At 35.4% G+C, this 126,132-nt stretch overlaps 16 protein-coding genes, 3 non-coding genes and 2 pseudogenes across 29 annotated transcripts; 10 read left to right on the plus strand and 11 right to left on the minus strand.

Annotated features, from left to right (window-relative positions):
* Nucleotides 1-4,988: 4,988 nt before the first annotated feature.
* Nucleotides 4,989-6,072, minus strand: LOC104707725 (uncharacterized). The gene is made up of 3 exons (XM_010424147.2): nucleotides 5,708-6,072; nucleotides 5,438-5,611; nucleotides 4,989-5,337 (listed from the first exon to the last, which is right to left on the minus strand). Exons 1-3 carry the CDS (start codon nucleotides 6,005-6,007, stop codon nucleotides 5,128-5,130), a joined length of 684 nt encoding a protein of 227 aa, XP_010422449.2. The 5' UTR covers nucleotides 6,008-6,072; the 3' UTR covers nucleotides 4,989-5,127.
* A 42-nt stretch (nucleotides 6,073-6,114) lies between these two features.
* Nucleotides 6,115-12,349, minus strand: LOC104707727 (two pore calcium channel protein 1-like). The gene is made up of 23 exons (XM_087462120.1): nucleotides 11,867-12,349; nucleotides 11,392-11,535; nucleotides 11,178-11,285; nucleotides 10,804-10,899; nucleotides 10,570-10,700; nucleotides 10,003-10,063; nucleotides 9,737-9,903; nucleotides 9,539-9,644; nucleotides 9,357-9,434; nucleotides 9,147-9,208; nucleotides 8,932-9,004; nucleotides 8,752-8,817; nucleotides 8,516-8,659; nucleotides 8,374-8,431; nucleotides 8,094-8,201; nucleotides 7,946-8,009; nucleotides 7,694-7,862; nucleotides 7,404-7,468; nucleotides 7,162-7,252; nucleotides 6,896-6,982; nucleotides 6,736-6,807; nucleotides 6,562-6,599; nucleotides 6,115-6,471 (listed from the first exon to the last, which is right to left on the minus strand). Exons 1-23 carry the CDS (start codon nucleotides 11,981-11,983, stop codon nucleotides 6,375-6,377), a joined length of 2,202 nt encoding a protein of 733 aa, XP_087318246.1. The 5' UTR covers nucleotides 11,984-12,349; the 3' UTR covers nucleotides 6,115-6,374.
* A 211-nt stretch (nucleotides 12,350-12,560) lies between these two features.
* LOC104707729 (callose synthase 12) lies at nucleotides 12,561-18,954 on the minus strand. Its single transcript, XM_087462122.1, has 5 exons — nucleotides 16,848-18,954; nucleotides 14,665-16,687; nucleotides 13,071-14,535; nucleotides 12,920-12,982; nucleotides 12,561-12,835 (listed from the first exon to the last, which is right to left on the minus strand). Exons 1-3 carry the CDS (start codon nucleotides 18,716-18,718, stop codon nucleotides 13,087-13,089), a joined length of 5,343 nt encoding a protein of 1,780 aa, XP_087318248.1. The 5' UTR covers nucleotides 18,719-18,954; the 3' UTR covers nucleotides 12,561-12,835; nucleotides 12,920-12,982; nucleotides 13,071-13,086.
* On the minus strand, nucleotides 15,510-15,587 carry LOC147940383 (small nucleolar RNA J33). The gene has a single exon (XR_015564912.1). It is a non-coding gene; the product is annotated as a small nucleolar RNA J33 (small nucleolar RNA).
* A 2,822-nt stretch (nucleotides 18,955-21,776) lies between the features above and the next one.
* On the minus strand, nucleotides 21,777-23,703 carry LOC104707730 (CASP-like protein 1C1). Its single transcript, XM_010424151.2, has 3 exons — nucleotides 23,230-23,703; nucleotides 23,011-23,113; nucleotides 21,777-22,231 (listed from the first exon to the last, which is right to left on the minus strand). Exons 1-3 carry the CDS (start codon nucleotides 23,385-23,387, stop codon nucleotides 21,998-22,000), a joined length of 495 nt encoding a protein of 164 aa, XP_010422453.1. The 5' UTR covers nucleotides 23,388-23,703; the 3' UTR covers nucleotides 21,777-21,997.
* Nucleotides 23,704-26,108: 2,405 nt separating this feature from the next.
* Nucleotides 26,109-28,088, plus strand: LOC104707731 (thioredoxin M2, chloroplastic). Its single transcript, XM_010424152.3, has 2 exons — nucleotides 26,109-26,717; nucleotides 27,599-28,088. The coding sequence occupies exons 1-2, from the start codon at nucleotides 26,474-26,476 to the stop codon at nucleotides 27,910-27,912; spliced, it is 558 nt and encodes a 185-aa protein (XP_010422454.2). The 5' UTR covers nucleotides 26,109-26,473; the 3' UTR covers nucleotides 27,913-28,088.
* Nucleotides 28,089-31,229: 3,141 nt separating this feature from the next.
* Nucleotides 31,230-33,092, plus strand: LOC104707732 (E3 ubiquitin-protein ligase RMA1). Its single transcript, XM_010424154.2, has 2 exons — nucleotides 31,230-31,559; nucleotides 32,207-33,092. Exon 2 carries the CDS (start codon nucleotides 32,218-32,220, stop codon nucleotides 32,956-32,958), a length of 741 nt encoding a protein of 246 aa, XP_010422456.2. The 5' UTR covers nucleotides 31,230-31,559; nucleotides 32,207-32,217; the 3' UTR covers nucleotides 32,959-33,092.
* Nucleotides 33,093-35,013: 1,921 nt separating this feature from the next.
* On the minus strand, nucleotides 35,014-37,458 carry LOC104707733 (Ankyrin repeat family protein). Its single transcript, XM_010424155.3, has 3 exons — nucleotides 36,629-37,458; nucleotides 35,986-36,524; nucleotides 35,014-35,807 (listed from the first exon to the last, which is right to left on the minus strand). Exons 1-3 carry the CDS (start codon nucleotides 37,338-37,340, stop codon nucleotides 35,166-35,168), a joined length of 1,893 nt encoding a protein of 630 aa, XP_010422457.1. The 5' UTR covers nucleotides 37,341-37,458; the 3' UTR covers nucleotides 35,014-35,165.
* An 874-nt stretch (nucleotides 37,459-38,332) lies between these two features.
* Nucleotides 38,333-40,847, plus strand: LOC104707734 (Ankyrin repeat family protein). The gene is made up of 3 exons (XM_010424158.3): nucleotides 38,333-39,251; nucleotides 39,355-39,896; nucleotides 39,998-40,847. Exons 1-3 carry the CDS (start codon nucleotides 38,534-38,536, stop codon nucleotides 40,655-40,657), a joined length of 1,920 nt encoding a protein of 639 aa, XP_010422460.1. The 5' UTR covers nucleotides 38,333-38,533; the 3' UTR covers nucleotides 40,658-40,847.
* A 7,488-nt stretch (nucleotides 40,848-48,335) lies between these two features.
* On the plus strand, nucleotides 48,336-48,408 carry TRNAF-GAA (transfer RNA phenylalanine (anticodon GAA)). The gene has a single exon. It is a non-coding gene; the product is annotated as a tRNA-Phe (tRNA).
* A 275-nt stretch (nucleotides 48,409-48,683) lies between these two features.
* On the plus strand, nucleotides 48,684-52,347 carry LOC104707735 (protein STABILIZED1). The gene is made up of 2 exons (XM_010424159.3): nucleotides 48,684-52,001; nucleotides 52,101-52,347. The coding sequence occupies exon 1, from the start codon at nucleotides 48,749-48,751 to the stop codon at nucleotides 51,812-51,814; it is 3,066 nt and encodes a 1,021-aa protein (XP_010422461.2). The 5' UTR covers nucleotides 48,684-48,748; the 3' UTR covers nucleotides 51,815-52,001; nucleotides 52,101-52,347.
* A 2,706-nt stretch (nucleotides 52,348-55,053) lies between these two features.
* Nucleotides 55,054-57,721, minus strand: LOC104707736 (uncharacterized). 2 transcript variants are annotated; one of them, XM_087462124.1, is made up of 6 exons: nucleotides 56,735-57,575; nucleotides 56,434-56,654; nucleotides 56,106-56,310; nucleotides 55,787-55,964; nucleotides 55,419-55,704; nucleotides 55,054-55,323 (listed from the first exon to the last, which is right to left on the minus strand). In XM_087462124.1, exons 1-5 carry the CDS (start codon nucleotides 56,825-56,827, stop codon nucleotides 55,457-55,459), a joined length of 945 nt encoding a protein of 314 aa, XP_087318250.1. In that variant the 5' UTR covers nucleotides 56,828-57,575; the 3' UTR covers nucleotides 55,054-55,323; nucleotides 55,419-55,456. The 2 variants fall into 2 exon arrangements, with proteins under 2 accessions (XP_087318250.1, XP_087318249.1); XM_087462123.1 differs by having other exon boundaries at nucleotides 55,054-55,704; nucleotides 56,735-57,721.
* A 4,287-nt stretch (nucleotides 57,722-62,008) lies between these two features.
* LOC104707740 (putative protein phosphatase 2C 52) lies at nucleotides 62,009-65,466 on the plus strand. Of its 2 annotated transcripts, none has more exons than XM_010424161.3 (6): nucleotides 62,009-62,419; nucleotides 63,318-63,752; nucleotides 63,839-64,186; nucleotides 64,267-64,384; nucleotides 64,476-64,699; nucleotides 64,778-65,466. In XM_010424161.3, the coding sequence occupies exons 2-6, from the start codon at nucleotides 63,489-63,491 to the stop codon at nucleotides 65,228-65,230; spliced, it is 1,407 nt and encodes a 468-aa protein (XP_010422463.2). In that variant the 5' UTR covers nucleotides 62,009-62,419; nucleotides 63,318-63,488; the 3' UTR covers nucleotides 65,231-65,466. The 2 variants fall into 2 exon arrangements, with proteins under 2 accessions (XP_010422463.2, XP_087318254.1); XM_087462128.1 differs by having other exon boundaries at nucleotides 62,339-62,645.
* LOC104707739 (protein SYM1) lies at nucleotides 65,327-68,045 on the minus strand. The gene is made up of 8 exons (XM_019228602.2): nucleotides 67,357-68,045; nucleotides 66,749-67,201; nucleotides 66,496-66,636; nucleotides 66,296-66,409; nucleotides 66,030-66,203; nucleotides 65,823-65,938; nucleotides 65,626-65,686; nucleotides 65,327-65,519 (listed from the first exon to the last, which is right to left on the minus strand). Exons 2-8 carry the CDS (start codon nucleotides 67,103-67,105, stop codon nucleotides 65,514-65,516), a joined length of 969 nt encoding a protein of 322 aa, XP_019084147.1. The 5' UTR covers nucleotides 67,106-67,201; nucleotides 67,357-68,045; the 3' UTR covers nucleotides 65,327-65,513.
* Nucleotides 67,348-67,419, minus strand: TRNAQ-CUG (transfer RNA glutamine (anticodon CUG)). Its single transcript has one exon. It is a non-coding gene; the product is annotated as a tRNA-Gln (tRNA).
* Nucleotides 67,508-71,487, plus strand: LOC104738477 (indole-3-acetic acid-amido synthetase GH3.10-like). 2 transcript variants are annotated; one of them, XM_087462125.1, is made up of 5 exons: nucleotides 67,508-68,799; nucleotides 68,922-69,607; nucleotides 69,705-69,806; nucleotides 69,893-70,719; nucleotides 70,821-71,487. In XM_087462125.1, exons 2-5 carry the CDS (start codon nucleotides 69,300-69,302, stop codon nucleotides 71,357-71,359), a joined length of 1,776 nt encoding a protein of 591 aa, XP_087318251.1. In that variant the 5' UTR covers nucleotides 67,508-68,799; nucleotides 68,922-69,299; the 3' UTR covers nucleotides 71,360-71,487. The 2 variants fall into 2 exon arrangements, with proteins under 2 accessions (XP_087318251.1, XP_087318252.1); XM_087462126.1 differs by having other exon boundaries at nucleotides 68,166-68,745.
* Nucleotides 71,488-72,487: 1,000 nt separating this feature from the next.
* LOC147940384 (uncharacterized) lies at nucleotides 72,488-72,835 on the plus strand. The gene has a single exon (XM_087461284.1). The coding sequence runs from the start codon at nucleotides 72,488-72,490 to the stop codon at nucleotides 72,833-72,835; it is 348 nt and encodes a 115-aa protein (XP_087317410.1).
* A 2,413-nt stretch (nucleotides 72,836-75,248) lies between these two features.
* On the plus strand, nucleotides 75,249-80,186 carry LOC104737423 (protein STRUBBELIG-RECEPTOR FAMILY 3). Of its 7 annotated transcripts, none has more exons than XM_087462130.1 (18): nucleotides 75,327-75,672; nucleotides 75,779-75,883; nucleotides 76,005-76,192; nucleotides 76,304-76,433; nucleotides 76,526-76,597; nucleotides 76,695-76,760; nucleotides 76,855-76,926; nucleotides 77,000-77,071; nucleotides 77,152-77,223; nucleotides 77,301-77,366; nucleotides 77,457-77,522; nucleotides 77,621-78,066; nucleotides 78,147-78,517; nucleotides 78,591-78,862; nucleotides 78,938-79,076; nucleotides 79,175-79,311; nucleotides 79,397-79,553; nucleotides 79,647-80,186. In XM_087462130.1, exons 3-18 carry the CDS (start codon nucleotides 76,087-76,089, stop codon nucleotides 79,746-79,748), a joined length of 2,346 nt encoding a protein of 781 aa, XP_087318256.1. In that variant the 5' UTR covers nucleotides 75,327-75,672; nucleotides 75,779-75,883; nucleotides 76,005-76,086; the 3' UTR covers nucleotides 79,749-80,186. The 7 variants fall into 7 exon arrangements, with proteins under 7 accessions (XP_087318255.1, XP_087318259.1, XP_087318256.1 ...); XM_087462131.1 differs by having other exon boundaries at nucleotides 75,398-75,641; XM_087462134.1 differs by having other exon boundaries at nucleotides 75,408-75,672; nucleotides 76,866-76,926.
* A 3,207-nt stretch (nucleotides 80,187-83,393) lies between these two features.
* On the plus strand, nucleotides 83,394-84,632 carry LOC104707744 (thioredoxin H2). Its single transcript, XM_010424166.3, has 3 exons — nucleotides 83,394-83,651; nucleotides 83,764-83,886; nucleotides 84,348-84,632. The coding sequence occupies exons 1-3, from the start codon at nucleotides 83,514-83,516 to the stop codon at nucleotides 84,477-84,479; spliced, it is 393 nt and encodes a 130-aa protein (XP_010422468.1). The 5' UTR covers nucleotides 83,394-83,513; the 3' UTR covers nucleotides 84,480-84,632.
* Nucleotides 84,633-86,730: 2,098 nt separating this feature from the next.
* LOC104707745 (ribonuclease 3-like protein 3) lies at nucleotides 86,731-88,402 on the minus strand (annotated as a pseudogene). Its single transcript, XR_015564024.1, has 3 exons — nucleotides 87,842-88,402; nucleotides 87,392-87,535; nucleotides 86,731-87,176 (listed from the first exon to the last, which is right to left on the minus strand). The product of XR_015564024.1 is annotated as a ribonuclease 3-like protein 3 (transcript).
* A 15,153-nt stretch (nucleotides 88,403-103,555) lies between these two features.
* LOC104709773 (uncharacterized) lies at nucleotides 103,556-105,499 on the minus strand (annotated as a pseudogene).
* Between the last annotated feature and the right edge of the window lie 20,633 nt (nucleotides 105,500-126,132).

Here is a 126,132-nt window from a genome sequence, read left to right on the forward strand (position 1 = left end):
TAGATCATGGCCGCGCGTCTAGGGTTTTAGTGTCTCTCTTATGTAAGCTTGCTTATATAAAGGCCTAAACCCTCATTGTAAAAGGAAGACTTGAATATAGAAATTATTTTCCCAAAGATTGGATCTTTGTTTCTTGTCTCACTCCTCTCTGCCGCTCAAGTCCGGGACTTGGCTCTAGAGAAACCCTAGAAGGTTCAAGAACCGGGTTCAGGACCTTCTAGTCCGACCGTATCACGGGCCGAGCCATCTCCCGTGTGTCGTCGACTCAATCCACCGTCCGTTCAGCCGTTGTGTCCGTCCGTACGTCCGTACGCAGCGTCCGTTCCCATCTGCTTCCTAACTAGAGCCGAACGAGTCAAGTATCTCCTTGTGAATCTCTAGTCCATTCGCGTTCAACCCGCTCACTCGTCCATTCGTCGCGTCTGTACGTCCGTTTATCGGCAGCGTCCACCGCATCCGACCGTCCTTCCGTACGTCCGTACGCAGCGTCCTTTTCCATCCGCTTCCTAACTAGAGCCGAATGAGTCGAGTATCTCCTCGTGACTCTCTAGTCCATCTGCGTTCAACCCGCTCACTCGTCCATCCGTCGCGTCCGTACGTCCGTTTATCGGCAGCGACCGCCGCGTCTGACCGTCTGTCCGTACGTCCGCTGTTCTGCATCCATTCGCGTCCATTCTCCTCCCTAACCGAACCGCTTCTCCGATCCGCTCCGCTGTATCCTCCGTCCGTGCGTCCGTGAACCACGTCCGTAGTTCGGGATCGCATCAGCTTGGTATGAGAGCTAAAGGATCCTACAAGGTTGTATCTATCCTTTACTTTTCTGTTTTGCATTTTCATAAAAAGAAAACCCATAAAAAATTGCATCTTTTGTCATCCTTTGCATTATTTGTGTGCTCTAGGTTGTTAGCTTTGTATTTGTTCTTGCTTGTTCTAGCTTGAGTCCTTGAGTGTTCTTAGTTTGTTTGTGCTAGAACTGTGTTAGGTTGTGTTGCTTTCTTTTTGTTGTTTATAGGTTGTTAGATCTGTTTTTGCTTTTGCCTTGTTTCTTTATTGTGTTTTTAACCTTTTGCTTGGTAAGTATTTGGGGTAAAAGTCATTTGGTTCCTACCACCTGCTTTTTGCTCTTTAAATCTCAGCCAAGTGTTTGAAATTCAAACTGGTCAAAGCCAAGTTAGAAATTTTGTGTGGTCTAGGATTAGATTCCTTTTGTGTGTTCAGAGATTACCCACCTCTCTTGTCCTTTTGGTCAAGGCCACTACATGTGGACGTGGACAGCTGTCTTTGAATCTTGTGGTCCATGGACGAGTTGTCACCTTGGCTTTTACTGACTCCTTTAGCCAATCATTGGTTATTCTTTTCTTTTGGCTTTTTGTGTTAAAGTTGTTTATCTTGTCTTTCTTTTTGTTAACCTTAGGATTGTGTTTAGATTTCCTTGATCATTTGCTTAATCCCCTCCTCTCTTTCTTGTTTGAGAGGTACCATTGCCGCGTCACCACTGACCCACCGGACGAGTTATCGGACGTACATTCTGCAAAGACGTCCGATCACAGCTGCAACCACCGTCCGTATCGCAACCACCGTCCGTATCGCAACCGCCGTCTGTACCGCGACCGCTGTCCATACTGCGACCGCTGTCCGTACTGCAACCGCTGTCCGTACCGATGTCCGACCATCGGCCGCCCGTACCATTTGTCTGTACTACCGTCCGACCACCGTTGGCCGTCCGTACCGTTGACCGTACGTAGTTCCAAGGCCGTGATTGTTAGCCAATACTTGATTCGACATTGATCAAGTATGGAGCATGAAGATCGTTATTCCGATGATGAACCATGGTGCCAAGAACACCATGGTAGTGAACCGGAACCAGAGGCTACCGAGGACGAACCATGGTACGATGAACACCATGGTACTAACCCGGAACAAGAGGTCACCGAAGGCGAGTCATGGTACGAGAAACACCATGGTACAGATCCGGAACCAGAGACTAGTGAGGACGAACCATGGTACGAAAAGGACTATGAAGAAGGGCATGGAACACCGGACCGCCATTGGTCGTCATCTCCACAAGCTACACCTCATCGCGAGTCATGGCCGAAAAGTGACGAAGACTCCGAGGGCGAACACTTGGGTCTTTACTATTCGCCACCGCGGTATCACCGAGAGTTGCAGATGGAATACCCAAGACGTACCCGCAAGATTCCGACCTGGCCACCGTGCGGATCATCCAGCAAGTCAAGTGCGTACGATACCCGAACACAAGATCTTCCGAGCTGGTCACAACGCGCATCACCGGCCAACAAGTCCAGCCGCGGCCGGGATAAAGCCAAGGCGAGCACTATGGGATCTCGGACTAAGCCAAGGGAACAAGCCCCAAGGACGCTGGTGCATTCTCCCGGAGCAACAAGTTTCATGGACGAGTTGATCTCTATCCAATTTCAACTCCAACACCTTGGAGAAATGTTGGGCCAAGTAGAGACATCTTACACCCATGGAGAATCATCACGGAACCAACACTCGGCCCTTGTGTCTTCACCAACGCCGGATCCGCGAGTTCAACACCGGCCGGAACAAGGTGACTTGATGCGGAACAGGCCGGATACCGACTTGATTGAGGATGACGCCCTAACGGAGTAAGCTGACCGTGCGCTGAGCTTAGGACCGGATCACGATCAACAAATCAGTCCTGAAGGAGTCATCAGCCCAGGAGGAATTATAGAGAAGCCAGCCGAGCCGCCGGATCACCAAGCACATATACTCGGTGGTACAAGCCCATGCAATCAAGCGAACATCGGTCAACTCCTTACCGCTCTTGATCGAGACCAAGCCGACACTCGACTGCCTTGCTCGGAGCAGGACATGGTACGTGAATCTTCACCCTGGACGTGTACCGAATCACTAGGCGACGCCAAAGAATATTCTGATCGTATGATCAGTTTCCTATCCGGTGCTCACTCGGTAATGGGGAGTTGCAAGCTAGGTGAGCAACTGAAGATGGCCATTGAAGGGTCCTTTCACTTGGTATTATTCTTGACTACTTCAAGTAGTATGCTCCAACGGGGAGTTGTCAATACCTTGGCACCTTTCTCCACTTTTAGCGCCAAGGCCACTACCGCACAAGGTCCTATGGCGATGAATTTTTGCAAATACGGTGCGGATCAAACTTATGTGTGGCATCTTGGAGAATCCCAATGAGCAACCAAGGTTCATGAAAGGGTCAGAGCGACCAATGCCACTAGCCTTACCGGGGAAGTCTTATCCTTTTCTCTTAAGGCCTTACTATTCCCTTTTGATCCCGGTAAAATTAGACCTTGGTTGAACTTTTGATGCTGCTGATTTGGTTTCCTTTTTGATCCAGGTTTTGGGCAGAGTTTTGAGGTCAAAACCTTTTCAAGAGGGAAGGAATGATGGAACCCGGGTCCTGACCGTACCCCGGTGAGAACCGGTACATTGGTACCATCGTCTAGCAGCTCGCGTAGGAGCATAAAAGTCGGTCCAGAACATCAACACGGCATCAACCAGTCCCCAAGGATCATCAAGGAGGATCAAGACAACGTCATCTAATGGTCAATACAAGGCCATGCTCCAACCTTTACACCAATGGCTTATGGCTAGCATCACCAATGAAGGGCCTTGGGTGCGACCAGCTTTGGGAAGCTTGAGTTGTGTGTCTTCACCATCACGCTAGCGTGAAGACACCCCTAAGTCATTAGATGGAGCTGTAATCTTTTTCCTACTTCGGGTTTGTCTCAATGGGTTTACCGAAGGGGTTTTAACGAGGCAGCGAGCTCTAGTGCATCTCCACTTCGTTCCCGCTTGGCTCATGATTTGGAAACTTTCATTGACAAGATAATGGGCCAAGGAAGTGAAAATCCTATCAGCCACGGCCCACCAATGACGTGGCAATCCTATCTCCTTCCTTCCTTTCTTTTATTTCCTTTGAACTTTCTTATGACCGTTGGATTGGTCTTTAATTTGATTTACTTTTGCTTTTACTTTATGGCCAAGTGTATGGTTTAGATCATGGCCGCGCGTCTAGGGTTTTAGTGTCTCCCTTATGTAAGCTTGCCTATATAAAGGCCTAAACCCTCATTGTAAAAGGAAGACTTGAATATAGAAATTATTTTCCCAAAGATTGGATCTTTGTTTCTTGTCTCACTCCTCTCTGCCGCTCAAGTCCGGGACTTGGCTCTAGAGAAACCCTAGAAGGTTCAAGAACCGGGTTCAGGACCTTCTAGTCCGACCGTATCACGGGCCGAGCCATCTCCCGTGTGTCGTCGACTCAATCCACCGTCCGTTCAGCCGTTGTGTCCGTCCGTACGTCCGTACGCAGCGTCCGTTCCCATCTGCTTCCTAACTAGAGCCGAACGAGTCAAGTATCTCCTTGTGAATCTCTAGTCCATTCGCGTTCAACCCGCTCACTCGTCCATTCGTCGCGTCTGTACGTCCGTTTATCGGCAGCGTCCACCGCATCCGACCGTCTGTCCGTACGTCCGCTGTTCTGCGTCCATTCGCGTCCATTCTCCTCCCTAACCGAACCGCTTCTCCGATCCGCTCTGCTGTATCCTCCGTCCGTGAACCACGTCCGTAGTCCGGGGTCACATCACTCCCTTTCTTGCTTCACAATCTGGACTACGATTAATCATAAAGAGAAAATCATTTCTTGATTTCCATATACTGATTTTCTCGCAGGTTGAGAGGAGCATACTTATGTTTTTGATCAGTAATATCCGAAAAGAATAAATGCATGCATCCAATATTTGTTTGCACCGAACGCCAAACCGCCTGCTCAAAAGGACAAGTGTAAGATCATATGGTTAATGGTTTGTTTTTCCAGGCAACATCTTTGGCAGATCGTGTCATCATGGATTGTCCTTGTTCTGAGTTGAGTAAGGAACGCCTCTAGCAAAAAGGCAACAATCCATTCACCCATATTTTATACTACTCTTTTAGTATTCTCTTTTTCATTCATATTATTATTCTTACTCAAGTTTTGGAAAACATATCTGTAAAATCTTTGATTCATAAATCTGATGTCTAGCTAAGCACTAAAACAACTATTTAATGCTTGGACCAAGATGCGTTTGAAGAAATCCAAAACCAAAAGCTATTAAGAAAAGACATTTTAGACTACATATCTGGATTTAGCTTGGGACTTGGCCTGCAAAAGATAGGATAAGTCTTGCGTTCTGATTTCTTCTTGGCAACCTTGGCTTGATACTCTACAAGAGTATCATCCTCGTCAGACTCTTTCGCCATGAAACTGATATACGAAGCAGTCCACGAACCAGGAGAAGAACCTGTCATTCTTACAACATGGTCCAATTTCACATCGGTTTCCTGAAAGAAAAAAAACAATCAATTGATGTACAGCCACAAATTCCCACATCTCTTAAACCAATAAAACAAATGTCAAAAAAATAGCAATAATGAAACTTACGTTTAAGGCATTGTATTTGCGAAGAGACAATATGGCCATGTCTTGTGCGTATTGAAGCTGTGTCCTCCCTTCAACCGGAGAATGTTCATCGTCCAGAGATTTAAGTTTGATTGCACCTATACTACCACGGCATTGATAAGATGGAGGACCAGTCCCTTCTTCCACCAGAAAGCCCTAAAACCTCCAAAAACAGATTTCACCATAAATTAATTAAATATCATTTGATTTTTTTACTATATTAAAATTTTCGAATCATGTATGTATACGAACATCGCTAAAGTGGAGGTTCCGTCGGTAAAGACGGGCTTTACGCTCGTCTTCTTCGTCCGTATAAGAGTCTGAATCTGGTGAAAAGTATCCTCCAGATATCTCATCCACTAACCATACTGGATGATCGCTTGTTGAACCTCCCTTGTCTTCTTCGTCGCTTTCATTGTCGTCAGAGTCGGATATGTCCTTGCTCATAGAGGAAGCGCCGGAGGATTCTCCAGTGGTTGTCTCTACGGTCTCCGCCACCGTGGAAGCGATTTGCACCCCCTCGGCCTCTGTCTTGCTTGATCCCGAATCCATGATTGGAATAGTAGAAAACCCTAGATTTCGTAATTTGGGTTATTTGTTACAGTATTTAGTGATTTGGATTATTTATTTATTTATAATGTCGGCCTTGAAGAAATAAATAAAAGAAAAAAAATATATCAAAGTCAGAGCAAATAAACATTACAAAAAGGTCTGATGTCAAACACTACGGGCTACTACTACGTAGTAGCAAGAAGACGAAAAGCCAAAAAATCGTAAAACACAATCGTTAAATATTTAAATATGCAACCAAAAGAAGAAAAAATGTAGTCACCTTCTAGATTCTACTACTATCTCTTCATATAGAATCCAATCCACAAGAAAAGTAAATAATTATTTTTACGATTCTTTTAATTTATTATTATGTGTCAGCAGAAGTAGAACACTCTGGTTTGCTGAGTTCATCACCCAACATGTGATGAAGAAGTGTATCAACTCTCTGACTCCGGGACTTCGACCTTTATAACAAGTTAACAACAAAACAAAGCTTCAGAATTTTTGAGTCTACTGTGAATATTAACAACCTAAGATTTGATCTCTCTACTTACCCTGCAGATCGACGCCGGTTTCTTCTTTCTTGAGAATCCTGCAACATACAATAACGAGATAAGAGAAACATTGCGGATTAAACACGTATCAAAGGCTTTTTACTTTTGCAATCTCTCGAACATCTGTACATTTCTGTGTAGTAACTTTTTGGCGAGTTAAAGACGATAACTAACCTGTCCTTGACATTTTTCTTCTTCCTCAAGATCCAGCTCAGCAAAGAACGCCTCCAAGACAAAGGCAACAACCTGAAACAAACACGCATAATCAGTCAATTACAATAATCACGGCCTCTGGTTGGTTGAGATCGTAGGCAATGGTGTCAGTGAAACTCACCAAATTCAGCAGAAGTAAAATAGTGATGACGTAGAAACTGACGAAATACGTTATGCTCCACCACGTCCCCGTCAAATCTTTGTAGCTCTGAAGAAAACACCATTAAGAGTAGTTTAAACTATTGCACCATAGTGATTGGTAATAAGAAGGAACCTAGTTACAGTCACATCTAGCATTGCCCTCCTCAGCTCCAATGAATCTTGCGATGCTTCTTTTTGGACATTATAATGAGTCTAAAACTGGGTCTAACAGAAGAGTGAAATTACCTCCATCCATACTTGCCAGTTACCCATAACTAGCAGATTGAAGAGTGTGACCATTCCATTGGGATAGTCGTTGAAGTTGAACAATAGATAGCTGAGTTTTTCCAGTCAAGAAACGACCATATACTGGAAATTTTTCTCCCGTAACAATAAATACTCACTAGCAACCACAGGAACAGAACAGGTCTACTAAGTAAGACTATGTTGAGGGCATTAAATGGTTCTCATAAAGTCAAAAAGGATACTCATCCTCAGCCATTTCGGTTTTGAAGAGCTGCTTGTTCCCAGCATTCACAAGCCCCCCAAACAACTATATATAAATGAAATAAAGAAAGTTTTATATCTGGTATAGGAATCAAAGCCGAGAGAAGACAGTGAAAACACATGAAAGTAGCTGTTCAGTGGTTCCTAAAACTTTCAGATGAAGCTATAAGAGGCTTAATATAAGCAAAAACGAAGAGAAAGACCACGGCTTCAACATATGTAAGCATGGATTATTCAGAAAGAAGAAAAAAAACTCAGTAGTCTGACTTACCTGTACGCCAATAGAGCAGTAGATACACAGCACGCAGAAGATGGTCCCCAGATATGGCATCAAACTTGGAATAAGGGTTATGAATGTCGCAATAAATGCTCGGTATCGCTGGACGTGCATAAGAAGCCTTATCAGTCTTAACATTCTTGCAAGGAGAAGGTACCGGATCCTATCAATGACCGAAGAGAACCATAGTCAGGATTAGTACAAAACAAAACCCTTGTAACAAATATTGTCATAGTTATTCCTCACCATTCTCCGTTTGAGAAGAAAGTGTTCTCGTCTGGAGTTATGAAGGTAGCAGTTTCCCCAATAACTGTGGATACAAAGATAATCAATTATAGCATAGACAATCAATCACTCAGTAAAACAAGATGAAATTGCTGCTTCAAGAGGTCACCTATGACCCATGTGACTAGAAAATCAAATCGGTTTGCACCCTCCCTCCAGTAATTCTCAAATCCATATGAGTAGATCTTTAGAGCCATCTCTAACACATATATCCAACCTGTGAAAACATTTATAAGAGAAAAACTTAACTCCTGAAAAGGTGGTCGATAAAAGTTGGCCATCATAATCTAATATTAATCCAAAAAAAACTACTTTACTCAGCGTTATAACACAGGAAATAAGAGAAAAATGGAGAGAAGGTAGTAGTGGAAAGCTATTCAAATTCTTACCAAAGACAAACTCGGCAACCTGCCATGGCTTCTGAGCCGAGCTTTCTTCGATATCAAGCTGCATACCAAAATATGTTGTGGCTTATATAAAAGAATTAGGAATTACATGTCAAAAATTACACTTTATGGGAACATGATATACCGTTGTTTCAACAACGACAGCAATCAAATTGAGAACGAGGATGAAAGAAATAGCGTAGCCAAAGTTGGGGCTTCGAACAAAGGCTCTCAGTTGTTGTGATAAGGCCGAATGGTAAATTTGTGGAAAGTTTTCAAAAAGAGATGGCTGCAATGAAAACACAAAGGATCGCTTATGTAAAAATATAGTGGAGGTAAGTAAATTTTGACAGAAAAAAAATAAAGTATATGTGGACTTACTACTTCCTCCTTTTGGAATCTTAGAGCAATGGCCTGGCAAAGGTCAGCAAACTCATCCTTGTTTATCTGCTCAAAAGGAAACAGGGGAAAAGAATCTGTTATTCATCAAAAAGTGTATGTGAATAGTAATCTTAAGGTGTATCCCTGATCATATGTGCCACCTCCTTCGCAGATCTCTACCTTAAAGTCACGAGTATCATCAAGCTCATCAAAAATCAATCCGAATTCTTCTTTTGATATCTTCGGCAAAGTCCTAAAAGGACAAAGGAATGCATATCAGGTCTCACAAGTTAAAAGAATAAAAGGGAAGAAACCAAGAACAAGTATATAAAAACCATATCCTTTTTCGATACATAGGAAAGATACAAAAAATACTAAAGGTCATAGCAACATACCTGTAATTAGTCAACTGTTCAAAGAGCTTAATGCATTGGTCCTTATCAATCTCCCCGTTTTTCTGTTAAAACATAACATAAAGAACGAAGAATATATATGCTCAGCAAAGTGGTTAACAAGACTCTCCTTTCAGGAAGATTTTTTCCCAAGGGGAACTTCCCCGCATATCTCTAGGAGTTAATGTAATCCTTATGCGTGGATGAACTTACATCTGAGTCTATAAGACCAAAGGCTTTCTCCAGCATTCTTTTCTTCATTTGATCCATTCCAGATACTTGTTTTGCGAGCTGCAAAAGGATACATATGATATGACACATGGTGTCGAAATATGTTAATGCTTTTGCTTTAAAAGTTGACATAAGAACCATAAAAACATCAAGTATCAATCCACCTGTTCTTTGAAACTGTCATAAACGACGGCAAGAATCAAGTTTGTGACAAAGTAGACACCAATTAGCACGTAGAGCACGAAGAACACCGCAGACCAGCGAGAAGACCTTACAAGACAGAACAAATTAGTCACTAAATTACTGGATGCAATTCAATACAAGAAAACTGAGACACAAATGGGGTTTCACCTAATACTTACTTGTATGCAGGAATCCAGACATCAGGATTGTTGGATGTTGTGAACAAAATAAACATCTGATAAAGAGTTGCACCGTAAGAAGTAAAGACCGTGAGGCCCTGCTGTGTGTCCTCAAACATAACAAAAGCAATCCAACTAGCAAATAGTAGGAACAACATCCATAGAGCCTGTGAAATTATTCAAAAAGTTATAACATAAGATGAGAATGATCAATATGAGTTCATCACCCTATCTGAAAGTCAAAAATGATTGGGAAGGCCACTGACCAAGATATTCAAGTATGTGCCAAGCATTCCAGACAGAAGGACAAGGGTGTATCGAAGTTCCCTGTACAGAATTTAATAGGAAGAAAAGTAGGTGAAACAATCACACGTCTTCATTTGTCATGCATTCTCTGTGATACACACTTTGGTATTAAGTATCATAGAAGGAAGAGGAAGGATTGAGAAGCTTTTAGTTCTTTAAAAATGTTATGTTTCCTTTTCTATTTAGAACTGGGTTTTGGTAGTTTTACTTTTAGTTAAGGTGTTAAAGTCGGTTGTATGGGATCTTTAAATAGGTTCCTAAACATCAATAATAATCTTCTTCCAACATTAACCTAATTCTCTAAGCAAGAGACTTGGGTTAAAGGAAGCTTAAGTTTACGTCTCTCTGTTTTCTAGTTGTTCCTCTGTTTTCTAGTTGTTCCTCTGTTTTCTAGCTAACTAACGACGGGTCCTATTACTAGATCTGTATCAAAAGCTAAGGCTCATAACACTCTGTCTATAGAGATATAAAGACATACAATTCATGTAGATGTAGTTGATAAAAAAGAAGCAAGGATCTACTAATACCTTATGCTGAGGATGAATATGATAACTCTCACGTATGGGGCGATTCTAAAAGGAAGAAAATTGAAAGCCAGAGGAGACAGATATAGAAAGTCAACCAGCACATCAACAAACAAAACTACCACGCAAGCAACCTGAAATCATGACGAAGACGAATTACTCTTCTTACTTTCTGATCACTCAAAAAGAAAACAAAAAAAGAAGCACAAAACTGTGAAGTGGCTAGTAAGGAAATACCTTCACTAGATTCAGGCGACTTGTCCAAAAGATCCGGGACCCTTCATAGGATATCGGGAAGAAAGTATGAACAAGGAGTATAGCCAGGGTAATCACCTATTTGGACAGCGCAAAATATTATAATTTCAGCACAATAAAGACATCCAAAATAAGATGTGTGTGTTGATATAAAGTTCTAAACAACTAATTAAACGAGATAAACTAGTCTTGAATAACAACTTAAGGCTTCTCAGGATTTAAAGAAAACAAATATAAGGCAATTCAAGTTTTAAATTTTCAAGTGGATGTATATGTATCTCATGAGCCCATCTGCACTAAACCTATGCATCTATAGCGAAAATCAAAGGCAAACAAGACATAAGCTCACTACTTGCCTCATAAATAATGGATTCTGCATTGGTCAAGTACGGTAACTCCCCCAGGTAGTAGTAATCTCTGTCTTTGCAAGATGGTGTAGGATTTTTTTCACACCACAGTGGTTGCTTCACAACAACACAGGCAAGAGTATTTATTACTTTCAAGTTGTGATTTTCTTAAGTTTTTAAGAAACGGTTGGTATACTATTATATACCAAAGAAATGTGCTGACCTCAAAGAAGTTAAGGAAAAGCAGAGCGAAATAGTTGAGTGACCAGATCAGATCCAAGCGTGTGAAGATGAAGTAATACTTAGCAGACTCCCCAAAGCTCGACTGATCAAGTATTTGCTCAGGAAGACCAATACCATCTTCAGCCTATACCACATATTAGAGAGTCAACCCACACAAATCGTTTTTGTCATAAAAGATGAAAAGTTTCCCAAATCAGCAAAAAGATAAAGAAAGAACATCTCTCGAAAAGAAGCAACAAACGTTTCAGACATAATAAGACAACAAATAACTCAATTTCCCCAATTTCAACCAGACAATGATGCTAAGTTATGAAGTAATCATTCAGAATAAACAATTCGACTTCTCAGCTACTCAAATGATAAATACATTAAGAATCTCTAATCGATGTATAAAGAAACATTTTAGAAAAATTAAAGAAATGAAAATTGTAGGGAGTAAGAGAGAAAAAGAGAACCAGATCAACGAGTGCAGCAGCTTTCTGAAACGGAGTACCATGGGTGATAGCTTCTGATCGACGAACTCGATCCGTACCACCACCACGACTATCTCTACCAATCAACGGGTCTTCCATAATTTTTCTCTCCGGCGAGAAATTAAAAAAAAAAAAAAAAATCTGGATCGAATCGAATTAAATGTCAAGAGAAACCCAATAGCTTCCCCTCCCCTGAGTGATTGACTCTTACTACAATGATAAGGATCAAAAGGAGACACAGAAGATAGATGCTGATGGCCCCAGAAGAAGTAGTTGAATTTTTTATTAAATTATTTTTGTCGATTTCAAGTTTTCCCGTTAGATCAAAGATCTTGCAGACAAACACGTTCATCCCTCGACTATTTCTTGACACGTGGCTTTAGATGCTTATTTGGTTTCTCAATTTGTAATTTCTTTTTTCGTTTTTCTCCAATTCACACTGTTTTTTTTATATATATATTCTATGACAAAGGAAGATCAAGATCCAAATAGAAAAGTCAAAACCGACAGAGTGGTGTTGTGGTCCTTTAATTTAGATTTTGGATTGAATCATAAAAATAAACGAAACCAAAAAAAAAACCTCAGAAAATGACAAGCAGAAACAGATAATAGACAAAAGTGGATCGTAGAATATATGGCCTAGCATCTCAAACTAAGAGGAAGGCGAAGACGAATCTGAAACTAAAATGTGTCAAATGTGGATAAAGCTCTCTGCAAGATGACATTAGATAGCAAAATTAAATTAAAACTAAAAAATGCTCTAAAGCTCTACAATGAGAGAAGGAGAACAAATACACAAAACGCCCTACACTACACCAATTGCTGTACCTTTTAAACAAAAACCATACAAGAATCAGAGTTCCCTCCACACCACACTGACAATAATAAATATATCTCACTAAACCGATGATCTAACCGAATAACCTTCCTTCCTTCAACCTCTCCAACGACCTGTTTCAACATATATAAAGAAATAAGTAATGAGCATCTGAGTTTTCCAAACTGAACTTGACTTCGTGTTTCAGGAAAGCTAACCTCCAACTGGTTCCATCGCCGCATACCAATAGCTTTGTTTAAACTAACCATTTACTGTAAGACCTACACAAGTTTCGAAGCCCGCATCAGTGTGGAATTCAAGATTTAAACAATCATAACATAAGGTGTTGAGAACAAAAGGGAGCTTTACCGTTTTTTCTTCAACTTTAGACATCGCCTTTTGATTTCTTCCCAGTGACAATCTGCATGATGCGAAGCCCTCTGCTAAAAGCTTCATTGAATAATATCCTCGTTTGCATTGATTGGAATCCAGGCATCCACGACAAGAAAGCTACTGGCACCATTATGAGTATCCCAAACAATATGTCATACATGCGAGCAACAGAGACGACAGCGTTCCAGAGAACCCTGTAATTTTTCAGCCATCCCCTTTGAGTCTGTGCGATCAGCAGAATTCCCCAGCCGGTTGGGATGAATGCAAGAAGACTCGTGAAGATATCGATGAAGCTGAAATGCGTGAACTCCAGCAAAGCAACAATCACCATTATGGCAAACACAATCAAGAGGAACTGCACAAGTCTGTACCGTATGTGAGCTTTTGCAGAATACTTGTCCCGGGCGTATTGGATTACCAGGAAGAGCACAAAAATGGCAAAGATGTATATCCATGAGAACATGTAGACCAAAAGACTGGTGGATCCACTTGCAATTTTGAGCTGGTATACAATCCCATACTGGAAGAAGAAAAACCGGAGGTCCAAGATGATCTCCACAATTGTTCCTGCTATCCCGGTGTTCCTCAGGTGGTCTTGTTCCTCATACCACCATTTTTCCCAGCTTTGTTCAGATTTCGTTGAGATTCTGCCTTGGTACCAGATCCAGTTCATAAAATCTTCAAAGTCGTAGACTGTCTTCAGCCAGTCAAATCCTGATGGGTTGAACACAAATGGGGCCATAATCCATGAAATCACCAGGAACCAGCTGGTGATAGTCATGGCTATGTAAACCAACGAGTCTTTGGCTACTGGACTGTGTGTAGCATAGACTACGAGGATCAGCCCAAGCTCAATAGCCTTCACAAAGTGACTGCGTGCATACAGTCGGTAGTTCTCAGTAAATCCCTTGTGCTCCACAACAAATCCACGTCCAGTGGCTCTATACTTTGCCCCACCATGGAGAATAGTTCGACCGAAATAGTGAGCTCTGGTCCCCATCGAGAATGTGTAGAAGACAGATGAAAGCTGAATCTGCATTCGAATGAAATTCCATATCGCCAGAAGGAAACCCTCCTCGAGAGACCATTCAACAATCATTGGCAGGGCAGTGAACAGACCGAGCTGAATGATGAACTGCTGGTTCAAGATCACCCCAAGTGCGGCATTGGTGTCTGTACTGTCTGCTAGAGCAGACTTTTCAACCCCGCTGAGAGCCAAATAAACCCGTCCCCAGAGGAAAGCGTAAACAGTAAGAATGACCATCATCGTGTTGAAGAAAAACCCGACCGTTGTGTAGAAAAATGATAACATCCTGAAGAAATCAAGCCTGTGACCAAGCCGGTACACATCTCGGCTAAGAACCTGCTCTCCGTTCCCACTCGCTACCTTAGCCTCAAACATTGATATCTGATTCAGTCCAACATCCCGACCCTTTCCAACCTGAATAAATGCACAAAGACAAAGGTTATGCAAATTGCATTGTATTTAGGAGATAAACAACCTGAATTATATCATCGTTGTAGCAGTATAGTTAGTTATAAATAATCCAAACAGTGGACTCTTTCTAACCTGAATATACTCGTGGTGGGTGACGTTTCCGCCCCTCAATGTGCAATTAAACCCGGCAAAGATGTCCTCACTGATATTAATAACTCTGGAAGCCTTGCTGATGCCACCTCGACTCAAGAACCAGAATCTATCAAATACATCAGGGTGGCCATAATGCATTCTGACCTTCAGCGGGTTTGCAAGAACACGCTGACCAAGAGTGACAAAACTGGTTTCCTGAGCAGACATAAACCACGCCAGCGACGAGACCGAGCCCGTGAAGATATGCTCCCGGACACCAAGAATAGTTGGTTTTCTGATCCCATGATTATGTTTGTACTCCTGGAGCAAATTTCTCATCTTGAGCGCTTCCTCGAAATAGCTGTCTTGGTTCATATCAATGGTCTGAACAGCATCACCACGGGTAAAGATCATTGCATGATTCTGGTTCTCTGGCTTTCCCTCGCCCAGCTTCACCGGACCAGGTAGCTTCACACGGAATATCTCCACTTCCTTCTCCAACTGGTGATCGTACTTCACCAGAACAGAGTAATACTCAGTCTCTCCTCTGCCCGCAGGTACCTCATCCACATATGCAATACGGAGAGCTTCGTTTTGCTTCATCAGATACAGAATCTCCTCTGCCTGAGGCTCTTTCTTTGCTTTTTGAGACCCATAGATCTGGCACGCCACAACATATGTGAATTTCATCAATGCAGTCCCATACTCATGGCCTTTATACAACGTACTCACGGAACTACTTGCTCTGCTTAAGGAAGATCGGTCATTTTCAGAGATAACCCCATCAGATCGACCACCCAGTTCTCCCTGCAAACTCCTCACTGAACCAAGCTCCTGAGCACCCTCCCGAATATCCATTTCAGACGCAGAGTCAAGAAAAGCGAGCATCTTAAGTGCCCGGTAGTAGTACATCATCCCCCGAACTGTACGTGCCAATGTCTGACCTCTGTAGGAAGCCCAAAGCCTGAGCTCTCTCAGTTTGGTTGTCCACAACTCGCTATCTGTCTTTATTCCTTCCCTATGCATCCGTTCCTTGAAATTTTTCCATTCATCAGCATATATTGTCTGCAGGTAGTAAAGCGTTGAAATCCCATCCTCGGTCTCATTTCGAAGCTGTTCTTTGCTGTATACAACTTCCTCACTGTAATATGGCGTCAGAACACTGAACGCCATCATCTTCTCAACCTGAGGTGCATGAGGCATGTTCATGAAAAGTGAATTACTGAAGAACGCAATCCGCCGTCTCGCCTCCAGATTCACGGGGACGCTGTGCATAGAGTCTCTAGAGGTGAGAATCGTGTGTAACCGCCTAACCTGCCGGTAGAAGTCTTCACTGCTTGCATCAGGAAGCCTAATAGCATTCTGGAACAGTAACTTTGAGGCTGGGTCACGAGTAGTCAACCCTTCATTAGACAGCTGTTCAGTTGTCTTCTTCTCTATAAAGAACTGCCGAGTTGCAATCTCATAAAGAGACTGCAGAACATTCACCACCCGCCCACTATCCTTGTTATCATCATTCACCAGCCCAACCAACTTCTGCAGCGTTTCGTAAATCTTTGGCAACAGGTCCACTCTAAAGGTCTTGGTGAACTGTTCTGACTCAATGGAAAGATTAATCATCTGAAAGAAGACCGTAATTATCGAATGTTCTTCAGTCTCAACTTTGATGATTGAGAGCAATAGATGTTTGATGCTGTCATATGCCTCAACTACAGCACAACGCCTGTATTCATTCTTGCATATTTTGTGCCACAGCCATTTATCAGGAGCGTCTATCAGCTCTCTAGCCTGGCTCAGTGCAAGCAAAAGCTCATTGCACAACAAGAAACACGGCCAGCGAATAACCGTCACATTCCAGGAATTCTTTGGTAGCTCCAGCAGCTCTACTTCTCGATCAGACACTATATCCTCTTCTCTGAAAGCTAAGATGATTTCGTTCCAGATCAACGCAAATTTGTTGGCCTCGACATGATTCGACTCGAGTTTCTTAAACGGCCGTCCGAATCCATACCTTAGCTTCAATCTGCAGACACACAACCTCAAGGTTATTACAATATTGTAAAATTGAACTAAACGCAGAGAATCTGTTTAACAGAAGTAAAATTACACAGCTTGTACAGTCGAGTCAAGCTTTGTACAGTAAATTATATAGGAATATCAGTAGCATGCTTCCACAGACTGACCTATGAATGCCGTCCTTGAACTTGTTACCAAAACCTCTAGCATTCAGGAGTTGTTCCTCAGGCATTAGGTTGAACTGAATAGCGCTAGCAAAGAATTGAAACCTCAGCCTAAGCTGACCCATGTCCCTGATCTCCCCCAGATGATCAAACAGCCCAACAACAGCACCAACAATCGAAGAATAGATTGCGTACCAAATTTGGATATCCATCAGATATATCAACACAACGGGCAACCATAACAATGCGACAGAAAACCTATTGCTGTCACCATAAAACTGATGCCACTCATAATCTAAGTTCTTTAAGTTCCATAGCAGCTTTGAGGGTTTAATCATTGGCTTAACCTGCAGGAAGTAGCTAAATGTGAACTTTGTAGCTAGGACAAAGATCCAGAAAGTCGAGTACTTGATATTGTCCACTAAACCCTCTCTCAAACCACGACCCACAAAGCTTTTGCCCTGAAACCACCAAGTTAAAGCAAAGAATATTTTCCAATTGGTCTCTTCCAGCAAGTTTCTCATCCATGGGATTATAAACAAAACCAAAGCCAGAATTTCGGGCACCAAGAAGGCCACCACAGCGTAAAGGAATTGGTATATCTTAGTCGTCGCAGCATTGGACCACTGCCTGTCTTGCCTCTTCTGCTTCCAGATGTTAATGTAGAGGACTGTGAAAGCTAAGATCCAAACTGTGGCAGCTATAACTTTCATCAACATTCTGAAAAAGTGCCTTTTGGTCTCTCTCGAAATGAGAGGAAATTGTGAAGCCGCGTCCAGCACAGCCTGCAAGAGTCGCATACCACTCCAGGTCAAGAACACGGTCAAAAGTCTCACCTGAACATCTCTTGCCTTCAAAGCATTCCACAGCTGCACTGTCACCGACTTATCCTCAGGCTTTTCCTCCCAAGCTACTATAATGGCAGCTTGAAGGAACAATGCTAGCATTACCCAAAGACGATCGAAACTCCTGTAAAGGTAGAAGAACGTCCTGCGCTCCACGAAACCAGTTTTCCCTACACTTTTGCCTCTACTCTTGAAAAAATTGCTTCCCAAATCAAGCGGCCATTTCAATTTGCTGAAACATCGATCCGTCCAGAAGTACTCATTGATATCGTCGTAGTTCCTCCACTTACAATGCGCAACTGTACCGTTCTTGCTCTCATCAATCTCAGCTCCAATTGTATCGTAAATAGGTTTAACGACGCCGTTTAAGAAAGCGTTTTCGCCTGAGAGAGAAGGCAAATAAGGTTGACCGGTGTTCTCATCGAGGCAGTCCTCTAAGATTTTGTTGAGCTCGGAGGCCATGTTATGGAAGATGTAACAAATACATTCAGGCATAAACCTAAGATTCGCAGCCTCTCCCCATATGAGAAGATAGAGTCCAACATAGAGAAGCTCACGTCTCGAATCAGGGTTCCGATCTGAGATCCAGATATTAGATTTCTTCCCCAAATACGAACACCAGCTAGAGTAGTTACCGAGAAGCTTCCGACGAAACCGACGAACAACAGCGGAATCGAGAGAGTCGATATTATCCGGCGGGGGCGAGAGACGCATCTGAGCATTCGCGAGGTGAAGCACCATATGCTCACGCTGGTTACGAACGTTATCTTTCTGGAAACCGAAGAACAAGGCGAGCCAGTCGAGGAGATCGTAGTGAGAACGCCATTGAACATACGGCGGACGACGAAGGTCCCCTACGGTTTTAAGAGCAGCGGCGGCGGCACGAACCTCGGGAAATCGTAAGGAAGGATGGTCGGCGAGGAGATTGTTAACGGGGATGATATTATAAGGCTCCTCTTCGATTCCGGCAGCATCCGCCGCCAACGGCCGTCCAGTTTGCGGCGGGACGGTGCGGTGGCGGAGGCTCATAGTAGCATGTAGTAGATCTTGGAAATTTCTCGGAGAAAAAGCTTGACTGAATCAATAATAACAATGGAGAAATCGAAACGCGTGGTGCGATTCTTCGTTTTAAGCTTGGAAGACGGCGACGAGACGATTTTGCCTCCTTTCCGCGTTTCAGTTTCTCCCTTTTATTTTTATTTTTTTCTTTGTTTCCTTTTTTTGCTGGCTTTAATTGGTAGTATATTTTTTTACTACTATAATTTGAATTTTTTTCTTTATCTTAAAGATCCTTTTACATTAAATATATTAAATAAAATCATTACCTTAAAAATGAATATACTAATGAATATACTAATGATCAAATATTTGGATATATTTTTATATCTTTATGGTTAATTTATCAAATTTTCAAGATTATTAACCAAATTAGTGAAATTTTGTTATTAGATCTAAACAGAAATTACTGTTTCTTGGGTGCTTTTACATGGTAAATGCTGATAATTGGATTTTTTTTTTTTTTGACAAACGATGCTGATAATTGGATAATAGTACAATTTCGAAGTTTTAAATGGTTAGGAAATTTCTTTTATATTCATTCAACCTTTCTCGTTTCCTTACTATATAAGTTAAGAATAGAAAAGGAAAAAAAAAGTCAGCAAAAATAAAGAAAGACATTAATGTGGATTGAAAATCTGAAATTAATTTATAATCTTGGATCTCCGAATATCATCATAGCCTTTTGCTCTGAATTTAATGCTTTACAGATTGGAATGTTTATTAATGGGGTAAAATAATTTCTTGATCGTTGTTAGATGTTTAATAAATTGTCGTTTGTAATATTAATAAATAATTGACGTAAAAACACACAGATTTTGTAACGTTCGTAAATCTTATAATAGAATTGTAATTGTGTAAAAAGTTCGTGATTAGTCAAGATATATGTAATTAAGAATCGCTTAATCACCTAGTCAATATGTGCTAATTTACACGTAAAAGCAAAAGCCATATCTAAACGTTCATATACAAAATTAAAACGTTCATATACAAAAGACCTTAATTCTCTTTTAAGTTCCAACTCCAAAATTAAAACTTCTCTTGAGATTTCAAACCTAACCTTGAGGATAATACAAGAATATGCAAAAAAGGAAAATAATAATCTATGAAAATCATAAAATAAAATTCGGGCTAAGCGATATTTGTTATTAATACAAAGTGGGTTGAAAAAAAACAAAAAAAAATCCAAGTGGAGCGTTTTATTTCATAAACAGGAAAAATCGCTGAACAACGGCGATTTGCATGCGACCGCTTTGGACGCTAAATCAAGAACCCTAAAAATAAATAAATTTCATGTATTTGCTTTAAAGTTTTTAAAATTAAATTGGATTCACATGGGTCCTCTACTCCTCTCCCCATTTCCCTCTCGTTTTCTATTAACTTTTCTCCCCATTTCATAATAATTGTCGATTTGTCATTAAAAGGATAGAATGTCCCATTCTCGAATATTTTATCCCAGCTTATAAATTCTCACTGATACAAACAAGTTGACGTGTTTTGAAAATATGACCAAACCGTCAAATATTTATCGTACCATCCTTCATAAAAGATTGCTCCTAGTCTGTCTCCTACCGTTTTTTTATGGTTCCAAAACAAATAGATATTTTGTTGATTTTATTCTGGATCCTGACTAGTCAAATGACAAAAGCAGTATTAAAAACAATCAAGTGAATCTAGTCATCTTCTATTTAATTTTGATTTATTATAATGCTCTTCTCGGACTGTAATTGTATGTTTTTAAAATAATAGGCATGTGGGATTATAATCCATAAGGTGGAATCTTCCTTTTTGTTCTGACACACAACAAATGGTCGCATGTGCTTGCACAGCATTAGAAGATGCACACGATTTAGAGCAACTTTAACCTTAAATTTCCCGATGATATATAAAGCTCTCCGGGTTTTGTTGTGTTCTAAAATGCGGCTAGGTGTCTAGGCGGCGGTTATATGCTATGCGGTGATCGGATATTTCGAATTTTTAGCTATACGGTACTTTAGGCGATTTTATATAATTCGGACGTCTAATAGCGTTTCGGCGGACATTATGCGGTCTAGGCGGACGTCTGTACGGATTCTAGGCGGTGTATTAACTAAAATGGTAAAAAAATACTGTAATTAAATATTTTTTTTAAATAATATTTTTGTTTCAAAAAAATATTATAGTTAGCTTCTAAAGTCTAAACTTATAAAATTTAATTTTGTTCCAAAGTAAGTATAAACTTACATTTTGTCAATTTTACAAGTTTTTGAATGGATTATGTTTTTTTTGTTTAAAATGTGAGATTATTATAGATTCTAAACTATTTTGATAGATAAGAGTTGATTGAATATAATATTTGATACTATCTTTTTGTTTTATGTTTTTCTAAAATTAAAGTGTATAAGTTTTCATCATATATATATAAATGTTATTTTTATATAAATATATATTTATATATCTAAAATATATAATTCACATAGATTCTGCTTAGGTACCCGCATATACGGCTAGGCGCTAGACGTTTGTTTACCGCGTAGCAAGCGCATACCGCGTTTTAGAACACTGTAACCAGAAAACAAATGTCCATTTAATATAAGCCGGTTTGTATTTGACTTTGACCGAGAAGAAAACTAAAACCAGGCCGGTTTGCGATTTGAAATATGAGATATTTCGAGAATTAGTATACGCTTTTGGTAACCATACGAATAATCAAACGATAATTAATCTCTCTAGCTAAAATAATTTGGAAAAACACATCTCACGTAGATATAGCTTCACTCGTCTCTTTATGTGTATTTTCAGCTAACACTTATTTATGTTCCTTCAACTATAATGACACATTTATACAAATTAGAAAATGTTTTTTCTAGCTAAAAATATATGTTTACTTAAGGTCGTATAGGCTTGGTAACCATACGAATAATCAAACGATAATTAATCTATCTGGCTAAGATTTTGAGGTGGTACTTATATATATTAGTGTTCCATATAATCCGTAGAAAAAGGTCATATACGCTTGGTAACCATACGAATAATCAAACGATAATCTATCTAGCTAAGATTTTGAGATGGTACTTATATATATATACACTAGTGTTCCATATAATCCGTAGAAAAGGAATTACAAAGCCATGAAAATTTCGACACATAAAAAGAAATTATACAAACACAACACACGAACTACGTCTCACATCGACATTGAGCAAAGTTTAAGCTATGCGCGCGTCTATATATAAAATTTGATCGATACACACAAAAAGGGAAAAGTTAGATTCAAGATTTCTGAAGGAGAAAAGGGTCGACGACGGAGTGGAGAGAATACAAGAGTAAGAGGACGTAGAGGACGAGTGCGACAAAACCGGCGATTAGAGCTCCGGTGACCTGATCGCAGAACTTTGGAACTTGACCGCAAATGGGAAGCCAACCTGCGTTTGCGTTTCCCTTCTTTCCCACTTGTGCCACCGCTAGTGCCGCCGATAAGCTTGACGTCAGTAGCATTGTCATCACCTTATAATGACGGAAAGAAAAAAAGTTAATATAACAACTAATACTAAAAGTAAACACATTCATGTTTTAGCTAATCTTCACCTAACAAACGATAAGAAAACTTGTTACTAAGACACGAATACGAATTAGGTGTGCATTCAAGTGTTTTAACTTTCCACTCAAAGATTCTTCTAAACACAACCAACCATATATTGATATTTTCGAATGAAAACATATAACTTAGACAATCAGTCCCCATCTACTATAGTCGTTTTGTGTTCAAGCTGCTGTGATTTGTTCATAACACTTCACCGCATAATTTTCTTAGTTAATAATAAAATCGTTGGGTTCTCAACTTCGATCGAGTACTGACACTGTATATAAGTTTTTGAGTTATTTAAAGTCAGGTGAGCATTTAACAAAAGTTGAACTAAAAGCCAATACAATAAAAACTTATAGCTATAATAAAAACGTTAGTAATATCGTAATCTTCAATTCTTGGACTACACCATATAAAAAAAACTTACTAAAACGAGAAAATAGTAATACTACGTAAAAGCTGCAAATTTATGTGAAAATTTCAGAAATACTGGCTAGCTAGTTTCATTGCATATTTGTTGCAAATACATAATGTGGTTGGTATGAGATGAATACTCAAGGAAGGGTTTAGAATTATTTCAAGGTAAATCAGTTGTTAATATCTACACATTAACCAGATATCACAACATCACTTTATTAGTAGCAAAGAATCTCAATGCATGCAGAGAAGAGAACTAAAAGAAATAGAAAGTACTATTTACCAAATCCAAGACGACGACGAATTTCCAAAGCAAACTCTCCTTTGGAAGAAACAGAACTAGAAAGCTGTAAACACTGACGACAGCGTTTGCGATCACAAAATACCTGCCAAACATGTCTTAGCCAGTTATAACATATTCACATAACTCACCATAAGATTTAAGTATAACAGATGAACACAAAAACACATGAACAAAATATGAAAAAAATTGTGTACATACTTAAACGCGGCCATATCCGTATATTTAGCTTCGAGAGAGACAGCGAAGAAGGAAGCTCTCTCGCGGCTAGTGACCATAACGATCAAGGCGGCAAGAGCCGCACCAAACGCTGCCAATCGCAGCACAAGCCCTCCTATTCTCTTTGTCAACTTCACCATCGATCAGCCAATCAATTTAGTTTTCAATTATTATTTTTTATGAGGAACAGAAGAAAATGTAAGAAGAGAAAAACATCGGAGAGAAGTGTGAGAACACAACAAATACATAAACTCAATAAATAAACGAGTTGGGTAATCAACGATATATATATCAATTGAATGGGAAGTGTTGTTAGTTGAGATTTTTCAACTATCTTCACCGTCACCGTCCGATTTTTCAACACACGACCATCTTTTCTGTTTGTTCTCTTTATGACATGTGGTGCAACAAAACAAAATCTGTAAATTTTTTTTGTTTCATTAGAAAAATGTATTTAAGTTTCAACCGCACATAATGACAGAATGTATATAGAAAATCCAAAACTGATGTCATGGTAAAACGACTATGTATTTTGTCATATATTATTTGCTATATATACAATATTATTTTCTTCAATGTTAGTTGTAATATTATTTTTCCTTTTTTTTGTCCATGAAACTGAGTGTTCCATGAAACAAAAGGAAGAAAATTTAACTGTCTATTATCGAACCCGCATGGATTCTGGTTTTTCTTATGTAATCCATTTCATTTGGTTTTACATTTTTGTGTGTATTTGTGTGTTTATTTTTGAATAATATTTAGTTGATAGGAAATTTTTGGACAATTTAACAGTTGATTCTAACCATAGGTTCGAAAGAAAGATGTAAAACAGCTGTCGAAATACACAAATGTTGTAGTTTCTAATATTGTCATTAGATGCATGAACGATGACATCATAGAAGAAACAAATACAGTATCATTTTTTCATTGAGCCGTTGTCCTAACTTATAGGTGTATCTTCGGTGTGTTTTGTCTGCTGGGGGATCGTATTAAAGTTGACATTGCTTTTTGAATATAGTCGATATTTGTATTGATTTTCTTGTCAACAGTATATACAGTACTGATAGTGTTACCAACAACAAGTCCTTTTGATCGTTTATTCGTTTTAAAACAAAATTATTTTAACGTTTATATTTTTAATCTTCTTTCTTTCTGACTATTGATCTAACATTGCTTTAAATAGCAAAAGTCAGTGAAAAGCAAAATTAGAGTTTTGTTGTATGACTTTATATGAGTTTATCGAAGTATATGTGTGTCTTGAAGTGGGTGACCTATCAAAAGTGTTTTCACATGAAGAGAAGAAATTGAACATTTTCCTACGTTTAGAATTTAATCCAATTATAGAAACTAGTTTAATTTTGTGTCGTTTTCACCTTTTTGTTTTGTTTTGATTGAACCATCATCTACCACGATTTAGCTGTCAAATATGAAGATCATAAGCAAGCGACGCCCAATGGGGAATTAACACAAACGTTGGACAATATTTTTTTTTTTTGCAAAAGTTATTAATAGGACAACTAAAACAACAACAAAAAAAATATCTAAAATGTTTAGAGATTCGAGACCACACCATCATAAACTTAAATTTTAGTTTACCAGTACTAATACAAACGACTAATAAGTTTGTTGTTTAGTAGTTGTTATTAACTTAATATTGTCGATTATGATCGCTATGATATGTTCAATCGCTGAAACTTTGTTGCTAAAAAACGCATCATTGAATAAATCAGTGACTACAAACTTTTGATTCTTGTCCATCGCTTGTCGTTAGGACCAGCGCCTCCAAATTAACATTCCATTCATCACGGTTGCAACACAATTACCATATTTTTAAGAAATATTTGGCAAAATAGATAGTTTTCAAAACATAATTATAAAAATAGTACAATCATTATTTATAATTAGCAAATTCCACAATTTTTATTGTTTTCTACTGTTCACAAGACTTTCCAACCCTCATCAACATTTAATATTTATAACACATGTCATTGAGTCTTTTAATTTTATTTTCGTTTTAATTTTTTTCTTTTTTTATTATATGTTCCATATAATCTAAAAAAAAAAATGCTGACTAATTAAAAAAAATTCTAAATTTTTATAGAAATAAAAAATTCTATGTTTTTTTCTTTATAATTGAATATGCATTTTGTTTGGTGATTTTATTTGATAATATTAAATATTTTTACAAATTTTAGTTCCGTACACCTAATTAAGTGTAAAGATGTATGTACACACTATTAAGTGTAAAGATGTCTGTACACACTATTAAGTGTACATATGTCTCTACACATTATTAAGTGTACAAATAAAATTTGTTTAATTCTTAAGGTTTCAAATGTCTGTACATATACTTGTACTACAATATTTTTATACAAATTACATCTGTAAAGTTAATAATGTGTACAGACATCTATACACATAATAATGTGTATAGACATCTGTACACATACTAAGGTGTACGGATACAAAAGATTTATATAATATATTTAAAAATTATTAAATAAAATTCATATCATATTGTAAAGAAAAAAAATGTATTTTTTTTGTACCTAAGAAGTTTTCCAAAAATAGATTATATTAACAATTATTTGAATAATTATGATTGGAGGAAAAAAAAAGTTTTATTTGTTACCCATACACATACCCATTTTTGTAATTTTCTCACCAAACCTATGCCCCACCATTTTTCCTATCTCACAAACTCTCTATTACACAATACCCTATTTTTCTAATTTTAAGTAGTAAATGTATTAGTTTTCTAATTAAGTTTCCAAAATGTACTAATTTACTAACAAATCCTATTTTTAATTACCATCCATTTAATTTAGATAAACAATATGATTTTGAGGATAATCAACCATACTTGTTTTAAATGGGCCTAATATAAGCCCAATAATGTGTATCGCAAAAACATTTCCAGGCTTACAGTTTTTTATTGTTTTTTACGATCTTACCCAACCGTATTAATTTTTTTACACTTTTTTTTTTTTCCTAGAAAAAAGAATTGAAAAACGAAAGCAGTATCTGTTTGTTTTCAAAGTGTGTATATATATAAAAAAAAAAAAATCTAGCTATCAGTGTTTGTAGTTGTACTCGTAACTTTTCTCTTCCATTAGTTTTCGTTATCTTTTTCTTTTTTTTTCTTTTCTGTTCGGATATTATTTTTTACACTTGGGATTTCTCTCTCTCTCGTACTTCTTCTTCTTCTTCTTCTCTATCTAAAGCCATGGCTGCTTTCACTTGTACCTCTCGTCCACCGATTTCTCTCCGTTCCGATTCCAAAATCGTATCCTCACCACCACCATCGGCTTCTCTCTCTTCTCGCCGGATGTTCGCCGTCTTACCGGAATCATCAGGTCTCAGAACCCGTCTTTCTCTCTCTCCGTCTTCGTTGACCTCGATTCATCATCCTAGGGTTTCTAGAGTACGGAGAGCCGTCGTTTGTGAAGCTCAGGAAACTACTACCGATAGTATGTTTTTTCTCTCTCTCTCTCTCTCTCTCTCACTCGATTCGTTGCTTGTTTATGGATTTTTGGTTGTTTCTTTATGAACTGCTGATTTTTGTGTTGATGATTGTTCGAATTAGTAATTTGTAATCTTAGCTTTTTTTTAAAAACTTGTGATTAGTTTCCAGATTACTGAATCTGGAGGAAGAAGAAGAGTTTTGGTTAGGATTTAGGAGGAGTATGCGTTTGAGAATTTTTCTGCTGAAATTGAGGTTTCTGTTAAATGAGTGAATGATTCATGCCAGTTGCGTGAAAAAATCGAAAGAAGGTTGCGTTTTAGGATCTCTTCTCTTTTTAAGTAGAACAACATAAAAGTTAGGTTGGCTAACTACTCCATTGGTTGGATCATATACACATTGTGACAAGAAGCATTTATTTCGCTCATGTGGTAGCAATGTGGGGATTTTTTTGCTTTAGAGTAAATATATCTTCATTCTTTGGATCTGTTTACCAGCAGATAGATAGCCATTTTTGTTTGTTTGCTTTTCTAAGACTTTAGACTCCTTAATCTATGATAATAATGTGTTTAACTGAGATTAGCAGGGATGTCTGCTACACTGCTACTCATTGGTATCATTGTAGAGAACTACAAACTCATTCATTGCTCTTCTCATTTCTGGTGAAAACATGAAGCATTATTCTTCACTGGAATGCTTTAGAGAACCTTTCTCTTTTGGATTACTATAGTATAGATTAGAAACAACATACCGATTTGGCTGAAGATGTATAAATGGGTCAGCTGTCTGTTGTGTTATTCTTCTATCTTGGCTAATTTCTTTTGCTTGCATTCATGAATTCAAATGGTTTAGTTATAACTTGTTGATGTGGGTTATTGATCCTTGCAGTTCCAGTGGTCACTGACTCGACATGGGATTCTCTAGTTCTTAAGGCAGACGGGCCTGTATTGGTCGACTTTTGGGCACCATGGTGTGGACCTTGCAAGATGATTGACCCGCTCGTTAATGATCTAGCACAACAGTACACTGGGAAGATCAAGTTCTACAAACTAAACACTGATGAATCTCCTACAACACCAGGCCAGTACGGAGTTAGAAGCATTCCTACGATCATGATATTTGTCAATGGTGAGAAGAAGGATACGATCATAGGTGCTGTGCCCAAAACCACTCTCACATCTAGCATTGATAAGTTCTTGTAATGAAATTTCACTGTCGAGTCTGTAAGATCTCTTATTCCCTGTCTCTCTCTCGGTGTCGTTGTCCTCTGTAACTCAGCTTTCTTCATAGCTATCTGTTTCTTCTACTGTATCTTTCTTTCTTCATCACTGAACATCTTAGACCTGGATAAATAATATGATGTCATGTCTTTATGTGATTTTTACCGGTTCGAAGATGTTTTGAGATGCGGAACTAAATAATTAAATCAAATATCAATCTTGGACTAGATTAATGGAACAGCAATATAAAAAAAAACATTGGTGGGATCTTGTTTGGTCATGAGAACCAGATTGTTTCGGTTCTGCAACCTTTTTGATAAACACACGTTAAGGTTTGTTACATATTCGTAAGCCTATTATATATTTAGATTATTGTATTCTGTTATACTCAAATGTGCGTATGTACGCAAAGGGGCTAAAAGGTTATACATGTTCTAAAGAAACATTATATAAAACTGAAAAAAAAAACTCTTTATCGATCCACAAGCAAAAAAAAATTACGTTTGAAATCTCGCTTTCATTTTTTGCACACGCAAATAAATTTATCATAGTTTATGTGTACCCAATTTATGGATAAGGATGTAACATTTAGGACAAAATGAATAAAACCCAAAAGAATTGAAGTTTTTTGGACTGATCCACAGGACAAGATTTTGGGGGTTTTTAGAGTTGTTGATCCGATCGAGGACCAAATTCACATCCAAACGAAGTTACTTGTTATGGATATAGATTAGAAGTTTCAACCAGACAAGTGATATATGATGCGTTCATGGAGTTTTAATGATATGATAAGTTAATGGAGTTGTTTTATAATCAATCATCTTCATTTGGTTTTTATGCTTGAAAAACCAAATTATCACGAAGGCTTCAATCGTAAACAGGATGAAACCTTGTCTATTGGTAATGTCTATCTTTATGTTTCTTGCCGTCCTCTATTCAAGAATTATATATATATATATATATATATATATATATATATTGGCTGAAGATAAGGTCAAGAAAATGGTGATTTTCGTGACCTTTGTTTGGACGATCATTTCATTATATAATACTATCATTTGTACTTTATAAATGCATTTTCGTGACTTCTATTTTTGTATCATTTCATTATAATATTGTCATTTGGACTTTATGAATGCCTTTTCGGTACCCTTTCTTCTTTGAATCAACTTTCGCGGCTAAGAAGTCACGAACCTTTTCTTTACAAATGGAACTTAAAGCATATAATGATCGAAATTAGAACAAGTGTGAAATATTTAAATCAAGGTCAATATCGGACAACTTCGCGAAACCTAACCCCAACTTGAGTTTCTTAGATTGTTTGAAAGGACATTACTTACATGAAGACTTTATTTGATGTTTTAATATTAACAAGCGGACAATGTTCCAATCATTTGGTTTTGATTGTCGGCCATATTCTCATACCAGACAAGTTGCAGTTTGATTAGATCATTAAAAACACTGAAAGGTGGATATATATATGTTTCCGATAGTTTTTTTTATATTCTCAACAAAATAAATTATACACAACGAAACTATATCATTGTTCACTTTCATGTACGTTACACGATAACATGTGTTTTCATCCTTATGAAACAAATAGCATGTAATGAAAACACAAATTGAAATTGATCTTCTATAGATTGTTGTCTAATTTCAGTAGAATGGGAATGTTTCGAGCACGAGTGTGTAAATCATATCATTATATATCAATCAATTCGATGTAGCATATATACACGTTTTAATTGTTTCTAATGTACAATATCACTACAGATTACTATGGTATATGTTATTATAGTTATACTCAACATATATAATCAACATTCCCAATATAAATTACTAGTTTGTAGCAAAACTTATACAAAACACAAGTTTATTTATTAGCTAGAATAAACTATCTCCTATCTAACTTTATGGTTCTCTCATTTTCACTCGTCCTAAAGGACATGTTTACTCTCCCTACTTTTCAGCCTCTGTATTTTTAAGCTATCCTTTCGAAGCTTTAAAGGTGCCTATGGCACTATTGTAAATTTTCCTCTATTTAATATAAGACCGATATCCAAAAAAAAAAAAAAAAAAATCCAAAAGATGTTTACGTGTTGAAAGTTGAATAACGACGACTTCTGATACAGTTTTAGATTGGCACTAGATAACTAACGTGTATCACGACACTAATGGATAAGTAAATCACACCATTGATTTATTTTCCGAAGAATTGACAAAGGAAGTGGTCCACGCGTCAGGAGAATTAGTCCGACATACTAGTTAATTGTGTTTTGTGTCTAATCACAATATAAATTAGATTAGAAACAACTCAAGATTCGTCATCTAATTAAATTTATTTTTAAAACTCGTAGAATAACTGTAGTATTAATAAAAAGGAAGTCCCACAAGAGCAAAACAGAACGCGTGACTCGTGGTTTTTGTTTAATGTGAGATCCATCGTTAGTTGTGAAAGTTTTGGCAAAACGTGAAGCGAGCCATCTTCCACCTCTCATTAGTCCTTTTTCACTCCACCCAATCACCGTTTCTCACTGTGATTTATATATTAATATAGTTTTTAGTTTAAGAAATATTAGTAGTAGTAGTAATTAGTCATCTCTCTTCCATTACCCATTGTTCAGTATAAGTGAGCTTTTCTTCATTCTTTCTTATGATTTGCGACGTATCATCATTCACAAAATTTAGAGAACGTACAAACATTGTTTTTTTTTTTACTTCCCTTATAAAAATAAAAAATGTGCTACGTAAAAAAATTAAAAAAATGTGCTAAGTGCAAACATTTATTTGGCGTAAATGCAATGCACCTTAAGACAGAAGCGATATGACATTTGTTGTGCCACGAACGTTACACATAATGGAATGGTTTGTTTTTTTCTCCACTAAAGCAAATTACTTAAAAGATAAAAAGAGTGTATATATAGTAAGTTCACCATTACATAAACTCCAAAAAAAAAACCAATAGAGACGTGTTTTAGTTTAAGAAGTAAATCTGCTATTTTCTCAAGTACGTTAAAATTAAAAAAGGATCATTCAGAAAAAAGGAAGAATATGTTTATGGATAATGATCCAACATTGTTCTGGATATGAACGGTACAACATAGTATAAAAATCTCTACGTTTGACACTATTAAATTAATGGCAGGTGTCAATTAAAAAAAAAATACAGTTGACATAATTAACCATGTTAGTGTTTAATTAAAGAGAAATATACTATGATGACATTAAGAACCACTAGCTCATAAAACCTTTTGGCGAAAAATAAGTTAAAAAGATAGATACTGGCTTATATAACAAAGAGACGAGAGAGTTTATCTAAAACGAAAACACATACAAAAATGTGACGAATCTTGCACATCGCCACGTCAGTGAAGATGATGGTCTCGAATTCGAGGCATATTAAATAATAATAATATCTTAAATTTTAAGTATTTTCCAAATATAAATAAATGTGAATCTCTCTCTTTCCTTCTTTACTCTCTCTCTCTCTCTCTCTTCTACAAAAAAAAAAACACCAGATTTTTTTTTATTTTCATCTCCGCTTCTTTCTACTTTTTTTCTTCTTCTCTGCTCAAATCAGCCATTGACACAGTTGCTTAGGGTTTCCCTCAAACGCCGCCGATTGTCTGGTTCGTATCCCTTAAATATAACTCTGTTTCTCTCTCTCTCTCTTCATAGTTCCTATATACGTGCCTTTGCGTATATGTTTTAGACACATATGTAAATATATGTATCTGTGATTCCGCAAATTTCTCGGTTTTTTGTGATTTGGGTTTTTATTTCTTTTCCCACCTTTAGATATTGAATTGGTGTTGAACTTTTTTTCGTTGAGGTGTGACTGATGAGTTTCTTGTCTCTCTGTTTCTCCTAAGTCTTGTGTAAATCCTTCTCTCTTTTTGTATTTCTTGGGGGCTTTGCTATTAAATTTTTATCGAATTTGTTGTTTTCGTTAGCTAAATCTGATTAAGTTGGTATTTTGATGATCAAGTTACGAGTTTTAAGTGTATATTAGCCAAAACCCTGCTCCTGTTGAATCACGAGTTTTTTTTCCCTTCATTTCGTCGGTTTCCCAAAAAAATTTAAACTTTTATGGTTATTCGAGAAAATTTAAACTTTTTTATTAATCCCTTGAGCTTTTCTGAATAACCTAATTCTCATCTGGATAAAAATAGGCTATCTTTGTGTGATTCACTTGTTAATCTTAATTGATACCTAAGTTTTTTTATAAGAAATCATAGCATTCATCTTTGATCTAATGCAAACATTTGTTTTTCAGGATTTTGACCGATGGCCTTGGATCAATCTTATGAAGATGCTGCTGTACTTGGAGAACTTTATGGAGAAGGTGCATTTTGTTTCAAGAGCAAGAAACCTGAACCTATCTCAGTCTCTGCTCCTTCTGATGATAATGTTGATGATTCCAATTTCGACTGCAATATCTGTTTAGACTCGGTTCAAGAGCCTGTTGTGACTCTCTGTGGTCACCTCTTTTGCTGGCCCTGTATTCACAAATGGCTTGATGTACAGAGTTTCTCGTCAAGTGATGAGTACCAAAGACATAGACAGTGTCCTGTTTGTAAATCCAAAGTGTCTACTACTACTTTGGTTCCTTTGTATGGCAGAGGCCGTTGTACTACTCAGGAAGAAGGTAAAACCAGTGTCCCTAGAAGACCATTAGGACCTGTTTACCGGCTTGAGATGCCTTCTAGTGCCGACATGCGGTTATCACAACGTGTTCAATTCAATAGCCCACAGGAAGGTTACTACCCTGTCTCAGGGGTTATGAGTTCAGACAGTTTATCATACTCTGCTGTTTTGGATCCAATGATGGTGATGGTTGGAGAAATGGTAGCTACGAGATTGTTTGGAACACAAGTGATGGATACATTTGCATATCCGGATACTTACAATCTCGCAGGGACAAGCGGGCCGAGGATGAGGAGGCGGATTATGCAGGCGGATAAATCGCTGGGAAGAATCTACGTCTTCTTTATGTGTTGTGTTTTTCTTTGTCTTCTCTTGTTTTAGGTTTTACTTCTTATTGCTAGCTTGGTTTCTACTGTTCACTTTCTTCAAGTGTAAGGAAACATAGTAGAAGAGATGTACATTTGTGTTGGAAACAAATCAAAGTTGCTTAATGTTGAGGAGTTTATGTTGGGTTATATTATTGCCTAGATTTTGGTCTAGGAGATACAAAGCCATTGAGTTGAAAGGCCATGTTATTAGGCCTGATTTGCATGTGTATAATTCAGCCCATGGGTATAGGAACAATAGGTACTAAGCTTTGGAAATGCATTATATTGGGGTATGTAAATTTGCCTAGGTTTTTTAAAGTTGACTTTGTAACTCGGAACAACAAGTACTAAGCTTTTTAAATGCATTATACTAACTCCGCTTGCCTGTCTGATATCAAGTCTCAACTTTGTAAGTCTCTCTTGCTTTTTCGTCGAGTTTCAGGCTTGCCTGTCAGGAACAGGTTTGATTTGAATTTTTGCCAATTTGCAGGATCACAAGCTCAAAGCCTCAAACCTGGATGAGTTATTGATTCTCCTTTGTTAATCCTTGAATCGCCGGTTAAAGAAGAAACGATAATCAAAACTGAAACAGAACATAGAAAGAGAGTAATTTCTTGAGACCTTTGAAAATCTCCCCAAAGTCCAAATATAATGGTCCTAGGCCAATCCAGAATGCTCGACCTTTCTGCCTATACTTCCATTTAAGCTGTTAGCTCTCCAGCTAGCCCATAGCCCATTCAACTATAGTTGCTGAGCTGTCAACACAATAATTACAATGCTCCTGCAATAGACTAACACAAGACTTGTCATATTCCCGCTTGATGGAGGTCCAAGCCTTGTAAATGAGTGAGATGAAGAAGGAAGGACATGCTTTCATGAGGAGCATCCATGGGAAATTATGAAGGAATACACAACCTGTTAGAATGGTGTTTTGTATGTGACGATGATGAATCCTCCAATACTAGTCAAGATTCTTAACTAGTTAATGTTGTAATATGTTCATGTGGTGAGTTCAATAAACATCTCTACATCATATGAGGAATAATCCAAAACTTTCTCAAGGATAGAGACACTTCCCGTGGCAACACTGTATTTTGTTGCAGGCTTGAGTGTGCCACTAAGTTACGACAGCACATCCAACCCAAGCCAAATGTCAAACATTCTTACGGAGAATCTGCATTTCAAGCTTTTTTCATCTACAATAGCATTGTCGTCTATAGTTATGTTATATCGACAGTTGCTCTTAAAGGGAAAAAATTGGCTGTCCTAAATTCATGCTGACCACCTTCAAAATTAGTGCCACATATAAGGTGTTCTACTATCGTGTTGAGAATTGAGTTCTTGACTAAATCTGCAACAAAGAGAAAGAAGAAATCAGTGAGTCGAAGAACAAAGAAAAAGAAGCAAAGCTCCGTGAAGAAGAAGAAGCAGAGTCAACGACAAGAAAAAGGTCAACAAGCCTGTGTGTTTTTTTCATGGGCCACCAACTTGATTTAGGCCCAAAGAGAAAGATGTTTTGGTGGTCCATGTGGAAGATGGACTCGACAAGTAGAAGCAAGAGACCAAGGACAAGACAAAGTAGAAAGTTGTGTTGTGACTAAGTCATTTGTTTGGTTAAAGCCTAGCTAAGAGAGTTGTTGTAGTAGTAGTGTGACTTGTGTAAGAAAGCAAGCCTATGATGTGTAAGGGTTAGTAACTAGGAGTGTGGTCTAATGTGTAAGAGTCATGATGGTCTTAAGTATGGGAGCATGTGTGAGGTGCAACTAGTAGAAGTAGTATAAGTATGATGTGTGTGTGTTGTAAGAAACCATCCTTGAGATCGGAAAACAAGATGTAATCTCTTTGTGTTATCTCTCTAAGTTCTCTAACACTTTCTTGTTATTCAATGAACAAAACAGAGTGTCCAAAACAGAGATAGAGAGATGAGAGAAACTGATCTTACAAGATCTTGAAATGTCAACATATCGCCATGCCACTTATAATGTGTTCTACTATACAAACGCCTTTCAACTGTTTGTTGATTAATTTTATTCTTTTACTTCCTATTGTGATATCAAATCACGCAAAGTAGAGAATTTAACTTTCCTTTAATAGCAAAGAAAAATATTAAATTTTAACATTCAAGCCTCTATGACCTTATTAAGTCCTGATTTGTTTACATAAAAAAAAAAAAAAAAGCTACATGGGTACTAAAAAACAATAGAAAGGTATGAATTTTCTTCATTCATCTGATGCAGTGTACACATCAACATGCATAGGGTTGTTGTCACCAGCAGCCAAAAGCTTAAGGAAATAGGGATAGTAGAAAATATGTCGAAGAAAGGGTTGGGCATGAGCATATGGAGATACATAAGGAACAAGGAGCAGCAACAAAACCAATATGAATATGGTACCAATACCCAAAATGAAATAACGAAGCAAGGGCAGATGGCTTACCGCAGCATACGTGCCAGCCATAAATGCTATTGACATTGATGTAAGAGCAAGTCCGAGAAATGGAAGTGCTATGTTGAAAGCACTGAGTATGATAGAAAGATCACCGAGCTGTGCCCAAATGAGAGCAACTATTGTTATGATAGAAGAATACATCGCCAGTGTATCGCATACAAGAAAGACTTGGAAAGCCGTTCTCTTGGCCAAAATGGCCATTCCCAAGTGGGGAAAAGAGTCGTTGTAACCACCAGGTAATGTGAATCCTGCAGTGAAAGTCATGGTGGCTACAAGAGTTGCAACCAACAAAAGAGTATTGACTCGATCTTTGTACTTTACACCATCTGGCTTCTTGAATGATCTAAGATTCTCTGTAATTGGAACGGAACTTTTTGGTGCACCAGCATTGATCAAAGCCATCCATGTCAATCTCTGTATATACATATGTACACATACAAGGATTAGTATGGATAACTTATACATGCGGATATTAGGAGCAAAACTGACTATTAGCATGTGCAACTAGAGTATTCAATTAAAAAAATTTATGCTATAACCTTCAAATAATTTGAGACAACCTTCACTGGGGAGAGACATCCTGGCATATTACCTGATGAACTATGTAGCTCGAATCAATGTTCTCCTCAGCAACATCTAAAGCAGTGAAACCATTGTAGTTTGTTTTTTTCAGGTCAACTCTATGGTCCCATGTAAACAAACTCACAACTTTAGGGTGCCAGTTTGTGGTGGCTAGATGCAACGGTGTGTTGCCATCGGCATCTTGTTCATTAACCAACCTTTTCTTGTTCTTATCCTTACAACATCTTAGGATAAACTTGATAACTTCGAGTTTCCCATGCTTTGCCGCAATATGAAGAATATTTTGACCATCCCTATCAAGCAACTCAAGTGTCTCTGGACAACGCTTAAGAATTTCCGCAAGAATTTGAACGTGACCGTACTTGGCCGCCATATGAATTGGAAATAAGCCATCATCATCGCTGACATAAACCTTGTCTAGATCTTTTTCCAAAATATAGAAAAATCCATCATAAAATCCTATGGATGCTCCAAAAGAAAGAGAAGTCCTTCCTTCATCTCTCAAGTTGATAAGACTTGCATCTTTGCTAAGTATATCAGCAAGGATATCTATTAAAAAAAAAAAAAGTTATTTTTGGGATCAAAAGTAGCGTATGAACAAGAAAATTATGGGTGTAGTACTGTAGATATGTTTAATGGAAATTACAACAAACCTTTCCTATTAGCCTTTAATGCTGCATGTACTATGGATCTTCCTCCAACCTTTGAACTTAACTCATTTGTTTCGTTGCACATTTTTGTCACAAGACCTGCCTCTCCAGCTTTAGCAGCAAGATACAAGGGAGAAAACCCATCGTTGTTGGCAACAAAAGACAAAGATTTTTCTGCTGAGACCAAATAGGAAGCCACCACTATATGTTTCTCTTTCAAAGCAACATGCAAAGCAGTGTCTTGGTTTTTGTTCTTAGCAAAATATATCCTTTTTGCAACACCTATGTTATTACAAGATATATCTTTTATGAAATCAATTAGATTCCATATAACCTCCAGATGGCCTGCTCCTGCTGCCACATGGAGAGCAACTTCACCCATCAAATTTGGCTTCATTAGCAAACTTGGGTATTCTTTGATTATATAACGCACTAGGCTTGCGTGACCCGATGAAGCAGCAAGATGAAGTACTGTATTTCCACGGTCGTTCACTAAGGTTGGAGCAAGCCTAACGTAACTGTTATTATTTCTCAGGTAATTTTCGTTACCTGCTCTTATTGCAGCCATCATCTTTGGATCCATCGGAATAGTTTCACTAGTTTCTTCGAAGAGAGTGGACAAATCAAGAGATGGTGCGGATCTGACATTGTTTCTTGGTATCGCCGGATGTTTTTCTGCTAATCGTCGATCCAAGTCCACATCAGGCCTTCCCATTTATTGAAAATATTCCTAGCTGTTTTAGAAGGAAAAAATGACTAGCTGTTTGTTTTGTTTTATCAAAAAAAAGAAGGAAAAAAAAGTTCTCACCCGAATAAATTGTTCTAAGCTCACGTTCAGGATTGTTTTGGACGTACTTTTGTTTTTTTCTTCGTCAATATGATAATAAAATAATTTCCAGTTTATTTTTTAGTTGAAAGAGCCACATTATTAATCTACATATACACCTTTTGTCGTATACGAAAGGCTACTTGGAAATTGCTTGATCTATATTTATTCCAACTAGCTAATCAATTACTAATAGAAATACAACTTGTAAATTTGATAAAGCATGCAACCTGATCGATGGCTTACTGAAAATGATCAGCTAGCAGAAATTTGAGAAAGTTGACCTAAAAAAAATAGTATAACAAAGACAGCACGAAACAACTACGTATGGCGAAAGACGACATCGTATAATTGCAAAGCTTGAACGATATTTACAGCCTTACAGGGATTTGTTGCATAAAAGTTAAAACAACGAAACGATTATTGAGTAAATTTCGACTAAACGGAGTAGGGCTTTATGTACGTAACGTATTATATAGTAGTGAATTTTACCACAAAAAAAAAAAGAGAAGAAAAGAAAAAAAGTATTCATTAGTGAAAAAGCTTAAACGATAGTAAATAACTCGGCTTTATGATATTGGGTCTTAAAAGCCCACTACTATCAACCTCCTTGATCTCCGCCGTCTGGGTAATTCTGAACCAATCACTTCCTTCGCCCCTTCAAAAGTCTTTTAAATTTTCTGTCGTTGGAGAGGGAAGCGGGAAATATCACCATCCCACTACAAGCTCTCTCCATCAGATTGGAGATGTGATCCACTGCTAATTTTTTAATGGACATGATTGAGATTCTTCTTTTCTGATTATTTTAAGACTAGTTGTTGTTCCTAGAGTTGCATTGTTATTTTTAAACCAATGTAGCTATAACTATATTTTTGTTGTTTAATTTTCGAAATATCTAAAGCATGGACAAACAAACTAGTCTAAGATTCTTACATAAGTCACGTTCTCACATGACTTCGATTTGCTAATTGAATAAGATATTCCGTAACACGATGCACTCATGCTTCTTGAAGATTCCCAGACTTTTTTAAGTTCTATGCTTCGTTGAGGAGGTCAAACAAAGATCTATACCACTGGTTTAAATGCTCAACAGCTCCCCAAGTCTAATTATCTTTTTTTTATCAGTAAGATCACTCTATATGGATCCTGAGACTTATGGGGCAGTAGTTATGGGTAAGGTTCAAGACTTTGAAGAAATTATGCAGGAGAATGAAATTCCTGTTCTTGATCAGGTCACGTTCCAGGGGAATACGATTCTGCACCTTGCTGCTATTTATGGTTATGAACACTTAGTGCGGCGTATCCTTGACCATGAGCTACACGTTCTTAGGGGTTGGAACCCTAACTTAAATGGCAACTTCGTCCCAGATTTCTCTCATTACCAGACTCTTCTGGTGAGACAAAACTACAAGGGAGACCTTGCTCTCCATTTAGCAGCTGCTGCAGGACACGAGCTCATAGTTGACCTTCTTGTTGAATCCCTAAGGCGGCTTCCACAAGATAGAGCTATGGTGGTTGGATCAGAGCATATGGTAATTGGGAATATTTTCAGAGTTTCCAACAATGATGGGGATACCGCATTGCACCTCGCCTTGAAAGGAAACCATGTATCTGTTTCTTTGCAACTTGTTCGTGAAGATCGAAGCACTTGCTTTCTTCTAGACAAGGAGGATATATCTCCATTGTATATGGCGGCTGAAGCTGGACATGATGCACTTGTGGAGCATATGTTACAGGGTTTGGATGCAAGTTTTGTTGGGAAGTCAGTTTTGTGTGCTGCAGTAAAAGGCCAGAACCTTGGTCAGTTTTGTACATTTTGATCCAATGAATTTCTTACTTGTCCTAAGAAAAAAAAAAGCTTAAAGATCCTCTGTATTCGTTATTTTTGTTACTGTCAAGGCAGATATATTGACAGCTGTATTGGAGAGTGACTCAGATCTGATAGACTCAAGGGATGAAGATGGATTAACTCCACTTTCCTTTGCAGCATCCATTGGATATGACATTGGAGTGCAGCATATGCTAACCAGATTTGCAAGTTCTACACAGGTTGCTTACGTTAAGAATGAAGATGGTTCTTTCCCCATTCACTCAGCCTGCAGTGCTAGTTCCACCTCAGCTCTCAAGGTGATCTTGGAACACCACCCAGACACAATAGAGATGCTTAACTCACAGGGTCAAAACGTTCTTCATGTCGCTGCTGAAAGTGGGAATGCAGGAGCTGCTGGCTATTTGTTCAGAAAAGTTGACATCAAAAGGTTAATCAATGAACAAGACGTAGAAGGAAACACACCGTTACATTTAGCCAGCATAAATTCTCATCCCAATATTGTAAGTCTCTTCATACATGATAGTAGAGTTGACTTGAAAATAATGAATTACAAAGGGTTCACCGCTCTAGATGCAGCTGAGGACCATATGGCGGCAATTCCTTCACTCCAAGAGGTTTGGCCTTGTTCATACACCATTTGATATATGTGTACACAATTTCTATGTATCTGACGCGGTTGACATCGCTGAACATTCTATGTTATATCCATTTCCAGTGGTTGATATGGATGGCATTGGTGTCCGCTGGTACAACTAGAGCTCCACGAGTTCATCACACTCCTAGTCTTACAACAGACGAGGACTTAATCCTAAAACTTCACAAGGATAGAGTAAACACTCTCCTTGTGGTGGCAACACTAGTAGCTACAATGGCTTTTGCTGCAGGCTTGAGTGTGCCACTAGGTTACAACAGCACAGAGTTCAAGTCAAACGTCAAACATTCTTACCAAGAATCTGCATTTCATGCTTTTGTCATCTGCAATAGCGTTGCTGTCTATAGTGCTGTCATATCAACAGTTTCTCTTATAGGGACACAATTGGCTGACCTAAAATGCATGCTGACCACCTTCAAGTTTATTGTGCCACTTCTGGGGTTTTCCATTATCGCCATGTCTTTGGCTTTTGTTGCAGGCTTATACTTGGTCTTAGGACAGCATTATTGGCTTGCCATATTTATCTTGGCCTCAGGCGGCTTCTATCTCATGGCTCTACTTCTGCTCATCATCCCTTACGCTTCGCCTTATACCTTTAGTCCCCTACTTTTCCGCTACTTCTTGCGGTTTCCCTTTTCCATGCTGGTTTTCTTTGCATACTGGAGGGATGGCACTGATGGGGGATGCTCGTCGCGAGTTTTCCGTTGGCCATTTCTTGGTTAAAGATCAAGACTTGAAAATCCATGAATTCCCTTTGTCTCATGATGTTCTACCTTTGAGTTTGAACCATACAGTGCTGGTCGCATGTGAATTGGTTCAGGAAGTTTTTCCTTACAAACACATTGTATCTTGTTTCCTAAATTCCACATGAGTACTTTCAACATTTTTTTACAGTGCTGTTTATTCTTTTACTTTCTATTGTGTTAATCAAAAGAGGCAAAGTAGATAACTCAATCTTCTTCTCATAGCAAAAAATGATATTAAATTAGCCATTAAAGCCTCTATGACTATAAGCTCTGACGTTTCTTCATTCATCTGATGGAGAACTGTCATAATTGCTCTTTGCAAAATTATCAAGTAGCCTGAATTCTTTAGTCACGGTTGTTGCTGTTGTCACCATCAGCCACAAGCATAAGAAGATACTAGACAAAGTTAGCAGACAATTATTGTCAATGGTTGTTTGACATAATTAGCTTTCCATATATGATACACGACAATTATTGTCAATGGTTGTTGTTCCTGTTGTCTCTATATGATACTCGACTATATAGAGACACATAAGAAACAAGGAGTTGCAACAAAACCAACAGGAATAGTTGGGTGAATACACTTCTGTCGGTGGCCACTCTTGTAGCAACTATAAATTTCACTGCAGGGTTTACATTACGACGGTGTTACAATGGTTCTGTTCCCAACTTGGGAATGGCAACATTGGCCAAGAGACAATGTTCCAAGTGTTTCTGGTATTTGACACCTCATGGGGATGTGCTGTTCCATCATAATAATTAGTTGCTCTCATTTGGGCGCAACTGGGCGATCTTACTCTCATAAGTCATAATGAAAGCCTTCAACCTTTCTCATTGCCACTTCTCGGACTTGCACTTACATCCATGTCGATAGCTTTTATGGCTGCACGTATGCTGCAGTAAGCCACCTCCCCTTGCTTGCCTATTTCATATTAGGCATCGGCTTGATCTTCCTCTTGGTTTTGCTGCAGATCATTATTCCATATGTGTCTCCACATTCTCCTACGTACCCAACCCTTTCTTAGTCACATCTTTTACTGCCCCTATTTACTTTTACTTTTGGCTGCTGCTGACAAGTGACAACAACAACAATGACTGAAAGAAACATATGTCAATCACTTCCCAACTTTTTGTTTTTTCATGTGTCATGTACGTTGCGTCAGATATATGAAAGAACGCGGGAAAATTTTGTGTTTTTACCAGCTTATACCTGGTTTGAGGCAGCCTCTGCTCTGGCTTGACATGGTTTTTATCCTCGAGCTCTGTTTTGTTAGAGGTCTCCTACCAAATCAGCACATGTGGTTATGTAAAACCAATACATGTCTCTTACAGATCTGTGGAAACTCTTTGTTTAATGATTCTAACCTGGTGTAGAACTTCATTACTATACGACATGCTGCTGGCTCAACTCATCACTATACGACAATGGTTGTTTGACATAATTAGCTTTCCATATAAAGTCTTGATTTTTCATTTTTATTAGGAGACGACCTTAATTATTCCTTTGATCATTTTTTTTTTGTTCTCTACATATATTCTAACACATTCAGATTTCAAGTACAATAATCCAAATCTTGTGACCGAATTTTCCGTTTTGAGACAAAGTCAGGTTTCGGGATAAAGCATACGAGAGCCTCTTTCTCAGTGTTGACTTTTACGTACCTCTATTATTTGGGATTAGAGCAAGACTTTCCAATATTTTATCTATAATAAGGTCAGTATATCACACTCATAGCTTTTCTCTCTGGACGTTGGCAAATTGGCTGAAAGTTTGTAACACTAAACGGGTTATAGAATAACGAAGATATACTCTCTACATACGTCATTTTTTCCAGCTGTTTTTTGAGGCAGTCTCTGTGCTTGGCTTGCCATTTTTGTAATCTTGAGCTCTGTTATCTAGAAGAGGCTTAGCAATTCATGAACATGATCTGCCGTTATGCAAGACTGATTGTTGTTTCTTTTCGTACATGGAAAATCTCTTACTTGGTGTCGGAAATGTTGGCTTAGTGAAGTTCTGAAGTCAAAAGTCATGTATTCAGACTTGAAGTGGTTTAAAGGCTTGATTGAGATGCCAAATTAAATTGAATTACCCTATTCAACTTATTTGTCAAAAGTCATGTATTCATACTTGACCTCTCAGTCAAGCCTTTAAACAAGTCCAAGTCTACGTGACATTTCCAAGTGAGACCTTTCTACATGATGATGACCAGCCTTCATGCAAGTCCTGCATTTAGTAAAGGAAGGGTCAAGCATTTGTAAGTCTATTTCGGTCTTCCTTCTTCATGCTAATATATGAGATTGGTCTCCCTTTTTTTTAACCATGAAACTGAAACCTTTTTGTTGGACAATTTTTGGGGGTGAACCTCTCTTATTTTAAAATTAAGAAAATAAATTTGTACATGATGATGATCCCTTTAGAAAGTTTGTACAAGAGCAATTATCAAGTAGCCTGAATTCAAGTAGCCTGCATTTAGAAAGTTTGTAAACTGAAACCAGTTTTATTTGGTTTGATCTGATTTTTTATTGGATCAAATTAAAACTTTAAACAGTTTCAAAATTTTTTATAATATTTAAAAATTTTAAAAGTTTAAATATTATAAATATTGAAACTTTTAAAAGTTCTTAGTTTTTAAAAAGTTTTTAAATATTATAAGTTTTAAATTTTAAAAGTTTAAAATATTATAAATATTGAAAACATTTAAAAGGTTCAAATTTTATATTTCAAAACCTTTTAAAAGTTTAAAATATTATAAATATTGATGCAAAACATAAATTATCTTATTTATCTACATTTGTGCTTTTTATTTTTTATGAGCTGTAAAACATATTTTTGTGTATGATTTTATAGATGAGTTGATATTCTTTCATTAGTTTTTTATTTTTGGGTCTAAGGAAGAAAGATTGACATCACAAATTTTGAGGTTTAAAGAAGAAAGATGGACGACAAACACACATGTTTTATTAGCTATATATAGGCATGACCAGGGTTACGGTTGTCACGGTTAAGGTTTATTAACCATCGGTTATGGTTAAAAAAATTTGTAACCTTAACCTGAACCGTTTAACAAACGGTTAAACGGTTACGTTTAAATACGGTTATGGTTCAAGCGGTTACTGTTATATACGGTTACGGTTATTTGATAATATGATACGGTTGATATTATTTGATGATATAATATAATTGATATTATTTATTTATAATTAATATGTTCTTATAGTGTACTCATATTTCTATATATCATATGATTCATATTAAATAAATAATTATTAGTATATTTTATTATGTTTTTAAAATATTATAAACCAAGTAAGGATTTTGGTTTGAGAAGTTTCTAAACGCGTGGATCTAAAACCAAATAAGTATATGGATAAAATTGTCAATAATTGGGTGCATGTGTTAACTATGCTGGTAATCATGAATTTCACAAATTTTATGAGAAAAGAAATGATTTTGTTCTTGGAGTTTGATGGGTTAACAAGTTGTGTGGTAGTCTAAAAAAAGTTTTTCAGTGGAAGAATGTGAAGAAGTTGACGAGGAGGAAGAAGAAGAAAAATAGTATAACGAAGAACTAAAAGGTAAAAGTTACGATGACAATTAACACAAAATTTGACAATGAAAATGACAAGAAAGAATATGAAAAATAAGAAAACATTGAATAAAAAACACGAAAACATAGGTGGTAGCGATCAATTAAATATGAAAACGAGTTAAATTCATGATTATAAAATTGTTTCGTTTTTCTGGTGGTCAAAGAAAATGGTTTAGGATATGTGAGGTCATCAGTTTGATTTGCCTTGCCTGGACGTCAAGTTAAATTTATGATTTTTTTTATCAGATTTGATTTTATAACACAACTGATTTTTATATTTTAAAAAATTGTGTATCTGAAATTTAATATTTTTCCTTAGTACTAAGTTTGTAAACTGAAACCTTCATGCTAAACTGAAACCTTTCTACATGATGATCCCTTTTAAATTAAGGAAACAAATCTTAATTAAAAAAAATAACTTTTGTAGATCAATCAATTTTAAAATTGTTAATTCTAATATTATATTACAGTTTTTAATTATCACATCTAAATCCTAACCACTTTTTATTAATCCAAACCGACTTATAATTTTGTTTAATTGTAAAATCTAAATCCTAACCACTCTTTTATAACTCAAACCGACATATAATTTTGTTTAATTGTAAAATCTAAACCTTAAGCACTCTTTTGTAAACCCTAACCACTCTTTTGTAAACCCAAACCACTCTTTTGTTAACCAAACCGATATATAATTTTGTTTAATTGTAACATCTAAACCCGAACCACTCTTTTGTAAACCCAAACCAACACATAATTTCATTTAATTGTAAAATATAAACCCTAACCACTCTTTTGTAAACTCAAACCGATATATAATTTTGTTTAATTATAAATCTAAATCCTAACCATTCTTTTATAAATCCAAACCAACATATAATTTTAAAAATTATAAATTTAAACCCTAATTCTCTTTTATAAACCCAAACCGACATATAATTTTAAAAATTATAAATTTAAACCCTAATCCTCTTTTATAAACTCAAACCGACATAATATCATTGATATAAGATCTACATAATTTGTTTAATTAATTTGTTTTGTCCTTTTATTTTAACTAGGTTTTGAACCCACGCATATATTTTGATAAAAATTATATATGATTGATGACGGTAATGAAATATTATCTTATATAAAAATTTAAATTACTATTAAGGAAAAAAATTAAATTTCACATACACAATTTTAAAAAATATAAAAATTAGTTGTGTTTTAAAATCATGAATTTAACTCGACGTCCAGGCGAAGCAGATCAAACTGGTGACTTCACATATCCTAAACCATTTTTTTGACTACCAGAAAACGGAACAATTTTATAATCATGATTTATCTCGTTTTTCATATTTAATTGATCGCTATCACCTATGTTTTCGTGTTTTTATTCAATGTTTTCTTATTCTTCATATTTTTTCTTGTCATTTTAACTGTCAAACTTTATGGTAATTGTCATCATTACTTTTACCGTCTGGTTATTCGTTATACTCTTCTTCTTGTTCTTCCTCATCAACTTCTTCACATTCTTCCACAGAAGAACCTTTTTTTTAGACTACCACATAACTTGTTAGCCAATCCAACTCCAAGACCAAAATCATTTCTTTTCTCATAAAAATTGTGCAATTCATGAAGATCAGCATATTCAACACATGCACCCAATTATTGATAATTTCATCCATATACTTATTCGGTTTTAGATCCACACGGTTTGAAACTTCTCAAACCAAAATCATCACTTGCAGAAAAAGTAATATGAACACATAGATAGTTAAAACAATATTTATGCTTTTCGTCGGTCCTTCTTCTTTAAACTCAAATAACATCAAATCAAGGTCTTGCGACGTCAATCCCTATTTCTTAGAATTGAAAATAAATTTTTTACTGCAAAAGTATCAAATCATCTGTAAAGTCACACACAAAAACATGTTTTACAGCTCATAAGATATATAAAGTACAAACGAAGATAAATAAGATATTTTCAAGATATTAAAAATTTGATATATAATATTTAGTAATTCTTAAACTTTTAAATTTTTAACAGAGATTAAATTTTTAAAACTATATTAAAAATAAGATTTAGTTTAAATATTTGTAACATTTTATTTTTTTAGAGTTAAATATTAATGACACTTTAACTTTTTATAGAGTTTAAATAGTTATAATTTTTTAACATTTTTATGGAGGTATTTATAATATTTCTAAATATTCTATAATAAATATTTAAACCTTTATATATTTTAATTTACTAAAATAAATCAAATAAAACTTTTAAATTTGGGAACCTGATAAATAAGCATAAATCAAGCAAACCTGATAAAGTTATAGTTAAAAACGTATTAGTTTTATTTATAATGGTTCTCAGCCATTGTCTAAAATTTTTTAGCTGATGTGGGATGTTGTAAACATTTCTTTTAATTCTATAGATTTTACTTTTTTCTAAAAAATCTTAATATATAGATTACTATTATATTTTCAAAAATGTTATTAGTAAAATATCTAATTCTTATTGATTTTTTAAAAATCCTATATGGACACCTTTAGGAGTTTATAGCTTCAACTTTTTATTAGTATAGATATAATGTCTTAAATTTCTATGGAGGTTAAGTAATTGTAATGTTTTAAAACATTCTATGAAGTTTAAATATTTTTAATATTTGAACCTTTTAAAAATTTCAAGTTTCAATATATATAATATTTTAAACTTTTAATTTTTATAAATTATAACTTTTAAAAACCTTTTAAATGTTAAGAAATTTCCAAAATTTAAAAATTATAATATTTTGAAACCTTTTAAAAGCTAAGACTTTTAGAAGTTTCAATATTTATCATATTTTAAACTTTGAAAAGGTTCGAAATATAATATTTTAAACTGTTAAGCTTTTAAAAAGTTTCAATATTTATAATATTTAAACTTTTAAATTTTTTAAATATTATAATATTTTTTTTGAAACTTTTTAAAGTTTTAATTTGATCAAATAAAAAACCGGATCAAACCGAATAAAACTTTTAAACTTGGACGCTTGATAAATCAAGCTTTACTGCTCATTCGTTGTTGGAAGCATATTAATCTTATTTATAATAGTTCTGAACCATTGTCTAAAAAAATTCTAGCCGATGTGGGATATTGTACATAGTTTTTTTATTTCCATAAATTAAAATTTTCCTTTTTCTAAAAAATTCTGTAAATTTTTAAAATGTTAATGAATGTCATGTCAAATCCTAATTGGTCTTTTAAAAAATATCTTAATATAGAAATTTTTGGAAATTTTAAAAATGTCATTAGTGACATGTCGAATTCCGATTGGATGTTTAAAATCCTAGGTAGACAGCCTTAGGAGCTTATAGTTTCTACTTTTTATTAGTATAGATTTTGATTTATTTTTTAAAATATGATATGACATGACATATTGTTGTATTCTAATTGGTTAATTAAGAGGGGGTAAATGAGAGTTGTTCACTGGTGAATCCAAGAATTTTTCTTTTTTGTTTTAGTAATAGTTTTCAGAACAATTTAGAGTAATACTTGGGTTCACCCCTAAAGGTGAACCTCTTCATTCACTCCCTTATAAAATAAGGAAATAAAATATGTACACATTTATTATAAAATTAAAAACTTATAATTACTTATAAAATCTTATAAGTAATTCTCATTTATAAATCAAACCGATATATAAACTCGTTTAATTGTAAAATCTAAACCAAGACAATATTTAACTTTCTTTATATAAAAATATACATAATTTGTTTCCATAATTAGTTTTGCTTTTTAATTTAATTTTGATTTATTTTTTAAATAAAATATTAGATATAATATTCTAATTGGTTGAAGGGGAAGGGGGTGAATACAAAAGTTCACCTAACTATTTTTTTCACCTAAGTATTTTTCAACAACTTATGTACATTGTCTTGCCATGTACTCTGTTTCGTTAAAAGTAATATTTTCGTAAAAAAGAGCTGTTTCACCGCACGTTACAAGAATTTACCTAGGGTGCTACGTCGTTTTATTTTATTACCTTTTATGGGTGTTACGTTGTTTTACTATATTTAAATGTATATGTACTAAAAAGTCAACAAGCGGGGATAGCTCAGTTGGGAGAGCGTCAGACTGAAGATCTGAAGGTCGCGTGTTCGATCCACGCTCACCGCAATTTTGTGAAATTTTATTTCCAACTCCCTTAAAGAATGTAAAACGACGTCGTTTGTGCAATTTTATTTCTAATTCCCTTAAAGAATATACAACGATGTCGTATGAAGGATAATCACACCGAGATAATCTTATACGGCGTCGTATTATAAGAAGCTCGACTTATATTTAACTGAGCATTTTTTTCCCATAACAAATATTAAAAAGCCCATTAATAAAGCCCACGAAAATATTCACCGCCTTTGTTTCTAAACCGACTGTTTCGTCGTTTATAATACGGCGTAAGCGCATATTTTTCCATCGTCTTGATTCATTCACCTAAGGATCTCAATTAGGTTACACGATGGTGTTTCTCTCGATTCCCAACGGAAAGACTCTATCGTTCGACGTGAACCCTAATTCAACCACAATCTCCGCCTTCGAACAATTGGTTCACCAACGCAGCGATGTTCCACAGCCTCTCGTTCGTTACTCGCTCCGTAACCGAAACCCTAGCCGTGTGCTCTTAGATTCAAAGGATTCCGATTCGATCTTACTATCCGATCTCGGTGTTTCTCGTTTCTCTACCGTGATGATCCATGTCCCTCTTTTGGGTGGTATGCAAGGAATGCCTCCGCCTAAGCCTCGTCTCGATTTCCTCAATTCTAAGCCTCCGTCGAATTATGTAGCGGGTTTGGGTCGTGGTGCTACGGGGTTTACTACTCGGTCCGATATTGGTCCCGCTCGTGCGGCTCCGGATCTACCTGATCGATCTGCTGCGGTTACAGTGGCTGCTCCAGGCGTAGGTCGTGGGGCAGGGAAGCCAAGTGAGGCGGATGATGATGAGGAAGCTGAGGAGAAAGGGTACGATGAGAATCAGAAGTTTGATGAGTTTGAAGGGAACGATGCTGGTTTGTTCTCGAACGCCGAGTACGATGAGGATGACAAAGAGGCTGATGAGATCTGGGAGTCTATTGACCAGAGGATGGATTCGAGGAGGAAAGACCGGAGAGAAGCGAAGCTGAAGGAAGAAATCGAGAAATACAGAGCCTCGAACCCTAAGATTACTGAGCAGTTTGCGGATTTGAAGAGGAAACTACACACTTTGTCTGCGGATGAATGGGATAGTATTCCTGAGATTGGGGATTACTCGCTGCGGAACAAGAAGAAGAAGTTTGAGAGCTTTGTACCTATTCCTGATACGCTTTTGGAAAAGGCAAAGAAGGAAAAGGAGCTCGTCATGGCCTTAGACCCAAAGAGCAGAGCCGCTGGTGGGTCGGAGACACCATGGGGGCAGACGCCTGTTACAGACTTGACTGCCGTCGGTGAGGGAAGAGGTACGGTGTTGTCTCTGAAGCTTGATAGGTTATCAGATTCAGTTTCCGGGCAAACTGTTGTGGACCCTAAAGGCTACTTAACTGACCTGAAGAGTATGAAAAGAACCACTGATGAAGAGATGTACGATCGCAACAGAGCTAGATTGTTATACAAGAGTCTAACCCAGTCTAATCCAAAGAATCCTAATGGCTGGATTGCTGCTGCTAGAGTGGAGGAAATGGATGGGAAGAAGAAAGCAGCTAAGCTTCAGATTCAGAGGGGATGCGAAGAGTGTCCCAAAAATGAGGATGTTTGGCTTGAAGCTTGTAGGTTAGCCGATCCAGAAGATGCCAAGGGGGTTATTGCAAAGGGAGTTAAGCTGATACCCAATTCAGTGAAGCTATGGTTGGAGGCTGCCAAGCTGGAGCATGATGAGGAGAACAAGAGTAGGGTGTTGAGAAAGGGACTGGAGCATATTCCAGACTCGGTAAGGCTATGGAAGACTGTTGTTGAGTTGGCTAATGAGGAAGATGCAAGGGTTTTGCTTCACAGGGCTGTGGAGTGCTGCCCGTTGCATCTGGAGCTATGGGTGGCACTTGCGAGGCTCGAAACATATGCCGAGTCAAAGAAGGTGTTGAATAAAGCAAGAGAGAAGCTCCCAAAGGAGCCTGCAATTTGGATCACCGCTGCCAAGCTAGAGGAAGCTAATGGGAACACGGCTATGGTGGGAAAGATTATTGATAGGGGTATAAAGACTCTGCAGAGAGAAGGGGTTGTCATTGACCGTGAAAATTGGATGAGTGAGGCTGAGGCTTCTGAGAGAGCTGGGTCTGTTGCAACGTGTCAGGCGATCATTAAGAACACAATCGGTATTGGAGTCGAAGAAGAGGATAGAAAGAGAACTTGGGTTGCTGATGCAGACGAGTGCAAGAAGAGGGGCTCCATTGAGACTGCAAGAGCAATATACGCCCATGCTCTTACCGTATTCTTGACCAAGAAGAGTATCTGGCTTAAAGCGGCACAGCTTGAGAAGAGCCACGGGAGTAGGGAGTCCCTTGATGCCTTGTTGCGTAAGGCTGTCACATATGTCCCTCAGGCTGAGGTTCTCTGGCTCATGGGTGCCAAAGAAAAGTGGCTTGCTGAAGATGTTCCAGCAGCCCGTGCAATTCTTCAAGAGGCTTATGCTGCAATTCCCAACTCTGAGGAAATCTGGCTTGCTGCTTTCAAGCTCGAGTTTGAGAACAAGGAGCCAGAGAGGGCGAGAATGCTTCTTGCAAAAGCAAGGGAAAGAGGAGGGACTGAGAGGGTCTGGATGAAATCAGCCATTGTTGAGAGAGAACTTGGCAACGTAGAGGAGGAGAGGAGATTGCTTGAAGAAGGCTTGAAGCAATTCCCAACATTCTTCAAGCTTTGGTTGATGCTTGGGCAGCTTGAGGAACGGTTCAAGCATCTGGAACAGGCCAGGAAAGCTTATGACTCTGGCTTGAAGCACTGCCCCCACTGCATACCGCTGTGGCTCTCTCTTGCTAATCTTGAAGAAAAAGTGAATGGGCTGAACAGAGCTCGGGCTATTCTCACCATGGCAAGGAAGAGGAATCCTGGGGGGGCTGAGCTATGGTTAGCTGCTATTCGTGCCGAACTGAGGCATGAGAACAAGAGAGAAGCAGAGCACTTGATGTCAAAGGCTCTGCAAGAGTGTCCCAAGAGTGGTATCCTCTGGGCTGCGGACATCGAGATGGCTCCACGTCCTCGCCGGAAAACAAAGAGTGTGGATGCTATGAAGAAGTGTGATCACGACCCTCATGTCACTGCAGCTGTTGCCAAGCTCTTTTGGCAAGACAAGAAGGTGGAGAAAGCCAGATCATGGTTTAAACGGGCTGTTACCATTGCCCCAAATATTGGCGATTTCTGGGCGTTGTACTACAAATTTGAACATCAACATGGTTCTGAGGAGAACCAGAAGGAAGTGATTGCGAAGTGTGTGGCTTGTGAGCCGAAGCATGGTGAGAAGTGGCAAGCCATCTCCAAAGCGGTTGAGAATGCTCACCAGCCCATTGAAACCATCTTGAAGAGAGTTGTGTCTGCGATGAGCAAGGAAGAGAAGGCTGCTTGAGAGTAACTAATTCCTTTTGTTTTCCATGATCATAGCACATTACACCTTAGTTCTTGTTTTCTCTTTGCAGGCTCAACTTTAGCCGTTCATGTTTTTCTTCAGTAGCGAGAGCTGATATTGATTTGCTGGAGTGATTTCACCAGATACTTGTAGAATTCTCAATTTACTGAATGCTTCAGTCTTCTTTGTGAGTCTCTGTGCGCTGTGGTTCAGCTATTAACTCTTATACTGTTTATGAAATCCTGATCATTTGTTGTTCGTTTCATGCCTTAACCTTCCTTCTTAGGGAGCTCTGCTTCTACCTGATGTCTAAGATTGGTGCGTGGTACAAGTCATGAAACCCAGTACAAAGCTTTTTTAGACAGCGTAAGCAATTAACCCCTGACACAGTTTTTAGATTTCTTTGTCCAGACTATTTTATTTTTACTGATTGTGATATAGTAATTCCCAGGAGAGATATTGCTAACCTTTTCGCCTTAATAATGTTAATAAACTTCGTGCATGTATAAATCAAAATACTAGTTTTTTGCTAACCTCCCACAATTTATTTGCCTTCTCTGCAACATTTGCTTCTTCTGGAGCTGATCCTCTGACAAAGGAGAGTTCTTGTCCCAGCTTCAGTAGACCCCCCTGACTTTGATAGGCTGGGGCCGCTCTTAAACTTTGGTAACTACAGTATGTGTTAGTCTTAGACTCTTAGGTAACTAACTAGCTTTATAGTGCAAAAGTTTTGCTAGAAACCTGTCGTACTGCTGATCTGTTATAGTCTTTTGCCGAGATCCTCTTTGGATATGTAACCTCTGGTGATATACCGATGCAAAGTTGGGAGAAACAGCTGGATATGTTGTGACCAGTCCATCAGCTCTGATGCACCGGGGTTAAAATAGAACCGAATGTGACATCAATTTCCTCTTGATTTCGCCTGTGAAACTCTTGCCTTGCCAGTATTTGATTGAGCGGTTTAGAAGCAATGGCGGACAGAAGCAGCCTTTGCATATTCTAACTTGGGCATCCCCGTTCAAACTTAGAGCAAGGTCTACATAGGCATTGTTGTTACCAGATGATTAAACGTTTCCAAACATATATTTAATCGACTTCTGAAAACGTTCCTTCCGAACATTGTTTGCCGAAAAAATCAGGATCAGATCGATGATAATTTATTACAGAACTGAGTTACAGGAATTGTTGGAGTGCATTACCGAGGAAAACATTACACCGAACCAAACCCAATCTGATTGGCCCACTTGGTTTACCGAAAGCGGACCACAATATAGGCTTAGGCTGAATAAGTGTAAATAGCCTATGACAACTGAACACCTTTTCTAAATGTACTTTCTAAATACTAGTTATAGCATTATCCAAATCACATTTTATATATTTTCTTTAGCGAATCATATAACGTGTCCAGAATATGGACCCCAAAAGTGCTACCAAAAGCATAACAATTTAAAACAAATCCAGTATTAGGTTTGTGATCATCAAATGATGATGGGACAAGAACACGTTCGGTACCAAACACGGTATAAAGAAATAACACAAACAGATAACTCTACCGATTTGTCTATGTATAATGCGAATGTGGAGCATAAGCAGAAAGGTATAAATGAGTGGATATATACGAAACCGCATATTTGACTTTGATACCATCAAAATGTCCGTGGCTTTGGTTGTTGAAGTTTTTAATTACTTTTTTAATACTAAATATCGTATATGTTAAAGACTTTTGTGCTCTTCTATTGTATGGGTTGGTTAGTGGTTTATAGTTGGTTTTAATTAGAGACAGACATCATCTAAACCATCTTCATAAACAAATCTTATCTCCTTCGTGAGTGTTACTTATCCAACAGTCTAATTCATTTATGATAAGAAAAAGAATTCCCCAAGTATAGTTAGTGGTTTAACGTTTTTATATAAAAAGAGTTGTTTATGGTTCTGTTTAATGTTCTTGAGTCGTAAAATATAGGTAAACTTTGTTAGCTTCGTTACGGAATATGTGCAAAAATGCACATGTGATCATTTTTCCTCTATAGTCGGAATATGTGCAAAAATGCACATGTGATCATTTTTCCTCTATTAGTACTAATAGATTAATACTAATATTAATTAGATATATTAAGTGTAATAATAAAGCAAACAAAAACTTGGTTTATTTCTAGGGACTCGCTAGTCCGTATTACTCATATCTATAAGGAAGCTAATCGTCTTGCGGATGATTTAGCCAACTATGCATTTTCTTTACCGTTGGGTTTCAAATTTTTAGATGTTTATTCGAATGTTCTTAATATTGAGCTGCTAGCGGATGAGACTGGAACTACGTATCCACGTCGTGTTTGAATGTAACTTGGGTTTTGTTTTTTAATAAATTATAGGAGACCTTCTCTCCTCTCTTCTACCAAAAAAAAATAAAGGAAACAAAAACTGGGTCGACGTCAAATAAACAGAGAAAATATTCAGTCCTCATCACATCGAACAAACGTGAATTCAGGTCGAGAAGAAACCCCTTCTGTTTGCAGGTAATGAAAACAGTGTTATTCATATCAATTTAATAAGATCGATTAATATAGTATTATTACGCGAAAATGAAAAGCCGACCACTTAAATTAAAGTTTCCTTATCTAATTTTTAGGAAATTATTCGTTACAATTTAAGTTTATTTAAAACTTAAAAAAAAAAAAAAAAAAAAAAAAAAAAAAAAAAAAAAGAGGTGTCTAGAAAAATCGGTGGAGGGACCAAACACTGAAGTACACTCCATCAAGTCAATTTTGCAATCAAAGGTCCACGTTTTTTTATTTTTCTCCGTCACATGTTTGACATTTTTGTCATCAAAAGGTCCCACTTTTTTCCATTTTGTAACTTGTCTTTTTCTTTTCTATTTAGTTATATATTTCCTAATAAAACCTTAAAACTGAATATAAAATCAACTCTAAATTGATATCATATTTTAAAAAAAAATCAACAAATTAAACTCTTAATTTATTTCATACGAAAATATATATTAAAACTTAGAAATGAAATTTATTTAAATTAATGTTTAAAGGTACATTATTAGTTGTACTTAAACAAAATATTTAATTCAGCTATTTGATGTGTAACCATTCACATTTAAAATCCTCATAATGCAAATTGTTGAGGAAAAAATGTATAATAGCCAAACTAAAGTAAATTATATCATCAAGGGTAATATTTTTCTTCAAGTAATGTGATCCACTGATTAATAAATAGACAAATAGATGATTAGATTGGTTAATATTTACCACTCCATTATAGTATTACTGAGTACTCTCAGGTACAACAACAAGACCTCTCTCAGTCAATGTTATCAAGAAACAATAAACAAGAAACCACTCTTCTCAACAAATCAGCACTTGCAATATACGACAACTCCCATTGATAGGACTTTAAAAGCTATTTCTACACCCAAAAACGCTGAAACTGCTGTATTTGCGTTTTAAGGAAACGCTTAGTCAGCGGTCTGAGCCTCCACGCCGCTGCCACTGCTACTCCAACCACTGGACAAGCACGGTATTGTGACCAGGGAAAAAAAGTAAATCTCCTTGTCACTTGACCAACAAGAAAAAAAAACAAAAAGAGATATAAAATCTACTTTTGAAATTTTATCAGTAATAGTAACAGAATTTTGTTTCAGCCACGGTGAGCCATTCTTGAGAAGTAGTTGAAGTCATGGTGTTGGACTCTTAGCTGTTTGAGCCAAGAATCCGCAACACTTAGAAGTGACACAACTCGCTCTTGATCTTGACCTTGATCATCTTCTGAGAGCCAAACATTGCCTTGCATCTTGTAAGTGGCTAACCCAAAAGGAAGCAAAGTCACGCCTTCTCCTTCCTTTCGAGTCCTCTCCTTTTCCCCACCATTCTCTTCTGGCTCCATATCTGTAAATCAATATACCATAATCATGATTACATCTTTTGCGGGATATATCACATCCAAAGAACTGATTCAAAAGATTACTACCTTGGAAAGAAGATGAAAGAGTGTGATAACTGAGGAAACAAGTGGACAAATCTTTGATGGTCCTTCCCATTGGAATATGGTAAATCGGGTACCAAGCTACGGCCATCCAACTTGCCGGGGAAAGATCTACGCTTCTCAACGACATCAATCCCGGGTACCTTTGAGCCAATTCATTGATCTGAAACCAAACAAAAATCATCATGTGTCATATATTTCAAGTCTTGAAATGCTAACAAGAAGATCATTACAATCTAATGAACGTTTTCGCCTATTAGTAATGAGGAATCAACCAAGCAACTAATCCTACTAATCAAGTTACCTTATCCATGAGAGGAACTCGAGCATAAGGAGCTGATCTCTCAAAGTATTGGAGGTATAGATATCCCAAACGATCATTAGGATGCAAGAGAGCGTCATGGTCAAGTCCTTCCTCAGAAGCACATCTCGAAAGTTTATCACTTTCACTCTCATCACTATATGAATCACTAAAGGAATCTCTGCTTTCCCCATCTTCAGAGTCATCCCTATATCAAGAACAACCCCAAAAGGAATCTCACATATTCATCAAAAGGATCAAACTTTCAAATCAAGAATTGCCTCAACGAAAAGAACAATATTGAAAGCAGCAATTCAAAAGCTATGTGTACCTTAAGCGGATCAAGGAAGAACGAGAGGTGAAAATCTGAATAGCAGAGAGATAAGGAACATAATATTGAACAAGAGATTCTCCATTAGTGAGACGAATAGGAACACCAGCTCCATAAGCACTCCATTCATCATAACAATCCCAGAGATCACTCAATCTGAAAAACTCAACCTTTTCTCTCTCCCATGGATGCCAAATCCGATTTAAACTCCTAACCTCCGCCTGCACAAATCCCCTCCATTTTTAATATAAACATTAAAAGAACAACAAGAAGAAGAAAAAGAGAAGGTCACAATACAAACCTTGGGAAGAGATTGGGGTGGCACTAGAGGTGTTGTACAATGAAGGAACCTGTCAAGGTTGGATTTTTTCGTTGACCCTTTTCCAAACACCATGATTCTTTGCAAAGAGAGGGAGAGAGAGAGAAATTGGGTTTCGTTCTTTGAAAGAATAAAAATAGCACACAGAAGAGAAGAAGAAACAGAGAGAAACGAAGGAGAAAGAAATAAAGAGAGAGAGAGAGAGAGAGATGGGAGATTTTAAGAGGGAGACACGCAAGCGAGTGTCTGAGTTTTGACGTTAGGACAGCTGAATTTAAGGGAAAACGGAATTTATGGACAAGTAATTTTTAAAAATTAAATTAATAGAAAGAACAAAACCGAAATCTGCTCAGTTACTTGCAGAAGAAAAGAAAAAAGTCTTTTTTATTTTATTTTTGGGAAAATATTAAAAAATTTCTGTGGAGAGAGCCGATTTTACGGTATTTTTGTTCGTTTCTTATATGATCATTAAAAAAAACCATAAGATTCCAAAAAAATATTTGGCAAATTTGTGTTTTAAGGTTCTTGTTTTGATGTTCAAAATTCCACAAAATACACGAAAGAGACGAGAAAAATGCAGACTTGACAAGAAACGAAAAGAAAAAGACCATACAATATGTGAAAGCAAAAAAAAAAAAAAAAAACAGAGTCTTTTTTTCTGTTACAATTTTCCCGGAAAACTGAAAACTTTTCTCGTAAAATTAAAAAAACAACAAGTGGGTGTTGAATGAAGGGATACGAAACAGAGATGAATGCGTTTTATATATAAGGAGAGGTGAGAATGGATTGCTTTCTCTCCAAAATATTCTTTTTTTTTTTACTTGATCAAAATCCTCTGTTTTGGGTTTTTTTTTTCTTTTCTTTATTTAATTTTAGAAAATGAATAAAAATATAGTATATGATAAATTAGAAGAAGAAGAAAAAAAGATAAAACAATTTGGAGAACGAGAGAAGAAGGTTCTGAAATCTGGATATTAAAAGAGTAAACACACCTAATCTAATCAAAGATTATCTCAAAGTTTGACGATTTTCCTCGTCCACCACAGCTCATCATCCTCACGTAGTTTTTTTTTTTTCTTTTTTCTTGTTTTTAACAAAAATAAAAGATTGATTCAAACAACATAATACGAAAGTGAACTGTTAATATATGTAACCACATAAAGTTGAGTAGGAACTTGTCATGCTAAACAATCCGTAAACACATTTACAATTTTTAAGATCAAAATTAAAAAGAAATTTGAGAATTCTTCTATATTCACTTTGCTATCATCTAGACAGACAGAAAAGGCCAGCCATTTGGACGATGAAGACATCATCTTCACTAAATGTAAACAGTTTGTGAAAACAACCATCTTCCTAAAATTGTATCTTAATATACATCACAAAACTCACACAAAAACTTTACTTTAGCGTGAAATGGTGAAAAACTACGCCAAAAATTTGAAGTACCCATGAGTGGAGATGATCCTTGGGACAACAACACAGCCAGCCTACACCAGCAAGCTTGTTTGTGTCCTTTTAAGAACGGTCGACAAAACAACGAAATTCGATAAAAATAGTTGGAAGAGACCCGCCTCCCCTCTCTAACCGAGGCCCAGAAAACATCTACTATAAAAATTCTTTGAAAATGAGTTAATAATATATATACCAAATACTTTTAAATTTAATTAAGTTTGAATAATACTAAATTTTAATGAAGTACTTAAAATTTTATTGACTTACTAAGTAAATACCATTAAGCTGGAGTGGACTCCTTTACAATACTAAAAATCAATTGAGCATAATATACAAATGTAATATCCGATAACACTCATGCCAAACAAAAAAGAACCAAGAACACCGAATTGTAACACATGATTTAGAATCATTACAATCTTAAAGATAATTTGTTCATGCCATTATATTAGAACATTAATGAATAAAACATTTTAATCTGTTTTATCGGACACCTGATTTCTTTTTTTTCTTTTTAAGAGATATATATATATATTTTTTTTGTTAACTATTAGGTTAAAACAGGCTGTCTCATTAATCAAATTCACACATTAGTGAAAACTGAAATTCAATCTTTTATATGATGGTGTCTTGTATAATTAAATTTACCATTAGCCACTACACTAAAGTTAATTCACGTGGATATATATATACTTAATACACATCACGAAAAAGTATTTGTTCATGACGTATTTGAAAAGTTGTATAAAAATTAGGCTGCCTAACTTATTATCATAAAAAAAACTACTACGTCGTTATACTTCTACCATGTATTTTGATTGGATATCTTACATACTACATAGTCATAGGAAGGGAAAAATAAAATGTTAGTCCTATTATAGAAAACTATGGTTTAATTTTAAAATATAGTAATTCTAGTAGTACATATGTATTTTTATTATGTATATACTATATGTCTACATATATCTTCACACACAGTTTTTAAAAAAATTAAGACAGTCAAAACTAATCTCTGAAAATTTATGCAATTATTTTTTAAAATGTCATTTTTGATATTGGTTTAATCACTAAAATATCACGAATTTCTTTATGTAAAAAGAGTCTTCTTTTTTTTCTAAAGAAAAAAAGACCTTTGTTTTGAGTTTTTTTTTTTTTTTCGAGTGAGAAAAATAAGAGATTAGCTAACTTATAGTACCCTCAGTACTAACATTAATTATAAAATTTATTATTCCTAACAATTATAACCAAAACAAAAAATCACACGATGATGAGAGGTTCGACGGTAGACTCGGTAGTGACAAGCAAATCACGTGTCCATCGGGCTATGCGGTAGTTTTCGTGACACGTGGCACATAAGTTACAGACGCCATGCTTTGATTATTTTCCGTTAAACCGAATTCTGTAAATCAAGAAAGCCGGTATGGTTGGTTATGGGTAAATGACCGGTTTATAAGGCGGCGGGGATGCCAGATGGGTTTGAACTTTGATAGCTAAGGCGATCATCGTGATTTAGGGAACTGAAAACGAAGTTGATGAGAGTGACGTTTGTAGTTGTATTGTTGTACTACTCTACCGATGGCTTTTGGGTTTTTTTACCACGTGACGGCGGTATTCGTAGTTCCCATCGTATATAAAAGATTTGGAACTTAGCGTATATTGAGATAAGCTTTTTGGGCCTAATCAAATATTTTGGGCTAAATAGGCCTGATATTTTTTGTAAACCCAATGATGAGACTCACAGTGGCCTCTTGGGACAACTTCGACTGATACATACATATCGCTCTAACTCTCTACACCACTGATAAGTTTTTTTTTTTTTAATTTTCTTTTCCGATTGATAGTTGATTATGAAAACAGGTACAGTAGTTGATAATGTAAAAAAGAAGTTGATATTCACTATGGCATAATCATATGACACAAGCAGATGTGTTTTTTTTTTTTTCAATACACAAGTACACAACAAGATAACTATAAATGTCTCATTTCAAACAATATCGCTAAGAACTAGAAACGAAGCTTAGGAGTAAGAGTTGAGTGATCCTTGTGTGAGCTATGTTATGTAATGTGCAATATATATATATATATATATATATAGTTTGATCATACGATTTAGAGCATATAACATAGTAGTATATATGGTGAAATTGACCCACCACCACATGACATAGATCGCTATAATACACATGGGAAGATGATGATGCCGTTCCTTTTCTTCTACCATAAGATATCCTTTTTACTTATTTCCCAACTCCTTCTCCTTTCTTGTTTTTTTTTTTTTTTTTTCAATGAATATTTATTCCTAACCTATAATTTAGTTTGCATTATTGCATATGGTTCTTGTGATTATGAGGTTGAGTTGACACCCGAGTTAAAGATATCAAATTCCATTCATAATGATATATGTTAGAGTTTTGATTGGAACATTGGAATATATTTCAGAATATAAATCAACAAGAAACCACCAAAAATAAAATAAATTTTACTGACAATGTGAATACTGAATGAATAAATTCAACAAAAGTGCATACTATTGTATAACAGTCTAATGTCGGCAGTACATAATAATTCTCTGTGGACATAAATAATTTCGCATTTTCTTGCATAATTTTGGCTGTTAGTCAAACAATTTTTTCATCTCATACTCCACATAAACACGCAAAAAACTGTTTAGAGAAATCACAATTACATATTTATAACTTATATATCTATGCATTATCATATGAAGTCCTCGTAATAAGTGTCTAAGGTTAGATTTTTTTTTTGGACTTCGTGTTTTGGAAAGCAAAAGGAACCTTAAATGACTTTTACAGATGAATATTGAGGATACATTTAAATCAAAATCTAAAACAATATGAAAGCTATAATTCAAATAACAGCAAAAAAAAAGAGTTTAAACGAACAAAAAAACATATGTAAGAAAAAGGAGAAACGGATTAGGATGTGGAGAAAAAAAGTGAAAGAACATATTATTGGCTTTGTAGTGTAGTGCCCATAAAAAAAAATATCATCTTGATCATCGTGTCGCTTTAATTAGGAAACACAAAGGAGGGAAAACATAAGAAAAGGTTTACTATTTGATGTCGACATATGAAGTTTCGAAGTATGAACACACGAAAGAGTATTTACATACGTATTTCAACACTAGAAAAAGTTCAAAGATAAAGATGTGATGAATCCAAGTGGATGAATTTGTCTGTCACTTGCATACACTCAAAATCTGAAAAAAAGAAAAGTCAGAACTTGTGAAAATGCGTAAAATGATTGAACAAGTAAACATAATCAAATTAAATTATTATAAACTTGGAACCAAAAAAAAAAGAGAGGGATGAATCATGTTGGTGAGGGGAAACAGGTATTACTGTTAAGAGATGGAATCAAAGCTTAAAAGATTCAGGCCCATCCTCATCATCATCATAGCATGCGACTATATATAAATAAATAAAACTTGATCCAAAATACATTTTATTTTCTTGAAGTACCATTACCATGAGAAAATATATACAGTATATTTGTTTCTAACGTGTATACATGCCGATTTTAAATAAATTATTTGAATATTATTAACTCAATTCATACGAATTTAATTTTAATATTAAAAATCAATATGTGCTGTAAGAAAAATTCAAAGTTGATAATCAAAAATACCTCTTTTTTTTGAGAAAAAGGTTTTTATACTATAACCTTAATCTTTGCGCATGGACAATATTATTATTCTTCTATGTATCATTGTATTTTTTTTTTTTTAAAGGGATTCCGAATATTCAAATATTTATAATTATATTCCGGATATTTTAGACCATTATGGATTAGTGTTTTTTTTATATATGTAAAGAAAGTAATAAATTTTTTTTGTGATGGTGAGTGTATGGAGTGGATTAATTTGGGAAAGCTATTCAAAATTTTCATCTTCATACAAATTAGATTTAGAAAGTTATTTGCAAAAGCACTAAAGCAGCTTTAATAATATCTATATCTCTTTCATGAAATTAAGAAATTCTAAAAATTTCGATTATTTGGGGAAACTAAACCCTTTGTTTGTTTTCTTTTTATCTTTCTCTCTCTCTCTCTCTCTCTCTATGTTTTTCTTTCCTCTTTCAATTAATGAGCTGAGCTTGATCCCCCACTCAATTCAGACTTCTTCTCTCTTTATCACTACCTCTGTTTTCCAGCCTGTGTGAATCAACAACTGTTCTTGATTTAGAGATACAGAAGGTGCGTTCTTTTTTACTTTCATATTTCTCACATTTGATTTCTTGAACCGTTCTGATTCTCTTTATGGGTTTCTTGTTGTTGTTGTTGTTGTTGTTGTTGTTGTTACCATCATTTAAGTCCTCTCTGTTTGTTTGGTTCCGGTTCATCACTCTGCTCTAGTTTTGTCAACAGTTTTGTTTTCTTTCCTCTTCATCATCACGCCACGCTGCATTAGTTTGGTTTCCGGGTAATTTCAGAATAATAGTTTGTTTTTTGTTTTGTTTTTTTTTCCGATTCACTTTACTACATTGGATTCCTAAAAAGTGGATCCCTTTGCTCTAAAAACTGTAGCTTTTTCTTCTGAATTTGTGTTAACGTTTCCTGAGATATATATAGCCACAAAGAAAGTGAATGTAAAACTCTCAAGAGAATTTGGGATTTTTTTTTCAGATGTTGGTTATTATGGTTATAGTCATAGATAGACATGTGTTTGTAAGTATCTTCAAATAACGCTTAGATATTTGCCTGGGTTTGATCTGTTTCAGGATGTTGTCAGTTCTCAGTATTCAAGTAATGCCATTTTCATTAGAATATTGTAGAAAAAACATTACTCTCAAAACTCTGTTCTTGATCTTTACGTTTTGTGATTCCTGTAGGTCCTACTTTAGATTAATTTAATCAACAGGGATTAGTAAAAAAAAAGCCGCAGAACATAGATTAATAAGATCCCCAATGGTGGTAAATGTGTCAGTGATAAACAATGAAGACATTCTTTTTAGTAATAATACTCTATTCTGTTGTCAAGATCACATGCTGGATTTTTGATCTTTATTGATGCTTATTTTTTCTGTGTGTTCTAGTTGAGACTGCTTTTAAACTATATACTGATTTCTGCTTATTTTTTTGCATTGCTTCTCAGGGTTTATTAAGTCGAAGGTTTCCGAGAGAGTATATACTTATTAAACATAACACTTATGTAAAAGCTCTCTGCTTGACTAAATTTCTACTAGAGCATAACATTTAAAGATCTGTTGGTGGTACACAAGGAGAGTCTGTTCTCGTCTATATAACAACCGCTGGGATTAAACAAATGGGTGGTTGTGTATCCACTAGTAGTAAGAGTACGTGCAGCAGCTGGAGCAATGGGGAGAAGCCTGTGCGTCGACCATACCTTGGGATTGGTTGTTGTGCGAGCAAAAGGGCGAAGAGAACCTTTTCAGACCACATTGTCTCGTTGCAGAACTTGACTTCTATACCAAATCGGATCACCAGCAGCAGCAAGAGCAGGAGCTCTTGCATTTTCACTCAACAAGGACGCAAGGGTATTAATCAGGATGCCATGATTGTGTGGGAAGTGAGTTTTTCAGACTCTTTTGTTTTGTATTTCTAACAGTATGGAGTATGGTCAACTATAAAGTGGGAGTTGCTGTTGTTTTGTAGGATTTTATGTCTGAAGATGTGACCTTTTGTGGTGTATTTGATGGTCATGGTCCTTATGGTCATCTTGTTGCTAGAAATGTGAGAGACACATTGCCTGTGAAGTTGCAGTCTTTCTTCCATAGGCTTCAGTCGAAGCAAAACGGTTCTAAAGGAACTCGATTCAGAAGAAGTTCAAGCAAATCAGCTTTCCAAGAAGCTGTTAAAGAAGGATCTGATGAAGACAAACTAAAAGGCTTGTGGGGAGAAGCTTTCATGAAGTCATTTAAAGCCATGGATAAGGAACTGCGGTCTCATCCTAATCTGGACTGTTTCTGCAGTGGCAGCACTGGTGTAACAATTCTTAAACAGGTAGTTCTAGAGATCATAGAGCTCTCTTTCGGTTTCAACCATGTTCCCTCTGATCTAGATGATTTCTTTTGATTACTCAGGGGTCTAATCTTTTCATGGGAAACATTGGAGATTCCCGGGCCATCCTTGGATCAAAAGGCAGTAATGATACTATGGTGGCAACTCAACTAACAGTTGATTTGAAGCCGGACTTACCGAGTATGCTTAACACCTTTTCACAATCTTCTTTTTTTTCTTGGCCTGTATGCATTTATCTAATTAGGACGTTACTGTTTTGTGGGTCTGATAGGGGAAGCTGAGAGGATCAAACGGTGTAAAGGTCGAGTATTTGCGCTGGAAGACGAGCCAGAGGTGCCGCGAGTCTGGCTACCTTATGATGATGCACCTGGATTGGCCATGGCTAGGGCGTTTGGTGACTTCTGTCTAAAAGATTATGGAGTCATTTCAATACCTGAGTTCACTCACCGTGTTCTTACAGACAAAGATCAGTTCGTTGTTCTTGCCTCAGACGGAGTAAGTAAACAAGCGATCTTATCTATTTCTTAGCTTCAAGACGAAGGCTTTACTGATCTTTTGAGCTTTATTGAACAGGTATGGGATGTGTTAAGCAACGAAGAAGTTGTTGAGATTGTAGCTTCAGCTACAAGCCGGGCATCAGCGGCTAGGATCTTGGTGAACTCGGCTGCGCGTGAATGGAAACTAAAGTATCCGACTTCCAAAATGGATGACTGTGCAGTGGTGTGTTTGTTTCTGGATGGAAAAATGGATTCTGAGTCGGATTATGATGAACAGGGCTTCTCCTCAGCCACAAATGCTGTAGAATCAGATGATGGCCAAAGATCAGAACCGTGTCTCCAAAGAAACTTCACAGTTAGATCATCATCAGATCAAGAAAATGAGACTAACGGTAATTTGAATACAGAGACTGATGCAGAGGATGAGAAGACGGTAGGTGATCAAAACTGGTTGGGTCTAGAAGGTGTCACACGCGTAAACTCACTTGTCCAGCTTCCCAGATTCTCTGAAGAGAAGTCGAAGACTTGAAGTTAGTTTTTAATGTTATTTCTGATAACTGATCTTGAGAAAATTGTTATGCTTGAGCATTGTGCGCAGCTTGATCTGTTTCTTTTTTTGCTGGTGTTTTGAGTTTGATGTATCTGTATTTCACATTAGATTTGCCTCATCGATTCTATCTTAGAATCCATGAATCAAATGTATATACATGTATTAGGTATCTCTTCAAAAAAGAAAGAATATATGTGCTTGGTGTTCTTCATCCACTTCCTGCTACAGTCTATAGAATCCGGAATCTACATGCTGATGTCGCCTAGTCCTGTCAAGTATTTGCAGGTACAAATTAGCTTAGAAGAACACTCTGACCAAAACATTTAAACGCTCAAGTCTATTTTTGAAGAGGGGGGTCTCAACAGTTGACAAACCTCACTCGAGTTAGAGTTTGTTTTCTCTAATGCTGGCGCCTCTGCCTTCTCATTTGAGTAACTTCAAGAATTCAAAATGAAAACCAAGAAACTAATATTAGCAACATAAAACTTCTCTTCATGATAGCCGACAAGCTGATATGCCCAACATGTTCAAATAAATAGGATTACAAAGATTAAAGATGAAGAAGACTCACGTCGACAATATAGTGACCCATATGAGTTCAATACAATCCACCCAAAGAAGCCTTTGGTCTACAGGAATTACACCGTATGTAACCAAGTGAGCCAATGGCCAGAGTTTCCAGCCTGCCTGCACAACCAAAATCATGACAAAACATTTTAAAAGACGAACTTTAAAGCTTTCATAAGATTATAAAGACAAAGGTTAGACTGATAATTACAGTGATCATTGGCCAAAATGTGGTCTTGATTTCGCTGAAAATGTCAGCTGGAGATTGAAAACGCAAGAGCCCTAAAACTGTAAAGTATATACTATTCCAAATTGCAGACCACACGGTTTGATCAAAGGCGATTTTTGCAGGGACTACCCACCATTCTTGAAAAGGAAAGAGAGCCTTGAAGAAAAGAAGGATTTGGCGTTCAGCGCATTGTATCAACGACATGTCACTACAACATATCTTGACAGAACAAAGATTGATATTTTTACCTCACAGAATTGGTAGTAATAATGAGAGAGTGAACCATGGAGAGTGAATCCAACAAGACCTGATCTAACTACACGAGATCGATCAAACTCAAATAGTGGTTTTCCTTCATAGCACTGCATAAATAAATAAATTTTACAGCCAAAATGGTCAGAGAGGACTCAAAATTAGAAGCTTTCTAAAGGGGTTTGAGTTTGTTTACTTGTGCAATCCAATCTCCAAGAGAATACACAATTCCACTGATGGCCATTTTCGCCAAAACCGGGTTTGTTTTGAGAATTTGTTCATATGCAACCCAATTGTGTTCAGGCGCATACCTGAGTATCTCGTAGAGAGTCCAACCCTAAGTAGAACAGTAACAATCTATTACATCAAATTTTGGTATAATCTTTATAAAGGAGCAAGCTTTGCAGAAACCTAAGAATCAATCAATCAAAACAAAACCTAAAGCTTACTTGCCAATAGTCATGATCGATGGATAAAAGCTTCGTAACCGCAACAGTACCGGCGGCGAGAACTATGGTTGCGTTGATTCCTCGACTCATCAACCGATCGTTATCTCTATCTTCTCCATCTCCTTCATCTTCTTTTCTTTCTTCTTCTGGCTCGAAATTAACACTTTTCACATCGATTGCTTCTCTGTCTTCAATGATGGAGCCAACAACGATCAAACTCCTCTTCTTTGATGCAATCAATCGTCTCTGATTCTTAAAAGGGTTGAGTCTAGGCAACTGATCGGCGATTCTAATCCGTGAAGGAAGCTTACCGGAGACAACGATGATGGTGGTAGGACAACAACAGAGAGCTGCCATGGAGCTTGTGTACTTCTTCTCAAATCTCAAAGGAAGATCCTTTTTTCCTTTCTCTTCTCGTTGGTTCTCTCCACCGCCAAAGGTTAAGTCTTTAGACTTCACCAAAAAAAAAAAAGCAGACTTTTGTGACCAAACGGTAGGAAACTGAGCCAAACCGAGTTTCGGTTTAATGTTGATCGATAACCGAAGAAAAAAAATCGAATTAGATAAAAACCGGATTGCACATTTGAAGCCGAAAAAAAAGGTCCTACCGAGATTTGAACTCGGGTTACTGGATTCAGAGTCCAATGTCCTGACCACTAGCCCATAGGACCAGTTGCTATGAGCCCTACCATTTCCGGTTAAGACCAGGGCTTGTTCAAGGACTATACCATCGTTGTCTCCACCGCTGCGGCAGTCTCTGTTGAAAGATTCCGATCAAAAGAATATATGTATACGAGCTTGAGTGCTACTACATCTCCTTGATGATTGTGTACTGGCTTTTGGTTAACGATGTTGATAGGATTAGGTTTTCGTGAAATTAGAAAAGATTGGGGCTTTCCTGGTTCTTTTGGCCAATTCCGTTGATTTTAGAGTTTTGGAAAGCTTGGGATCGTAGAGGATGAGAGTTTAGGTGTATGATGAGAGAAAATGGGATCCAACCCAATTCCCAGGTTAGCTTTGATTTCTCATTGATTCGACAACGCATGTAACTGAGATTATGGACAGTTGCAGCCTTACAACCTGAAGATCTTATCAGCATGGTCAAGGGGAACTGTAAGGTAGGGTAGGCCTCACCTGTGGAGAAACTTAGAGCTATGGAAACTGGAGGTTTGGAGATAGGTATCATTTGCTTATATGATTCAGGTTTGAATCTTGTGTAGTAGCTTTGTATCAAGAAATGAATGAGAGAAGTGGCTTTCAGGTACTACTGCCTCATGCATATGGGTTTGTGATTGATGACTTTACAAGAAGGGAAAATTACATGAAGTTTATGTGGTTTTTGGGGCAATATGATTCGTTAAGGAGATCAAGCCAAATGTAGGCCTTATACACCACGTTCATAGATGCATCCATAAGGGGACAACTTAGATTTTTCTGTGTGTTGCATCCAAAGATGTACTGTGTACCCAAAAATTCCGCGTTCACCAACCACGGATAACCAGTTCTCGTCTGGTTAGGAAAGCGCTTCTTGAAACAATTTGAATGTTTCTCAGAGGCTGGTCATGTCAGTACTACCCACGTTTTTTGAATGGTGTCTTGGAGATAAGATGAGCTGGTGACAATTCTGTTTTCTTTGGCTTATATTGAGATTAACGTGCAGCCAGTCCTTTGTTTTACGGTTCTTGATAAGATGTTTAAGGATTTAAGTACCCATCAAGAAGATATTGAGGGAGAAAAGGCTACAGAGATTCATTTGACTAGCGAACCATGATTGTCATTTTGTGTATAGACGGATTTGGGGAGAAAGAAAGAAAGAAAGAAAGTGAAGGGACTTTAAAAGTTAGACCCGTTGAAAGTAGTGGTAGGCCTGTGAAGGTTGAGGTTGAGGGAAGAGCCAGCCTGCCCAAAAAAAAAAAAATATCTTGTGCAACATGTGATGAGTAGTAGCTTGGTCCTACATGCTTATCCAGATATATGCTGAGAAACAAACATCAAAGGTTGGCCACATTTTAGGAAGAACTAAAATTTCTATTGCTAGATTGCTCAAATAGGTGATTATGAGCTCTGTTCATTTAATATTTGCCATATATATTGCTATATGCGCTGAATTATTACAGGGAAAGGGAAAGCAGTTGAAAGAGATCTAACATGATGTAGAGGTTTTGATTTTTAGGAGGCAGAGAGGCTTATCATGGGACCACAGTGGATGATATTGCAAAATACATTATGGTTAAGGTTTGTCTCTGGAGCACATGTTGTGACTGGGATACTCTTATGTGAGAACGCATTAATATCTGTAATAAGTGAAGGATAGAACTTGTGGACGGTAATTCCCGTGACATTTATGGAGGTATCTGTGATGGTTTTTTCCTATTGAAAAGACAAATAAGGAGACCCCAAAAAAGTGAGAACAACAATACACAGAAAAGAAAATATCATCACTTTTTTTCGTTGAAGACAAATAGTGTGGTCAATGACCACTACTCCCCTATATGTTGGGTTAGGAGTTCTACTCATTCTGCATCGCTGAGATACAGAAGTTTTGTCTTCGATGGAAACTGTAGAAGCTGGTCATGATGATGTTATTGGTTGGTTCGAGCATGTATCGGAGAATGCCTGCAAGGTTCAAAGCGAGACTCTGCGCCGGATTCTTGAGCTCAACTCTGGAGTGGAGTATCTGACGAAATGGCTTGGAACTGTTGATATAGAAAAGATGGACGATTATACCTTGGAAACTCATTTTACTTCCTTGGTCCCTATTGTCTCACATGCTGATTTAGATCCTTATATTCAAAGAATAGCAGATGGAGAGACTTCTCCATTGCTTACACAAGAACCCATCACTGTTTTGTCCCTCAGGTATATTTCTATATGCATCTTTTTTATGTCTCTCTGTGTGTGTATGTGATTTATGTCCTGTCTTGATCCCTTTCTCCTCTTCTTTTTTTTGACGCAGCTCTGGAACAACAGAAGGAAGACAAAAGTATGTTCCGTTTACTCGCCATAGCGCGCAAACTACTCTTCAGATTTTCCGATTATCAGCGGCTTACAGATCAAGGTTTGTTTTCATTTCTTGTCTTTTCTTTTCCATTAAAAACTTCTTCATTTGCTCATAACTTTCTACTATGCTTTTTTTTCGTAAAGGTTTTGTCCAATAAGGGAAGGAGGGAGGATTCTTGAGTTCATATACGCGGGGAAGGAATTTATGACGCAAGGAGGGTTGACAGTAGGAACGGCCACAGCACATTACTACGCGAGTGAAGAGTTTAAAACTAAGCAGGAGACAACAAAGTCCTTCACTTGTAGCCCACAAGAGGTCATCTCGGGAGGTGATTTTGGGCAGTGCACGTATTGTCATCTCCTACTTGGTCTCCATTACTCCAGCCAAGTAGAGTTTGTCGCCTCTGCTTTTTCATACACCATTGTCCAAGCTTTCTCCTTTTTCGAAGACATCTGGAGAGAGATTTGTGCTGACATCAAGGAAGGCAATCTCAACTCAAGAATCACTCTGCCCAAGATGAGGAAAACTGTATTGGCTCTGATCAGACCAAACCCGTCTCTAGCTTCCCATATCGAGGAGATCTGCATGGAGCTGGAATCAAATCACGGATGGTTTGGTTTGATCCCAAAACTATGGCCAAATGCAAAATTCATCTCCTCAATCATGACGGGTTCCATGCTGCCGTACCTGAAAAAACTGAGGCATTACGCTGGCAGTTTGCCTCTGGTGAGCGCAGATTATGGGTCAACCGAGAGCTGGATCGGTGTGAACGTTGATCCTCATCTTCCCCCAGAAGATGTGACCTTTGCCGTGATTCCAACTTTTAGTTACTTCGAGTTTATACCACTTTACAGGCGCCAGAATGAATCAGACATAGGCAGTGACGGTGACTTTGTCGAAGAGAAACCTGTTCCACTTTCACAAGTCAAACTCGGACAGGAGTACGAACTTGTTCTTACCACCTTCACAGGTAAATGTAAACCTCCACTGCAGTTTCCATAGTCTATTGGTATAATCAACGAGCTTTGCTTCCTCTGTTTCATCGCGTCCTCTGCTTTTTCCTCTGTTCAGGTCTCTATAGGTACAGATTAGGAGACGTTGTTGAAGTAACCGGTTTTCACAAAGGCACACCGAAGCTAAGTTTCATATACAGAAGAAAACTCATCTTAACCATCAACATTGATAAGAACACAGAGAAGGATCTTCAGAGAGTGGTTGATAAGGCGTCTCAGCTTCTGAGTCGAACCACACGAGCAGAAGTTGTTGACTTTACAAGCCAGGCAGACGTTATTGCTCGTCCCGGTCACTACGTCATCTACTGGGAAATCAGAGGAGAAGCAGAAGATAAGGCTCTTGAAGAATGCTGCAGAGAGATGGATACTGCTTTTGTGGACTATGGTTACGTTGTGTCGAGGCGCATGAACTCGATCGGACCGCTCGAGCTACGAGTTGTGGAACGAGGCACGTTTGGGAAAGTGGCGGAACGGTGCGTTGGGAAATGCGGTGGCTTGAACCAGTTTAAGACTCCTAGGTGTACGACCAATTCGGTTATGCTTAACATACTTGATGATTCTACTATCAAGAGATTTCGCAGTTCGGCTTATAACTAAAAAACCTGATTTCTAAATTTAGTTTTGGTGTTTTTATCTTTCTGAATCTGTGGCGGCTGTGTTAATGTACGCAGATTTGACCATTTACAAATGAAGAATAAAGTAACTAAATTTAGTAATTTCAAAAATTAAATCATTTCTATATTAGCTGTAGAATTGCATATGGGAGAAAAGGAGGCAAAATTTGTGAAAAATAACAAGAATTAATCTTTTATTTATGTAAATAAATAGGTTCTTAAGTTAGGAGATTAAACTCTAAGTTGTGAAATCACGTAGAAATTTCGTAATTAACATCTCTTATTAGGCTCATAGGAGGTTTGGCAATCCATCGCCGGCATACTTCGGCCGTGGCCATTGATTCTTCATCATTATCTTTTAGAAGCATTTAGAATTTTTTTCTCCTTTTTTTCCTTATGAAATCACGTAGATATTTTGATCATTTTTTTAAGTTATAATAAGAGAATTTTTGAGAGATGATAAACGTTAATATAGATAGTGTCAGGAATTAAAGTAATACTGAAAAAAATTGCAAAATATGAACCAGAATGTGTTGTTAGGTTTCAAGATCATTACAACAGTGCATGCATGTCATTCACAATTTTTTTTTTTTTTTTTAATGTCATTCACAACTTCATTTATCCAATCATAAAATTTGCATTGATTTCGCAGACCAAACCATGTTCACCTCTAGATTTTTTTTTTTCTTTGCATTGTTCTACTGCTAATGGTGAACCAAAAAATAGTGTGGCATAAAGTTGTGTAACAAATAGTAGTTCTGCAGTAGCAGTATACAGTATATGGAGTATGGCAAAAGAAAGTGGTCTAATTTTGATATAGACAAAATAAATAAAAACATCTATTAGATGTCACAAAAACAAACACGCATTAAAAGGTAAGATTGAGAGAGACACAAGTGGGGGCTAAATTGAATCAATAGAATACAACAAGGTAAAAGAAAAACATTTATTAGATGTTGAATGGAGGAGAGGTAGTGATACATAAGTGTTACTACTACTGCTTAAGTAAACCAAGTGGGGCACTAGTCATGGGCAGTTTAACCGAACCGAAACCGAATCAAAATTTCGGTTCGGGTTCGGATTCGGTTAAAGGGAAATAACCGAATGGATAATGTTTGAAGTATCTATGGATAACCGCACAGCAGAGATCTGGTCTTCGCTAATGGCCAAGTTACTTGGCTCGAACTTCACTACAGATTGGACTCACATTCAGTCTCTACTTAACACCTCTGGCTATACTCGAGCTCATCTTTTTACCATACGGTACTGCTTTCAATCTGCCATTTACCACATCTGGCGGGAGCGCAACCAGCGACGGCATGGTGCGAATCCTACACCACCGGCTCAGCTTATTAAGCTTATTGATAAGAATGTCAGAAACAGACTCATTGCAATCCGTAATCAGGGGGACTATTCTTTTGATGATGGGTTGACCCTCTGGTTTGCTACGAGACCATAATGAGCAGCCTCTACAATCATCTACTTCCCCTCTATGTTATTCCTGTTTTACTTTACCTCCACGCAAACTTCTAAAGCATGTCCATAGCAAATTTAACACAGTCTTTTGAGTTTCAATAAATTTAACATTTAATTCAAAAAAAAAAAAAAGTATCCATGGATATCGGTTACTAACCGATATCCATTCGGTTATCCGAATATACCACAATAAAATTATACCACAATAAAATTAAATTCATGTTAAAAGTTAAAACTGTTGCTTCCGAGACTTGAACTAGAGATCTCTCAACAATTAAGGAATGTTGCAACCACTACACCACCAAGATATTTTAACATGTAAATTTAGACCAAAATAAATTTAACGTTTAAACTAAAAAACTAAAACGAGAACTGAACCGATATCATATAAATTTAGACCAAAATATTAAAATATTTCAAATAACCAAAATATCCAGAAAATTTTATCACATTTTTATTCAAATTTAACAACTTTAGAAAAAGTTATATTATTGTGGATATCTTGAACCGAACCGAAAATAACCGATACCGAACCAAATCCGAACCGAAATAGTAAATTAACCGAATGGATCCTAAACTCCTATGTCCAAAATACCCAAAACCGAATGGATATATCCAGAACCGAACCGAATACCCGAACGCCCAAGACTATGGGGCACACATTTTTCTTGCTTTTACATTCGTTCCCAACTAAACAAATATATTTATGGTTCTGGAACGACGCATGCATTACAATACATATTTAGCTTTTTCCTTGTATAAATTACATATGTAGTTTTGACATAGTTAATTGTATCTCTTTCTATTTATTATACTGAAAGCAAGTAGGAGCAATCATAGTTTGTACCAGAGGAGTCAGAGACATCCATCTATCATTCATATCTCGTTTTTCTTTAATTTGGTTAAATTATTTTTAATGATGAACCAATCATCCATGGTGTAAGTGAGTTCTTTAATTATCATTAGGTTTGTTGTTAGTTACCAAGATCGGCCCATTTAAAGAAATGAAATAAATAAAAATACAAACACATTTATCATTTATCGTTGTATCTGGAATTACATATTTCTATATTTCCAGATTTGTATATATTTTTTTTCCAGCAAACCTCCAAGACTGGAAATTGTTTTACTTTAAAGAAGAGATCCACATATCACATTCCAAAGGTCCATAATCAACCAAGCAAAAATAAAAATATCAGAGGATTTGTTGGTTGGTCCATCATGATCCAACTCATCTCCTCCATGTGGGGATATCAATATAAACGAAATTAATGATTGTAATTTAAAAAGATTCAAAAAGGAAAAAAACAACAATTAAACACACATAATGACTTGTATTTCAAGATTACTACAATGCCATATGCGAAACCGAAGATTAAATTATTATCAACAAACAAATTCAAACCAAACTACAGAAAAAAAGAAAAACATAAAATATATTCTATGTTAAAATAGAATACTGTACAATATTAAACTGTTGAGACGAATATGTTTGCATTAAATGATAGAAGTATTAGCCTCCAATCTTTAATAAAAATCAAGATTATTTACAAATACAATGCCATACGGGGGACCAAAGATTCAAATGTTATCACTTATTCAACCATAACTCCAATAAACCCTAAAATACCAGAAAAAAAAAACAGATTCAACCCAAATATGCACAATACTTTTTTGAGACGAATATGTTGAATGGAATGACACAACAAGAACTAGCCTCTCTTTATTTGATAAAAATGAAACAACAAAATTTTTAAATGGATTCATAATATCCTATAGTTTACATAAATTAAGAAGATAATCATATATAGTCAAGCTAATAACTTTGAGGTAAGATTGTCACTTTCAAATGGTTAAGACTAAAAAAGTTTGAAAAAAAAAAAACATTAAATCCGATGGATGAGACTGTTTTACTCTGATAAGTGATTTTTATTATATATAAAAAAAATTAACCTTCTAATTTTGAAATAGTCAGATTACTTAACGAGAACCAAAATAACTAGTATTTTAAGAGTGGATGAGAGGCTGACGTGGAAGTGAGTGACAGTAAAGAAACACGTGACAGTCGCCAGCAATGGGAATCCAATTCCAACTTTTTATTTAACTTTTTTCCCCTCTTGCGGCTACTTTTGTCTTTTACCGTTACCCTTTTATACTAGTATTTTTTTCAACGGTCTTTTCACCGCTTCAACATGTTTATCTTAACCGGTGATTAGACCCGGTTATACAGATTACTAACCAAACCGAGACACATCGACCAGTATAACATTAACTAACATCCAATTATATAATCTCGTTATTTTTTCCTTAAATAAAAAAATTGACAACTTTTGAAACCCAAAGTCTCTCTCTTGGTCGGAATCGGATTAGAAGAATCTTGACGCAACTTGTCCTCTATAGAAAACATAATAGAGGAATACAGTTGTACACATCATGAAGTTAATAAAAATCATTGATTAATTAATACTACTACTAAGTACTAACTAAGTTTAATCATTAAAAAAAAATTAATTAAAATGGACTTTTCGTAATGATCTGAAGCAATAGTATCAGTCAAAACTTTGGTTTCTAAATTAAAAGTTAAAAACAATTTTCATGAACACACACTTTCCTAGTTGTTTCAGTTAAACCCAAATTTCAATTTCTCAACTTTCTCCAGTTCCCTTTCTTCTTCTTCTTAGTTCTGGTCTCGTCTGAAATTAGAATATAAAGTTTCCTTTTTTCAGTTTCTGGGTTTTTTTTTTTTTTTTTTTTTGTTTCTCCTCGAGTGTCGAGCTTAATAGAGAGAAGTAGGATATTCTCTCTCTCTCAAGTGTCAAAGTATTGAAAGTGTTCATTGAACCTTAGCTCTTACGTTGCGTCTTAAATCTCATTCTCACCCACATAACAAACAAACAAAAGTAAAGTTTGCATCTTTTTTTTTCAGGATTGGGTTTTTTTAGGGAGTTCAAAAAAGGCCAAGTCTTACCCTTTTGTTTCGTTTAATTCACCAACCATTAAGATCGTTGATGACGATTCCTCTACTTTTCCAGTAAGTTTCTCTTTTTTTTTTAACCCTTTCATCTTCTCAAAGATTGTTACTTGTTTTACTTATGGATCTTGTCGCTTTCATGATACTTTATTTTTTGTTTGTTTGGCTGGATTGTTTACAGATTCGTAGACATCGTCTTGTTCGATTAATGTGTTTTGGTTTTGACACTTTTTTACTCCACTCTTCTTGAACTTGAGAGAACAATGGCTGCTTCTAAGAGATCTATCTGCTGCCTTCTTCTTCCTCTGCTATTGACTTTACTGATCTGGATTCCTTCCATCTCCTTTGCTGCTACTAACCCTGATGATGGTAAATCCACTTTTTTTTTCTTACTTACCTGCTTCTAGATCTGTGCATATTGGTTGAGGATTTTTTTCAGTTTTTATCAGAATTAATCAGGCATTGTTGTGATTGAATCAGTTGCTGCAATTAACGGATTATTCGCTGCGCTTGGCGCACCTGTTCTTCCTGGTTGGATTGCTTCTGGTGGAGACCCTTGTGGTGAAGCTTGGCAAGGCGTTATCTGCAATGTTTCAGACATAATTAGCATGTAAGGGAGGATCTTTCACAGATAAACACAACTCTTATTCTATCATTGAGTCTTTCTTTTAATTCTATTTTGAATGGTTGGATTGGTTACAGAACTGTGAATGCTGCAAATTTGCAAGGAGAGCTTGGTGACAACTTAGCTAAGTTCACTTCTATCAGGGGAATGTAAGCATGTTAGACACAAAATGTGAATATTTTGACTACACAATTTTTGATATTTCTTGTAACCCTTTTTTTGTCTATGTACTTTGCTTATCTCCAGAGATTTTAGCAACAATCTCATTGGAGGAAACATACCTACTAATTTGCCGGTTACATTGCAGCATTTGTATGTATACTCCCTTAACATTGTATATTCACTCTATTAATAGGTTTTGTTGCTTTGAATAGTTTGTATGATAATGGTCTTTACCTTTTGGCAGTTTTCTTTCAGCTAATCAGTTCACCGGAAGCATTCCGGAATCTCTAGGAACATTGAGTTTTCTTAATGACATGTAAGTTCAGATTACTCCTAAATTCTTTTTTCTCAATCGCTTTGTGCTGATGACAATCACCATTTGTCTTCAGGTCTTTGAACGATAACCTTCTCTCAGGAGAGCTACCGGACGTGTTTCAAAACCTTGTCGGACTGATTAATCTGTATGCTTTCGTCTTGTTTGTACTTTGGTGAATAGTTACTGTTTCTATAGATTTTTTTGTGATATGATATCTTTGTGCAGTGATATATCATCCAACAATCTAAGCGGCACATTGCCTCCTTCAATGGAGAATTTATCAACTCTTACAACATTGTAAGTTTTGCATTACAAAAACAAATGTTGATTCTTTTTTTTTTTTGTTCACCAAGCTGATAGTCTGAGTTTTGCAGACGTGTTCAGAACAATCAGTTCTCAGGAGCTCTTGACGTTCTTCAAGGCCTTCCTCTTCAAGACTTGTATGTTTCTTTCTTTCACAATGTACAAGTACTTACTTAAACAGTGCTGAATTTTCAAAAGTCTTGCTTTTTGTTGTCTTCTTGAAACAGAAACATAGAAAATAACCTCTTCTCTGGACCCATACCAGACAAATTGCTAAGCATTCCCAAGTTCCTGTAAGTGCTCTATTATTTTCTCTTTACTAATCCTTTGGGGCCATTGCATGTTTTTTTTACAAAGTTGCTCTTGTGTATGCTTAAATTTGGTGATGCAGACATGAAGGGAACCCATTCAATTCCTCCACGGTTAATTCCACCACGGCTAATTCCACCACGACTGCACCAGCATTGTCTCCGTCTCTATCTCCAACAAAACCAGCTCCAACACGACCATTTTCTGGAGTTCCACCTCCTCCAAATGAGAGGAATAGAGGGAAAGTTGCTGATGGACCTTCTGATTCAGAAGGATCAAGCTCTGAGAATTCCAAGGGAAAGAACTCTTCACATACTAAAAAGATAATTCTTATTGCATTCGCTGGCGTCCTCGTCTTCATAATTCTGGTTTTGGCAATACTCTTACTGTTGCCAAAATGTGCAAGACGAAGAGAACATGCTAACAGAGTCTTCAAACCGCATCAAGTTGGTGCTGATAGAGGAGGCAGAGAGAATGCTCTAGAAAACGGGCCTCTGGTCCTGCCACCACCTGTTCGATCTGAAAAAGGTAGTGTTGAACTTTGTAAATTTGTCTATTGGTTCCTACTTTCCTTTGTTAAGTAATGCTGGTATTGTGCTTATGAACAGTTCAAAGGGATCCCTTCAAGAAAGCTGGAGAAGAACCAAAGGTTTTACATGACCTTGAGAGGTTGCGGAGACCTGCGCCTATATCAAGACAAGAAAGTCAAGATATTGACTTTTCAATGTTGATGCCTCCTCCTCCGCCACCTCCTCCACCACCACCACCTCCTCCTTTGGCTGAGAAGGTCACCGTTATGCCAATTATATCACCTGAAAGACCCGTTAAGAAGCCTTCCCCTAAACGGTTACCCTTAACTTCTGTGAAGCACTACTCTATTGCATCTCTTCAACAATACACAGAAAGCTTCTCACAGGAAAATCTCCTTGGCTCGGGCATGCTTGGGAGTGTTTACAGGGCTCGACTTCCTAATGGAAAGGTATAATGCACACAATTCAAACACTTCAGGCTTAGAAACTCTGCTTTGGTTCTGAATCTTTTGTCTTTTACAGTTGTTTGCTGTCAAGAAGTTGGACAAGAGGGCTTCTGAACAACAACAGGATCACGAATTTATCGAACTAGTGAACAATATAGATAGGATTCGCCACGCCAATATTGTTGAACTTGTGGGTTACTGTGCTGAGCACGACCAAAGACTATTGGTCTACGAATATTGCAGTAACGGTACGTTACAAGACGGGTTGCATTCAGACGATGAGTTCAAGAAGAAACTTTCTTGGAATACCCGTGTCAGTATGGCACTTGGAGCTGCTAGGGCCCTTGAGTAAGTTTCTTGGTGTATTTCAAAATGGAATTGTATTTTTACCGATTTCTGACATTTTTTTAAAATGTTTTTAAGGTACTTGCATGAGGTGTGTGAACCACGTATCATACACAGAAACTTCAAGTCAGCCAATGTTCTACTAGACGATGACCTGAGTGTTCTGGTCTCAGATTGTGGTTTGGCCCCACTAATATCATCAGGCTCTGTGAGTCAGGTAAAGTTCTAAAACCCAGTAAGCTTTGCTTTACTCACAGATTTACAGACAGTTGCTAATAGAGAAAAAACTAAACTATATTTTATAATCATAATCAGTTATCAGGACAACTGCTAGCTGCTTACGGATATGGAGCTCCAGAGTTCGACTCTGGAATCTATACATGGCAGAGTGATGTATACAGTTTTGGTGTTGTTATGTTAGAGCTCTTGACGGGTAGAATGTCCTACGATAGGTATGTATGTCACATTGTTTTACTTGCTTAGTGTTTTTTTTTGGTTCGGGCTAAGTGTGTATTAATATCAATGAGTCAATTATAGGGACCGAAGTAGAGGAGAGCAGTTCTTAGTGAGGTGGGCAATCCCTCAGCTTCACGATATTGATGCATTGGGCAAAATGGTTGATCCATCTCTTAATGGACAATACCCTGCAAAGTCATTGTCACACTTTGCTGATATAATTTCCCGGTGTGTTCAGGTAAAGCACATACTGACAATTAGAAAATGTAATGAGATGCTTGTGATTGTGTTTGCTTGACCAAAAAAGTTTTTTTCTTCTCTTCTTTTCTAGTCTGAACCAGAATTCAGACCATTGATGTCTGAAGTTGTTCAAGATCTACTAGATATGATCAGAAGAGAGCGCCATGGTTCAGGCGAACCTAGTGCTGACTAGGGATTTGTAAAGAAGCATTTGTTATCGGATCATCTCTGTGAATTCGTGGAAACAAGAGATGTTCAGTTTTCCAGAAACAACAACAACATAGGGAACTAAACCAGACACATAAAAAAAGAGTCAAAGGCCTCAGGGGATGCTTATAAGCTGATTCTACAGCCAAGAAGAGGCTTATTTCATGTGAATTGTCTCAAGCAAAAGGATCAATGTGCTTGCTTCCAATCAGCGATTATTCAATTCGCGGGGAGTTTCTTTTTGTGAATCTTGAATCATCTGTGTTAGTAATAGACCTCTACTGTAAAATGGTGTGTGTTACTCTGATTCTTTGAACTTGTTTTACTTAGAAGCTCATAGATCTTACTCTGTATTGTATTCTTTTTAGTATGTATGTGAGTGACTATGTGTATTTTTACCTGGAACATATACTTTACTAATCAACTGAGGTCCAATAAATCAAACCAAACTGGACGAAACCAATTATACAAAACGGAATTGTCATTGTTAGTTACATGATTAAATAGAATCTAAGAAGATCTAGGAGGATAAGTACTAAGAGATACTATGTAAAACTCATATATATTATCGTAACTAAGAGAGATATTTACAGTTTTTTGTCTCCATATAGCTAATTCCTCAAGCCAATGTTATTGTTGGAGTTCTGAATATGATAAGAGAATATATATATCAGCAAATTATGAGACCTGCGGCTAATCAGCTTAACCAAATGGAAAATGTTCCAAACCTACTACACTCAGTTCTCTCGTCCAGCCTCAAAATTGAGGCAGAATACGAAAACGATTTTAGTTTGATCAGAAAGGAAAAGGTTGCAAAACAGAAGTTTTTTAATTTCAATTTGTTTTAATGATTTTTTTTTCCATCTGGATTTTGGTTAGTTAGTATTGTAAACGTAACTAAAAATGAAAACAAAATATTTTTACTGTGTATTGTATAACAGAAAGTACTTCATAGAATTAAATTGTGTTTACTATGTTGTGTCCATATAACTACAAATATAAATTTTAATAAACTCCATTAAAATTTCAACTTGATTTAATTTGCTTACATTAAAATCAATATTCGGATCATAAAAACTGAAATCTAAATAATTTGATCTAAGATTCATGAAAATGAAAAGTTTGTACAAACTTATCCTTTTATTTCTCAACAAACTTATTTATGTGTGTTTTCTCCTAAAATTTCTAAAACATGTGAATGTTGTACGACAAAATGTTCACGATCATGATCTTTAGATTCTTCTTTATCTTTTCTTTAAAATTAATTCAAACTCATTTTTTTTTGTCAAACCAACAAAAATATGAACTTCATCAAATATTTTCATCTTACTTTCCTCCAAGGTTATGTCTTTCATTATGATTTGATTTTGAGGTGATATATATGTTTAATTTACTTGAAAGGACTATGAAAGTAGTGATTATCACTTTTAAGTTTTGAGTTTCCATTTGTTTTAAAATTATTCATATATGGTTTTGCTTTCCATAAAAACAGAGAAATAAATATATATGAAAAACTAATTTTGATGAGAGGGTGGTAAAAAGCTCCTCGAGTCTTTCTGTCCTGAGCTTCCATCTTTTCGAGGATGCTCCTCATCATCACTCCTATGCCCAGGACGCTTGTTCCTTCGTGGATCGATCCATTCGGTGTTGCCGGGGCCCTGGTCGTCGGTATTTGCGAGGGCTCCACTTGGACTTGCTGAACACGATCTGGTGTATCCGCTACGTAACCGTCACTTCCAGTGATTTCTCTTTCAGGTATTCTTCGAAGTTGGATTTCTTTTTAAAAGCTACCCTTGTTTTTTCTCCATGGTGGGCGCCAATTGTTGAACGAGTGATACTACTTGATCGAGAATAATAATTAAAGAAAGCGAAACAAAAGATTTTTATTAAGATAGCCAAAGATGGGCAAGTTTACAATATATTCCGTTATAAGCCGGTCAGCTAATTACAAAATTGTCTACTCTTGATATGACTATTAATACTTACGGCTAGAATCAGATCGTCTCCAGACTCCTGCTCCAGATTACTTGATGTCCTTCTGCGTGCATCAGCCCCAATATTTATAGTTGATGGATGTCTCCAGACTCCTATATTTTTTTGTATATTAAAATGGTTTTTCATATTATTAAATAATTTTTAAACAATCTTATCATATAATCTTAACATTTCACATTTAAGCCGTCGTCCGTTATAAAGATCATAACTCAATTTATCATATAATCCATTACATTTAAACTCATATATCGCTTACACTTGTTCATTCGGAAGATTTTGTAAAAAGTTTGTTTATATTGTTAAATTTGTTTATATATATTATTCTTTAAAGAGGTATTATTTTTTTGAATTAATTGGTTAATAATAGTGTGAATGATTAAGGTAAAATTTCTGTAGATATTATGGTTTGTGTTCAAGATTCATTGTTATTATTAATAATACATCTAAAATAATCAAGAGAACCGGTAAATCTCGATTACAATAATCAAGTGAACCCGTAAATCCAGACTATATAAATAGTATATTTAAATATTAATGTATTAATTTATTGATATACTTTCTTTTTACTGTAAATTTAGACTATACAAATAATGTTTTTTTTTTTTATTTTTGGTATGAATACGGTGTATTCCGGTGAACGGAGATGTCAATGATTTATATTAAAAGTTTGGATAGGTGTTAGATAAGATTTTATTTTGGTTGCATAATCGGAAATCACAATTAAAAGTGATTAATTTATGAGATTTTTTTGCTTTATGTAAATATACTTTTCGGAGATTTTCTTTTATCTTTTGGAATACCATTTTTAAGAATATTATAAATCTAGGTATAACTAATGGTTATAATCCATATAACATATTTTATAACCAACTAATGAATCAAATAATAATATAAGGGGGAGGTATTTGTTTAGGATTTAGAAAGAATTTTAATGACTTTATGTTCTTGCTGATTGTTAGAATCATAGAAAATTGAAAGTTAAAAATGAAGGATTCTAAGAGATTGTTTAGGAAGTTTTTTAAAATCTTGATGATTTGTTTTTTCTAATATTGTAAAATCTTTCTATTTGATGAAAGAGTTTTCATGACTTTTGTTACGAAGGAAATGATATAAAATCCTAAACCAATAACATAAAATTTGAATTCATTAACAATCCAAGATTCTTTTGTTTTACTTGAATAACATAAAACTTTTAATGACTTTATAAAACTCTTAATCCAATAACACTAGATTTATCAAGATTTTAGATAACTTTTTACAAATCCACAACCAATAACAACAAATTTTTAAAGAGTTTTTAAAAGTCTTGATTGAATAACAACATATTTTACCTAACTTTTAAAGTCATTAAAATTCTTTCTAAATCCTAAACCAATATCTCCCCCTAACTTTATAATCTATAACTATTATATAGTATACTAAAAAGAAGTTGTGTACTTCCATAATACTATAGAGGGGATTAATTGTTATTGGTTCGGTAAATATTAAAATCAGGTTGAATTTGAATTCGGCTTTGGTATTAAACATGATAAATAATCGGAAATTTATATCAATTTTTGGTATTACCATTTCGGTTTGGCCTGATTTGGTTCTCCAATTTAGTTTGGTCCGGTTTGTTATTATCCACCTTTAATCATAGTTGACCAAGATAGTTTATTAAGTAAACGACACACTGTTTAAATGTAAAACGACACGATCCTCTAAGAAGGGAGCGTCGTTCTTAAGCGCAAATCAGAGAAAGAGACGAGAGACGAGAATGGGAGGATTTCTATCATCTGTGTTTGGAAGTGGAGAAGATGCAGGGACTGAATCTGAGCCAAGTCGCCTCATCAAGTTTAGCTCTTCAGCTCGGTGGCAACTTCATTACAACGAGATCAAAGAATCGAACAAACTGGTATGTCTCTGACTCGATTCGATTCAGTTTTTATGTGTAATACAATCAATTTGGGATTTTGATTGAGATTTTGGTTCTCTGTGAATTGATGGGGGTGAAATTAATTAATAAGCTGGTGGTTGATTTCTCGGCTTCGTGGTGTGGACCATGCAGAATGATTGAGCCTACGATTCATGCCATGGCTGAGAAGTTTACTGATGTTGATTTCGTCAAGTTAGACGTCGATGAACTTCCCGTAAGTATCTCTCTCTATCAAAAGTCTTCATCTTTGGTTTGTTATGCTAATCTGCAAACTATCAAAAGTTTCAAGTTTCAACTTTTGTTTGTCTCAAGTATGCCGTACATTGAGTGTTGTGATATTAAAGCAATTTTGTGGAAAGACATTGGATAGCTTTATGAGTTACTATAACTGCAGATCAATCTAATCTCAGAGTTTAACGTAACCACCTTCTTCTATTTCTACATTTTGTTGTTTTTGTAATGAGATAAAGATTTAGATTTGTATCCCTCATTACTCTGATTGATCCAATAGTTTACCGTTTCATGAGTTGAAGATAGATTTTGGAACGGTTAAACTGCAAATCACTAGGATTCTGTTATAAAATGAGAGTTTTGTTGAAGTTAGGTTCAGCCTTTTCTGCTTATGGTGGTTTATTTGAATTGTTTAAACTTACTGCAATGACTTAATGTTTCCAGGATGTGGCTAAAGAGTTTAATGTGACGGCAATGCCAACCTTTGTGCTGGTGAAAAGGGGTAAAGAGATTGAAAGGATCATTGGAGCCAAAAAGGAAGAACTTGAGAGGAAAGTTAGCAAACTCAGGGCATAGTGACCATTGTTAACACCTTCGCCTATAACCCCATTATTTGTAAACTCAATAATAAATGGTATGTTGTGGGAGGGAGTTGTTCTATACTTTCCGCTAATGTAAGACTTTCTGTGTGATGCCGCGATTGATTAAGATGGTCTGTTGATTTGCTTAGACTCTCTCTTCTTCTTTAGTATGGTTTATGATGCAAACTTCCGAAAGATCCATGATTTCAGCCATGAAAGTATCTGACAATTCATTTTTGTTCAAGGCCTTCAAGCTTACCCTTTATTCAATGACCATTCCACTAAAAGTGTAACGAATGATATCAAGTTGTAAAACCAAAATGACACCATCCCGACGTGATGTGATTCCTTCCTAAAAGCAAAGCTACACCGCTCAACGTTGCGTATGCGTATACACCCTGGAGCTTTTGCATTTATGAACATACATACATTAAGGATACTGACTCTGAGATCTAATGATGATATTCTTTCTTTCCTTGTTCTGTTTTGGCAGGAACTTGCTCCAGTTCCACCTGTGAATGTCAGTCAAGAACTGCATCATGACCCTGGTCCTGTTGGAGATGTAACTTCGGTAATCTTAAAATAGTTTACTCCTCCTTTATAATCTGCTAGAATTTGTATGCCTGAGTTTCATTTGCAAGTGTTCTAAGATTGTTTGATTGTGAAATTTTAGAAGGAACTTGCTCAAGTTCCAGAATAAATGGGAACAAATTATCAGGAACTTGCTCAAAATTATCAGGACAACTGCTAGCCGCTTACGGATATGGAGCTCCAGAATTCGACTCTGGAATCTATACATGGCAGAGTGATGTATACAGTTTTGGTGTTGTTTTGTTAGAGCTCTTGATGGGTAGAATGTCCTACGATAGGTATGTATGTCACATTGTTTTATTCGCTTTAGTTTTGTTTTTGGTAGTTGTCGACGTTTGATGAAACGACAACATAAAGTAACGACCGTTTGTGCAATGGTGGAGGCTGAAGTAATAATTAGTTGGTGCCGAAGCTACAACTGCTTGTGGAGCAATGATGGCTTGTAGAAACAGTAGAGGATAGATATGCAACGGCTTGTGAAGCGGCGGCAAAAGTAGAAGTAATTAAAGTGGCAGCGGCGGTGGTTTTCACGGAAAACGACGTCAATGGCCGTTAGGTTTAATAGAAAATAGCGGAAGCAACACCGGCTATTACAGCGGCGGTAGCTAGTTTAATGATTTTAGAACGAAGGCAGCGGTTGCTGAAGCAAAGCAACGACAACAGTAGTAAAGAAACGAAATTAGGTCACAAGAGCTTTCTGCTCTAATACCGTGAAATAATTTAGAAAGGCTTAGTTTATTTATTAGCATAGGATGAGTATTAATACATAATGGTAAAAATATGATAAGGCTGGGTTTCCCATTCTAAGATAAATATAAATGTAAATAATACATAAGAGATATATTGTAAATATTCTTAAATGTATATTTTGTAGATCCTCCTTAGTTTCTTTGATAGACTCCTCAACGGTGTCATCACTAGTCGGTGTCAAATGCAGGAAAATTGATCACATATAACATGGTGCTAATTAAATATGACTTAGAGAGAGCTTCACGTTCTGAATGTAGACGAGAAAGAGGAGAAAGATTTTGACTTTTGCTTCTGGCTCCTATTAGTACCATTCTGCTTTCCATGATCCATATATAGCACCTTAATCTTAAACGAAACCTATAGTTACAAACTTACAATACAAAACCTATATATAGTAGTTACATAAAACCAAAACACCTGCAACCTAAATATTTCATAATTAAATCTAAAACTATAACTAACACCAAATGCCCACACTAATTGTTGTAAATCCTACACACAAAAACGAAGGAAATATTGTGTATTTCCCAAACTCCAAAACTTACTCGAAATATAAGAGTATTTAGGAAACCAACAAAGAGTGTTAATAATGAAGAAGTAATAATAAAGAATGGTAAAAGAGTATCTTCAAAAATTTGGGGCGTGCTCTGTAGAATGCTATATGTGTAAATGAGCCTCTAAAAAATTAATCATTTGGTACTCTTTTGAATGAATATATTAATATTTAATATTCACATATTAATTTATGTTAATGTAGAAAAACATGTTATTGGGAGAAATCAACAGTCTCAACTCAGAATAGCAAAAATTTAATCTTGCCCTCATGACTCAAAAATCCCTTATATATATATATGAGTTATGTTGCTTTCGAGACTTCATTAAAAATAAACAATCTCTTCTTAGAGTCTTGATGAAATAGTATAGTTTGGTGTGCTTATACCATTTAATTTCGTCATTGCTAGGTTCATTCATAAGAAAAATGAAAGGAGTACTTAATTTAAGTTGATTCAAATACGAAGAAAATATAATGTCACATCTAGAAATTAAATTTTTGATGCAAATCCTCACAACATCCTGTCGAGAATTTTTTTAAAGGTCTTCGAAAAACTTAGAGAAATTCTCGACAGCATTTTGTGCAGCGCGATTACGAGCAGTTTCTTTTTTTTTCTGGACATAGCCCACATCCGACCAACTTGTCCTCAATAAGAAAACAATATTTTCCATTAATTTCCCAGGTGTCTTTGGCCGTCAGTTTCAAGTTCCTCTTCTGGCACATCTCATTGAGTTCTGTCATTGGATGGTTCTTGAAATTTTCTAAAAGTATTATTGGCTCCATAAATGGTTTTATCACCTATATATTTAGTTTTTTCAACACCAAAATATATATATATATATATATATATATATATATATATATATATATATACCATAGATCAATCGATGACCTAAATCTAGTAGCTAGCTATAGATATTTTATAACTTATTGTGAAATATATTTTATAACGTATAAAACCATTTATTTTATTGTGAAATAAATGGTTTATTGTGAAATATACTTTAAGTTACCTTCCAGACGGTTTGGATGCACTCGCAGTCCATGAAGAGAGCTCCAATGGTAGACTCTACTATGTTTGCTAGAGATTTAGGTACTTTCAAAAGACCATGCGAATGTAATGGATGTTCTTTTTTTGCTTCCACAAATTCCATTATCTGCATATATAATTAGTTATATATGTACATCTCATTAATATAGTTCACACATAACACACAGCCAATAAAAATGTTTTTATTTACGAAAATGTTAATATAAGGCAAGGTGTATCAAATAAAATTGAAATAGAGAATTTAGCGGGAAAAAAACACAAAGTTGACAAAAAGAAAAATTCATTTTTTGTTTTTGTTTTGTTAAATCATTTAATCAACCAGATTGCAATAAGACATGATCGACGATAATAAATGGGAATTTAGTAGATTAAACACTGTTAATTACTAGGAATTTAAAAGAAGATAAATGACCTGCTCCAGAAACAAGGGTTTCTTATGACGGAGGTAGCGATAGAGTTCGTGTTTGACAGCGACCCGAGCCAATTTCTCGCTGTCTACGTTGACTGCTCGGAGCTTGGTCAAAACACCAGGTGATTGTTTAGGGTAGCGTTTAATAAACTCAAAGATTATGGCCGTATCTAGGACCGAATCTCCTAAAAGCTCTAGGAGTTCGTACGAATCACACTCCTCATCAACGTAAGTAGCGTCTGTGAACGCTTGCAGCAACAAATTCTTGTTTTTGAACTTGTAATTTAAGTTCTTCTCCAACAATTCGATATCCAAAGGCTCGTCCGCCGGATCGGTTGATCCCTTGGCTTCGGTGTTGTTATCTTCATTACCTTCGAAGCTGGTCAAATTCTCCAACTCATGTGGCTGCGGCAAGGATTCAGCAACTGCGTTTGTGAGTTGCGACTCCATAGAGACAAGAGGGTGTGTTTGAGGAGAGAGAGAGAGAGAAGGGATATGTCTCTTTGCTATGTTTCTATTGTGCTTGTCTGTTGTTCTTCTTAAGTCTTGATTATGAGTCCTTTTATACACAGTCTTCTTTGATACATTTGCCAAGCTATCTTCATAATAGTTATAGTTGTCATTATTTCTATTGTGACTAAGAAAAATCATTTTTTAATATTTTGATTAATTATATGTAGTAGATTTTCATTCATTTCTAAATTATTATGATTCTTACCCAAAAAAAAAAATTTATTATGATTGTTAAAATTTAGAGAAAGAGTAGGTCATCATAACCAAAAGATTTTGACTAATTGATTACATATATATCATATATTTTCTTTGTATGACACTAATAATGATTAAATACCGTTTTAGGTTATATTAAAATGTACTTTTCGACCAGAATTTATTTTAAAAATTCAAACTTATTGTTTGCAGAAAATGAATTGCCAAATTTTATTATATCCAAAACAAAAAGGATATCTATAATAACTAGATATAAAACGAAAATTCTCTCATACATGTTTGCATTTATATATTTTTTTTATTCGAAGTGGACTTCCATAATTTTTGCTAAAAACATATTTACTTTAACGGAACAACAATACTAATAAAAACCGGAAAACAAAAGACGATATAGTAATCTTAAATATTAATATAAATTGAATTGTATATTTTAAATGCAATTTGAGTTAATTTACAAATCCTTTTAGGAATAAATAATCTACAAAGAAACACCATATTTAGTATATCTAAATTTGGGAGGGAGCGACCAAAAGAGAAACAGAAACGTTGACTTTGACTTTGTAAGAACCATGGGTTTGGGTTGTTGAGTAGACACTGACAATAAAATTAAATATCATTCATTGAGTAAAAATAACAAAAACAAAATGATAATTTTAGTTAAATAAATGATAATCATATCTTATATAATATGAGAAGTTTTTTCTCAATTTTTACTATGAAGATGATATTTGGCATGTTACCTACGTGACACATGTATTATATTATTGTTTGAGCCCAATTAACTAAATTTATTTGTGCTTTTGACCTAATTAACTACTGGTTCATAAATCCAAAAAAAAATTCTCAACATTTCCTTCTTCCCTTCTTCGATCAATTCCAGTTGTAGACCCTTCCCATCTAAAACCATCATTTATCAGTTTGTTGTTTCATCGTAGGAAAAAATTGATTATAGTTTTTTTTAATGAATTAAATATAAAATTAATTCAAACAAAAAAAACTGTTTTACATCAAGTGTGGACTCTTTACAGAATTTTGTTTGAAAGAAATACAAAGCTTTATGTTGAGCATAGCAGAGCGGCTAAAAAAGAGACTATCATTCACTATGGTGGTCGAGTTGTAAACCATAAGGCAAGGCCTCCATCATAAGAGTAGTCACCTTGGTTGCGTTTACAGAATTTTGTTTGAAAGAAATACAAAGCTTTATGTTGAGCATAACAAAGCGGCCAAAAAAGAGACTATCATTCACTATGGTGGTTGAGTTGTAAACCATAAGGCAAGGCCTCCATCATAAGAGTAGTCGCCTTGGTTGCGAATCGAGATGAATCTGTTACGAATGATTTTGTCAATTAATTTCTGAAGATGATGTGAGGAGCTCGGGTTGTCGCCATGGCGTCGAAAGTTGCGTTCTCTCCAGATGTAATAAATCGCAGTCTGGAAAGCATATCGTAACGTGAATAGATGCAGCTTGTCATAGCTAGAGTGAGTGAGAGTATTCAGTAGGCGAGTCCAGTCGAGAGTGTAGGCGGGACCAAGGAGCTTACTGACAAGAGAATGCCAGATACATGATGTGTATGGGCAGGTGAAGAACAAATGGTTCCTTGTCTCCACCAACTCACCGCAGAAGAAACAGTCTATCCGTGTTATGAACCAACTATTTGCTTGAGAATTAAGAAACCATTGAAAGCTTAGCTCCCTCTTAACCCTAATTCTCTTTTAGAGATTAAGGTTAATTCTTTGGGCTTGATATTTTCATTAGCATAAGGAGTCCTTTTATAGACCCCTAGTTCAACCGACCTAATTATAAACCTTAATGAATAAGTAAATATTCCAAAGCCTTGATCTAATTATAAAAAGGAAACCTAATGATCTAATAATAAGAACTAGTCTTGTATCATTTGAAACTTTAGAAACTTTGGGCTCAAGTTAAGAATCTGATAATTCTACTTCTTATACACCTTATGTTGTTACTATCATCAAATTTTCCAAGTTCACGATATATTATTTACAATTTGATCCGTTTTGGACCACCAATTCATCTATATGCAAAAGACAGTTTTAGAAATGAACAACATTTAGATAACGAACGGATGTGATGCTCTGTTTCCCCTTCTTCTCATGTTGTACGTAGTAACCTTATTTACTATTTTTATACCAAGATTATTTATAATTTGAGAGTACAAGCCTTTTTTATTTTACCAGTTAATTTATGTTCAAATATTTAAAAGTACAAATAAACAAAATGAAACATAACATACTTGATTAACCAACTAAATTAAGTTTAACTGAAGTACCTAATTTGATTCTTGTGTTGACTTGGACAGTGTACCAACGACCATTTGTACAATTGTGCTACAATTATTAACAGTAACTAAAGACTCTAAAATACTTGAGAAACAGTTCAATCCTCTTTTTGGAAAATGTGACCAGACACGATTTGTTTGCAGTTTTGGCATCTAGCTGGAAGCAACACGGTTTGTTCCGACAAATACTTTGTTTGGCAATCAAGTAATTGTTGAAAGTCAAATGTCAAATGTAGACACCTTTCCACTCACACGATGACATGTCATCTTCAAACACTATTTAATCAAATAATCACAAACAAAACATTGAAACTTTAATCTATATAGCAAATGGTACTATTTTAGTGTTATTTTTAAAGTCAAAAGCTATAGGGTCATAGGGAGGAGGATCCTAATTGTTTTCTAAGATCGCGATCTGTCTATAAAAGACACCGCTTAGATATAGTAATGTGATATCTCAAACAATCATCACTATCCTATATGGAGATGGACTTACAAGAAACGCAACCAAGCATGAGCTTTTTGCCTCCGGGAAGAGTATCACTCCGGCCGATGACTCTCTCCGACGTCGACGACTACATGGTTTGGGCAACAGACCCTGAAGTGGCACGCTTCTGCACTTGGGAGCCTTGCACGGGCAGAGACGAAGCCATCAAATACATAACCGATCGCGTCTTGATACACCCTTGGATCCGAGCCATCTGCTTAGAAGACGACCGTCCTATCGGCTACATCTTGATCATGGCGGTGGATGACATCAGAAAAGAGATGGGTTATGTCCTAGCGAGAAAGTATTGGGGAAAAGGGTTTGCGACAGAGGCAGTGAGGCTAGTGACGACGGAGATATTTAAAGAATTTCCAGAGATTGAGAGGGTTGAGGCACTTGTCGATGTGGACAATGTTGGATCTCAAAAGGTTCTTGAGAAAGTTGGGTTTACTAGAGAAGGTGTGATGAGGAAGTATCTATATATCAAGGGAAGTGTAAGAGACACTGTTATGTTTAGTTTCTTGCCTACTGATACTTTGATGTAATTGGATCAACAAAAAAATTAATAAACATAGAAGTGATTCACATTCTATTTATATGTTGGAGTTAGTATATGACTCATACACGGAACACTCATTCAATAAGCCAAAGAGAATAAGATTGACACCATCACAGAAAAACAGAACACTCAACCAATAAGCCAAAGAGTAATGAGTTCTGTTAAGATCGATAGGTTCTGTTAAGATCCAATGATCCTTGTGATAAGAACTTGAAAGCCAAACTAGCGGGATTACAACATCTCATACTATAAAGTTCTAAAACGCTTGAATAAGTTTCATGTTCTCAACATGGTAGATAAATGTGTAAAATTTCTTACCTTAAAACGCTTCCGTTCCTTTGATTCCAACTCTTATGATCGTGTTCTTCTCGACATTGTAGTAGAAAACTGATAAGCCTATGCAAGTGTATACGAGAAGGAAGAACAAGGAAATTGAAGCACGTGCTGACGAGGAGGAAGACACGTGCTGTTGTGATATATAAACCATAATTGTAAAGAGTAGAGATCATGTTGTTTGTTGTGAGAAAATGAGACATATGAGTCTTCATTGGAGAGAATGATCTAGCTGCGTCTAGAGGTTCTCTTGATACTCTGTTACATTCTGTTACGATTGTATCTTTCATTCACAGTTAATAAAATGAGAGTATTTTTCTTAACAAAAACGTACGAAGGCACATAATGGTAGAGGGAGAGTGTCGACAACTCTATTACATTTTTTTTTTTTTGATAGACCCGATCGGCTGATCCGGTTAGTCTTGGGGGGAACGCACCAAAATGCTACCATGTGGACTCGTCGCCAACACCTAGATGTTGGGCTACCACACTGCCTAACCCAAGTTTGGAATGCTTTCCGACTAATGCCCGGAGGTAATCAGGCCGCCTGCATTTCTGACTACCAGGTAAACCAAGTGGACCAAGGCCCACCTGACAGACTTTCCAACAAAGTGTTGATAACATCAACATAGAAGGATTGAACTTGGGTATGAGAGTTTCACCTAGGCCTGGGCATTCGGGTTTCCGAACCCGATCGGGTTCGGGTTTTCGGGTTTTCAAGTTTAGACATATAAAACCCGTTTAGGTTTTTTATACTATCGAGTCGGGTTCGGGTATTATCCGTTTGGGTTCGGGTAATTCGGATATACCCGAACTCAAACAAACCATGAACAAAAAAAAAAAAACTAATTTTCATTTTTTTTATAAATTTTAGAACACTTGAATATATATAAATATTTAACATTTCACATTATGACAAAGAAACTAAAATGGCAAAATTGTTAAAGGTACACACTTAAATGTTCAAGGTATTGGGTTCAAATCCCTCTAAAGACATATTTTTACATTTAATTCATATTAGTTCGGGTGAGCATTCGGGTTCGGATATTACCCCCTACTTCGGGTCGAGTTAGGGTTCGAGTTTAGGGTTCAGGGTAATATGCCTAGGCCTAGTTTCACCCTTTCCCCAGGCTGGTCCTACCACTCGCCCACCATTTCTTGGACAACTCTATTACATCTATACCAATCATTCCAACAAAGTATAAGTTGCCCTTCCCAACAACACTCTCCCACAAAGGAGGCAATACGTATACATGTTTCAACCACTCATGTTCCCCAGCGTCTTCCAAAACCCACAGCTCAATACTTCTACTTCTTCCACTAATGAAGTCAAAACCTTGCGTCATAAGTAAACAATACTTGCCATTGTAGTTTATCAGAGTTGATGAAGGAGGAAGTAATTTATTAAAAGTCTCCATGACTTTCAAAATACTAAACTTCTCAGACCTAAAATTAAAACAAACTATCATATATATACTCTTCAGAAAACATGTTGACACGAGCTATATAGTAGTAAACACCATTGATGCATATCCCTTGATCTTGATGTATGGGATCTTGATGTATGACAATTTCCATGTTCCTAATGTCAGAAGCTGATGCTCTTTACAGATCCCATTAAATGACCAAGTCATAGACAATACCTTGAATTGTTTCTTAACCGGATCATACCCAAAATAGCTTCTCAGATCACTCCTCTTCCTCGTCTTCATTCTAGGTGAAGTTAAAGATTCTCTGGTGCTAGGGTTACATATAACCGACACAAACGCTGGATTTTTCCTTCCCTTTAAGATCCGTTTTTCAGTAAGACAGACGACGCCGTTGCTAGGACCAATGAGTCCACATGCGTTGGGGAAATGTGCAAGTTGATTGGCTGCACAAGAGATCTCATCATGATGTGAGCGTGTGTATTAGAGGAGAGAGAAAGCAAAAAAACTATTATATTTTTGGTTTATACATATTCTTTCTTGTTTAATTATACAAATATTTGATAGAAAAAAATCTATGTTTTTTATAGTTCGATATGCATTTTGTTTTATTATTTTAAATATTTTTTTATATTACAACTAATATATATATTTTTGTTCTATCAATATTTATTGCTGGATGATTTTTAATCCGTACACTGGATTGTTAGATATATCAATTCCAACAAAACCATCCAGGCATAAACGTGTACAGATCAATTTCAACAAAAAAACATGTATAATAACCATCCAACCATAAACATACACAGATAAAACCATACAACCATAAACGTTTACTGATCAAAACAATCTAGTGTACGGATTAAAAACCATCCAACAATAAATGTGTATAGAATAATTATATATTTCAGTTGTGATATAAAAAAATTAAAAATAATAAAACAAAATGCATATCAAATTAGAAAAAAAATACATGGATTTTTTGTATATTATTTTTTTTATTACATTATCAGTTATTTGAATAGTTATGATAAAGAGAAGAGAAAAAATAATAAAAATGAATAGAAACAAAATATTAAAAATATTTTTTTTTCACTCACGATTCCCACATTTCTCTCACTATTACACTCTCACCCTCTCACTTTCTCATCACTCTCTCTTACTCACGCTCTCTCACCAGCTAACACGCTCACACACTTTCTCATCACTCTCTCTTACTCACTATCTCTCTCACCACCCATTTTTGTTATTTTAAATAGTAAACTTATTAAAAACTTAATATCTTCCCAAAAACCTATTAAAACTGCAACACACCCTTTTCAATATCCCATGCTGACTTTTGGCTTGACGTCGGTTTTAAGACCACCGTAAAGTCCATGAATCGCGGAACTTCAAGAAGAAACTGTCCTTGGTGATTGTAGATAACCTTGTTTGTCAACATTTTCAGTTCAGCTAAGTAACCAATCTTGTCGCCGTGATCCGAATCTTGACGAAGTAAAGCATCTTCCAGTTTATCAAACAAGGGCATCTTCAAATCCATTGGATTTTTTTCCAAAATTTAACCATCCATTTTGGAAGCACAAATAGAGGTTTATTGGGTGTCTTTTAAGGTAGCCATATATGAAATTGATCATCAAGAACGTCTTTTCAGATATTGGAGCTTGAGCTAGAATGCATCCATTCGAGTTTTGCACCCCCAAATTTTTTTATGGAAATTAAATATCTCTATGTGATGAGCATTCATAATAATTCTGTGCACAGGATGAGGGAAAACACCAGTTCCTAAAAATAGCTGATAGATAATCAAGAATTTTTTTAAAATAATTCACCGAGTTGAACTGCTAATTAGATGCGCGACCATGCTTTTTGAATCCAGTTAAGAAACCATATAAAACAATTGAAAAACATGGGAATTGGGGTTTTTTATTTTTATTTTTTTGCTCAAAAGTATATATATATATATATATATATATATATTTATGGTTTCTAATGATGTGTTAGATTACAAGTTATTTTGAAGTTTATATGCTTCTTTTAACTTAAAAAAAAAAAAATGTTAGGTTTCACACACATACATACACCCATATATTGATATATCTTATTATATAAAGTTGGATTTTGAAAGTTAGTCATTAACAAGATTCTGACATGTGTCAAGTCATCAATCTCAGATTTTGACAAGTGTAAAAGTTAATATTTAAAAAAAGAAATTTGATTACAACAAAAATAAAATATTTTGTTTTAAAAAATATTAATAATGTAAAAGATAATTATCAAAAATTACAGAATTTATTAAAAAATACAAAGTTTTTTTAAAATAATTATAAAGAGATTATATATCTATATATATATTTCATAAAATTCGAAATTATAATATTATTTACTTATTTTTAATTTAAGTTATTAATTCTAAAAAAAATAGTAAAAGGGTTAAGGAAAATATACAGTTAATTATTAATTTTAAATTTTGTAAATATTCACTTCTATATAAAGATAGATCGTTTTATATTTAAATAATTTATTGAAAAACACTGCTTTCAACTTTGTTTAATTAACAAATTTTTTAATGGCAAGGTAAATTTTTCTTATTTTTTTAAACCAAAAATTTCTCCTACTTTTTACTTTTTTAGTTGGGAATAGGTAAATTAATATGTTGATCCAAAAAAATCATATATGCGTCTTCTTTTCCTAATACTATATTTTAAAATTAATTGTAGTATTTTTAGATTGTTTTATTAAATTTATATTTTCATCTTTGAATTATTTGGGATTTATATATTACCGTGCTTATAATTTTTTATTGTTTCTTTAATTATGTCAAATTAATTTTCTTCTAATTTCTCAATGGTTGGTCATAAACCCTTCTTTTTTTTGCAAACATAATTGTTACCATTATTCATTTAATCCCAAAGGGAGATAACGAATAGAAGCTCATCAACCTAATAAATAGATAAAATAGGCTAATCAACACAAGCTTATAACAAACATAGATAGATAGATTAAAAAAACATAAATCGTTGTTGATAGATCCATAGAAGCTCAAAGACTGTGACACACAGATTTGCAGGAATGTTTAAAAGAATTGATTTGGCCACATATGTCACCAAAATACACTTATTTTTCCAGTCAAAGGTCCTAAGAGAACTTCATGATAGGTGACCTTTATGGAAGTGATTGTCGGAACTGTGCGAGTGAGAACTAAACAAAGGAAAATATCATTTGTTGATTTGTAGGGTCGGTAAACAAGTTTTTAAAGTCTCCCAGATGTTACAAACCGGCCATCGAATATGGTTAGGTCCACGAGCCGGGAATAGATGTAGGGCCCACTTTCCTAAGTGGGCCCATTGACTGAGAGTGGAAATGGGCTCACTAAGCAAGGTTGCAATGTGAAAGATACTTCTACGAATACATTGGGAAATTTAACATTAGTTAATATCAAAAGATTTTGTGACGTTAGAAAAAAGTTTTTACTTTCATTGGTTGTTGGAGCAAGCCATTTTGAAATAGCAAAAAGACGTGAACATGTTCTCTCCTGTGACAACCTGTCCATGGACCCCACTAGGTCAATTGGTGGCAACTTGTCTGTGGGAATGTTGTTAAAGGGTGAGGGACCAGGGTTCGAGGAACGTCTGATGCACCAATAACCTACTGATGGATTTGGATATCCACAGTGATGGGTTAGGATCGATGCCCTGGAGGGCCAGCCTATGGGGGCAACTAGAAGTGAGGCTAGTGGGGTCCACAGACGGGTTGTCACTTCTCCACACATGAGGAGGGCAGAGCCGATGTTGTCTCTATGGTGGAGAAGATTGGACGCAACGTTATCTCTCCAAAGGAGGAAGGTGGAGGAGGTTGGATGCAAGGTTATCTTCCCAAGGGTGAAAGACGGAGCCAAGGTTCTCTCTACAATGGAGGAGGTTGGACGCAAGGTTCTCTCCATGAGGGATGAGGGCGGAGCCGAGGTTTTCTCCATGGTGGTCATACATTATTGTGATGATACATCATTGATTAGTATATTATGTAATATATTTTTTATTCAAAGTATTTTTTGAGCCAACAATTTTAGCAATTAAAATACTATGCAGAAGTGAAAGTAAAATAGTTGGCTTAATGTGTTCATATAGACATTTTCTAGGTTGTGATAAAGAATATATTTGTAACATAAAGTATATTTAGGTGTAAAAAAATACACTTTTAATAGTAACACACATAAAAGATTTGTAAATGGATATAAATCAGTTTATTATAACAAAAATAAAATTTATAAATAACGTACGACAAATTTTAAATTTTTTTCAAAACTTACATTACTCCAGATTTTGTTTCCTAAATACAGTAAAACCTCTATAAATTAATAATGTTGGGACTAAGACATTTTATTAATTTATAGTGATATTAATTTATCTATAAATTAATAATAATTATTTTATAGTGTAAATTAATAATTATTAATTTATAGATATATTTTTAATTGTTTATTTTTTAAAAAATTATGAATTGGAACAACTATAGCAAAATAAGATTAAACTTTCGGATGTTATAAATTTTATGGTTTAGGAATTGAACTTGTAATATTTAGAAAGCACTATTTACAATAAATTACAAATATTATAGACAAATTGACTTATACACATGAGACACATAAATTCAAATCTATGAATAATAATATCAATTCTCCTATTTTAATAATCTGTCAAATTATCAAATTGTAAATGATGCATATCTAAAAATTAAAACTTTAAATTTTAATTATTTGTATGACATGTTATAAAATATTTTAGAGATATTATTATAGGTTGAAAATACAACATTACAATTGTTCTATAGAATTGAGCTTTAGGAGAAACATACACTATTATATCAGTATATATATATATATATATATATATATATATAAATTTACATAATTATTAATTTATGATATTATTGGGACCATATTTTATAAGGAGATTTCGAAAAAATTATTATCTTATTATCTTATCGAATATTGTTAATTTTTACACTGGCCCGACTTGAGACCAGCAAAATTTATTAATTTATAGTGTTTATTAATTTATAGAGTATTAATTTATAGAGGGTTTACTGTATTTTACATTTCATTCCAACTAAAAAATAACAGCAATCAATATGGAAATAAAAACTCTCATATATTTAACTACACATTTTGTTGTGTTTTGAGATGTTTTTTATCTGAATCCTTCGCAAACAAAGAAAACAACAATTTGATTCCCATTTTGTTTTCCAAAACCTGTAAGTTTTGATTATTAATGTAAGAGAAACTTTGATTGACATTTATTTAAATATTATAATTAACATATATAAATTTAATAAAATTTTTAACTATTACGAATATGTAAAATTAAAAAAGTCTAAAATACTATATAATGTGGTTATATTGTAGATGAGTTATAAAGAGTACATGTTGGAATTAATAAAATATCATTAAATTTGTGTTAACACGGGTTAAATCTTCATTTTATTATTTATCAACACTACTAATATTAGAATATTTAACATAAAATCAAGCTGATTTAACTAAGATTGTGTAAAATAATTAAATCATTAGAAAAAATGTGACTTAATCACAGCGTATAAATTACTGATTATATATTTATATCCCTTAATTTTTTGTTATAATAATTAAAAATCAAAATAGAATCTCAAACACTAAACAAAACAAACTAAATATAACAAACAAATAGTCATGAAGTGTATTGCAGGTTAAAAAATAATATAAATATTTAGCCACGCAACAACCGGAAAATTTAGTTATTCCTCTATTTACAAAACATCCAATATTTAACAAATATATACAACATAAAATATAAATTATATGCCCGCGGTGTGCCGCGGGTTAAAATCTAGTTGTAAGACATAATTATTGTATTGATTTTAGATATTTGCTGACCTTGTCAATGATTCCACATATCCAACAAACATGACCAGAACCTTGCTTCCATATCCACGAATGCTCACAATTTTTCAGTATTTCTCCACTTGTCTACAAAAAGAAAATGTCACAAAAATCATTAGTATCAATCTCAACCTTGCGTTTTAACTAAACAACTCTTGTCAATGACAAGAAATGGTAAACCTCAAATGTGTTTGAAACTGGTACATCTTTTCGCCAAACAGTTTCATTCAGGTCGAAGATGGCTTTTCCTTTGTCTTTACTCGTATTGATTTCGACCAATTCATTTCCCTAAACACAATAAAAACTAATTCATCAAACATATTAAATACCAAAAGTTTGCTACATCTAAGATCATAACAACAGCAACAAAAGACTATTATAACCGTAGAATAATTCTTATTTATAGAGATATGTACACTTACATCTGAAAAAATATCCTTGTCTAGCCCTTTACCACTGTTACCACCTATGCTGCTACCACCAATCATGAGATGTTTAAATGAGCTTCCTATTGTATGATTCTTAGGTATGTCTTTTTCCCAAGTCAAGTACATGACTGGTACGTCCACTAATCCATCGCCACTGCTTCCACCGGCTTCTTGATTATCTAGTATCATGACTTTCTTCCTTTTGTCATCATCGTTTTGATATAGGTCTGAATATATAAAATTGGGTGATAATTATTGAATTGTTTTCCTTCCGTCAAAATATTACTTCAAAACTGAAATATATATAAGAAATGTTAATAAAAATAATAGAAACTTTTTAAAAAATAAAGTTTTAGCTAGTTAAAGTTCTTTCTCGATATGTTATAATAGATTGATAAAATTTAGAAGGCTTGGTTTATACATTAACATAAGATAGGTGTTTATACATAATGGTAGAGATATGATAAAGCTAAGTTTCCTATTCTAAAATAAATACAAATGTAAATAATACATAAGAGATAAATGTAAAAATTCCTAATGTATATCTTCTAGATCCTTCTAGTTGATCTTGGTAGATCTCCGGTTTCCATGATATATACAGTAAAACCTCTATAAATTAATACTCTATAAATTAATAAACACGATAAATTAATAAATTTTGCTAGTCCCAAGTCGGGACAGTGTAAAAAATAACAAAATTCGATAAGATAATAAGATAATAATTTTTTTTGAAATCCAAATATAAAATATGGTCCCAAGAATATCATAAATTAATAATCATGTAAATATATATATATATATATATGCTGATATAGTAAAGTTTGTTTCTCTTAAACCTCATATTTATAAAACAATTGTTATGTTGTATCTTCAAACTATAAAGATATAAAATATTCTATAACATTTCATAAAACAGCTAAAATTTTTTAAAGTTTTCAATTTCTAAATATGATTCATTTACATTTTGATAGTTTGATAGACTATTAAAATACGAGAATTGATATTCTTATTCATAAATTTGAATATTTATGTCATGTGTATAAGTGAATTTGTCTATAATATTTGTAATTCATTGTCAATAATATTTTGTAATTATTTCAAATACAATTCCAATACTATAAAATTTACAACATCCAAAATTCTAATCTTATTTTGCAAAAATTGTCTCAATTCATGATTTTTTAAAAATTAGAAAATTAAAAATATACCTATAAATTAATAATTATTAATTTACACTATAAAGTAATAATTATTAATTTATAAATAAATTAATATCACTATAAATTAATAAAATGTCTTGGTCCCAACATTATTAATTTATAGAGGTTTTACTGTATTATACTTTGTCCATAGTATATAGATGAGTTATAGATATTTTGAACCAAAACTCATACTAGTGATGAAAGACTAAACAAACAAAGCAGAAATTCTAAGACTATTTTGACATCAAAAGTGAAGAAATAAAATGACTTTTAAAATAATGTATTCATACAATATAATTTAGACACAACTATAACTACGGGGGAAAATTGATTTTAGACATTGTTAAACTTCAAATAATTTTTCAGCATACTATACTTTTATAAAAATATATATGTATATATGTTCATGTATATCAGCATGTTCATGTATATATATAAAGCTCATAGAAACAAATATGCATACCTTGTGATAATTTCCTCTTTGAATCCATTGAAAAGAAAATAGAGATTCATAAATCAAAGTTCTCAGTTTCTTTTTCTTTCTCAAACAGAATGATTTAGAGAAAACCAATTTTTCTGTTCCTAAACTGAATTTCATCCTCCCAACTCACTTATTTATATCAGAAATGAGGATTAAAATAATAATAAAAAACTAGTATAGTGTTTTACATCAAATACAAACAAAAATATGAAACAATACAAGGCTAAGTTTATTACAAATTTAAAACCATTTTTTACACGCGAAAATTTGATATACCGTTAATTTTATTGTAATGGTTTTCACACTTCAAATCAAAATACCGTTAGTATTGTTATAACCACTTAAATAATAACTTATTTAATTAAAATAGGGACAACTTTTCTCTCATTTTCTTTTATCTTAACTTTCCTTCATTTTTTATGTTTCAATTAAAAAAAATTAAGCTGGAAGAAAGATACTAAACTCTTTTTCCGATTCAAATACTCATTTAAAAAAAAACAGTCACAAATATAATGTGTTGGTATCAATTTCCGCTCTCTACGAATATAAGGATATGGCTATTGGGCTAGCCTTTTGTGGCCCAAAGTTGACAAAAAAAATGCATTGAAATTCTTGCTTATTTTATTATCTCCAGTTTACTGAAAACTCCTTAAATGATTTTAAAAACATCAAATTTAGATTATACTCTACATGTATCAAAAATGCTTATAAGTAGATGACTTCTAAAAAATTTAGATAAAATTTCTTAAATTATTTTTATTTTCATATAATTAAAATAGGAAAGTGTACTAGCTAAAAATTTAAATTTTTTTCTAACATATTTCATATTGGACAGAATAATAGTAAATAAATTGTAAGTGTGACACCCTGGTTTCAGAGACTTGCGGAGAGGTTTAAAAGAATTGATTTGGCCACCTATGTCACTAAAGTGCACTTATCTTTTAGGTCAAAGGTCCTAAGAGAACTCCAGAGTTACGTGTTTGAGCTGGAGTAGTCTCAGGATGGATGATCTTCTGGGAAGTGATTGTCGGAACTGTGTGAGTGAGGACAAAACACAGGGAAAGATCATATTGTAATTTGTAAGGATGGTAACAAGTCTTTAAAACCTCATGGACGTAGCAAACCAGCCGTCGGAAAACCACAATAAATCAAATATTAGATATTAATATGTTAAATTAATTATTATAGTTTATTTGTGATTAAAACAGAGGAAGGCATGTTTATGGTTTGATGGGGTGTCACACCCACTTGACTTTGATTTGCAAAATAAGATTTTACATCATATGGTAAAACAGAGGAAGGCATGTTTAATATATTTTGGTTTGCAAAAATAATAGCAAGAGACAAGAATTCTCGATGCTAACGAGACTGCAGGTTTCTCAAAATAATAAAACTGGATATATGTGAGCAAAAACTGCAGGTTTCTCAAAATCAAATTCAATGCCTTAAACATAAAACTAGACTTGATTTAAGAGACTTAACCAGACTACTAAGAGGCCCTAGACTTGACTTAAGGACTAACCAGACTTCACTTAAGGACTTAATTAGACTTGACTAAAAGGACTTAGACTTAACCAGACTTGACTAAGAGGCCTAGACTTGACTTAAAAGAGACTTAACCAGATTAGACTCGACTTGAAAATTGTCAGGAAAATTAACTAGACTTAGAAATTTTTAGGAAAATAAAAAAGAAAAAAACTGCAGGTTTATTATTCAGCGCCAACTAATTGGTTTAGTGAATTTTATCAAAAAATTTCAGTTCCCGCTTAGCTTTTCTGTCTCCAGCGCCATCTAATTGTTTTCCATAAATATTAATCACAAATAAACTATAAAAATTTAGGGTTTTTAAAGAAATCCTTATGAGGTTTTAAAGACTTGATACTTCCCATTATCATCAGGTCACAAGTCAGAATGTATACCTAACTCGCGAAGATCTTTTCTAGCACTCAAATTATCCTTTGATTTTTCTTTGTCGTCCAATAATGTGTAGCGTAAATTGTCAAACACATTTTTATCTATATGCATGACATCCAAATTATGCCTCAACATAATAAATTCCCAATAAGGCAACACAAAAAATATACTCCTCTTCTTCCATTGTTGAGTACTAGATCTTCCAACATGACTTCGATCTCTTTTTCCTCCAACTCCAACTAAACCATGCTTCTTACCAAGAGTAACATTAACCTGTTCTAGTTGATGAACAATTGTAGAACCTGATAACGTCACTGGTGGTGATCTGGTTTCGATATATCCGTCAAAATTAGTTATATTTTGACGAAAATCATGATCTTGACGAAGAAAGCGACGATGACCCTGAAAACAATTTTTTTTGCCATGGCGTAAACGTTGGCCGGTGCCATCAAAATTGCAGCTTGGACAAGCTGATGTCGTATATATATTCCAACCCGACAAATTTCCAAGACCAGGAAAATCACTAATTGTCCACATGATGGCTGCTCGCATGTCAAATGTTTGTTTTGTGGAAGCATCTACTGTTTTAACCCCATCAAACCATAATTCCTTCAATTCTTTGATAAGTGGCTGCAAATAGACATCAATATCATTACCAGGCATTTGCTTTCCAGGGATAACCATAGAGAGGATCATTGATGTCTGCTTCATTGACATCCATGGTGGCAAATTATAAGGAAATAATATCACTGGCCATATGCTATAACTATTACTCATTGTACCAAATGGGTTAAAACCGTCAGTCGCCAAGCCTAGTCTGACATTTCTTGGATCAGATGCGAATTCTGGATATTTTTGATCAAATGATTTCCAAGCCTCTCCGTCTCTTGGATGTCGAAGCTTGCCATCATTATTAGACGCAGTTGCATGCCATCTCATGTGGGTAGCAGTTTTTGATGACATGAATAAGCGTTGTAGTCTCGGTTTTAGAGGAAAATAACGCAAAATTTTTGCAGGAGTTTTTTTTGTTTTCTTCTCTGATCCAGATATTGTACCTTTTGCTGGAGTTTTCTTCTTTATTTTCTCTGATCCAGATACCGTACTTAGCCTAACCTTACTCTTGGCAGAAATATTTTGTTTCCAACGAGAAGCTTCACAAACTTTACAAGTCTCCCTTTCTGCATCTGCCTCCCAAAATAACATGCAATCATTTGGACATGCATGAATTTTCTCGTAACTCAATCCTAATTTACGAATAACTCCCTTCATGTCATTAAATGACTTTGGCAACTTAGCATGTGTAAATGCTTCTTTCAGCAAATCAAGCACCATAGATATGCCTTTGTCACTTATCCCACACATACACTTGATATGGTACAACTTCAATATAAAAGACAACTTCGTGAATTTTGTGCATCCATCATATAGCTCTTGGGTAAAATCAGCAAGCAACTCATCAAAACTTTCTTCTTTTCTAAAATTTCCACTTGAAGTTGATGGTCTATCAGTGTCCATAGGCTGCTCACAAGATCCAAATGCATTTTCACCATACATATTAGTATCAATACCAGGGAAAAGATCATCCAAGAGATTCAAAGTTGAATCCATTTCAACTTGAGCTAAATCATCAGTAGGTACTCTTGCATTTTCTGTGACAAATATTCTCTCTCCGTGAAACACCCAACTTGTGTAAGAACTTAAAAAGCCATAGCATATCAAATCACCTTCAATATCTTCTCTTGACTTGAATTTGGCTAGAGAACAACAGTTACATGGACATTTCATTGTGGATGCAGTTGATTTACTAAATGCAAAATCCAAGAAATTTTTAATCCCTGATAAGTAATCTTGAGATAAACGTGGTTTCTATATCCATGACTTATCCATCAAAACCTGAAAGAACGTTTTTGGGTTTTACTTTGGAGAAAAAAATAAACCTAGAAAAATTAAGAAGATTAATAAACACCTAATTAGGAATAGAATCGGCGTGAAGTTGTCCGGTTGTTGTGTGAATAAGAAGTCGTGGTGTAAGGCGAACCGAGTCGTAACTTGTTTGATTAATTCCAATATGTGTTGTTCAAGCCGAGTGTTTCTTCACAAATAAAAGTCAATTCTCAAGAAAATCCTGCGTGAGACCATAATTCTAGAGTCAAATAATTAAACAAACCCTGATGTCAATCTGTAATTAATTAAAGCTAATCATAGAATCAAAGTCAGAAAAACACTTACTTATGATTAAGGATCTAATTTGTGTTAAAAACTCCAAGAAGAAAAGAGATGCTAGTTGGGATTAGGTTTGTCGATGGTGATACAAATTATTAAAGATTGAGTTTTTTTGTTTACGTTCACAAGTCTTTTTGTAAACATATTTATTAATTATATAAATATAATTTAATTTAGAATCAGTTTTTTATTGATATAAGTTTTATATCGTTTAAAAAAGTGATTTTACAAAAAAAAATAAAGACATCAATTATCTAAATGATATAAAAATATATTTTATATCACTTTTAATAAAGTGATACAATCTAATAGAAACTGAATCAGTTTTAAATAATTGACGTAATATTAGATAATTATAATATCAATTGATATGAGATGCTAATAATATTTATTTGCGTCACTTGAAAATAAGTAATTTAAAATTACTTCATTTAATTTTGTGATACAAAATAAATGATATAACATACCTGTTTTTTTGTAGTGTTTCTCTACTATAAGTTTATAAGTCAGTTATATGACATGTTGAGTTATACAAGGATTAGTGGTAACATCGAACATAACAATCTTTGTTGCATCAGCAACAATGATCTGATGGATGCCAAAAAAAATTAAATCAGAAATTTTTTAAAAATTAGATATTTGATATTGCTTCAGCAAAGACACTTGTATAAACTCTTTAAAATCAGCTCAAGAATTCATATTTGTATAAACCCTATTACTTCGCCAGTATTCTTCTTTCTCAGCTTAGACTAGGTTTTCAAACTCTTTCCATCGAAGTTTCTTTTAGTCTCCCATTGTAAAGACCATGGCTATAAGAAAAAAACTCTCCAATTTTATTATAGTTAAACTTGTTAGTGTTCTTACTTCATTAAAGTAATCAATCTTGTATCGATGATCATAATCCCGACTAAGAAAATCTTCTTCCATTTTATCAAACAAGGACATTTTCAAATTCAGTGAAGGTCTTTCATTGGTGTCAGCATTAATACATTCACAAAACTTTCTTATCTTTTTTCCTAGTTTGGTTGCACTTTAAAAACTCTGTAAGACAACATTAAGAATATTGAGAACTTTCTTTTTGTTGTTTTGTTATAGTGTCCCAGTGAGTAAAACCTTATTTGGCGTCTTGATACATGAAACAACCTAGATAAAACTCATCATCTCGTTCTTCGGATTAGTTCTTCTGTTGAAGATAAGAATGTTTAAGAGTGATACCCCTACAAACATATGAAGCTTCTGTGCCACTGTTATCTAAGACTATGTTGGAAAATTGTTTGGCGCCTAGGAAGATAATGCTTTGGTTTAAAATCTATTGCATAAAAACTTCTAACTATTTAGATCGGGTATTAGCATTGGCCGAGTAGAACTCAAGCAACATGACGTCATGGATTTGATTTAACAAAATTTCTTTTACAAAAGTTAAACATCTATTTTGGAAGCACAAATAGATGATTAGTATTTAGTTGTTTTTTAAGATAAACCATGAATTTGATCTTCAAGAATGCTTTTTTAGATATATGAGCTTGAACTAGAACGCAGAGTTTTTAGAGCCAAGTTCTTGCATAGAAAATTGAGTATTTCAATATGATGAGATTTCATAATAACTTTGTCCAAAGGATGAGGGAAAATGTGAATTTGGATCAAGTAATTCCGATGATACAAATTTTAGATTCCTTAAGAAAAAGGAAATGCAAGTTACTCATATTTAGAAACTTTCACATTTACATCATTGGAGTAACTATCTTTATGTTTTGCATTAAGTTTTACAAATCTCATCATATCGAAAAACTCAACTATCTATGTATCAATTTGGTTGTATAAATGGTTGCTTTCTAACTTAAGTTCTAATATTTGAAAAATGTGCTTAATTGTCAATTTAGGTCTACCTTACAAAACATCTTAATAGTAAAGTTTCTGTTGGTGTTTCCAAACTGGATGTTTAAATTTTGGAAAAAATAATTTGTTTAGTTGAAGTTCAATAACGTCAATTTGCTTGACTTCTACTCGACCAAGACTGGTACTCGATCTCAACAGTTAGAGGTTTTAAAACGATAGATTTTAAAACCAAAGTATTATTTTGTAGGCACCAAGCAATTCTCCAACAGTTTCTTTGATAACAGGTGTACAAAAGCTTCATATTTTTGTAGGGAGGTTGTCTTAAAGACTTAAACATTCATTGACTTGTTAATTTTTAACAGAAAAACTGATTCCAGGAATAAAATGATGAGTTTTATTAAAGTTGTTACATGTATCAAAACGTCGCATAAGATTTTATTTACTAGAACACTATACCAAAATAACATAAGGGATGGGCTTAACTGTTGATTTCTAATTGAGACACTATACCCTAAATGATTGCTTTCAATAATTCAAGTTCTAAAATTTTAAAAGATGTGCTTCATTGTCAAATTCATTTAAGGGTATTGTGCAAGGAACCATAATAGTAAACTTCTATTAGTGATTCCAAATAGATATTGAACTTATTTTGTTTCTTTTTTTAAGTGTTTGATGGATTGGTCAATGCTATTCTATTGCTCAATTTCTACTCCGCAAAAATAGTTACATGATCCTAGCAATTAAAGTTATGAAGCAATAGAACACAACCCGAAATTTTTTCTTCTTGGGCATCAAGCAATTTTTATAAGCATTTTATACGATAAATCGATAACATTGGTACAAAAGTTTCGGAAGATTGAAGACATTCTCTTAAATGTTTGTCATCTTCGATAAATGAAGAAAAGAAATTATAAGAGTTTTCAAGTTGTTGTTCATATCTAAAGAGGCTACAAAATCTTTGAATCATAAGGAATATTAACAAAAATAATATAAGAGAGATGTTCAACATCATTAATGATGTCTTGCATGAGTTTATGAAGGACAACAAACTTATGGGAGGAGTTTTTTTTTTCTCAAATGTGTTGTCGAAACTGTGAAACCTCTAAAAAATATTAAGATTTTCTTTTTGATGATTAGAGGAAACCGTTGAAAATTCATTGTCGATTTATTAATATTATGTACTTTTAGGAATCCAAAGTTTTTTGTGGTACCAATTAGCACTACAAGAAATTCATTAATCACTTCCTACAAACTTGTAAATTTTGTAATTTACCACCATAAGATACATATACAATACGTTCTCACACATTTTTTACTCTGTATATTTTCTTCATAAAATTATCTTTATCATTGTATATTGTATAATGGAACAGTGTGAGTGTGAGAGATGTATCGTTGCATTTTACTATCTTCTCTTTTCCAAAGTGTTATTAAAAATATTGTTTATCATGTAATATTGTCTCCAATACTATTCTCTTTTCCATTTGTGAAACACCATTTTTCGATTGGACAACACTACTGAACTTTTTCAATTCGACAAACTCCAGTGATTGACGTGCTTCATGTTCACAAAACCGTGCACCAATGATATTGTCTTGTCTGATTTGTTACCAATGATGTAGTCCTGCAAAGCAAACCAATGGCACAAGTCTATGAAATATTTGCTTGCGGCCTTAACTAATATAGATAATTTCCAGTTCTATATTAATTTCAGAAAAAAAAATCTTTAATGCAGTGGTTCGATCTTGTTTAATGAGTGCAATGTCTTTGAACCTTCGTAATAAACTAATAAATAATAATTTTTTGTTTAACATCTAATTTGTTTTGGCATTTTTTTTTGTTAATTGTTTAATAGTCCTAGGATGTAAGAATTGGTAAGAACGACCCATCACCAAAGTTCTTATGTGCATGTGAGACGTTCAACCGGATAATTAAGGAACAACCAACCATCTGGTCTATGACAAAGAGACAGACTTTACTAGGAACTTTCATTTCAGTTACTGCAACCACACCGTAATCTTTAGTTTCCTATGAATGGAAATTAGCTTTTGACTTCTACGGTAATATCCTGATTTGTACCAAACTAGCTTTTCTTAATTGATTCAAGATGCAACCTAACTCTTTGAACGTGGAAAGAACCAAAAGCATCAACCTTTTATTTTGTTTTTATGTATGAAACTAAACATGGGAAACCAAATAAACAAAGACCAAATCCAGAACCAATTAAACGTAAACAACAGAAGAGTCAAAGGCACAAATATCAAGTTCTCTAGCTTCCTCCATCAGATCGTCCCTGACCACTGTAACCTCCACCACCATCACAATGATCACCTCCATAACCACCACCGCCACCGTATTCGCCTTCTTAGGCGGTTTAGTATCTAGGATATTTTCCTATATGGTTAAGGCAATATATATGTTTAATTTCTATTCAGACATATCCCTTTCCTATTCTTTAGCATCCTCTTTCTCTATATAAATATGTAAACCTTGACAAATGATTCAATAAGAAAGACAGAGAAATTATTAGTTTAGCAGTAGAGCTTCCCTTTGGCATGTACGAATTGCTCTAGAAACCCTATTTTTTCTTTTCTCATCTTATTCTTCTTCTCGTTTCAAACTTCTTTTTTTCTATTCTTCAACTATGGGTAATACAGATAAAGAAACTGAATCCAGCAAATCTTCGAATGATCAAACCTTGATCTCTCCTTATTTTCTTCATGCCTCTGATCATACCGGCCAAGTCCAAACTCCAATTCTTCTAAACGGCTCTAACTATGAACGATGGGCAAAGTTAATGACCAACTCTCTTTGCACCAAAAGAAAACTAGGGTTCAATAATGGAACTCTCCTCCGATCCACGACAGACATGGACGAAGTAGAGCGTTGGGATATGTTCAACTCAATGATCATTGGCTGGATCTATAGCAGCATCGAGCCCCATCTTCAATCATCTATTTCTGTAGTTTCTGATGCATCAGTAATGTGGGCAGCTTTGAAAGGGCGGATTTTTACAAGTGATGACACACGAGTTCATCAAAGTATATTGGGATGATCTGTCCAATTTTGAAGCAGCTTTCACTTGTTGTTGTGGTAATGATTGCTGCTTAGTCAACTTGGTGATCTAACTCTTGAGAGTGTGTATTCTCAGATTAAGCAAGAAGAGACCCATCTTAATACTACTCGACGAACAAAAGATAAAAGCAGCATTATTGGCTTCTTGGCAACAGCGGCTGCAATCACCAAATAAAATACCTCAATGACATGTACTCATTGTGGTAGAACACGACACGAGAAACAACAATGATTCAAGCTTGTTGGTTACCCAGAATGGTGGGGAGAACAGCTGGCTCTCGGGCGAGGAAACTCAAGTCATGGTCGAGGTTCTGTTCGAGGATGAAACAGAGGCGGACGTGGTGGTTACTCTGCGCATCAAGTAGGCTTGTTAGGATCACACCCTGCAAGTTTGTACACCATTGAGGTCTCAACCTTCTCCACAAGTGATTCTGGAATCCCAAATCTCACCCAAAGTCAGTGGAACTTGATTGCTAACTTCGTGACTAGCAAGAAGCAAAACAACACCGACAAACACTTCAGTAAGACAGAAAAACTTGTCATCTTTGGCACTAGTAGTCGGTATGACATCATTATTGATTCTGGTGTATCTCACAATATGACTGGTGACATAAACTTGTTGACAAACTTATTTAAAATCGATCCTTGTGCCATTGCCTTACCAGATGGTGGTTTTACTTGGGCCACACGTCAGGGCACATTAAATCCCGGGGGGAAATTAGTACTTCATCGCGTCTTCTATGCCCCTGAATTATCTATGACTCTTATCTCAGTTTCTCAATTGTTGGACGAAATTGCAAGTTCTGTGATATTTACGAAACGTTTTTGTGCGATACATGACCAAGCTTCGAGGACTTTAATTGGTGCGGGTGAGAAGAGTAATGGGGTTTATCACTTGACTGGTGCGGTTGTTCTTCAGGCTCATCGTGTTGGTCGTAGTGATGTTCGCGCCTTGTGGCACAGGCGGCTAGGGCATCCATTGTCAAAAGTGTTATCTTTTCTTTCTGATTTAGGAGGTTTTACGAATATTGTTAGTGATTTGGAATAGCTTTGTGATACTTGCCTTCGTGCAAAACAAAATCGTGTTTCTTTTCAAGATAGTTCAAATAAAGCAGATGATTTATTTTCAATGATTCACTGTGATGTTTGGGGTCCCTACCGTGAAAAAATCAACAACTGGAGCATCTTATTTCTTGACTATTGTTGATGATTTCTCAAGAGCAGTTTGGACACATTTACTTCTCGAAAAATCTCAAGTAGCGGACGTTCAAAAGAACTTCATTGCTTTTGTTCATCGTCAATTCAACAAACACGTAAGATCGTTCGTTCTGACAATGGAACAGAATTTATTTGTCTTCGCAAGTTCTTTGATTCTCAAGGAATAATTCATCAAACATCTTGTGTTGCTACCCCTCAACAAAATGGTCGTGTTGAACGCAATCATTGTCATATACTGAATGTGGCGAGGTCTTTGTTGCTTGAAGCCAAGCTCCCTGTACGGTTTTGGGGAGAAAGTATTCTGACAGCCACTCATCTCATCAACTGCACTCCCTCTCTTCTTCTTCTCGGTAAATCACCCTTTGAACTTCTATTTAAGAAACCTCCTGCTCACAAAGTCCGTCGCTCCAATGATAAATTTGAAGAGAGAGGTGTTAGGTGTATGTTTCTTGGCTATCCCTTCGGCAAGATAAGATGGATTGTCTATGAATTTGAAAATGATAAGACGGTTGTTTCCTGTGATGTCATTTTTCATGAGAATGTCTTTCCCTTCCACTCCTTTGAATCTTCTATGGCTGACTCTTTAACGGTTGTCTCTCCCTCTCCTGTCCATCCTAGTTTCTTCGATGACATTGATTCACCGTCTTTGACAGGGGGAGATATCACTGCTCCTCCCACTATGGCATCTTCTAGTACCCCTGAAACAACCTGACCCATTTTTTTCTATAATAAATACAACATATAATTAAGCATCCCATACTACTTAATTAAACCAACTCAAACCCCAACTCATCATTAAACCAGCAATAACATTATACAAAGCGGAAACATACCAACAATACAAAACCATTACATCATCAATACCATAACATTCCTAACCATTCTATCCATCAACCTAGCATAACTCTAACCAAGGTTCCAGTAATATAACCATACATAATCAACATCATACAAACGAAACACTAGATCATCCTCCTTGATAACTCTCTAATTTATATGTTTTCAGCATCCTTTTTTGTCCATATTTTGCATTGTTCATACCTCTAACTTAGCATTTCTAGGTCATTAACTGTAGGAATTCACTTTTAGACCATTTAGGGTGTTGCATTTCTGCATTTGCATATTTTGGATGAAAACATGTGCTAAAGAGCCAAAAATGGGGAAAAACAAGGACAATCCGAGCATGTACCCGAAGGAGCCATCGAGCTGCAAGAACAAGTCTGAATCCCAACACGATCGACGAAGATCCAAGAACCGGAAGAGCAACCCGAAGATCTACCCGAGGAGTAACCCGACTTCACCCTCGTGTACCCCATCGAGTAGACCATCGGGCAAGTCTGGGAAGCTAGGTCAAAGGGGTTTCCATATATAAACCCCTCCTCTCCTAGCTCGCAAACGAGCACGCCGCAGACCCTCAAACCAGAGAGCGAGAGCTTTTGTGAGAGAACTGAGCGACTCAAACATTTTTCTTTTCGTTTTTGCATTTTTATTTCATAGTTTTTATAGTTTTCTTAGACTTTCTATCTTGTACTCTTTCTACTCTTCTCTATCTTTTAATACAATACAATTTTCATTCATTTTCGTTATTATGTTCCTTGTTTTCATGTCCGAGTAGTGTAGTAAAGTTTCTAGGGATGGGATAGATGATTTTGTGTTCTTGATCGGTTAGGATGCTTTAGTTTGATTGTAAATGATTGATAGATTTCCTTCTAGGTTGGTGTTCTTAATGCTGTCAACAGACCGAGAGGTTGAGATTAGATCTAGGGCGTTTTAGCGACCGAGAGGTGTAGATGAGATGCGTGAATTAGCCAATGCTAGAGGTTTACTTGACTCTGAGTAAGAAATTAGATGAGTTTGAGTTTACTGACAATAATGAATCGTTCTTAATGCCTGCTTGTTCATATTGCTAGTGCGAGAGTGTGGTAAGTGATAAAGGTTGATTGTTGCTAGTGCGAGAGTGTGGTAACAAGGTTTTAGAGATTCATTGTCTAGGAAATAATTGCTTGAGGCATGTAAGGCATCCGTACTGGTCTAGAATTTATTTGTTTAGGAGCTTTCGTATTTTATTTGTGTACATTTTCTTTACTTACTCGACCATTTACCCGATCAGGTACATGATAACCTGCATCGAGTACTACCTCGATTTGTTCATATCTCATTTGCTTACTCGATCACCCCACTCGATCATGTACTCGATTGCTTGCTTCGAGTGCTTAAGTCGTGTGGTTTCTTTGTTTACATTCTTTTTTTTTATTTATTTTAGGACTGTTAGAATAAAAACCCTATCTGCTTGGCTTGACTTGTATTGTTCTGATCATATCCTTTCTGCTATCAATAGACAACCATTTGGATTGATAACCCTTTGTACTACAACTGCATAGGGAATTGATACCCTGGGTGAAAACTTGCTTATCAATTTGGCGTCATCGCCATGATTCCACGTCACATACCTGCACACCACAAACAACAATTGAGATGAGTAAGTATTATCACAAATACTTAGTGAGACAATCCTCCCATCTACTGGGCTATAAACACAAAAAACTGAGATTCCAATATTTAACAAACAACAAACAAACACAATAAACCAGGAAAACGGCAACACACAAGTTGGTGTCGACCAACACCAGAGAGGTGTCGATCGACACTGGCCACAACATGGTGTCGACCGACACCCACTTGGTGTCGATCATCACCGACCCCGCAGACACGTTCTGCTCTAAGTCGATCATCAAATCTCCGTTTCAAAATATCTCTAATTCGTCCCAAACTCATCCAAAAGCTTCAGGAACCTATAAGAACCATAACACAACCACCACAAGCAAGAACAACACCACAAAACATAACAAATCAAGCAAACAAAGGATTGTCAGACTTAGATAAGCCATGGTCGTGCACTCACCTCTTCGGGTTTGGGTTCGGGTTTCGGGCAGTGTGTAAAACCCGATTGGGTTCAGTACTTCTGAAGTTCGGATACCCGATCAGGTTCGGGTAATATCTGAACCTGAATGCCCACCCGATCTAATCCGATTTAAATGTAAAAATATGTATTTATAGGGATATGAACCCAGTACCTTGAGCATTTAAGGGTGTATCTTTAACCATTTTGACATCTTAGTTTCTTTGTCATAATGTGAAACGTTAAATATTTATATATATACAAGTCTTCTAAAATTTATAAAAAAGTAAAAAAAAAATTTTTTTTGTCAATGGTTTGTTTGAGTTCGGATATACCCGAATTACCCGAACCCGAACAGGTTATACCCGAACCCGACCCGATAGTATAAAAAACCCGAACGGTTTTATATGTCTAAACCCGAAAACCTGAACCCGATCGGATTCGGGAACCCGAATGCCCAAGGCTACTCCCAAAACCTCAAGAACACCTCTTCTCCCTCTTTTCTCTTAAAACAAAGAAACAACGACAACCAAAATTTTCCAAAACCCTTTTGTCGACAAAACACTTAAATATCTCGGTTCAATGGTTTTCCTTAAACCAAACCGGCCCAAATCGACAAGCCAAACCAAATTGGTCTAAACAAAATTGATGGTGTCGATCGACACTCCTCTTGGTGTCGATCGACACCCCTTCCCCAAATCCCCAAATTGGTTCGTGGATGTTACAACCCCTCCGCCAACACCAGCGACTGATACGTCTTCGCCCACAGAACCAGATCCTCAAGTGACAAGTGATATTGTTGCCTCTTCGGATCTTTGCCGTGGAAAACGGATACCTAAGCCTAATGTTCGTCTCTCTGGCTACCAACTTTACTCGGCTACGTCTTGTGATAAACCTCACCTCACTCCTCCCAATCAAGATCCCTCAAGTAAGTGTACTTATCCACTAACAGTTTTTCTTGCATATCACCGTTTTTCTGAATCACAGCAGGTTTTCCTTGGAAAACTTACGGCTTGCATGGAACCCGCAAGTTTTCAAGAAGCAATGCAATATCTTGAATGGCGTCAGGCTATGCAGGATGAGGTTGATTCTCTTGAAAAACAGCAGACATGGGATGTGACTACGTTACCTCCAAACAAACATGCTCTTGGTTGCAAATGGGTCTTCAAAGTCAAATATCTATTTGATGGAACTTTGGAGCTTTACAAAGCTCGTCTTGTTATCTTTGGTAATCGACAACAAGAAGGCGAGGATTAAAATGAAACTTTTGCTCTGGTTGCCAAGATGACTCTTGTCCGGTTTCTTTTTAAAGTTGCAGCAACAAAGAATTGGGATTTGTTTCAGATGGATTTGCATAATGCTTTCCTTCATGGTGATCTTGAAGAGGAACTAAACATGAAACCACCACCTGGTTTCTCTGCTGCGGATAAAACAAAAGTGTGCAAGTTAAGGAAGTCTTTATCTGGTTTGAAACAAGCTCCCCGTTGTTGGTTCTCCAAGTTATCAAAGTCTCTTCTTGCATTTGGCTTTATTCAGAACAAGAAGGATTACTCTTTGTTCACTTATACCCACGGTACAACTTGTCTTGGTGTATGTTGATGACTAGATCATCAGCAGCAATGATCCTAGTCTTACAACTAAATTCAAGGCTTATATGAGTCAGTGTTTTCACATGAAAGATCTCGGGATTCTTAAGTATTTTCTTGGAAGTGAGGTGTCTCGTGCTCTGGAAATTATTTATCTTTCTCAAAGGAAATATGATTTAGACATCATTTCTGAATGTGGTTTGACTGGTTCCAAGCCGTTTGATACACCGATCGAACAAAATCACACTCTTGGCAACAATGATGGTCCATATTTTGACAATCCCGCACAATATCGCCCTCTTGTGGGTCGTCTGGTTTACTTAATATTTGTGACAACCCGTCTCGTGGACCCCACTAGTCCCGCTAGCCGCCCCCATGGATCCCAAGCTGGCCCTGCAGGCATCGATCCTAACCCCTCACCGTGGAAGGGAAACTACATCCAAATCCACCAGTAGGTTATTGGTGCGCCAGGCATTCCTCGAACCCTGGTCCCTACCCTTTAACAACCCTCCCACAGGACAAGTTGTCACCAATCAATTTATATGTGACAACCCGTTTGGTGGACCCCATTATCCCACAGCTAGCTGCCCCCATGGACTCCAAGATGGCCCTGCAGGGCATCGATCCTAACCCCTCACCGTGGAAAAGAAACTACATTCAAATCCACCAGTAGGTTATTGGTGCGCCAGGCGTTCCTCGAACCCTGGTCCCCACCCTTTAACAACCCTCCCACAGGACAAGTTGTGTCACCAATTGACATGCAGATCAATTGGTGACAACTTGTCATGTGGGAGGGTTGTTAAATGGTGGGGACCAGGATTCGAGGAAACCAATGACCTACTGGTGGATTTGGATATTTTTATGTGACAACCCGTCCCGTGTACCCCACTAGCCCCCCCCCCCCCCCGGCTAACCGCCCCCATGGACCCCAAGCTGGCCCTGTAGGGAATCGATCTTGGGTTCCATGGGGGTGGCTAGCGGGGGGCTAGTGGGGTCCACGGTACAAGTTGTCACAATATTCACACGACCTGAGTTAATTTATGTGGTTCACATACTCGCACAGTTCATAAAGACTCCTCGTCTAAAACATTGGGAAGCTGCTAGTCGGGTGGTTCAATACTTGAAAGGAACACCCGGATAGGGTGTGTTCTTAAGTTCTGACCCAGATCTTTCTCTCATCACCTATTGTGATGCAGATTACAATACTTGTCTTTTCTCCCGACATTCTTTAACAGGTTATGTGGTTTCTCTTGGTGGTTCTCCAGTGACTTGGAAGACGAAGAAACAACAGGTTGTATCTCGGTCTTCGGCTGAAGCTGAATACAGGACTATGTCAATGGCTCTCTACGAAATTAAGTTGCTTAAGGAACTTCTTCTCACTTTTGGTGTCACACATTCTGCTCATGTTGCTCTCTTCTGTGATAATCAAGCAGCCCTTCACATTGCTGCTAATCCAGTCTTCCACGAACGCACAAAACATATAGAAAGTGATTGCCATTTTGTTCGTGATGTGGTTCAAGATGGTACCATTTCTACTCATCATGTCTGTTCCGAGGAGCAGGTTGCAGATTTTCTTACTAAAGCACTTGGACGACAACAATTTGACTATCTACTTCGCAAGGTTGGAGTTCGTGATCTCCACTCGCCATCTTGAGGGGGAGTATTAGGCGGTTTAGTATCTAGGATATTTGCCTATATTGTTAAGGCAATAGATATGTTTAAATTCTATTTAGACATATCCCTTTCATATTCTTTAGCATCCTCTTTCTCTATACAAACATGTAAACCTTGACAAATGATTCAATAAGAAAGACAGAGCAATTTATTAGTTTAGCACGCCTATTCCACTGCCACGACTATAACCACCTTGATCACGTCTACCTCCGTAACCACCCCTCCATAACCACAACCACCAGATCCTCCATAACCACCACCTCCTCCATGGATATATCCATCGCCTACTACCGCGACTACCACCAGAACCACGAGCCTGAGCCTCGTTAACAGTGATGCTACGACCATCAAGTTCTTGAAGATTCATTCTCTCGATCGCAGTCCTCATCTTTAAAAGTCATGAACCCTGTTCTAGGTAGCAAAAAAACATCATTTTCAAATCTTCTTCGTATGACAAATGTTTGCTGCGTGCCTGAGACACCAACATCTTGTATGACCAGAATATCCGCCTACAATGGATTCATTTTGTGTAATGATATTATTTCCCTCCTCTTTCCCAAAGTGTGTCAAAATCTTGACATTAACAGAACTGAAACTTGGCTCGAATGCTGAACAAGCCGTGAGTGTTTTTTTTGGTCTTGAACTTGAAATGTCGGGTGGGAGTTTTCCTCTTTTTTAAAAACTCTTGAGGCAGTTTGCTTTTTCCATTGACTACAATTTGACGTTGAATCTAAAACTCTTGAGGCAGTTTGCATTTCCAATTGACTACAACTTGTTGGATCTAAAACTCTTGTGGCTCCTCTATGTTTGAACTTGTTCCACCAAGTACAGTATATGGTTTTCTGCACAGTGGTATTAAGGTGTTGATTACTTCTCCCGCAAACACAACGTTTGCGGGTGGTAGCGGTTGCTAGCGATTGGTACTAATAACACAAATCGCTCCCAACCGCTTGAAACTACTGAATTCTTAAAGCTGCTTCCCGCAAGTGTTTGCGGTTGTGGGCGCTTGCGGTTTCTTTTTTTTAACTAAAAACAAATCAATGATTCTGAAATATTTTTTTTATATATTTTCTACCTTACCATTTTATCCATTAAAGATGGGAGAAAATGAAGTACGGATAGGATTGAGGTGATTAGAAAATAAACAATTATATAAGAAAATAAGTTTCTAACTAACAATAAGTTCAAAAAAAATCTAAATAAATATAACATTTCATCAGAAAATTTAAGAAAATAAGATTATTTATGAAAAAAATATTAAAACAAATCACCAATGACTCTTCTCAACTATCGCTTCAATATGAAATTTATTTGTTTTCTGAATAATTATTTTAGTATTTTTAATGAATTTTAATTATAAATCAAGTTTAATAAAAAATTTGGTGTTTTAAAACATTTATATAATTAAATAATACATTTATTATGTTTTAACCGCTATTACACCCACTGGTCAACCAGTCGTAAAACTCCCACAAACGCACCTATTTAAAAACGCTAAACCAATTATTCAAAACGTTTAATAACGCTTGAAACTGCGACCACCCATTTCCGCAATCTCCCGCAACCGCAGCCGCAAACATTGCGGTTGAATCAGTCAGACCCTAAAGCAAACACTTGTGCGCAACATATTTGAGCTGTCGATTCAGAGGCTGAGGCGCCATACTTCATTTACTTTGTTGAGATAACATACTTACTTTCGCTTCGCTTCATGTGGCAAAGTGCTGGATTTGACCAATAGAATATTTGGAGGCAAGGCTATTGCCAATTAAATTACACAAGGATGACAATCACCCGAAAAGGAAAAAAAAAAAGTCTTTGTAGCTTTTTGATAACAGTAACATTTCTGCAAACTGATAACGTATCGATGAGAACATAAAAGGTTTCTAAATTCCAACTATAAACATTCAAACCAATTATGTAATTCCAACAAGGACACCTGCTTCCTGGGAGAAAAGTGTTACGCCCTATCCATTGTCTTTGCCACCTGACTCTTGGTGGTATATCGGTGAATCAATATTCACTAATGTTGTAAATCCATATTGTATGTTATGTTAAATTGTCTGTTTATAATAATTGATAAAGTTGCCAAACAATTTTTACAAAAGGATGGAATGTCTTAGATAATTCATCTATGAATATATGCCACATTTTTCAACATTTTAAATTATACCATCCACTTTATATAATTATAATTTATTATTTTTTGTCCCAACATCCACTATAGATTATATAAAATACTAGATGAGGGGTAAAAATTTGAAAAAATTATTAAGAATAATTAAGTAGTAATGTACATGTTTTTAGATTTTATCTGGCAACATTTTAATATTGAATATGACCTCTCATATTTCATCTTAATACTCTCTCAGTTCTATTATATAAGAGTTTTAAGGCTTTTTGCTCTATTTTATTATATTTTCTCAAATTTCTATGTACAATTTTTATTAATATAATAATTTATGGCTATTTGAACTATGCAGTATATTTTTCTGTTGGTTGAAGTTTTATAAATGACATAATATTTATTGTTTATTAATCTTTGTGCTTTTACCCAAAAACTCTTATAGGACAAGGAGTACCATTTAAATATCTATATCATCATAATAAACCATATATTAAGTTTAATTACACATTTCATCATAATGCATATGACTAAATATTTTATATCAAACATAATTAATACATCATATCAAATCTATATCTTAGTAAGAATGGAAAATACAAATAAAAATTAACAAAACGTAATTCGTAAAAAAACTGAATCAATATTTTTTAGAGAGAATTACCTATGGTAACCCACTTTTGTTAATGATTAGCCACGCTAACCTCTTTTTATTTTTATTGTCAGACTAACTCACTTTTTGTGTAATAAATTTTATAATACCAAAAATGTCCTTTGCCTTTTTTTTCAAATGGCAAAAATATATGGTTCATAAAATTATTAAAATTAAATTCCAATATATAAATATTTATGAAAAAAACATTAATTTTTTAAAACCTAATGTAATAGAATTAACCTTGAATCGACTTTCTTTATTTTCCATAACATAAGATCTCTTACGTCTTTCTCTTTTTGATTAGTTTATTGAATTTCTGGGCTGAATTATTGTTAATTCTGAACCCATATCCTTCGATCATGTTTCTAGAATTCTCTGTTCTTGTTTAGATTGAATCTATTATTAATATATTTTAATTGCGTTTCATTAATAATTTCAAAAATACCACTGAAAGGTAAAAGAGAGGTGGATACAATGGCTATTAAGAAATTTTTTTGAAACTACTACCAAACAAGTCTGCTAAAATTAATATTAGAGTTCTGCTACAATACACCAGACTTTACCGAAGTCTATGAATCTCCGTAGACTAACTATAAATCTGCTTAATAAATTTTTGAAGTCTACCAAAAATACGAAGACTTAACAAAAGTCTAGATAACTCCGCAGACTAACTATAAGTCTGCTTAATATTTTTTGAAGACTTAACTAAAGTCTATAGAACTCTGCAGGCTGTCTATAAGTCTGCTTAATATATTTTTGAAGTCTACCGAAAATACGAAGATTTAACCAAAAGTCTATAGAACTTCGCTCATTAGCTATAAGTCTGCTTAATATATTATTGAAGTCTACCGAAAATAAAAAGACTTTACAAAATTCTAGATTACTCTGCTTAATATATTTTTGAAGTCTACCAAAAATACGAAAACTTAACAAAAGTCTAGAATACTCTGCAGACTAACTCTAAGTCTGCTTAATATATTTTTGAAGTCTACTAAAAATGCGAAGACTTAACTAAAGTCTAGATTACTCCGCAGATTAGCTATAAGTCTACTTAATATATTTTTGAAGTCTACAAAAAATGTGAAGACTTTATCAAAGTATATGAATCTCCGCAGACTAACTATAAGTCGGCTTAATATATTTTTGAAGTCTACCAAAAAATCGAAGACTTTACTAAAGTCTATGATTCTTCGCAGAGTAATTATAAGTCTGACTAATATATTTTTGAAGTCTACCAAAAATGCGAAGACTTAAACAAAGTTTATAGAATTATGCAGACCTATAAGTCTGTTAAATTATATTTTTTTGAAGTCTATAAAAAAATTACCAAGGATTTTTGAAGATTTTTCTTTTAAAAAATATTTCCTTTTTCATTTGATTCCCTTATTAAATGATTTCCTTTATTAATTTTCGTTTTTCAATTATTTCCTTTTTAAAATTTTGTTTTTAAATAATTTTCTGAATATTTAGTATTGTATGTGTGATTTTTACAATATTTATGTAGTTAAAAAAGAAAAATGAGTAATATATGCAAGGGTAATATGGTAAAATGTGCTATACAAATATTTTAAAATTTTGATAGGTTAATTTAGTTATTTCTAATAAATTGTAGGTTATTGTAGCAAATCTCCCTATTTTTTAAGATATATTTGTTATGTTGTTATCTCATAAGTGCTAATTTTACCTCATGTCTTAATCAATTTTACATGAGTGAAAATTTTAAAATAAACACATATGTAAAGATACAAAGACATTCTCATCAAATAACTGAAGATTCATTCTTATAAATTATAATTTATTTTTAATTATCTTATGTTTTGACATATTCCTTACAAAAATACACTTGTTAAAATTATAAAATCAAACATTAAAAACTTACTAATATTCTTAAATGATTATTTAAAAAATGATACATATTAATATTTGAAATTTTTTTATTCTAAAATAAATTTCATCGTTAGACATTTAGTTTAATAATCACATTTAACTATCTATTCATCGTAAAAACCATAATTCACTTCTTTATGGATTAGAGTAAAAAATTAATAACAAAAATGATATGAGCATCATATGAGATAATATGTATATTGGTTAGTATTTTAAATTTAACAATAAAAATAATCAAAAAATCAGTTAACATCCACAGAATTTTTGGAATCCAAAAATATCCTAAATCTTATTATTCTATATGTCATAATTTCAGAAGTAATAATTTGTCAACTTTCATCAATTAACCAAAAATTCATTCCTACAAACTCATTTTTTCTATTTTTTTCAGGTTTTTCATATTACTACATGCATTAAAATCTTGAAAATAAAATATCTAAAACTGTACTAATACACATCATGTACTGAATTTTTTTTTAAGTTCATTATTCTTTCAAGGTTTTGTGTACTTACTTACAATAAAAAAAATTTACATATTATCTCATACAATAAAAAATTATATTACAACGATAAATACAATTTATCCGACTAAAATTATGTTAAATAACGTATGTTATTCTTTTTAAACTTTTCTATTCATTATTTAAAATATACATGATTAATAAATTAAGTTTTTGCTTAGACATGACAAATTTTATTGAGAACACACATATAATATAATTAGCATACAATGAAAAATATATTGATTTTGTTAGGATTCCTTTTTGATTTAGAAAAAATAATTTTTTTAAAATATAAACATGTAAAGTTCTGTAAATCTAATTTTTTTAAATTTTTTGACACATGTCAACATCTAATCAATATATTTAACTTGTTAATGAGTAACTTTGACATCAAGTTTTATATAATAAGATAAATACTTAAAATAACAAACCAAACTAAAGTTACTAAACACAACAAAAATTATTTAATTTAAATTTTTTTAAAATTGTCCCGATAACTGCAGGTAAAACAAATCTAGTCATATATATAATCGTAACTAAAAGAGAAATTATGTAAAAATATATAATCTTAATATTATGTGTAAAATGGTGGGTTTACTCGATTTTTGAGTTTGTTTTACCTAAAGCTCATACATCTTACCCTGTATATTGTATTCTTTTAATATGTATTTGACTGTGACTATGTGTATTTGTGTACTTAGTCCATCTTCATTCCTCGTATAATGAGAATCTTATATGCCATGGGAAGAGTCTTTAATATTAAGACCATCTCCACTCATGAGTATTCTCATGGCTACTCATATTTTTGGGGCCCAAAACAATATTAAATAACCCAATTCTGGGTCCACCAAGGTGAGGATCGTTCCTTCGGAAAGGAATTGTAGCAACGATCTAAGAACACTACGTGGTATCATGTGGTTGGTTGGAGCGAAAATATAAAAGGTTTTTTTTTTCTTTTTCATTTCTTCTCTCTTTCTCTCAACTGTCTCTCTCGCAAGAGACAAAATTATCTCTTCTCTCTCGCAGAAGACAAATGATCGAATCGGAAAAATCAATGGATTTCCGTTCATAGGTTTGATTTTTCCGACTTATACTGGAGGATAGTTGGTCACCCGGAGGCGATGGCTTCCAGATCGGCTCAATCTTGAGAGTTGACGGTTCGGTTCTCACAGCTACCAACGGCGGCGGTTCCTTTTAGTGGGACAACGATGGCGGAGGATTCTTCTGGTGGCCTACAAGGAACGGTGAGGTCCATTGGCTACGGAATCAGAGATAGAAGGTTCGTCTTCTCCTTTCCGATTTATTGCATGTATTTGAAATTAATCTTTGGTTGTCTATAATAGTTAGGGTTTCAGATTAATCGATTGATTGTTAGGTTGGTAAATGTTTTATTTTGATTTGACATATTAGGCGTAGATTATGAGATTAGTTTGATGTTCAATCGGTTTTGAGAATTTTTTTGGAGGGTAATTGTGTTTATGTTTTAATCGAGTTATTGTCTGATAGTTTTTTCAAGAATTAGTACATTTTTATGTTCTTGTTATCTTATGTTTGTCTGTTTTGTTATAGATTGTTGATTGAATCCTTTTGTTGTTCTCAATATTAGGAGTACAATGTTTTAGTTTATGTCTTGTATAAGTAATTGTGTGATCAATGTTGATCCGGTTGTCATGTTTTGTGCAAGGTGTTTCATAAACTGTGTGTAGCTGGTAAATGGTGAAGATTGGTTAAGGTGAAGTGGACACACGGTTGGGTTCTCTTACTTGTAAAGGTATGCTACTCTAGCTTTCATTGTTGTTGTTTGGTTTTGTTTGAGTTTGTGTTTGTGATGAATGTGTAGCTTTTTAATATTGTTAAAGTGTTATGTTTGTCTATGTGTTATAGATTGTAAGAATGATTGAAGTGTTATGTTTGTCTTTGTCTTGAAGTGTTATGTTTGTATTTGATGATGAGAATGTTTGATGTTCGGTAAAAATAATTGAACATCAAACCGTGTGTTTTTGTATTTGATAAGTGATGAACCGTGTGTGTTTAAAAAATTGCTCAAGGGTTTTAAATTTTCCAAAACCGTGTGTGTCTTAAATTTATTCCTTGTGTTGTTATGCTGTTTGATCAAGTGGTTGAGTTTCATATTTTCCCCATGTGTTGTTGTCTTATTTGATCAATTGTTTGAGTTTGAGTTTGTGTGTAAAATTTTCCAAAACCTATATGATTGAGTTTGAATTTAGTATTGACTTTAAATATCAGCTTTTTGAAAACTTTTACCCAAGAAGATTTACTGAAAAGTGTTTCAATCGGTCTATTCATAGAGATATACTGAAAAGTATATCTCCTTAGTACGAAAACACTCATTAGTCTTTAGCTAGATAAACCTTTATTCTCTTTGTCTAACCTTTAGTATTAAAGCTCACATAAACCTTGAGGTCAATATAAACGACCATTGTTAAACACTAACCCAAACTCTTAACGTTTATCTCTCCAAACCCTTTCGTTTTCACAAACCTAAATCTCAGCTTTCACAAACCTAAACTCTCAGCTTACACTAACACAAGCAATGGATCCTATAAACCCTTATCGTTTTTGGGATCAAAATTTTGTTGATCTTTTGAATTCTCAAAAAGACTCCAACTGTTCTGATAATCCTATTCCTCCTATTTCCACCCAATCCTCTCAGCCTATTCAGTTTACTAATCAATTCTCTTCTCAGCCTTCAAACTTTAGCCATGGGTTCTCTTCTCAGCCTCTTAACATAACCCCTACATCTGAATCTGAAGATTGTATCGAGGTTACAGCAGCTGAGATTGATGAAGAGGGAGGCAGAGGAAGTAGGAAGCGGTGGAGT

Source organism: Camelina sativa, chromosome 8 (genome assembly GCF_030686135.1).
Source record: "Camelina sativa cultivar CO46 ecotype springtype chromosome 8, ASM3068613v1".
NCBI classification, from domain to species: domain Eukaryota; kingdom Viridiplantae; phylum Streptophyta; class Magnoliopsida; order Brassicales; family Brassicaceae; genus Camelina; species Camelina sativa.

Excerpts from the sequence above, each read along its gene's own strand:
- LOC104707734 (XM_010424158.3), top strand. The coding sequence starts at position 38,534 with ATGCTCAACAGCTCCCCAAGTCTAATTATCTTTTTTTTATCAGTAAGA. Across the intron at positions 39,252-39,354 it reads AGTAAAAGGCCAGAACCTTG|ATATATTGACAGCTGTATTG; the intron begins GTCAGTTTTGTA and ends CTGTCAAGGCAG. Across the intron at positions 39,897-39,997 it reads CAATTCCTTCACTCCAAGAG|TGGTTGATATGGATGGCATT; the intron begins GTTTGGCCTTGT and ends ATCCATTTCCAG.
- LOC147940384 (XM_087461284.1), top strand. The coding sequence starts at position 72,488 with ATGTTTGAAGTATCTATGGATAACCGCACAGCAGAGATCTGGTCTTCG.
- LOC104707744 (XM_010424166.3), top strand. The coding sequence starts at position 83,514 with ATGGGAGGATTTCTATCATCTGTGTTTGGAAGTGGAGAAGATGCAGGG. Across the intron at positions 83,652-83,763 it reads TCAAAGAATCGAACAAACTG|CTGGTGGTTGATTTCTCGGC; the intron begins GTATGTCTCTGA and ends TTAATTAATAAG. Across the intron at positions 83,887-84,347 it reads TAGACGTCGATGAACTTCCC|GATGTGGCTAAAGAGTTTAA; the intron begins GTAAGTATCTCT and ends TAATGTTTCCAG.
- LOC104707736 (XM_087462123.1), bottom strand. The coding sequence starts at position 56,827 with ATGGTGTTTGGAAAAGGGTCAACGAAAAAATCCAACCTTGACAGGTTC. Across the intron at positions 56,655-56,734 it reads CACCCCAATCTCTTCCCAAG|GCGGAGGTTAGGAGTTTAAA; the intron begins GTTTGTATTGTG and ends GGATTTGTGCAG. Across the intron at positions 55,705-55,786 it reads TCTTTCATCTTCTTTCCAAG|ATATGGAGCCAGAAGAGAAT; the intron begins GTAGTAATCTTT and ends ATTGATTTACAG.
- LOC104707731 (XM_010424152.3), top strand. The coding sequence starts at position 26,474 with ATGGCTGCTTTCACTTGTACCTCTCGTCCACCGATTTCTCTCCGTTCC. Across the intron at positions 26,718-27,598 it reads TCAGGAAACTACTACCGATA|TTCCAGTGGTCACTGACTCG; the intron begins GTATGTTTTTTC and ends TGATCCTTGCAG.
- LOC104707727 (XM_087462120.1), bottom strand. The coding sequence starts at position 11,983 with ATGGAAGACCCGTTGATTGGTAGAGATAGTCGTGGTGGTGGTACGGAT. Across the intron at positions 8,202-8,373 it reads GGTTGCCGAGTTTGTCTTTG|GTTGGATATATGTGTTAGAG; the intron begins GTAAGAATTTGA and ends ATGTTTTCACAG. Across the intron at positions 7,863-7,945 it reads TTCTTCTCAAACGGAGAATG|GATCCGGTACCTTCTCCTTG; the intron begins GTGAGGAATAAC and ends GGTCATTGATAG.
- LOC104707739 (XM_019228602.2), bottom strand. The coding sequence starts at position 67,105 with ATGGCAGCTCTCTGTTGTTGTCCTACCACCATCATCGTTGTCTCCGGT. Across the intron at positions 66,410-66,495 it reads TTGGAGATTGGATTGCACAA|TGCTATGAAGGAAAACCACT; the intron begins GTAAACAAACTC and ends TTATTTATGCAG. Across the intron at positions 65,939-66,029 it reads CATTTTGGCCAATGATCACT|GCAGGCTGGAAACTCTGGCC; the intron begins GTAATTATCAGT and ends TTGGTTGTGCAG.
- LOC104707740 (XM_010424161.3), top strand. The coding sequence starts at position 63,489 with ATGGGTGGTTGTGTATCCACTAGTAGTAAGAGTACGTGCAGCAGCTGG. Across the intron at positions 63,753-63,838 it reads ATGCCATGATTGTGTGGGAA|GATTTTATGTCTGAAGATGT; the intron begins GTGAGTTTTTCA and ends GTTGTTTTGTAG. Across the intron at positions 64,700-64,777 it reads TTGTTCTTGCCTCAGACGGA|GTATGGGATGTGTTAAGCAA; the intron begins GTAAGTAAACAA and ends TTTATTGAACAG.
- LOC104738477 (XM_087462125.1), top strand. The coding sequence starts at position 69,300 with ATGGAAACTGTAGAAGCTGGTCATGATGATGTTATTGGTTGGTTCGAG. Across the intron at positions 69,807-69,892 it reads TCAGCGGCTTACAGATCAAG|GTTTTGTCCAATAAGGGAAG; the intron begins GTTTGTTTTCAT and ends TTTTTCGTAAAG. Across the intron at positions 70,720-70,820 it reads TGTTCTTACCACCTTCACAG|GTCTCTATAGGTACAGATTA; the intron begins GTAAATGTAAAC and ends TCCTCTGTTCAG.
- LOC104707733 (XM_010424155.3), bottom strand. The coding sequence starts at position 37,340 with ATGGGAAGGCCTGATGTGGACTTGGATCGACGATTAGCAGAAAAACAT. Across the intron at positions 36,525-36,628 it reads ATTAAAGGCTAATAGGAAAG|ATATCCTTGCTGATATACTT; the intron begins GTTTGTTGTAAT and ends TTTTTTTAATAG. Across the intron at positions 35,808-35,985 it reads CGAGCTACATAGTTCATCAG|AGATTGACATGGATGGCTTT; the intron begins GTAATATGCCAG and ends ATGTATATACAG.
- LOC104707729 (XM_087462122.1), bottom strand. The coding sequence starts at position 18,718 with ATGAGCCTCCGCCACCGCACCGTCCCGCCGCAAACTGGACGGCCGTTG. Across the intron at positions 16,688-16,847 it reads TTCAAGGACGGCATTCATAG|ATTGAAGCTAAGGTATGGAT; the intron begins GTCAGTCTGTGG and ends GTGTGTCTGCAG. Across the intron at positions 14,536-14,664 it reads CCCACCACGAGTATATTCAG|GTTGGAAAGGGTCGGGATGT; the intron begins GTTAGAAAGAGT and ends GCATTTATTCAG.
- LOC104737423 (XM_087462129.1), top strand. The coding sequence starts at position 76,087 with ATGGCTGCTTCTAAGAGATCTATCTGCTGCCTTCTTCTTCCTCTGCTA. Across the intron at positions 78,067-78,146 it reads ACCTGTTCGATCTGAAAAAG|TTCAAAGGGATCCCTTCAAG; the intron begins GTAGTGTTGAAC and ends GCTTATGAACAG. Across the intron at positions 78,863-78,937 it reads GGAGCTGCTAGGGCCCTTGA|GTACTTGCATGAGGTGTGTG; the intron begins GTAAGTTTCTTG and ends AATGTTTTTAAG.
- LOC104707725 (XM_010424147.2), bottom strand. The coding sequence starts at position 6,007 with ATGGATTCGGGATCAAGCAAGACAGAGGCCGAGGGGGTGCAAATCGCT. Across the intron at positions 5,612-5,707 it reads GGAACCTCCACTTTAGCGAT|GGCTTTCTGGTGGAAGAAGG; the intron begins GTTCGTATACAT and ends TGGAGGTTTTAG. Across the intron at positions 5,338-5,437 it reads GCAAATACAATGCCTTAAAC|GAAACCGATGTGAAATTGGA; the intron begins GTAAGTTTCATT and ends TTTTTCTTTCAG.
- LOC104707735 (XM_010424159.3), top strand. The coding sequence starts at position 48,749 with ATGGTGTTTCTCTCGATTCCCAACGGAAAGACTCTATCGTTCGACGTG.
- LOC104707730 (XM_010424151.2), bottom strand. The coding sequence starts at position 23,387 with ATGGTGAAGTTGACAAAGAGAATAGGAGGGCTTGTGCTGCGATTGGCA. Across the intron at positions 23,114-23,229 it reads ACGGATATGGCCGCGTTTAA|GTATTTTGTGATCGCAAACG; the intron begins GTATGTACACAA and ends CATGTTTGGCAG. Across the intron at positions 22,232-23,010 it reads TCGTCGTCGTCTTGGATTTG|GTGATGACAATGCTACTGAC; the intron begins GTAAATAGTACT and ends CGTCATTATAAG.
- LOC104707732 (XM_010424154.2), top strand. The coding sequence starts at position 32,218 with ATGGCCTTGGATCAATCTTATGAAGATGCTGCTGTACTTGGAGAACTT.